This window comes from Zootoca vivipara, chromosome 3 (genome assembly GCF_965207765.1).
Source record: "Zootoca vivipara chromosome 3, rZooViv2.hap1.1, whole genome shotgun sequence".
Lineage (NCBI taxonomy): Eukaryota > Metazoa > Chordata > Lepidosauria > Squamata > Lacertidae > Zootoca > Zootoca vivipara.
The window spans coordinates 43,181,544-43,325,722 of record NC_142586.1 but is presented as its reverse complement, the minus strand read 5'-3'; the positions used below and the strand labels follow the sequence as shown (position 1 = coordinate 43,325,722).

Sequence of the window (144,179 nt, the reverse complement as noted above, 5' to 3'; positions counted from 1 at the left end):
AGTTGTGGACTGATCATAATAAGCATTTTATATCTAAAAAAAATCTAGGCTCTCTCCCCAGTTATTTATAGCTAGCCACACTATTTGTTTTATTAGCGTGATTAATTATGTTAGTGACTTTGCATGAGTGGTAGTATAAATTCCTTTGTAGTCTATTTCTGGTGTAGATAGGAACATGGTTGTAAAATTTAGAAGCCTGTAGCCAGATGGATTAAAGTGTTGCTAAGGAAACAGACTTGGAAATGAAGTGGCAGCAGACTGTCCACAGAACATCATGCTGTTTGGAACTGGTATTTTAGGTTCATGCAGATAGTTAAAAAAGAAGAATGAAATACTAATTTCCTGACTTTTTGAAAATACCATGTTAATTTTTATTGCTCATTAATGTATACAATGGACTCTGCATGCTTTCCCTGTATCACAAAAAGTGAGAAGTCTACAGCAGTTTGAAGGGCACTCCAGTGGTTGGCTTCATCTAGGTACAAATGTGGTCCATCACCTGATTAACTTAAGCAGTGATACTTGTTCCAGTTAAATGTTTCTCAGGACTTGAGTGTTGAGTTGAAGAGCAGTGATAGTCAGAATGTTAACACAATTTAATTCATCTTGAAAATACAAGTGATGTTTCGATCTGTTTAGCAACGTTGGAAGATAGCGACTTGCTCAAGGAAACTTTGTGTCTTGCCAAAGGATGAGTAACAGCTAAATTATACATTTTTAAAAAAATGAGGGCTCAACCATTGCACATTTTTTGCTCCCAGCAGTCTTAGACACAATCTGAAACCTTTTTTAGCACCTAAGAGAGCCTAATATGTATTTCTGCTACTTTCTCCCAGGTTCCATCTTCAGGCTGACTAAATGCAGATTACGTGAGTTCATTGTCAACTGACATTTTTCTCCCTTGCTTGGTTTACCACCAAGCTTGATGAAATGTTCTAGAGCTTAAAAAGCTTGCGCACTATTTTGTGTCATTTTGGGTTGATTATCAGGCAAATATTTCCTCAAAATAGTGTGCAAGCGTTTGAGCTTGGGCCAATGTGGCTTATGGGAATCTATCCTGTAAGCCAACATGCCTACCTTTGCTATTCAAAAGGTGTTTCTTCCTTCTCAGATGATTCCTTGTATATGCAGGGGCAAAGCAAAACGACTCGATGCCTCTTTGGGGAATATAGTTGAAGAAGGCCTTTAAGCAGGGAAGTTGCATACAGTACCAGGAAGCAAGCCTGGCCTTTTGTTACAGTTTTATTTTTTATGTTAACTCCTATTCTGCTCAAGAGCTAACTTTATTTACTTTTAAATCATTTGGGAAATGCTTTTGGTATTAACACGAGGTGGCATTCAGCCCCATGCTCTTTCAGTCATTTCATCTGAGCGAGGGTTGCTGCTTGCCAGGTGAAACGACCTCCCCTATCCTCCCTCTGCACTCTGTTCTGGGGTTCTTCGGCCTCTCCTCCCCAGCTTGACAAATTGCTGGGGGGAAGAGAGTGGGGAAAGCCCTGTTGTGTAAGGTGGAAGTCCTTGCTATTGGGGTTGGCTAAGTGAATCACGATCCCTGTATTTTCAACTGCACCAAAGCTGTTTTTTTTTTCATTGGGTTTGGGGGCTGAGGTTCTCCCCACCCCCCATTGCTTAGTACTGGCACTGCTACCAAGTTTTATTTTTCTATTTTTTTCATTTTTGCTTATCTGGAATTTTCATAGACTGAAAATCATTATTCTGTGGAATTTACTTCCAAGCATATGTTCTGAGGATTGCATTTTTATTCATGTCAAGCAGGTGTTTCCTGTGAACCTACTTGGCTGCTCTGGAGTAAATGGGCTGTGGATCATAGCCACATTATGCCGATGCTGAATTGCCAGGTGTGAATTCAGCAGTTCTGAGAATGCTCACATGCATTCTCAGGTGACAGCCCTCAAACTGCACTGTTCCACACTATAGATCTATAAAATCTATACATTTTATATATTTATAGTCCCACTATGACCTGGACTGTAGATTTCACAGTGTAGCTACATATAATGGTTGCCACCATGAATATGATACAGACATCAGTGCCGTCCAACCAGCATTCAGGTCTGGGGCCTTTGGCCAATGCCTGATTTGGTTGATTGTTGGGACCGGGCTCAGGGGCGTACCCAGGATCAAAACTAGGGGGGCAATGGCGGGGCCAATGGGAGGGGCCACAAAGTGGAAATGTGGGCAGGGCTACGGAGCCCAGGTGAAACTGACTCCGGTCTCACCTAGGCACCGTGAAGCTTTTTGCAGTCGGAGGTGCCGGGGCTCCGCTGACAGCATGCAGCCAAGGCGCTCGCTCTGGCCCACTGGGCTGCCCCCAGTGCACTATGGCCAGGACCCCGGCGGAGCGCGCAGCCGTGGGCGAGAGCGGCGCTGCCGGCGGGGCTGGTGGGCAGAGGCGGAGCACAGCCCAGCGGAGCGCAAGTTCGGCGTTCCCGCCCACCGCGCCACGCCCTCCAGCTTCCCGTCACGCTCTCTGGTTCCCCGCTGTGCTTGGCCTTGCCGGAGGGCGCAACGGGGAGCTGGAGGGAGGACGCGGTGCAGCGGGCGGAATGCCGAACTCTCGCTCCACCGAGCTGTGCCTCTGCCCACCAGCCCCGCCGGCAGCGCCGCTCTCGCCCACGGCTGCACCGTCCCTGCTTCTAGGGGAGGCAGCTGCCCCCCCTGCGCTGGGTACGCCCATGACCGGGCTTGCTTTGATTTGCTCTGCCTATAAAGTTTGAGAATCAACTAAGACTGCAGTCCTTTAATAGCTTACCTGACACTAAGACCCATTTAACTTCTGATTCTTAACGCCTTGTGAAGATGTACATTGTACGTTAAACTATGATGTTTAAAGACAAGTAGTGAATTATATATTTCCAGTACTACTGATAGGAATAATTGTTTGAGTCTAGTACAGAAACTACAGTGGACGCTCGGGTTGCGAACGTGATCCGTGCGGGAGGTACATTCGCAACCTGCAGCATTCGCAACCCGCAGCGCCACATCTGCGCACGCGCACATCACGATTCGGCACTTCTGTGCATGCGCAAAGCGCAATTTAGCGAGCGCTGAAACCTGGAAGTAACCCGTTTGGGTGCTTCCAGGTTTAGCACGGTGCGCAATCTGAAAAGACACAACCTGAAGCGTCTGTAACCCAAGGTATGACTATATATGACATGCTGTCTTGATGTTTTATTAACATTTAGCCTATGATTGCAGGCAATGCTTTAGAGCAGTGCATAAGCCCATTTCACATGCTAGCACCTTTTTCACCAGCGTAGTGATCATTATCTTCCTTCATGATATTGTCCATAAGCATCTGGGTTGGAAGAACAGCCAGTGGGGATGGACTTTTAATGGTAACAGCTCTTACTAGAATAGATTGAACCAACTTCTTTAGGAATTACTGAAGATGTTGGCTGTAGGGGAAGCTCATCTAAGTTCTGGCAGTGCTGAATGCTTGCTAGCAGTCATATCTCATTCAATTGGCACATTGGACTAGTCTGTGAGATACAATTGCAATTTGTTGCTGATATTTACTTGCCTTTGTTCAGCAGAACAGCAATGATAAATCTTTATTGGTAATTACAGCATGTCATCTGTCCAACAATCTTTAACTTCATTTGAGCCACAAGTATTGGTCTGTCAGTGGGAATCTTAAATCATTGAATTAATGCTGAAACAAATGAAAGAGCTGCCCAAGCTGATAAGTTTTTGAAAGAGAAAATCAAATGGTGTTTATCTCCTTGAGAATGCAGTTTTCCTCCCATTAAAATTTTATTTTATTTTTTAATATAATCTCTTCCTTCATATATTGGATGTATGTAATAATGTCATTTACTTACCGTAGGTCACAAAACTGGGGGGACGGGGACCTCTAAGATAACTTCATGACCCCTTTGAATAAGAGCCTTCCTAAGTACCCAATTTAATTTTGTTTTTATGGTTACATAAATAATAGCAGTGAAAGGCCTGGTATAGGGTGCAACTGACTGCTCTTACAATCCATCAACTCAATTTTAAAAAACCAGCACCAGATTAACATTTTTTATCCCAGGTAAACAGCATCTTGTTCATGAAGTATAAAAGAACATACAAATTGTTTTAAGTTGACAGGTTGAAACAAGTTGCTAGCTATCACTTCCTTCATTTTATCTGAATCTAATCATAATGAAGTCCAGCCATTATATAGGGGGAAATGTGTGGGAATGCCTTAGATACCTGCAACTTGGTGGTCTTTGGACTGCCACTTAGACTGCAACCCTGACCCTGCTTACCTGGGAGTAAGTCCCACAGAATACAGTAGGACCAACTTCTGAGTAAACATGATTAGGATTCTGCTGAAACTCGACTTCATCTTTACTGAAGATTTTGGTAAAGGTTTTACTTTGATTTTTACTGCAGATTCATGTGTTATGGGACATTGTACCATTGCTGAAATAGGGCCTACATTTTTAAGGCTATGCTTGCACACTGCGGCTTTTACTGCAAAAGCATAGTTGTGATAAAAAGTCCCTCTTCCTTACTGCTGCACTAAGTCATTGGTACCAAAACTATTTCCCCCATGGACCACTCGGAATTTGCTGAGTGTTTTGGAGGACCACTTAATCATTTTTCTGCCTGTTGTAGCAATTGCAATGAACTGTATATGGACCACAGTTTGGAAACCCCTGCCCTAACTGATTCTTCATTCTCCAGGAGTGAGGTGAATTTCTAGACCTTCTCCCTCCCCTAGTGCTACTACATTAATTCACATGAACTTTAGTTCAGTTGAGCTTACAGACCACCTATGCTTCAAAAGTCAAACACTACACTGAACTGGGACATCCTTGAGAATAATCTCAGCAATATATGCCAAGTCTCTACCGGTAGTTTCTTCACTTAACCTGCTGGTTATTTTTACTGACTTGCCCAATATATGTTACAAAGAACTGAAGCACATAAGCAGAAACGGCTTCCCCTGTTTTCTGTTATCTTTTATTCTTCACCTGAATTATTTGTTCCTGTCGTGCTACCTTTTACATCACTCCCCTGTGGGCTACTGCTGTTACCGTCTTTCCTCGCTTCTTGCTGTATTATTTGAGTCATAGGCCTTTATGGGCTTCGTTGCCAGAGATTTTTTAATGCAACTCATTGCAACTAAAAATAGCACAAATTTCATTTCTCTTGCTATCGTAGATTGCATATTTAAGCTTTTTTTCAGGGGGTGGGGTGGGGAGAAAAGGATAGTCTTGGTTGAAATATACCTAAAATGGTTTGTTAAATCTCACTAAAGTTTAGAGATGTCTTGCCATTGTCCTGGTGTTTATGCCACAGTTAATTATTAACATTAGGACATACTCCCATCAGCATTGATATCAAAGCTGGGTGAAATCTGATAGAAAGGTGTGTGTGTATATGTGCAAGTGGTTAATTGCGGCTCACAGTCATTTGTAACTGCGGCTTTGGAAATGGGTTTTACTTCAACCTAGCTGTAAAGAGGGCATGCAAAGTGCTGGGCAAGGAAGCACTTGTGAAAGGGGCATCTAACAAGCCCTGTGGGCAAAATAAATCACTTGGCATCACTGTAACATCAAGCCAAGTCCCCAATCCTGCTGTAGACCATCAAATTAGCTACCCTTCATGTGGTTTGTATGTTCCCATTAGACTACTACTAACATTTACATTGCAGCTAAATGGAAGTATATTTGACAGTAGATAAATACATGCACCACCTTTCTTTGAAAGCCACATGAGTATCTGTTTTCCCCACAATACACAAGGGCCTACCTTGTTTCTACTCTACAACACTACCTGCTTATCTAGGGAGGAGTAGGGGTGACCATCAAGTGGATTCCCTAAAGTGTCATGTACATTTATTGTCCTTCTGTTGGTATACCTAGAAAATCTGTCAAAACCAAAACCAAACACACACCAAAGTCTTCTTAATGGAAGCATAAGCACATTTGTTACTCTTCTCTAGTACTGTATATTTCTGCATATAAGACTACTTTTTAACCCAGGAAAATTTTCTCAAAAGTCAGGGGTCGTCTTATACGCCAGGTCGTATTTCTTATACGATGAGTATATCCCAAACTCTATATTTTAACTGGAAAAGTTGGGGGTCATCTTATACGCCCAGTTATAAGCCGGAATATACGGTACTCCAATCAACATCCGTAAAGAGCATAGCCTGTTCCTAGAGAAAGAGATGACTATTGGACTTCAACTGACTTGCCAAAATTTTGTTAACATTATTTAGTTATAACATTTATATATCACTTGATTATTGGCAGTTTACAAGAAGGAATATAAAACGATCACTAAAAATTTACAACTGTAATTTAAAACTTACAAAGTTAAGATCACAATAGAATAGACTGAAATGAATTAATACTCACACAGGCTTTCTAAACATCTCCTACTCGCAGCAGAAACTTGTCTGAAGAAAGTTGTGCTGCAAAGGGGTTCCTGCTCATAAATTATGTCTGACTGTGCCTTTGTAACTCTTAACTGTTCCAAGGTTGACAGAAACAGAATCTCACAGGACAGTGCAGTAGGAAAGAGAGGTTACTATGTACTTTTTTCTGGTACTCTTGGGTCTACTTATACAGCTCTTCTGATCATATCCATACGCAGCATTGCATCCTCCCTTGATTTCTGTAGTAGATGCTTCCCCACCCCAACTTTGTCTTCAGTATGCTTTAACACTAAGCAAAAGCAACAGCATTATACTCACCTCTAACATTCTAATTCCTGCTTGATTTTTCAGACCAAAGCACTGCCATGAAGGGTGAAGCTTTACTTTCCCCCTGCTGGATCTGTAACTACGGTTTGGGGCATGGCCATGGATCATGACACCACCCTTTTATGCTAAAATGCCTTGAAGCCTCTTTATCTCTCCCTTGCATTCTGCTCTGTGGGAAGTGATGTTTTTTTCTGCAATGCTGACGTCTGCTCATTCTGGGACATTCAATGCAACTTTTATTGTCTATGAAAATATGTACGCAAATATCACCACCCCATCCTTCTTGGTTCGTAGTGGCACAACACAGCCACTGAAATATCACTTGGGTGCCATGGTTATCACTGAGGTAACTACTCTGACAACCAACACTACAACTGCCCATCCATTGCAATCAGCCTCCAAGAGCTTAAGCCTGCCACTCCAGGTAATTCTTTCTGCTGCCATGATATTTATACTCCTCGTTTCTTTCCTTGGCAACCTTGTCGTCTGCCTAATGGTCTATCAGAAGACTGCAATGCGATCGGCTATTAACATTCTCCTAGCTAGCCTGGCTTTTGCAGACATGTTGCTTGCTGTGCTGAACATGCCTTTTGCTCTGATAACTGTCATCACGACCCGGTGGGTTTTTGGGAATATCTTCTGCAGAGTCTCGGCCATGTTTTTCTGGCTATTTGTCATCGAAGGGGTGGCCATTCTGCTTATCATTAGCATTGACAGGTTCCTTATAATAGTTCAGAGGCAGGATAAGCTGAATCCATACCGTGCAAAGTTCCTCATTGCTGTCTCATGGGCTGCAGCCTTCGTAGTTGCTTTCCCGCTTTCTATGGGAAACCCCAACCTGCTACCTTCCAGAGCACCTCAGTGTGTGTTTGGCTACACAACGAGCCCTGGCTACCGTGCCTATGTGATACTGGTGGTACTGATTTCGTTTTTTATCCCATTCTTGGTGATGTTGTATTCTTTTATGGGCATCCTCAACACTGTACGGCACAACGCAGTTCGCATCCACAGCCACCCAGATAGCATATGCCTCAGCCAAGCTAGCAAACTTGGTCTCATGAGCCTTCAGAGACCCTTTCAGATGAACATTGATATGAGCTTTAAAACTCGTGCCTTCACCACCATATTGATTTTGTTCATTGTCTTCATAATCTGCTTGGCGCCCTTCACCACCTACAGCCTTATTGCCACATTCAACAGCCACTTCGATCAGAAGCACAACTTCTTTCAGATAAGCGCTTGGCTCCTTTGGCTCTGCTACCTCAAGTCTGCCCTGAACCCATTGATTTACTACTGGAGGATCAAGAAATTTCATGATGCATGCTTAGACTTGATGCCGAAGTACTTCAAGTTTCTGCCACAGCTACCTGGTCACACCAGAAGACGTATCCGGCCTAGCGCAGTATATGTGTGTGGGGAGCACCGGTCGGTTGTGTGAAACTTGCAGCAAAGGGACACTTGTTCTTTTTCTGATGTACGTCCATTTTGGTGGATTGAAATACAGTGGCTTCTTTAGCTGCCATGTTTGTAACTTTAGTACGTATTCCAGCTGCCATGTGCAATTTCAAGAGAGAGAGATCATATTTGCTACTGGCGTATATGACTAAACGAAGATATTGGCTACAAACCCAAAAAGCTCCGTGTGCACAAAGGAAGAATAATGCAGACAGAGATTTCTGTTTGCCACAGCTGCTTCCACTGCTGCAGTTTAGGTTCCTCCTTCAGCAGATACAACAGCAGCAATGAAAACCTCAAAGAAAACTCCTGCTATGTGCAGTTTTCCCCCTTGCACACATGTGTAGCTTTCTGTGGATTGTGGCCACTTCCTACAGCTTTCTGCAGTGGAGAGGGAAACTTATTTGAATTATTTCTCAAGTTTGATGCTCATGACTGCAGGTCCACTTAATTGTAGATGTTTTTAATGCTGCTATTTTATGGTACATTGGGCTGAACACTTACTTTTTTAAAAAATAAATGATGTTACTGTTTTATGCCAACATAGGCCACATATCCACTATATATTTACAGCAGTATCATACCACTTTAAACAGTCATGGCTTCCTCCAAATAATCCTGGGAACTGTAGTTTGTTAGGGGTGCTGACAGTTGTTAAGAGATCCCTATTCCTTTCACAGAGTTACAATTCCCACACCTCCCAGGGAAGAGGGGTTGATTGTTAAACCACTCTGGAAATTGTATCTCTGTGAGGGAAATAGGGATCTCCTAACAACTCACAGCACCCTTAATCAACATTAATCCCCAGGATTCATTGAAGGAAGGTATGATTCTTTAAAGGGATGCAGGTGGCGCTGTGGATTAAACCACAGAGCCTAGGGCTTGCCAATCAGAAGATCGGCGGTTCGAATCCCTGTGACGGGGTGAGCTCCCGTTGCTCGGTCCCAGCTCCTGCCAACCTAGCAGTTCGAAAGCACGTCAAAGTGCAAGTAGATAAATAGGTACCACTCCGGCGGGAAGGTAAATGGCGTTTCCGTGTGCTGCTCTGGTTCGCCAGAAGCGGCTTTGTCATGCTGGCCACATGACCTGGAAGCTGTATGCCGGCTCCCTCGGCCAACAACGCGAGATGAGCGCCACAAGCCCAGAGTCGGTCATAACTGGACCTAATGGTCATGGGTCCTTTACCTTTAAGACTCTCTAAAGTGGTTTGATACTGCTTTAAATGTATAGTGCAGATGGGACTATAGCAGAGCCAAAAGGTGTCTATTTAATTTAACATTTCCAAGAGTTGTAGTGATATTCAAAATAGATTCTACTTATCTTCGTGCACTTTAAAAAGAACTGTATAGGGGTGTTTTGTTTTTGTGTGTTTTCTTTCTTCCCGCAAGGGTTTAGTTTTTTCATCCAACTTTTGTAGTGTTTCAGTAAACAATCTTTTAAGAAACGTTGTTTTCAGAAGGATAGATCTGCAAACACTGAGTTTATCTGGATCTCAGAGGCTCAGTGCATGTCGCTCTAAGTGAGGCTATACATAAACACATTCATTGCAGTCCAGCAGAAGTTAAACATGCTTAGGTCTCATTGAAACCATAACATTAAAATCCACGGATTTTAGTAGCTTAAGCACATGGGATTTTGTTTGGGGTCCTATTGATTTCAATGGGATATACGCATCTTTTACATTTCTATGATTTTTACCTGTTCTGTGTCACAGGCTGAGCCCTGACCAAGAACAATTGATGCCGTATTGCATTTTTTAAAGTATACAGATTTCAGGATCCAAAGAGCTACTTTAGGTATATACCCTTGGCATGCCCAATGGAATCTCCCATTATTCCTTTGGAATTCCAAGCCGCTAAATCCATGTCACAAATTGTTTCTGAAACTGCCCTTACTTTCAAGACAGATTTGTGGTGCAGTTGCTTGAGAAACATTAGAACAACTCTCCTTTGTGCCTGTGGAACTAGTTGTATGGTCTTTTGGATCAAAAAGGAAACAATACTAACTTTTACTCATAAAGTGACCAGACCTCCACAAGGCATAAATAAAAACTGTTAATATATTGGGAGCTATTATTAATGCACTGATTTCTTCTGAATGAGAGGTTTTTTGGAGGAGGGAATTCTTTTAAAAAGCTTTAGATAGTGAGAGTAAGCAGGGGTTTCATACTGCCACAGGCATTAATAAGTTATCTTACTATTATCAACCAGATTTAATTCGTCTCCCTCTTTCTTCGGTCAAGCAATTTTGTAGGGTTGCATCAGTTACCAGCTTTACTTGTCTTTGTGTTAGCCCTGCAAACATCAGTTCCTATTTGAGAAAATATTAAAAAAAATAAAGAAAATTATGTTAGGAATTACTCGAGAATACTTGCATGCAATCTGTTAAATGAACTTAAGGATGCCAATATATTAAGTCTACAATCAGTTCTACTGTAGTTTACAAGAGGGCTGGATATGTTTTTGCTGGGGTTCTTTTTAACCCAGTTGATTTCTTCACTGGCAGCAAATGACATAACTGAAAACCACTATTTGGTCATAGGGTTGCAAGACTCAATAGAGGACAGGACTTCTGTGCCTTTAATTGCCCTGCTCTATTTTGTGTCTGGAAACCTTAAAGAGAAACCAGCAGGCAATTGGCTTGGAAATTAAACAAAGGGTCTGCTGGTTTCTCTTTAAGGTTTCCAGACTCAAAAGAGAGCAGGGCAATTAAAGGCACAGAAGTCCTGTCCTCTATTGAGTCTGGCAACCCTATTTGGTCATATAGGAAGAAGCAATGCTGTTCCTCTGAAAATTAAGTATATATTTTTTAAAAAAGTTGTGTTATGGAAGAACATTTCATAGACTGAGGTGTGTGTGTGCTGTTGATGCTATTTTACTTAACTTAATTTTACTGCAGGGAGAATTCATTGCCTCCCATTAAATCTATTACTAAATGTTATCACTCTCTAACAAAGGAACTTGTCAATGCTGTCAGTAACCAGTGCCATTGTTCTGTCTTCCAAAGGAAAGCAACATAAGCCTCCTTTATGTGGTAACTGAAAGGGACCCTTAAAGGGGGCAGCAAGGATGTGCTACTGATCCTGCTTCTTAATATCTACAAGTTAACCTTGAATATCTGAGCTGGGCGAGCTCTACAACATGTAGACATTTAGGCCTAAAAGCTTCCATAGAAGCTGGAAACCTATTCACACAGAACTAAACACACAGGCTTCCCTAGCTTGGACATTCGTGCTTAGTGCAGAGAACCACATACTGTGGGAGTCCTGTAATAGGTTGGCCATCTTCATGTGCTTAACATTTGAATGGCGGCTATCAATGCAATAAAATATAAAGCTCCAAAATAGGGAGGGGAGAGATATCAGAATTTGTAGGGCAAATGTTTTTCATGTATTTCTGGAGAGCAAATGTTCTAGAAGTTATAGCAGCAGTTATATGCGGGAAAACAATCTTCCTCCTAGTAGGGCATTTATTTATTTTTTAGTTGTATCAGACTATATACTCTATACAGTGCCTGAGGGATCGGGTCTCGCACCTCCCTATGTAATGCAACCATGTGCATTGTATTATCTACAGAGGCAAACACTGGCCTCACTTTTCTATCTTATTTTCTTAATGCCAGGTTAGAGTAATAGTTCAACACAGCCAGCATATCTTCATACATCGTAAGACAGTCTGGGCATCTCATCCTTTAAAATTGTGGGGTGGTTCTTACATGAAATGGCAGTGTAAGGTATACTCTGGTGTAAATTGGTACTTCTGTTCCTGTGACTGGAAAAGTAAAAGTAGAATGGATTTAAGTTTGACCAAATAACTTCACTAATTGACTACAGTGCACACAAAAATGCTGAAAGGTTTAGACCTTGACATGCGCGGGGAATATTTCTCCTTAAAATTTTTGCATTCAGAAAATAGCTTTCCTATGATGATAAGGCTTTCCTTTGTATACAGGATGATTCTGTAAACAACAAGCATTCTTGAAGCATGAGCCTGTTGTGTTGACTTGGAAGCAAGTCTCACAACATGCAATGGGTCTTGCTCCCAGGTTATGTGCCTAGGATTGCAGATCTGCCTTCAGCCAGCATGTCTTGCTGCACTAGGTGGAGAGGATATGGCATATGGCTATGCTTATGCTGTACAACTGTTAATTTACTTTGCAACAGAAATTAGTATCTGATGCAGTATATGACAACTTGACTTTTTTAATGGCTTGGAAGTAAAGAAGAAAAATCCTGTTTCAACAAAAAGGTTGGAAGCAAGAGGTGACTAGACAAAATCTCTCTCTCTCTCTCTCTCTCTCTCTCTCCCTCTCCCTCTCCCTCTCCCTCTCCCTCTCCCTCTCCCTCTCACCTGCTCCTCTGGTCTTTGTTCTCTGGATTTTTTTTATTGTGCTGCACTTGGAATAGGTAAATATTAAAAAGTTCTTTGTATGCTAGGAAAGCTATTAACATGAAATGGTGTGTTAAAGGGAAACGTGAGCACCTGTGATTTTAAAATGTGATATTGTGATATAGCACCATTGGCTCTGTTACTTTTCACATGCTGTTTTAGAACAGTGCCTTGTTATTTTGGGATGAATTTCTATATCCTCTTACACTTGAGAAGCTTTCACTCCTACTGGTAATCAGCTGCACACATGCATATATTTACACTTCTCTAAAGTTTACACCCATGTTTACAGAAGTCATTTTGTATGCATTTCAGAAGGTAACAGTGAAGTAGAGATCCCCCCACCTCCAAGAAAATAATATGTAAATCATGCCATTAATAAATTCTGGGTAAGAACTTTTACCATTTGTTTATTTTTCAAACACATATTTGCTTGAAGTTCCTCCTTTTTGTGATGGGGAAACAAAAAAGGGAGGAGATTGCAGTAGGAAGATCAAACTGAATGTGATTTTTAAAAATATATATTTATAGTTGTCTAAACTACTTGTCAAAACTGTCATGGTTGTACAAACCTGTTGCTAAAGGGGGTTTTCACTGCAAATTACTGAGGGACATTGTACATGCCTTGAGGGGATTTACTACTTTGTGTAACCTATTTTGTTTGTACAGAGCATAACAGTGGTGTTTTTTCTCTTTCCCTTCTGTTCTGTATTTTTATATATATTTTTAAAATGAATTTATGCATAAGTAGCTGCCCGAGTTTGATATTCTTTCATATATTTACCACCTACAGTTCATGGAACACTGCCCTCACAGAAAGATGTATTAGTTTATTTTTGCTATATGGCAACTAAGCCAATATTATGCACTAGTTGCAGGTGAAAAAGCTATGAATTTCTAAAATCTGTTACTTTTTAGAATTAATATTGGTTGTCAATGAAATGAAATGGTTTGACTTTCCTTTCCTTTTTCTTCTTCTTCACAAAGCCAGTATGGATAGGGACACCTCAGATGTAGAGTTCTAAACTAAAGGTGAAGCGTGTATGATGTACATATATTTTCCATGGAAATAACAAAAAAACAAAGGGGGGGAATGAACTTTGTCTAGCAGTCCAGAAGGAGCCTGCTAATGTTAACAAATCATGTCTATTCTTGAAATGCTGACCTATTAAAAATGTTTTCATAACAATTCAGTTTTTGTGTTTTGTTAGAAAAATCAGAGGCATCGTTTTAGAGCCTTTTGAAGACTGGTGTCTAATATAAGAATTACTGATCTTTCATCTTTCAAATATAGCAGTAAAAAACTGCACAAAAGATTGCAATGTGTCAGGTGGGTGGAAAAGACAAGTGGCAGTATGCATAAAAATTACCCCCCAAAAAGCAATAAAAATGCTTTTTTTAAAAAAAAAAATCCAAATCCAGGCGCTCTTATTTTCATGTAGATTTCCTGTTCAAGTCCCCAAGAGAATCTTTTTGCCACACAGTGGCCATTACCACCTCCTTTTACTTGGAGATACTGGGGACTGAACCTGGGATCTTTACAGAGCATCTCGGCTGATGCAGTAGCATAAAAGAAATGATTTATAAACCAGGACAAACATTTTTATAAGTGGTCTCAGCAGTGCTGCTTAGAAACATCGTAGAAAAGGGTGCAGGATTCCTCCTTAAAGGGGATAATTGATTGTGCATTAACCAGAAGACTTAACAGGAATTTGTATATTTCATCATGGTCACAGCGTTTCACTAACAATTCCAAGTGGCTCCATGTCCACAGTCTTTGGAAGATTTTAGAGTGCAAGAGCTTGCCATTCAGCTAGCTGTAGCTGAGTAATTAAAAATTGTTCAAAGTAAACAGAATCTCTGCCAGAGGCATTTGTATCACGTTGTGTGATTCATTTTCTACACAAAACAATGACCTTTATGACTCACTCAACTTTCTGTTTGTGCTACTTTCTTCTCCTGAATACCAGAAAAGATAAGAGCTATTCTGTAATGTGAGGTAGCCAAGATTCCACTGGGATTCAACAGCCATTTGTAAAATTTAAGAACAAAAGAAGAGTCTGTTGGATTAGGCCAGAGGTCCATCTAGTCCAGCATCCGATTCTCACAGTGGTCAACCAGATGCCTATGAGAAGGGCATAAGTACAGCTGCACTCTCCACTTGCAATTTCTAGCAACTGGCATTTGTAGGCATACAATGTCTGGTACCGTAGGCAACACACAGCCATTGATCGCCTCATCCTCCAGGGATGCATCTAAACCCCTTCCAAGTTTCTGGTTAGCACCATATCTTATAGTGAATTCTATAATTTAAATATATACACTGCATGAAGAATCACTTCCTTTTGTTGTGAATCTCCCACTGTTTAGCTTTGTTGGATAACCTTGGGTTCTAGTATTATAAAAGAGACAAAGATGGAACCTCTCTTTAACCATTTCCCCCACAATTTTAGCATGTTTCCCTTTCCTTTCCTTCCCTTTTTCCTAAGCTTAAAAGTCCCAAGTGTTGCAACGTTTCCTCATGGGAGAGTTGTTCTAGTGCCCTATGATAATTTTGCTTGCCCTTTTACAGCTTTACAAATATCCTTTGTGAGATACCAGAATTGTATGCAAAATTCAAAATGTGGCCACACAAAACGTTTGTGTAAGTTTGAAAATGGACCCTTTCCTTACGATCCATATTATGGAATCACCTTTTTCACAGCTGCTGCACACCAGATCGACGTCTTCATTGAACTATCAGCAGTGCTCTGTTTTCTGCTCAGTCACTGCCAATTCAGATGCTATTAGTGAAATCAGGAATTTTTGTTCCAAAGTACATCACTTTGCATTTGTTTGTACCGAATCGCATATTAAATGTCTTTAGCAGGCATACCCAAACTTCGGCCCTCCAGATGTTTTGGACTACAATTCTCATCATCCCTGACCCACTGGTCCTGTTAGCTAGGGATCATGGGAGTTGTAGGCCAAAACATCTGGAGGGCCGCAGTTTGGGGATGCCTGGTCTTTAGCAAACTTGGTCAAGTCACTGCTATATAAAATATGAACCTAATAAACCCCCTCCCTTTTTAAGTAAGTGGGGTGTATCTCAATTTTTCCATGGATGTTAGTTCTGTCTCATTCCATGCTTAACTAATTTCCTCGATTACTGTTGCTCCACCTCTTTACTAGATTACTCTTTCTTTTTAATAAATCATTTGAAAACCACGTGGTTAACTTCTGCAGTTTACGGATTTGTGCAGCTTATTTCTCACTGCATACCGTATTTTAGGTTTGCTTGGCACATTTTAATGACATAACATTGCAAACAGAGGAAGTTATAGTCAATTTCCTCCTAATGTGGAGCTGAAGACCTTTCTTGTTGCTGTTGCTCATGGGAGGTTGATTCTACACTGATCCTAATAAGCACTCTCTGAGGAATTCATTATTTTGAAACCCATGCCTAATAAGAGATGTTTTGTGCTTTTGAAGTTCAAACTAATTTCCACAAAGGCCGCCATCGCTAAGCAACAGATTCTGTTTGGTGCCTCTGGAGGGCAAAGGCTACAGTGCCTATATGATGTGAATCATAGTTAAAGAGACCATAAAGTGGCACTAGGCTGTTCTAGTAAGGGAGGATAAATCATCCTACAGTGCTCTAAAACCACTACAAATGATAAGAATACCAGTGAAGATGTCACTTAAAAATAAATAAACAGTCTTATTGTTGCCTGGGAAATTGCCATTGGTTGAGTTAATGTGATGTCATGGGAATAGTCATGAATATTCTGCTAAATGGGGAAAACGAGTCAACAAATTATTACAATAGATTACTATTATCTATTGACTTTATAGCACATCTTTTCTCCCCAAGGAGCCCAGGGTGGTCATCAGATACACAATTTAAAAACAAGAACAAAACAAAAAATATTATAAAACTGTTAAATCATTATAAAAACAATTACAATTTAAAACATCTGAAAGTAGTTACAGTTAAAAAACCTTTCATTCAATGGCAGCGACATCAACAAGGCCTCACCTGCCTATCATAGGTTCCAATATGGCTGGTATTGGGGAAGAGGGTTAGAGCAGGCATAGGCAAACTCGGCCCTCCAGATGTTTTGGGACTACAACTCCCATGATCCCTAGCTAACAGGACCAGTGGTCAGGGTTGATGGGAGTTTCAGTCCCCAAACATCTGGGGGGCCGAGTTTGCCCATTCCTGGGTTAGTGAGACTTCACATAGGATCAATGAATGAGTGTACTTGTTGAGAAGAAAAGGAGAGGAGTCTAATTTCCAGGATGTAATTGTCAGATTGACATTGAAACATTTACATCGTTAATCTACAATGCACAGAAGCCAACACTGTGTGAGTAGACTTCACTCGTGCAATGGGACTTCTCCTTGCTTTTCTCCCATTTAGTCCAGCATCTTGTTCTGGCCAGCCAAATGTCTGTGGGAAAGCAGATTTTGTGGGTACATGGAGCCTGCAGAGGGGAGTAAAGGAAGATGACTCAAAGTCATATCTATCTGCACATGACAGCACAGGATACAACGCAATATCTTTATTTTTAAGATAATCTTGATTGCTAAGGTAATTTTCAAGGAGATTATTAGGTCTTTTTCTGGCACAGGAAAGGTTCCCTTTCAACTCAGCAAATCAACCACGGAGAAAAATGCTGCTAAAATTTGTTGACTGGATGAATGAACCTTCTGCAATCAGCCATTGCACATAAGGACACTAAATATAGTCTATGCTAAAGAACACCCCGGGTTTGAAATATTTTGAAATCTGGAGCTATTTGTACCCAGCACTGTGCTAAATAAAGCGAAAGCACTGCTGACAAATCTCAGCGAAGTATTATTTATATCTGGCTGATTCTGACAGAGTGCCAGAAAAGATGAATATCTAGGTGACCTTTTGGAAAATGTAACAAGCTGTCATCAAAACTGGCACTAATTGACAGTCTCAACAGGCAGAACACTCAGCAACTCGGCTAGCTCTAGAGCACAAGTTAAACAAAGGTGCTGATGTGGAGACTGCAAGGACTTTGAGTGGCTTTACATCTCCAGGTGTTCTGTGCCAGTTTTGAAAGTAAGTCAAAACTTAACATTCCCACAGAAAACCTGGTTGCACTGCCAGAACCACAGGGGAAACACAATTAACTCTTCAGGAAAATGGGAACATGCCTAACTGAAAAGCTGGCTAAGCTTAAACAACTCGGATTTTAATGGATGTGAAAGCTCAATCCTAAAAGTCATCATTTTCTGTGCCTGGTCAAACAGCGGCATGCTCTACTCTAGCAAAGGCAAGAGCCCACACTGACAAATGTTGTTTGAGAAGTCATTTACCAATTCTCTTAATGCAAGTGGGGGAATTTGCACTTGATTGTCCTGGATATATGCTAGAATTAAACAGTAAATTGCAAGAACTCGGGCCAGGCCAGGAGGAAGATGAATTTCAAGTAAATCTTCAAAATGTTTTATTTATGTAATGAAGAATTCAAATAGGAATCAATTCCAGTATAATAGGCAAATAAAAATAAATTCCAGTGAAAAAATCCCAGGACAAGGCCTTGTTTCGACAATTCTTCAAGGCAAACATACTTGGTACACTCTGACCATTAAAACATTGCTGACAAAGAATTGTCGAAACAGGGCCTTGTCCTGGGATTTTTTTCACTGGAATTTATTTTTATTTGCCTATTATACTGGAATTGATTCCTATTTGAATTCTTCATTACATAAATAAAACCTTTTGAAGATTTACTTGAAATTCATCTTCCTCCTGGCCCAAGTTCTTGCAATTTACTGTTTATTTCTGGACTTCACCAAGAACTCCAACTTCTACTGAATATATGCTAGTCAACAAGATACTAGAGCCATGTAGTTCAGGGATGAGGAACCAGTGGTTCTTTAGATGCTGTCTGGCTCCAGCTCCCTTCATCCCTTACCATTGGCCCTGATGACTGGGACTGATCCAACACCATCAGAAAGACAGGTGGTCTCAATTCCTGGTGTACAATGATCCAGGATGCTGTCAGACTGTCTCTGCTGGTGTCTGTAGCTTAGTGCTCTGACGAGTCACAATTAGTCCTATTTAACAGGCAGAAGGCTTTGTCCAGAGTCATACCTCTCTTCCAGTGTTCACTACAGAGCACTCACAACCTTCTAAACTTCCCTTACCTATGCCCATCCACTTCCTTCTTGCAAATAGTTCACAACGCCAGGGTTACTTTCTCCTGGGGTTTATAGCTTTTGACTTCCAGTGCTGCCAGATATGAGAATCAAAGTCCTTTGTAGGAAGTAAAGTACACCAAGCAAAACATACAAACTGGGGATTAGAGTCAGCACTTCCCAAGGTATGTCCTGTCTTCTTTCAGCCATTTTGGGAAAAAAATGTGTGCTGGGCTCTCGCTACAGAAGCAGATGAAGGACATTTATCTTTCCTGGCAGCCACTTGTGCCTATTTAATTAGGATCCCAATCAGTGCAAAGTGGGGAAAATTTGACAACCTGATTGCAGCATAATGATAGCAGACCACTTCTACTTGCATCCAGTTGCAAGAAGCATAAGAAGCTGTATAACAGCATTGTGTCATCTATACAGTGGTACCTCTACTTACGAATTTAATGCGTTCCGAATGCACATTCGGAAGTCGAAAAAAAAGTAAGTCGAATCCCATAGGAATGCATTGGGAGAAAAAATTCGTAAGTAGAAGCAACCCTATCTAAAAATTCGTAAGTAGAAAAAATCCTATCTAAACCGCATCCAAGATGGCGGACGGAGCTCCATTCGTAAGTAGAAACATTCATAAGTAGAGTTATTCGTAAGTAGAGGTACCACTGTATTTCATTTTCTTTAACGTATTTTGTATATTACTTATTTATTTGATTGTAAATAAAACCTCAGCTGTTTACAAAAGGTAGATAATGTATATTGAAATAGTTGATAAAGGCCAAGGCTAAAACAAGTTGGGTTTTTATTAAAAAAAATCAAAATAGAAATAAAACCAACAGTTTAAAATATACATTAAAACATGTCAGCTTTACATGTCTGGGTAAACAAAAGCATACACCTTTACCTAAAAATAAACTGAATTCTGCTGCTTCCTTTTGTCTTATTGAAACAAAGCCTTCTAATATACTTGTTCAGACGTGGAAATTTTTAAACAAGCATTTCAGTTCGGGTCGTATTATGTAATACGTACATATAATTGCTTTAGTTTAAAACAGCTGTACTGTCTTTCCTGGTGACATTCAATATTTATGAAACATAATTTCCTATAGATTCACATCATGTAATGTAAATAATAGGAGAAATAATGTAACTGAGCTTGTTGTAGAAATCTTTGAGAAACCAGGTTTCTTCACAAAGATGTTTTTCACACACATAACCCAACTGCCTTATTTTAGGGTTGCTGTTTCCCCCCAATTTTCAAGACATGCAAACTCCATTTGAACCTTGGTGAGCGTAGCTCACTTCTGAATGTGAATATCTGTAATATTTTAAACCTACTTTGGAGTTTGTTGTTCTGCCACCGGCAACCATTTTGCACTGTTTGATGGAAGTTGGAAGGAGCCTTTGTAGGTTACCTAGCAACTCTGAGATGTGCTTGCCAACCTGGAAGTAGCTGGTCGACCACAGTATATTTTCCCTGTCTTGTTAACTGATGACTGGGGAAATGACCAGGGATGAAACAAGATGCTAGTAATGGCTCTACTGGGGACCTATCAGTAGTAGAAATACCTGACCATCTGTTTACATGGTATATTTGTCTCAACAATTGCACTTGTAGCTGCGTGCCATGTATTTGCTGAGCGAGCCAGCAAAAATAAAAACCTGAGAAGGAAAAGGGAAAGGGAAAAAAAAGTAGATTGGATAGCTGACAATTGTGTAGGCAGAAATATTTAAAACAGATGGTAAATTAAATATGTTAATTTCTGATTTCCTGCCCCATGGTAAATATTTGAAATCATAAAGCAATATTTTTTAAAAGTTCAAATGAAAAACAAATGTGTTTGTGTCTGGCAAAAAATGGTGTAATGGTTGAACTCTCAGAATCTTATTCTGGTGTTATTGAAATCCACAACAAAATTCTGACTATGGTTGGGAGGGCAGAACGGTTTTTAGCCAAGAGATTAGTTGACACATATCTACAGAATTTGCTTTTGTAATAGGAGAGGCAGCTGTGAAATATATAAACGGTTGATTGCTAAACTCAGTCAGCATCTTTTCCTTTCTGCCTTCCTGAGCTGGACTGCTGCCTTTTAGAATATAAAAGCCAAAAGTTACATGGGCCTTCTGATATGTGTATTAAACTCGCTTCAGGGTATATCTACATGGTCTGTATAAACACTCCTGCTTGCTCTGCATCTAGTGTGTTCCCACTGCTGGTTTGGGAAGCGTTATACACATGACATTAGCCACAATTCATACTGATCTTGTACCTGCCCTGTTGTTTCTTGTGAAAGACTGCATTTTGATGTGTTTTCCCCAGACCAGCTTTGATCTGAATTGATAAAATGAACCTGCATTTTAAGCTGGCAACATGCACACAGCCATAGGGTTCTTGTATGGAAACACTATCAAATACACATCCATTTCCCCCATCCCAAATCCTGCCAAGTCTTTAGACTGGTTTGATTGTCCAGCTATCTGTGCTGCAGTTGGGTTTTTTTTTTTTAAAAAAAATGCTTTAGCAGTTCAAAATGCTTGTTACTATGCAGTTCCTCCTATGTAAGGCACGGGAGCAAAGAACCAGAGGATAATATGTAAGAGCAGCAGGCAAAAGCCTTGGCTTACTAGGAATAATCGAGCATATTACAGAGTGCTCAGCACATTCAGCAGCACATTCTGTGCAAGTCTGGTATGAAAGCTACAATAAAACATTACTGACAGACAGTTCGTCCACAATCTGCTGTACATGTCCAGAAGGGGCTAAATGTGACAAAAAGATTTCATGTTTAATGATGTCCCCACCGCTCCCTGTTTATGATGTCACTAGTAGGACAGGTCATTTACATGGAAAGTATTTTCCATGTAAAGCAATGGAATGCCAATCTGGATACGAAAGACTGACTTAGAGCCTTAAGATCAGCAAATGCTGCCTACCATGTGAAGACTGAGTTACAATAATTGCAGAGCCAATGCCTGTAACTTAGTTTCAGGAAAACCGAATTATGAAATTCCCTGCCACAAGGAAATTGCTGTGGCAAAGAATTCAGCAATTTCCACAGTGGAATTAGATTTTTAAAGAAAATGGTGTCAGTAATATGCCAATTTCTGGCTCAGAGAACCAGTGGTTTACCTCTGGCCATGTGTGCTTTCTCATAAAGAATTCCTGTGCTTTCTCACCGTATGACATTTCAGATGATCAGAAACCCCATCTCATTTTAGAGCTGAGGAACCAAACCCCACTGAGTCCAGTAAAAGACAACTCTACCTTCTTGTCTCCTTTGTGAGCTTTCCAGACCACAGTGTACCCAAAGCAGACAGCAGGTAAAAGGGAGGCATTGAACAACTAAATAGGGCTAGATGACTCATGCAACTTTGCTACACCACTTGCTGCAGGAGGGAGAGGAAGCTATCAAAGAGAAAGCAGGTATTGTGCAAATTGTTTGTGGTAATTGATAGCATATTGTAGCTTTGTAGGAGACTTTCTTTGAACCCAAGGCCTTTTAAGGGATGCTTTGCATTGTACTTAAATTAACCAGTTCAACCAACCTGCGCACGGTACTTACAGATCAAATCCAGCACTTCATACTGAAGAAACAACAGCAACAGGCTAGGATTCTTGTTTGTAACTGAAAGTCCAGAACACATTTACTTATGAAGGAAGGCCCATTGATTTCAATACAGTAATGTGCTTAGGATCATGGCCCAAGAACGGCTAACCATTTCACCAGCCAAGCTTGCCAGTGACAAACACTACAGAATTGTTAGCGTTACATGAATATACAGCTTCCACCTGCTGAGGAGAAAATTGTTGCTAAGACTTTAATTACATACTTAGCTTATATTTGTACAGTTCTCCCACTTAGTTTTCAGGCATATAAGCATCATTTTCCTTATGACATTTGGAATCTCTTGATATCTACTTAGTGGCTATATGAATATCAGACTTTCAGGATCTTAACATTTGTTAAAGCCAATTTTAAAACAGTATGAGCTTTTTTAAAACAGCAACAACACCATATTACCTGCATTTGTTCTTTGATATGCTTTTGAAATCATTATTTTATATTGATTTACTGTATATCCTACTTCTATTGCACTGTATTTTAATGCATTGTAATGTATTTAATGCATTTTAATGTATTTTAATGCACTGTATTTTAAAAAAGATAAAAGAAACAGTTGCATAGAAGGGCCTAATAAAACCAGGCTATACCATCTTGGACAGAGGAACTTCTTTTTTATTAAACTATAATTATTAAAGTTTCATTTGCACTAAGAAAAAATATTGTGTTTGTAGAAATACAGTATTTGCAGAATTGACCTTGAAGACTGCATCAGACATACCACCATTGGCCAAGCCTTAAAATGACTGCTCTGGATTTCTACGTTACAATATTTCATCTGTTGAATCCCCATGATGCATTCTGGCTCATACAGCCTGGCAACAAGTAACTCATTTTGTTGCTTAGCCATTTGATCATTGTCTCTACCCTCCTCATGATTAGCCCATTCAGTGACCAATGGGAGCTGTCCTCTTCCTCTCATTCTCTACTCCACTCCAGTCAAGCTTTGTCTACTGCAGTCCAGCCAAGCTAGGGGAACAAAGACATTTGGTTCTGGCTCCTCAGGACCAACACACATTTCCCAGTCTCTTTGAGCTCTGGCTATGTCATGGTATCTAGACATCATGAAGGCTTAGCTGGATATGACATCCATGCAGCGGCTCTGCTTATGCTTTTCCAGAATACTTTCCCTGGTCTAGTCCTTCACACAGCTCAGCATTTTTACAAAGATTTCCCAAGGCACAGTTATGAAACCATTATGAAAGTAGAACAGCCTGATTTGTACCATGCTTCTGGTTGCTGTAGCAATCTAGGTGCAGGTTAGTGCCATGATGATACACAGAGCGACGTGCCTGAAGAGAAAAAAAGCAAAGTCTAACATCCACTGTTTGCATAGTAGTCACCAGCAAAATTGCAAGGGGAAATAGACACAGGCCACCTCTGTGCTAAGCCACAAATCCTGATTTATCAAGCCAGGATATGCAGAATCTGTGTGCAGGTGCATGGAGTGCCTTTGCAGCCGTTTCGGTCCCCCCACTTTGTGCATGTGACTGAGCAAACACAGCTCCCCCTGTGTGAACCCAGAAACTGCAACTAATGGCTTCCAAACATGCTCACTTTGGACTATGGATCAATAGCCTTGGTTTGTTTTGAAGCCATTAACCATAGTTTCCAGGTTTGCACATAATGGGAAACTATGGCTATGTGCTGGATCTTGGCTTGTTCCACCTCCAAGAGGCTGCCTTGAGCATGTCATGAATTAGCAATGTGTGTGATTGCAGCCACATTGGAAGCATTTCTAGTCCTGCTCTTCAGCCAATAAAGTTCCCTGAGCACCTTGCATGCAACTTGATATGGGTGACAGGGGCTGGCAGCTCTGTATTAAAGTTCATGTAAGGCTCACAGCTGTAGATTCTTAATTTCTGCATGCCTTAGGGATGTCATGAGCATTCAATCAAACATGCTTACAAAGCGGGTCAAATGCTTGCAAGGGGGATTTGTGTGACTACATCCCCCTGTGCGCTTGCTGAAATTCTGTGAGCCAACTCTGTTGCCTCCCTCTGGGTCATAGCCAGCCGCAAGGCTCCTGAAAAAAATTACCTTGATGAGCTCACACAAAGGATCGCAACAGAAAGATGAGTGAGGGAACCACAAATGCACTCAAATATGTACTTTACTGAACCCAACACTTGGTGTTGGCGATTTTTCTTCAGGGACACTGATTAAACAAAGAAGGTTTTCTGTACTATCTCAAAGTCAGGGAAGATGCTGTGAGTGAAGAATGGGTGTTTACAATGTAGATACAGATCTGCAAAAATGTAAGATGAATGAGCTCTTGGCCCCTGTGAGTTTGCCATACTGAAATGGTTATAGTGAATTAAACTATCTCATGGGCAAGCAAGCATAAAATGGTAAAGATTAAAGGATTAAAAATGCAGATAAAGTAAAATGCTAGCTATGCAACAGCACCGAGAAAGGCAGAATTGAAAAACTAGCCATTTCCAGTTATTTAGCTTGAAAACTGGTTCCTAAGCAATTTTAAAGGTGTGCTTTGAAAGGAGGGGTAAAAAAAATCTTGCTTTGATTAATTTTTTCCTTTTGCAGCAGCTTTATTCATCTGGCTATTTCTGACCTGCACTGTGTGGTAGGTGTGAACAGTCCTCTAAAGTAAGATTATTATTTTTTTACAAAATTACTTTTCTGCAGAACAATCAGTTGTCATTTTCATTACGCTTTTCAAGATAGTGCTCAGGCTACACGAACAAAGCTTTTGAAGGAAGCCAGACAGCATTCTTCTAGATGTTTGGAAATAAACTCAAGAGAAGAATATGTGTAAGGATGCAAGGTGTACTTTGAAGCTGTGATGTGCCTACCATTCCAGTTTGTGAGGTGTCATTAACAGAATTTTGGTTAGGTATCTGTCGGTCACAGTGAGATCAAGCTTTTGGACTACTAGGGCTTTGGTCTGATCCAGCTCAGTTTGGAAGTGAAAATGGGGCCACCTCAAAATAAAGTAGCAGTTTCTAGCTTGGGATTCCACAGACATAGAAACATACATAACCTGACCTCTCTAAAATTACATAGCAAAGTGGAGGAAGCCCTAGTGGTGTGCCCTAGAAGTGCTGTGACCCCTTTTCTCTCCTCCCTTACTGCCCTTCCCTCAAAACCCCTTAAGAGCACTGTTCTCCTCTTAGGGCCTGGAGGTATCCTGCAATATATTCTTGGAGGTCCAGCTTGCTTATTCTTCTTAAACAAGAACGAAAAAGGTAAAATGTTATATACATTTCTTTCATGTACTTTAAAACTATTTGTATTCCAGGTTTGGCTGTTAAAAGCAATGTGGATTTAGCAACCGCTATCGCTCTGAATTAATTAGTTTACAGGCCACATCTCAACATCTGCAACAGTGAGAATATTCACACCCACGGTGGCAACAAATAGGCCTATTAAAATTCTTTGTAAATCCCCGTTCAGCAAAAAACGGAAGGTGCAACAAAACTTTCTGTACCAAAGTGTGAATGTCATATTCAATTTAGGAAGCATTATAAAAGAACCAGAACAAAAGTAGATATTGAAGGTAGACATTTGAATTTCCAGATAGGGTTGTCAGTGGCCTAGAAAATAAAAAAATGAACCTGGGCCCTGCCATTCTCTTGTGCCTTTGAAAGCCACTTGATCAGCAGGTGAAACATTAAGGACCAGCATGGGGGAGCGTACTGTCAAGAGAGTCCTGGATCTCTTCCTCCCTTTCACAATTGCAACCTGATTGGTCTTCTGGCTCTGGCTAAGAGAAGGTGAGCAAGCAAGGAACATTGGCAGCGAGGAGGAGGAAGAGCAGCTGCCGCTGTCTGCTTTCTGATTGGTTCTGTCCAGCAAGCAATCAGGTGGCAGCAATAATGAGGCAGAGGAGGAGGATCAGTGAGTGGTTTGCCCAAGGGACCCCAGAATCATAGTTTGAAGTGTTTCATGGCATGGAGATCAATATGACCACCAGCTCATTCTTTGTCATTTAAGCTACTCTTAAATGCACAAGAGCAGGGTTCTGTAAAAAGAATTGGCAACTTAACCGGGGGGGGGGGGAGAAGGAAGTTAACTGAAAATGGAATGTCTTTGCTTTCTTCTACCCTGATCTCTTTGCAATTTTCTTTCACTGATGTTTTCTGCTGCCTGGGTTTGACTCTTGTGTGCAGTTCGTTGACTATAATCAAGGTCTCCCCACGTAGTGGGTGGTGGGCATACTTACCACCGCTTTCCCCCTGGAAATTACCCCTGACTTCACCTTACACAAGATGGTAAAGATTTATGCTGAAACGTGTATGCAGTTCAAAGCTTGGACACGCTCTCACCCAGCCCTAAATCATGCAGTCAGTTGAAAGCTGGCTGATATGATCAGATTCTATGTCATTTCATCTCGATCCAGAGATTATGAGGCCCATGACATTTGAAATGTACCTGTCAGGAATATGGGCAGGAGTCAGGCTCTGGGGCCTGTAGTGCTTTGCAGGACTGGGGCCTGCCTCAGCTTGTGCTGGAGAAGCAAGGAGTGGCCACTCAGATGAGGCCTCAGCTTGTGCTGGTGAGGCAAGGAGTGACCACTCAGGTGAGGCCACTTGATATCTCACTGCACCTGGTGGCAGGAGCTGGGAGGGATAAAAGCTCAGCATTTCCCTTCAGCTCTTTGCTACAGCAACACTATCCCTGCTTGGTTGCCACTGGCCTCTTGCTCCTTGTTCCTTGGACCCTCGCCTTGCTGACGCCTTGATCCTCGACCCTTGGACCTCTGCCTTGCCGATGCCTTGATCCTCGCCCTTGGACCTTTGCCTTGTAGACGCCTTGCTCCTTGACTCCTAGACCTTCGCCTCTGCCTTGCTCCTTGACCCTGCGACTGCCTGCTGCTGGGCCCTCAGCCCTGCACCTGCTCCTGCTCCTACACCACCATCTTGCCGCTGGTCCTGACGTCCTCAGCCGGGGCTTCAACCGCCCGCCGACCGGACCGTGACAGTACCCAAGAAGGTAGACTTTCAAAAACATTATCATGACTTCCTATCAAGGACTGGGAATGGCAGTAGAGCACATTATTTTCATGTGGGGCTTGCAGTTTAGCAATGGCAGCACCAGCTGCATTTGCACCATCAAGCAGAGTTCTACTCTCTTGCCCTTAGATTTATTCTCATTTGAATGTTGATGTATGCTAAATGAATGGTTAATTGTTGATTTCTTTTATTGTTCAGTTTTAGTGACAGTATGCTTTTTCATATGCCTGTTGTCTTTGTCCATAGAGTTTTCTTGGCAGGGATACTGGAGTGGCTTGCCAATTCCTTCTCCAGGTGGATCACGTTTGGTCAGAACATAACTTCTCTAAGTTATTTAAGCCCCTTCGCCACGACAAGGCAGTGATCGCTGTCATTGTACCAATATTAAAGATTTTTTATTATTAGTATGTGAACTGCTTTGAGCACAGATGCCTTTGTGGAAAATGTGGCATATAAATAAATTGACCAGGACTATGATTAAGACTAACAGCTGCATAAAATGTAGAAATTTAACAGGTGCAACTCCATGTTACCTGTCATTCGGCTGTCAGCAGTAAGAACACAGAAAGCCCAAGAAAAATGGCATTGTTTGAAATAAAGCAGTGCTGTAGCTCCAGAGTGCTTCTCTATTACAGTCTGGCAACCTTGCCTTTCACAACATTAAATCTAATTTTTGACCACAGGTGTTTCATGGTGGGAGCTTGTCACAGTACCTGTTGCTGTCCAGTCAATATTAACACAGTTTATTGTGCCTCGCAAAGTGGAATATAGAAATTACTTTGCATTTAAAAGCAGTTCTCTGTCTGCCTCTCAGCATTCTAGACAGTAGATAAAAATCCATTTTGCTAATGCTTTACTCCTGGAGACAATCTATAATGCCACATAGGCAGTGTGTTGAGATGTAACATTAAGCTTAAGAAAGACCCTTGTAGGGAGCTTCCCTTCCCTTCCCCTCGAGTGCAGTTGTGGGGACATCAGAAACATTTATTTCCCTTTTCAACTAACTGCAGTTTGCTGTTTTGCCCAAAGTGGGAGAACTTAGTTTGTCTAAACAAACTAAGATCAAATTATGATTTCTGATTTTGGCTTTGTTCATATATGCCATAGTTAAAACTAACCACAGTTCCTGGTTTGGATGAAATGGTAAACTGTGGTTAGTTGGAAAAGGAAACATGCTCCCACTCACTTGAACAGGATGAGAAGGAAGGGAGGAGTAGACTTGTGCACACAATGCTACATTCAGGGGTAGCCCTTTTGCCCTCCAGGTGTTGTTGAACTCCAATTTCCATCAGCCCCAGCCAACCATCATGGCCGACCACCAAGGATGATGGAAACTGTCATTCAGAAGGGCAATCTGTTGACTACTCCTACTTTAAAATATGGTTTAGGGCAGAAGACACCTCATGATGTATTGGTACGTCTCTGGATGATTTGCAAGAGTTTCCAGCTCACAACTGTTTAACAAGAATAACATCAAGATGACCCTTTATCTTTAAATTAGGCTGCTGAAAAACAGAAAGATAATCAGGAGTGGACTTTGAGCTCAGTTTTGTTCTGGTGCTGACAACAAATTCCAAGACCATATTCTCAATTTGGGCTCATTTTGGGGAATGAGGGTCCACCTAACTGAAACCTAATGAAATGAGAACTGAAAGTTTCTCACTTTGCTGGTAAACTTGGTTTGTCCATATGCATCCTCTGAAGCAAGGCATATGGCGAGGCAGAGTGAAAACAGAATGTTGTTACTAGTGAGGTCTTTGGTCTGACCAAGCAAGGCTCTTCTTCTTATATAGTTACTTTATTAACACTGAAAATGACTGGGGGGGGGGGGGAATATGTGATTTTGCTATAGTCAGGCACAGATGCAGATTAAATGCAGTGTGAAGATAGAAATAGATTCCAGTTTCCTCTCACTTCAGTGCTGCAGTATGTGAAATGCACTGTGCTAGCCTCTTGTAATCTGGACCACTGACACCTTTAAAAGTGTTATTTTTTAACTGAAATGTCCCCGCGGTCATTAAATACTATGGTTGTGTGTACTTAGAGCTCTAGGTGTCCGCACCCCTTTGCTGCAGCCTTTTGAACATCCTGAATGGCTCTTTTCGAAGAACCCTCCAGAGTAGTGATCAATACTATTCAAGGAGATGTGTTCAAAAGGAAAAAATGTATGGCATAACCCCCCGTGAGCATGGAAGCTCTCCTGTTGTGCCACTTTTGGATCTTGGACTAGTCAATGAAGTGCCGTGGTCATCTCTGTAGAAGATAAAAATATCTCCAAACAACCCTTCAGCTAGCCCACAAACGAGCCTTGCTTTCTTTCCCTTCAAACAAGAGAGCTTAATTATCTCATTCAGTCATCCAATGTCATTAAATCATTTTACAGATGGCTAAATCAGATGGTTGCATTCACTGCTTCCTACAGGGAATACAAAAAATGGAAACTGCTTGGAAAACTAAATCTTCTGAGACCTTTAGATCGTATTGTAGAAAAGGATATAAATGGAGGGAGAATCATTGAATAATATTAGAAAAGGAATAAAAAAGAAAGAAAATCCATCACCAATGGGTACATTCTTTAACTCTATTCTCACAAGGAAATATGGGGTTGTGTCCAACTAAATAATAATAATAATAATAATAATAATAATAATAATAACAACAACAATTTATTATTTATACCCCATCCATCTGGCTGGGTTTCCCCAGCCACTCTGGGCGGCTTCCAACCGAATATTAAAAACAGTACAGCATCAAACATTAAAAACTTCCCTAAACAGGGCTGCCTTCAGTTGTCTTCTAAAAGTAAAATAATTGCTTATTGTCTTGAGGGCGTTCCACAGGGCGGATGCCACTACCGAGAAGGCCCTCTGTCTGGTTCCCTGCAACCTCACCTCTTGTAATGAGGGAACCGCCAGAAGGCCCTCGGTGCTGGATCTCAGTGTCCGGGCTGAATGATGGGGGTGGAGACGCTCCTTCAGGTATACAGGACCGAGGCCGTTTAGGGCTTTAAAGGTAAGAACCAACACTTTGAACTGTGCTTGGAAACGTACTGGGAGCCAGTGTAGATCTCTCAGGTGTTATGTGGTCCCGGCGGCCACTCCCAGTCACTAGTCTAGCTACCGCATTTTGGATTAATTGCAGTTTCCGGGTCACCTTCAAAAGTAGCCCCACATAAAGCGCATTGCAGTAGTCCAAGCGGGAGATAACCAGAGCATGCACCACTCTGGCAAGACAGTCCGCGGGCAGGTAGGGTCTCAGCCTGCGTACCAGATGGAGCTGGTACACAGCCGCCCTGAATACAGAATTAACCTGTGCCTCCATGGACAGCTGTGAGTCCAAAATGACTCCCAGGCTGCGCACCTGGTCCTTCAGGGGCACAGTTACCCCATTCAGGACCAGGGAATCCTCCACACCTGCCTGCTTCCTGTCCCCCCAAAACAGTACTTCTGTTTTGTCAGGATTCAACCTCAATCCGTTAGCCGCCATCCATCCTCCAACCGCCTACAGGCACTCACACAGGACCTTCAGCGCCTTCACTGGTTCTGATTTGAAAGAGAGGTAGAGCTGGGTGTCATCTGCATACTGATGAACACCCAGCCCAAACCCCCTGGTGATCTCTCCCAGCGGCTTCATATAGATATTAAAAGGCATGGGGGAGAGGACAGAACCCTGAGGCACCCCACAAGTGAGAGCCCAGGGGTCTGAACACTCATCCCCCAGCACCACTTTCTGAACACGGCCCAGGAGGAAGGAGCGGAACCACTGTATGACAGTGCCCCCAGCTCCCAGCCCCTCTAGACAGTCCAGTTATGGTCGATGGTGTCAAAGGCCACTGAGAGATCCAGCAGGACTAGGAAACAGCTCTCACCTTTGTCCCTAGCCCACCAGAGATCATCAACCAGTGCGACCAAGGCAGTTTCAGTCCCATGGTGAGGCCTGAATCCCGATTGGAAGGGATCCAAATGGTCTTATACAGAGTACTCCCATTGAAATTAATAGAAATAAGTTATTCATGTCTATATTTCAATGGATCTACTCCAAATGGGACACACATTGAATACTATCCTAAATATATGTTTCCAGAGGTTTAAGTCCTGTAGTTTCTTCCATTTCTGGGCCAAATGAATTCTCCCAACCACGAAGGAGATCCTTAGATTATAAAACTGCTATATGATAACCCCACAGGTTGAAATGAGCAAGTTGTAAGGGGATGGGTCATTTGCATTAGCCACTTTTCCGTGGCAGCTAGAAACCCTCTCTTAAAGTTAGCTAAAAGTTATTTCAACTGTCTTTTTAACTAAATGTAAAAATAGTATTTCCATAGGCACACTCCCATTGCACTTCAACCAGACTCTGTCACTCTTTTATTGTATTGTATTGAACAACAAAAAGAGACATTACACAAAAAGAGAAAAGCAATTATCAACCTGAAAATAATATATGTTCAGCAATAAGGAGCTCTTGATAAGGTAAAAGAAAAATGAAAAAGTCAGGTAAATGAAATGAATACAATTTTTAACAATCAAAAATAAATAAAGGAGGTACTGTATATAAAAAAACAGTTGTTACATTGTACAATGAAAGAAACCAGAAAAACACGCTATGAAATCATATTTTCAAGGGATTGTGTCACTCTGAACTCCCACTTTCTCAGAGTGAGGCTTGGGGTGCTCTGGAGTTGGTTGGCAATGGCAGTTAGATGGGTGATCTCTGGCAAGGCAAATGAGCAGGGACTTTAATCCACATAAGGCAATTTCCCTCCATTTGTCCTATGGAAGCATTAGCCCTGATATGCTTGTCTTGCATATGTCTTAGGACTTCTGTGTTGACAACAGGCTTTTGTTTTAAGATAGACTCTTGGTTCCTTCTTATGCCACATTCCTGTGCAAATGGACAGCAGGACCACCTTGTGACTGCAGCAATACAAAGTTAAGCTAGTCCTTTGACACCACATCCCATCCAGTTCAAGCATCCTTTTTCAGTGGGTTTGAACAGGCTGCTTGGTTGCCCTCAACAGAACAGTAAGAAGTGATGCATCAGTGAATTATTGTGAGGCTGAGTAAGCCTTCTTTGACTCATAGAATGATGTAACAGTCTAAATCAGCAGCAATTGTTTCAAAAGCTACCTGCCAATCTTAATTCGCCGTCTATTAAAAGAAGGTGAGAATTAGCAGCCAATCTCGGAAGGAGCAATGGAGTATAGAGAAAGTACTGTGGTAGCCTCACTTGAGACACAAATGGAGCAGAAAGAAATGCAAGAAAACAACTAGGGATGAACAGATTGTCCACTTCAGTATTTCTTCTTTTCTTGTTTTTCCAGTTTTAAGGTCAGTTCTCCACATTTCCACATCAGTCCTCATGAAAATTTGCCAGCATTTTAGTGCAAGTTTCTCTTGACATACATATTTTTATGTACAATTTTCCCCAATATACACATTTTTGCAAGCAATTTCTCGTGATATAATGTGTTTATGTATGCTATTTTCACCAATGCATGCATTTTAATGCACATTTTAATAAGATTTCTGTACATATTATTGGATGGGAGAACTGCAACGCAAAATTCAGAGATAACCCACACTGTTCAAAGGACAGCTGTCTTTCCGTTTGTGTATTGTTTCAGGAAGTGAGAATTAGGGAGTTACATATTAAAATGCAAACCAACTTCACCTCCCACCCCCAATTCCTAGCAACAAACTCCTCATCATCATCTTAAATCCCTTTGCCCAAAGCCAAGTCCTGCCCAGTTATCCTAGAATTAGGTAACAGTTGCATGCAGCTTTGTTGAAGGGACCAATATGTAAATATTTTCAATAAGATAAGTAGGTGCTTGAATGCAGTTCTGGAAGAAAACACATACCTGATGAACTTTGTGAGGGGAAAGAAAAACATGCCACAAAATAGGAAAAGAAAGGAAAGATATCTGTGAAGAGGGAATTTTTCTTGGCAAAAGAATAATCAAAAACAAATATTTGATGTGAGAGATAGTAATGGGAGCATTTTACCCTTTTGACACCATCACTGACTCTGAATCAAACTATTTTAATGTGATGTTTATCCACTTTTAAAAAGAGCTCTTTCTGACAAAATGTGTAACATCTTACGTATTTTTGTAACATCTTACAAAATGTGTAACAACATACATACTTCTCTGGAAGTGCAAGAAGCTGTTGTTTTTATTTCTTTTGTTATAGAAATTGAACATACAAGAAAGCTGTTTACATTTTATATCACCTTTTTCTGTCAGAATATGAACATATACTAGAGCCTAGTGATGCTGAATTGCTTACATCCCTATGCTGCATAATCATACTTCTGTTATAAAGCCTAGCAGGTAGGGGAGATCAAATGAGGCCGAGGACATTGGAAGAGACTGTGTTTTAAGATGTGGGGAGGAAACTGTTGGAAGGGTTCCTTTTTTTTTACAAAACAACACAACAGGGGAAAAAATAGTTAGCCTTGAGGATTCTCAACGTGAAGAAATAAGCATCTAGTTCTGACAATTGCTTAAAGATTTTAAATTGAAGAAATATGAACCCATATATTCACTTACTGCATAACCTCCATGAAAAGACCTTTTTGAGGACTCTGAAGGAAAGATATCGTTTCTGGTTTAAGATGCTTGCGATTGAAAAACAAAAGCTTCGTTTTCTAGGAGGAAGGACTGCCTTAAACATTTTCTTCCTCAACTAATTAGGGCATGTAAATAGTACCTCTACCATATACAAATACTTAAGAATAAACAAGTTCAAGATCAATGAGTGCAGTGGGAAACCCACATTGCAAAAATGGTTGATATTGATTTCATCTAGCTTCTGTTAACTGTTGTTCTTCTTGTGTGCTGTCCAACTATCAAGCATATTTGTTCTTCAAAGGAATTGCATTGCTATTTTCCAGTTTTTGAATTGGTTTAGGGAATTGTTGGTCCCTAAATTCAAGCCTCATCTGAACCAGCCAGCCACAACTGGAAACAGGTTGTTATTTCTGGTGGACTATTGGTCCGAACCAGGAATGACCACTCCACACATCAAATGGGGGGCAACCTTTGCATGGTCGCGCACAGCCCCCTGATCCCACATGGCAACTCCCTGGTAGTTTGGGGCTGGCAATGCCTTCCCAGGCAGGGTGGCAGGGGTCTCCGCCCACCCCACCCAATTGTCAAATCCTGCCCAGGGAGGTGTTGCCAGGGGTCTGGCCAGGTAGGGGGAGGGTCTTTCCAGCTCACACAATAGAAGTTGAATCTTACCTGCAAGCAGCAGTCGGTTCCAGGAAAGTATTCGTTTTGCTCCCACTTTGTTCCAAAGGCAATGAAATGCATGGGGAATGGGTTGTGGTAGGAGGGCCATTTGGAAGTACAACAGCAGGACTCATTCAGTTAGGTAACTTAAGGGTTAATTCTGTTGACATCCAACAAGGAGATGATGGTGTTGCTGCCTGGCAGCCAGTCAGATTGGCATGATCCTTGCTGAGGCAATGAGTTCTGGCTGGCTGTTTAGTTCCGAGAGTGTTTTTCCTGTTATGCTTAGTTGCCGAATGTCTTCCTGCAATTAAGAAGGCCTGAAGGAAAGACAGAAGCCCTCTGCTTGTATATTGTCATATCATAATATGATGTTTTTGTTAACTTTATCTAGTGAATTATCAATTCTTTCTTTTCTCTTTGGATTTCATCTGTTTCATTTAAATGATGTTGCGTGTGACCTCTGCACATTCACACCAATATTTGCAAGACACTCAGCACATACAACTTGACCAGGTGTAGGGTCTTTCTAAATGGCCCTGACCATGAATACAAAGGTTACGTTTGTCAGTTCCATACAGATTTTTTAATTGAATGCATGGAGACTCTTGGAGGAAGGTGGGTCTGCCACTGAGCTGCCAATCACCCCTCCTCTGCTTATTGGGTGCTCCCTGTTTGTTGTGTGAACAAGGCTCCCCAGATCACACCAATACTTTCCACCTCAATGTCTCCTGGCACGGGTGTGGAAAACAGCTAAGGGCTATGCATCCATCTTAAATACCTGCCGAGATGACAGTATGAACCCTGATAGAATCAGATACACTTTCAAGAGTTTGTGTATCAGTTTCCATAGTACCCAGTCACGCTGTATTAGCAGCAGATGAATTATGAGGGATGTTCTTCAATCCATGTGATAAATTGCATAATATTGAAACGCTGGTTGGATTTTTTTTTTAATAACGTCATCAGGCCAGTCACACAGCTGGCATAAATCAATATTAGCAGTGCTGAAGTCAACACTGTGCCTATTTATTCCTCTTTGAAGTTAATTTTCTTTTCTTTTTTTGTTTCCTTTCTCTGATCAGCTTTCTTCTGATACAACACTGATGAAATAAGATACTGTATTAAAGACTCTCCAGGCCTGGACAGCAGCAATGTTCTGCCACCTAGTGGCTGAAAGGCAGAATCTGAAGAGTACACCTCTGTACCCAGTTATGTATACCGCAGTCCATTTGTTGCAATGGCATTATAACGCATTAAAGACCAGATTTATTAAGGGCCTGTTCTCTCAACCCCTTCTGCTTGCTTCTTGGCTCTCACAGCACTTGTGCTATCCCTACTCCAGTGGAAAACCACTGGAGAAAAAGACAGACAGACAGATAGACAGAAAGACAGAGAACTCCAGCATGGGCATTGGTGAATCAAATGGCACAAGACATAGGAAAAAGAAGAGGGAGAAACACTGCCCAAATCAACCTGCTTTCTTCCCCAGCCAGCACACCTGCCTCTCCCCTAGGAGATGCTAATTGCAGCTGAGAAGCTTGCAATGGTGATGCTCAGTTTTGTCATAGGAAGCTGCCTTAGAAGAGCAGCCGGCTCCTGGTCCATCTAGCTCAATATTGTCTACACTGGCTGGCAGTGGCTCTCCAGAGTTTCAGGCAGGGTTCCCCCCCTCCCCGCCCAACCTGGATATGCTAGGGGTTGTGCTTGAGACCTTATGCATGCAAAGCAGATGCCCTGCCATTCAGCGTTGGGCCTTGCCATTGCTTGATCCTATAGGCTGACCAGAGAACTATTGCTGTAGGTGACATCATGGCACCACAGCACCCACCTTGAAATTGTGCCTGTGGGCAGGATTACAGATGCACACCAGAATCAGTTCAATTATACATAAATAGATCTACTAGCACCTGTTAAAATCGATACCTCTATATTTTGTCACCTAGAAACAGAGATGTGTGGTTTTGGTACTTAACTGGAACCTCCTTAAGAATCTGAGAAATACGCATCAAATTGGCTTCACTTTCATAGATGTTCTACAAGGCTGTTTTTCATCCTGCTCTCCCCCTCCCAGAAGTTTAGGCGAGAAGTGATACAGTACAAAACAAGCGCTTCAGGTTAGCTCTAATTTTTATTTTAAGATCTTTCAAACCACCTGGCATTTACTGGAGCATTCATTTCTGAAAAATCCTTGCACATATGCGCCTCTATTCGTGATTTTTATTTTTAGGCCTCGCAACCTAGTTCTATTTTTGACAACTTTAGCCTTGTAAAGAGGAAGGTGCAGAATGTAAGAGAAATGAAAAGCAGGAAGGAGAAAGCAAGTGGGGGAGAATGCAGAGCTTGGTGGCTTTGGAAGCGGCAAAGGGGAAGAAGTAGCACTATTGATGGAGCTGGAATTCTGCTACATACAGCTAAAAATAATAATGCTGGTCCTATGAGTGGGCTGAGCAACCTTGACCTTTTGATGGCAGCACATCATGCTCTCAGTTAGGAACACAGGAGCATTGAAAGCAGTGTTATACTGAGTCATATTATTAGTCTATCCATCTCGGTGTTGTCAACACTGATTGGCAGTGACTGGCATGAGGCCTGTGGACAGATGGGATGGTTGGATCCTGAGGAGCAATGGGAAGAGCTTAGGGAGTTGGAGCTGGATGACCCCGAGGAAGGTACTAGCAGGATAGGGAAGGTGAAATTGGGACCCCAAGAAATGTCCAAGCCCAGGACTAGAGAGCTAGATCCAGCGGTGGGGCAAACTGGGTTGGCAGTGGAGTGTGCCACCCCAGTGACATCCAACACCCCTAGTCGCCCCAATACCTGGTGCTGGGGAGCTGCCTGTTCCTGCCAGGGAGGAGCTTCTTCCTTTGAGGGAGGCAACTGAGAGTAAATTGGAAGCTGAATTAGAACTGGCATCACCTCCACCTCCAGGGACACAAGGATGCCAATGCTGGCACAAACAAACCTTGCAGGCACAGCTCGCTTGAAGGAGTTTTGCAAGTAAAGCTATGGATAATATCTAATGGGTCTGGACAATGTTTTATTCCAAAAGGAATCCGTTTTTATGCATCCAGTTGCTTCATGCTGCACTGTATCAATATCTGCAATACCAACTGAAGCAAAAGACCTAGGGTGCTTCCACATGGCTTCCACCCTGTTGTAGAAAGGGCATACAAACCAGGCCTTCAGCATGCTGAGAGTAGGCTGTGAATCGGGCTCTGCATAGGAGGGTACAGTACTATAATGCTTTCTCCAACTCCCTTCCCTTCAAACCCACATGTCTAATGTGTTGCCATTTATGGAAAGCAGAGACCTTTCGGTGCTTCATACTGAGAAACACGTAGAGAGACCTGCTTCTACTTCAGCTGCCAGGGCCGGCCCTACTCTTAGGCAAGTGTACATGGGAGCAGCTGTGACATCCACTTGGTTGTCCTTCCTAGACTGCTATTCTTCTCTGTTGGAGGACAGAGCTGTGTATGCTCTGGTTCCCCTAAACTAGGCTGATGCTGGTGGTCATTATCATGTCAGCAGTGTTGAAGTAAGATGTATTGGCCAGTCCAATTAGGTGATTTCTTCACATGGAATGGGAAGAGAGGTGCCATCTTGTTCTTTGCCTCTGACAGCAAAATTCCCGTACTCCATATGGGTACCCACAAGATCTGTGTTAAGGAATCAGCATGGGGAGAATGGTTAAATCTCCATACATTTCTCATCCAAATCAAGGCAGCCAATGTGACTTTTTGAACACAGATTGCAAAACACCAGGAGTGCCAATGTCATGTTTAGTGCAGCACTAATTTTTGTAATGTAAGATGGAAAAGCACCTCTAGGAGCAGCAAAATAAAAGAGAACATCCCCATTACTTTCCTTACACAACTTTGTTGCTGTTTGACAGCATCCTTCATTGTTGACCTACATATGCATAGAAAGGGTCACAAACAGTGATAAACACTGTGCTGTCGGAAAAGTCTCATTTTGGTGTTTCTTCAACGGAGCTGTCTTGTTATGTTCCTTTTATTAGAATTTGAGCACAGTATTCATCTGTGTTGCAAGCTCTTGCACTCCCAACAGTAGAGAGCACTCTACTACAAGGAACCATCCATCCAAACAAACAACCAACCAACCAGTTAAACAACCAAACTCATGCTTTCAGGTTAATATGTCTTTATAACTGTTTCCTAGCAGAAACCCTGTTATTTAAAGTGGTTATACAGGATGAAAGGGACGTCTGCCAGCTGCGTCAGAAATGCTCTCAGGAAGCAATTTGAACAACTGAACAATAATTATGCTTGTTAGACAGATTTTTGACCACTGAGCAATTATGCATGTGATACTTAAAGCGCGCGGAAATTAACAAGGTTTACTTTCAGGTCTTTTTGAGCTATGCGGTGCTCCCGCACTTGCAGCAGAGGATCTCATCCTGCTGGGTTAGGAATCCCTTTCCCACCAGTGAGCTGGAACATTTCCCACACTTAAAGCAGTCACTGTGCCACTGGCGATCCTCAAATGAGATAAATTTGGCTTCGCCGAGAGCTATGAAGAGAAAACATGGAGATGAAAAGTGGGGCTGTGAGTACCTTTTAGCAGATCACAAAGGCAGAAGCTTATGCTCTAATAAGCAAAGTCCCTTACTTCTTCCTTTAATAAATGTTAAAACCTAAGCTAAATGAAGTGAAGCTGCCATACACTGAGGCAAATTAGTTCCATCTAAAAATCTAAATAGGACTGTCTCACCCCTTGTTATGTCATGTCCACTGAGGGCTCCCAGATTAAATAAAACTTTCAGTTATCCTGATATATGGAAACTGGAGAAAAACTGGATCAATGAACACGTGTGATTCATTCAGGGCCAGTCCTACCATTATGTAGAGTAAGGTGTCCTCCTCAGGCAATTGACTTGTGATGAAAATGCAGCAAAACATCAGATACGTAATATTCTTCTTGTATTCTTTACTACCAGGTATGGAGACAATGTTTTTGGGAGTCTTTGTCTCACGGCACCAAAATAATTTAATGGGTCTTAGGAACTATGCGCCTTGGCCTGGTTGGGGGTAATTTGCAATTCCATCTCAGGCAGCAAAGTGTCTAGGGCCACCCTCAATTCACTGAAAGGTCCATGTTTTGACATATACTAGAACAATAGATGCTGACACAGCTACAGTATTGGCCCGAATATAAGCTGCTCCCTTGAAATTCTGCAGGCACTCAAACCCGTTCCATTTTACCGGATGTCTGTTTCAGCAGTGATAAAAGCCAATTTTTGTAAGGTCGCGAATTTAAGCTGCACTTGTTGGAATTTGGAAAAAGTGAGGCTTATATTCGGGCCAATGTGGTATATATTTCTGAGATTCAGAAATGGCTACTATGGGACCAACAATGTGCACATTTAAGCCAGCTTCCCTGAGCTGCCTTGTCCATTTTAATGCAGGATGCACATCGACAGGTACACACTGCTTTGTAAACGTAAGAAGATAAGAAGAGTCCTACTATGGATTTAACAGTTCACCATATATGTTGGATATTGTGAATTATAAATCTAACACAGAAAAGTAAATTGGCCTAAAAAGCACATTTTTGTGGAGTTGTGGAAAGGTGGTGCTTAATTGCTTGCAATTAATTATGCCTGTAGAAGAAACTCCAGGGTCTGCTGTGTGTGTGTGAACTCACATATGCAATAGACAGAAAGGTTATGGCTGATTGAATTTCCCACCAGTTTTTCTTTCTTTCTTTGGATGATGGGATCAGTAATTAATTGGTGGTGTTACCCCTCAGAACTGGGACAAGAGGTCATTCAATTTGTTTTTAAAAGGATCCAGCTAATGGTCTTAGAGTACTTTTAAATGGCCTCTGTGTGTTTGCCAAACATTTATAAGCCATTTAAGCACAAATCTTGAAAGCAGTGTTTCTATTTCTGACAAGATCTGTTCTTCAATTCTGGGAATATGAAGGTGAGGCTAAATGATTTGAGCATGACACACAGAAAATGCCTTCTATGTCTTTCACTGCAGAGAGAATAACAGACACACCTGCCAGCAGAGTTTCATAGGATGCTTGGCAATGCTAGGGTTCCCCAGATCACATGCTCAGGAAGTGGGTGAACTCTTACCATGGCACCCTTAAAAACAATTCCAACTGCTGTTTAATGTGTTTGTGTGTACTGTGCTAGAAATTGGAAAGGGGAGGACGACTCATTTAGATTTTGCTTTGCTCGTGTATTCTGTTGGTTATTTTGATTTTCAGAGGCTGGGAATAGATGCCTTTCCTTTTGTACTCATACTCTTTGACCCAAAATGTGGATGTAAACAAGGCCATGTTCGGAGTTGCCACTTACTTACCATGGTAACTACATTGGTGTTGCTATTCTCACAGGGACATGGGAATGCAGGAAACTGCCTTACACTGAATCAGGCCATTGGTCCATCTGGTTCAATATTGTCTACAGTGATTGGCTCGCCAGAGTTTTAGGCAAGGTCTCCTTCCAAGCCCTATTTGGAGATGCTTGCACCTTCTGCATGTAAGGCAGATCCCCTACCACTGACCTTGGGCCCTTCTCCTAAAGAATTCATCTTGGATCTGACCTTTCCCCAAGATGTTCAGATTAACATAGGCAGTTTCCTCTTCATTTTTATCCTCCATAACCATCTTGTGAGTTTATTTTTAGTTTGTTTATTCATTTGATTTTTATATTGCTTCTTCTCCCAACTGGGAGCCCAGAGCAGCATGAAATATAATTAAAATCATCTCATCATCACTAAATGCTTTACAGTGCCATAAAAAAATCTAAAACCATCAACTACTTAAATTACAATCTAACATTTACAATTGGTAGGTCCCCGGCCACTCAGTTCCCAAAGGCCCAGAGTGAATAAATCATTTTTTCACTAGTATCTATCTATCTATCTATCTATCTATCTATCTATCTATCTATCTATCTATCTATCTATCATCTATCTATCTATCTATCTATCTATCATCTACAGTCAAAGTGAATACCATCAGAACAAAACTAAAAGGGTGAAGGGCGTTTGGTGAGGCAGAGAGGGAGAAGAGGCCAAGAATGAGGGAGATAACTGTATCTCTCCAGAGCTAGTTAAGTCTAAGAACGAAACTAGATGTGCTGCTAAACATTTAATTAGAAAGCCTTTTAAAAAGTTAGGGAGCAACCCTAAACTCCTGGGAACGGTGGCTAGAGATTTCCTGTGGAGTGTGGGAGATCCGCAGTCCTTGGTGTAATGGTGGAAAGCTCAAAACTAAAAAGGGGATTTCTGGGAGTTAATTAGAACCAAAGCCTGCTTATTCCTTAGATATGCCTCCAGATTTTTCATTTTGGGGGGGGGAGAGGAACTATGTTGGCCTTGGAGCTGTCATCCCCCCCACACACTGGAATCCATCAATAAGTTCTAATTCTTTGGTGGGGGGGATGTTCAACATTTTGTTTGTTCTTTCTGGTGTCTCACAGATGTCTGAAACCAAGGGCAAATTGGCAATCTTCTGAACATTCAATCAGTAATATATATATTTAGACTACAGTCCATTCTATCATTCTAGCTGTGTGCAGGGAATATATTCCACCCAAAATAATGTAGTACTCAGCTGTGTAAAATGCTAAAATAAGAACTTGCTTGAATGTCTTTTTCTGGGAGTGTGGATATCACCTTGCTTTGCTGGATGATGCTATTGCAAATGGACCCAATATATAAGAGTGGAAATAGAAATCATTACTTAGAATGCACCATTGATTTGTATTTAATTAGAAGGAGACCAGCATTATGTTCTAAATCACGAATGTTTGCTTTGCCAAGTATACTCTTGCAGTTTGCTTATTTGAAGTGTCTCAAAGACTATTAAAATACGTGAATAATTTCAGTTCTTCAGAATAGATTACTTTAAGGCGGAGAAGCCCACCACATGGCAATATGGTAAACTCAACCCAGCACCCATCAAAATCTCTTGCCAGTGAAGCAGAAAATTGGAAACGTCTTTCACAGAGGAAGAAAATTTGGAAATACTGGATAATGGATTTTGGCACAATAGAGAGCCGTCAAGGGGTTGGGGGCTATCCAGTGTTTTGCTCTGTGGCATACATATGATTTTACCTGCAAAGAAATTGTGGATGAGCTTAAAAGTACAGTGGTACCTCTAGTTATGAACTTAATTCATTCTGGAGGTCCGTTCTTAACCTGAAACTGTTCTTAACTAGAGGCTAATGGGGCCTCTTGCTACCACTGCGCCGACCAGCACACAAGTTCTGTTCTCATCCTGGGCCAAATTTCTCAACTCGAGGTAACTCTTCCAGGTTAGCGGAGTTTGTAACCTGAAGCATTTGTAACCGGAGGCGTTTGTAACTCAAGGTACCATTGTAGTTCATACAACATGCAGACACCCATTGCTGATAGCAGCAACTGTATAGCTTCTCCCTCCCTCCCCCTCCCCCTCCCCCTCCCTAAAATGTAGTCCAATGTATCCATATTGCAAAATCCTGTATTTCCTCTTTCCAGCTGCCAATTGTTGACTACCACTGGTGGAGTCACTAAACACAGCTTGCGTGGAGTTATGCTTGTGTAATGGGACTTCTGCCCCTCCTCTTCTAAGCACCTTCAAAATCTCCTCCAGGGGGTCCTCTAATCTCATGGGACAGATTTTGGGAGTATCCAGGGAGCTGTAGGGGAAAGGGGAGAAGGGGGAAAATTCTGCTACACCAGAGAACAGCAGCATTGGATATGAACCAGGGTGCTGTGATAGCAAATAAATTATGCAAGATCTTACGGAGACGAAAGAGGGAACTAGGCATGTGGCCAATATTTTGCTATGTACCGCAACATTTCGTTTGAGCCTGAATCTCATTACAGCTCAAGAACTGTGGAAACAGGGCCACTTTCTTGTGATCATATAAATGCCCTGCGGTAATAGCACTACTTTGGCCACCTCATGAGAAGAGAAGAATCCTTGGAAAAGACCCTGATGTTGGGAAAGATTGAGGGCACTAGGAGAAGGGGACGACAGAGGACGAGATGGTTGGACAGTGTTCTCGAAGCTACGAACATGAGTTTGACCAAACTGCGGGAGGCAGTGGAAGACAGGAGTGCCTGGCGTGCTATGGTCCATGGGGTCACAAAGAGTCGGACACGACTAAACAACAACAACAAATAGCACTGCTCCCCAATTCACCATAAATAATTTTAGCACCCTGTGCTCAACCGTCACCAATGCTGATATAAGGAGCACAAATGCTGCCAATGATTATATAGGAGGCTTGCTTCTGCCATGATGACCATCAAAATATGGACTGTATTTTGTCAGTTGGATAGTCAACAGTTACCTGTAATAGGCTTGGTGCAGGACACACACTTCTTTGCATAGCGCCTGCTGAAGCACTCAAGGCAGTAGGGGTGTTCATCTTTGGAAATGAACCGCTGCCCTGCCAGCTGCTTCTCACATCCAGTACACAGAAAGCATTCTTTGTGCCACGGCTGGTCATGATAGGTCACACCACCAGAAGTTATCACCTATTGGACGATAAAGGAGCATTTGTACATTAAGTACAAAACCAAAGGTCAATAAGCGCCACTCTTCCTTGGTTAATTTATAAAAAGAGAGAGATGCTGAATATCTGGCGTACTTTGGAGTCACCCCACAATCAAGGAAAATGTAACTTCAGGTTTCTGTAGCAAGGGGAAAGGGCACTCTACACATGCTCAGAAGAATTATTTTCTTTTTTTATTACTAATGCCCAACAGGGTTGGCTCTGAGATTATTCCTACAGAAACAGCTGGTGCTTGTAAAGGGAAAATGGATCAGAGGCTGCTGGACTGCCCACAGCCTTGTGATTTTTAGATGTATACATAAACAGAAGGGCTCTGGCTTGGTGTTATATTGTGGAATCGCATGGGTGGGTGGACAGCTGAAGTGTACTTTCAAGACAATCCAATGTATGCCAATCAGAAGTTCCACTGTGTAATGGAGTTCACTTCCTAATAAGTGGTCTTAGGTCTGAAGCCTTAATATGATTATCTCTCTAACAGTACAATCCTATATATGTCCATTCAGAAGTCTAACGGGACTTATTCCCAATAATGACAGACCTGTGCCTGCTAGATTAGGCTTTCCCAACCTTGTGTCCTCCAATGATGTTGACTACAACTTCCAACATCCCTCACCATAGGGTCTGATGGCTGGGTCTGATGTTGGGACCCAAAGTTGGGAAATGCGGCACTAATTGATGATTGGGGGGGGGCACCCATTTTGTATCCCATAAGCTGCTCCTGAAATGTAAAATGCACTATTGAATGCATTGTTGGTGCTATTAGCATTTACCTTCTGCACACCTGTCCACCATGTGTAATTTTGACAATGGAAACAGATTCAGAGTATCTGCTTCCTCCCGTCTCTTGGCAGTGAATTATAGCAAACCTGAGGATGTTTGCATCAGGCTCATTGTAAGAAAGAATATTTTTTGGTTTGTTAACAAACGTTATACTGCTTAATATGAAGAGGGGTTTGAAGGTAATCATGGTCTCATGAATGATCTGAAGAAGTGCATTCCAGAAGGTGGCTGCTGTCACCAAGAGTGTCTGCTTCTCCTTTGTGGACAAATGGCAACCCCCTGTTCATGGAATGGACAGTGAAGTTCATTGTGATTACCTATCTCTCCACCCCCACTGCCCCAGTATTTTTCATTTGCTTCATTACCTTTTTGCAGGAGTAACAACACTGAGCAAATTGCTTCTCAAAACAAGGCACGCAATAATTGTCGTTGTCCTTGGTAATCAAAGGCTTTGTCCCTAGCGGTTGCCGACAGTGTTGGCAAACAAAGCAAGCTTCGTGCCAACAACTTCCTTTAAACTCCATTTTGCGAGAACCTGCAAAACCAATCAAGAGATCTGACAGATTATTGGCCGGCTGGGAATGCTGTATTAAAAACTGTGCTAAAACACTAGGGTTAGGACATTATTTCTCCATTATCAATTATAGCACAACAGCCCCAGTTCAGCCAAGCACAGAAACTCATGGTTAAATTCAAGTTTTAATGTCAAAGTGAAATGGCCATCTCAAAACTAATCAAAGGACATAAAAATAAGGTATAGGGAGGGAAATGACCTTCTAATAGGGAAAGACATAATAATACATGTGGAGGTTTCTGCAGTTTGCCATATATGTTTCAGCAAATTTTCTTCTAAGTCTATGTACGCATTACTGCTTATTCCGGCTGAAGCATACACCCACAGGTGTTTGAAGCTGAGGAAACCTGACGTCAGCCACAGTCCATAGGTATCCTGCAGCATTTTGAGAAATACTCTGGTGTGATGTGCTTTCCCTTCAAATCAACTTGCATCCAATATGAAAGCAGAAGCCCTGGTTAAACTGCATAGCTGCCAAGTTATCCCTTTTTTTAAGGGAAATTCCATAATAATAATAATAATAATAATAATTTATTATTTATACCCCGCCCATCTGGCCAGGTTCCCCCAGCCACTCTGGGCGGCTTCCAACAAAACAGAAATTCTAAAATACAGAAATCCATCAAACATTAAAATACAGAAATCCATCAAACATTAAAAGCTTCCCTAAACAGGGCTGCCTTGAGATGCCTTCTAAAGGTCTGGTAATTGTTGTTCTCTTTGACCTCTAGTGGGAGGGCATTCCACAGGGTGGGTGCCACTACCGAGAAGGCCCTCTGCCTGGTTCCCTGTAACTTGGTTTCTCGTAGTGAGGGAACCGCCAGAAGGCCCTCGGAGCTGGACCTCAGTGTCCGGGCAGAACGATGGGGGTGGAGACGCTCTTTCAGGTATACCGGACCGAGGCCGTTTAGGGCTTTAAAGGTCAACACCAACACTTTGAATTGTGCTCGGAAACGTACTGGGAGCCAGTGTAGATCTTTCAGGACCGGTGTTATGTGGTCTCGGCGGCCGCTCCCAGTCGCCAGTCTAGCTGCCGCATTCTGGATTAGTTGTAGTTTCCGGGTCACCTTCAAAGGTAGCCCCACGTAGAGCGCATTGCAGTAGTCCAAGCGAGAGATAACTAGAGCATGCACCACTCTGGAGAGACAGTCAGTGGGCAGGTAGGGACTCAGCCTGTGTACCAGATGGAGCTGATAGACAGCTGCCCTGGACACAGAATTGCCCTGTGCCTCCATGGACAGCTGTGAGTCTAAGATGACTCCCAGGCTGCGCACCTGGTCTTTCAGGGGCACAGTTACCCCATTCAGGACCAGGGAGTCCTCCACACCCGCCCGCCTCCTGTCCCCCACAAACAGTACTTCTGTCTTGTCAGGATTCAATCTCAATCTGTTAGCATTATGCTGAATAGGCTTCCTCGTGTGAAAAGGGAAAACTTGGCAGCTATGAAACTGAGGTGCGTACATTTGAGACAGCTATTGCACATGTGTGAATGATGATGCATGCGCAGATGAGGGCACACACACGGATAACAGCTTCAGTGAATTGGAGTTCGTTGTAGGGAAGCAAATCAAGAAATGGACATTGGGTGAAGACATGCCTGTCCCCCTTCTGGTCTGTACAGTAATGTTTTAGGTCAAAACCAGGAGCTTAAGTAAATCAGCAACATTTTGCAGCTAGTTTTTCTAATCCTAAGCTGTTTTCTAAGTCTAGCATAAATGGAATACTGTAAGACTTAATGGAAAATATTTTCAGTTGACTAAGCCTCACAAATGCAAAGACATTAGTTAATCGGGACTTTCCAACACCTCCTCTTCAAGGTCTTGAAATAGCAGCACAGAGGAAGCCTTACACAGAGAGGAGGAAGGCAGTTAAGGAAAATAGCTGTTTTGTACAAGTGGTAATTGAACATAGGGTAAGTATAATGAAAACAATGAGGTTCTAATCAGCTCCAAGTCCTGGGAAGTATAAAACTCATATAGCCAGTGCTTGTGTGAATTGAGCACATTTTCAAGGCTCTCTTATTTTATGTTGGAAAGTGTCAATACTGCATTATTCCATTTTAGCTTCATGTTGGGTCTACAAATTATTTCATTACTGTGCTTTACCTGTACCAGTAAACAATTACCAGAAGTGTGCATGCACACGAAAGCTCATACCAAAATAAAAACTTAGTTGGTCTTTAAGGTGCTACTGAAGGAATTTTTTTATTTTACAGTAAACAATTGTTAGCAAGCCTATTATCCTCCATTTTTTTAGTTGATTATACGTAGTAGAGGGAAAATTGCTGTGTATATGCGATAATCTGAAATAAAACTCTGCTGTGAAACAAGCAGCCCAAAATAAGGTTGCCATCACATCTCTGTATCAGGACCAAGCAACAAAGAATGCGGGAGACCAAAACTCCCTGCATTTTTTTTAGTAGTTGTGAGGGTTCTCTAGGGTTTACTGGAGAAGTGGCACAGGGTAGGTGGGGGGGGGTCTTAGTCATTTGTCCCTTCACCACGTTCCCAATCTAGATATTCCCCTGATGCTGGCATCAGGATCACAGGGGTGGGTGGTGTGGATATACAGGTACCTCAATAAAATCTTGAAAGGTTGTGAAATCCAGTGATGGTTTTATGCCAGACTTTATGTTTTCACATGTAGCTTGGGTCTCACATCTTTGCACTGCCCACTGTCTCCGTGACCCTTCTGATGGCATCTGAATAGGCTGCTTGAAATAAAAGAAACTAGCTACCTATCGCTATCAGTGCTTCATACCTTCAACCATAGTTTTCTAAATTCAGCTGCCAAATCCCATTCCTAAATCAACTCACAGGACTCAGCTATATAGCTGCAAATATAACATTTTAAATGTGTTTTAAGTGCATTATAATAGGGACCCAGGTGGCTCTGTGGATTAAACCACTGAGCCTAGGGCTTGCTGATCAGAAGGTCGGCGGTTCGAATCCCTGTGGCGGGGTGAGCTCCCGTTGCTCGGTCCCAGCTCCTGCTAACCTAGCAGTTCGAAAGCACATCAAAATGCAAGTAGATAAATAGGAACCGCTCCAGCGGGAAGGTAAACGCCGTTTCCGTGTGCTGCTCTGGTTCGCCAGAAGCGGCTTTGTCATGCTAGCCACATGACCTGGAAACTATACGCCGGCTCCCTCGGCCAATAATGCGAGATGAGCGCGCAACCCCAGAGTCGGTCACGACTGGACCTAATGGTCAGGGGTCCCTTTACCTTTAAGTGCATCATACAAATGTGACACTAGAGAGTGATGGTGAGCTTATGGCAAATTCAATATATATATTTTTATTAGTTTTTTCAATACATTTTTCAAAACACTTTATATAAAAAAACATTTTCACAGTGTTTTTTAATATGCGTATAGATTCCACCACAGTCACATTGGTCTTCCAATTTATTCAGAAGGGACCATAAGTACAGCTCTTAGACAGATTTAACATTAAGCAGACTAATTTAATTGTGTGACTGCTACTAGAGTCCAGCGTATTAAAATTTAAAATATTGGATCTGTCACACTTGTTTCCCATGCTGAGGAAAGACTGCCAAATGTGTTAACATTTATTTATTTATTTTGGTAAGGTGGATTGATTTGCAAATCGGATTTCTGAATTGTTCTATAGATAATCAGTATCTCGAACATATAACTTGGCATGTTATTAGACAAAATAATCGGAAATTAGGGCTAGTTGTTTGGATAGTAGCTTATATGTAGCAGAATGTTTCAGTGCCCACCTGCTAGAAAACATTCACTCTCTCCAGATGCAACCTTGTAGCACTACTACCAAATAGTTACGTAACACAGCAATGTCTATTTTGGGACATGATACAAATAATTATCAGAGCATGTTCTACTACTGTGGGGCAGCCAAGTCTATGTGGTATTCTCCAGATGTTTTTGGACTACAAATCCCATCAGTCCTAGCAACATGGCAAATGGTCTTTGATGACAGGAGTTGTTCACAACATCTATTGTTTTGTTGTTGTTAATTAAATTTGTTAGTTGCTTTATCTTGCCCAAGGCAACCCAAAATGACTTACAAGCAACCAACCATTCTAGAGGGCACCTTGGCTACCCCCTGCACTAGGGCAACTATCTATTTTTTTTTTCATAAGCAAAATTCTATGCAAATCTGGCAATTCAGTACATAATTAAATTTTCCATTTCCATTTTGGACACCTGGCCCGCATCCTGACTTTGAATGGGTCTGAATTATTCAGTGACAACTTTTCAGTCTCAGATGCAAGCCTGAATTTGTACCCCCACTCTACATAGCAGGAATTGCTCATAGCTGCCTATGCTCTGGCTGAATAAAGAACTGTGGCAGAGCACCTGTTACCCACAATTGTCAGAGCTGGTGGATAGGATCCAGAGCCCCCAGAACTTTTCTTCTGGAGGAAGTGCAATGGGGAATGCATCAGTCTTATAAAATAGAGCGATGAGCCATGTGTGAGATGGGTCGCTCAACTGACTTCCATGAGGTAATTAAAAATGCTGCTCAAAAACAGGGAAGTTGAGAAAGAATCCATCTGCCAGTGGTTCCCTGGGACTCCATTTTGTGGCTGGAAGGCATGCTCAGAATTTAAGGTAAAAAAATAAATGTTTTGGAGGCACAATGAAGGTTTTGCAATTCTGAATAAGGAAACCTTGCCACAGGAAACAGCCAGGCTATGGGGTCCCAGTGTCTATTTGTGTCACTAGTGGAATAGCACAACACCCAAAAGCATTTTTGGAGGGGGGGGGAGGTTTATTTCCTTTTTAAATTTAAGGGTCATATTTAGGATCCCACTGGAGCGGTACAACGGGGCGTGCTCAGCTCCTGGAAAAGCAGCTTTCATTTTGAAACAAATCTTTCAGGAAAAAGACATACAAACCGATGTGGATCTGCATAAGTAGCTCTCCATGAAACTCACCTAATCACATTCCTAAAAGCTAAAAGAAGAAAGGGAAGTAAAATGGCAAAAGGTGAAATGCCAACAGGTGGGTGCATTGGACAGTAAATAGCAAACTGGCCTCTGCATAAGGAATGTGTGACACCTGGATAATGAAGCATTCATCTGAAAAGGCCCTTGGATTAAAGAAGAGAGTTGCACCTTAATCATACTTCTGCCTATTGTGCTCCACTAGACCAGTGTTCAAAATTAATTAAAACCGCCTATTTATTTCGTTAGCAAAAGCTCCTTGTTATCTTACCAGGCATAATGGTCCTCTTGCAGTGGAAGCACTTTGATGAATACTCATTAGAATAACACTCTGTACACAGCAGGAGCTCATCTTTGGCAGCGAAAGGCTTTTCTACCAAAGACTGGTGGCACTTGGCACACTTGAAGCAGGATTCATGCCAGTGGCAGCCTTTGTAAGCAAGATCCTTTGAGAGACAATGAATGCATGTTAATAAAAAAGCAGGTGCTTCCTTAAAAAAAACACACAACTCCAAAAACCACCAGTTGGATACAATCAAATCAGAAGGCACTTTGAGCCATTGGTTTCGGAATAATTGTCAAAAATGACCAGCAGGGTGACAGAATATTCTGTAGTTTAACCGCATTGGAGGAAGTTTTCTGACCTTTTCTTCCTTGTCTACTCTCAAGCTGCATACCTACTTTATTTGAGCGCCACAAGATGAAAGGAACTGTTTAGAAAAAAAGCCTGCAATCGTAGCCACGTCTCTGCAAAATTGAATTCAGTGGAACTCACTTTCAGGTCAATGGAGTAAGAAAGGCAAAACTGCCTTTTCTATTTGTGCGAGGGAAATGGGTTGTAATTTGGTGTACTGTCTTGTAGAACCACAAAGCGTATCTCCTCACCAGTGTGACTATGTTGTATGTGGCTTTGTACCATACCAGTAGGTGCCTCCAAATTTTTGTGTCTAATTCTGGACATATGTTCTAAAATCCTGATTTGTATAGAACAGAGCGTCATACCCATGTACGTATGTATATAAGTATATAAACCACACCCATACAGCAGATGTAAGAAAGGTTATGTTGTAATTGGAAGCCAGATGGATTTTCCATCTGAATACAGTCATCCGCAAAGGTCTAAAGCTCAGTCTGGATTTGAGTACCGGTAGTTTCTTGTGAGTTGTTCCTGTGATTTTACTGTATGCTATCCCAGAGTGTGATGGAATGCTATGGTCCCTTTAAATCTCCACCCCGGGGGAATTAGTATCTGAGTCAGCATTTCACCAGGAGCTGAGCGCCTTTGCAAGGTGGGAGCTGACCTAATTGTTGAACATTAAGTTGTTTGCATATGTAAGCGAAACACTTGAATATTTTGGATCATATTAGGTGGGGTTCTCTTTTTTTGCATGTAAGATTGTATTATACGAGTCATTAACAGCATGTCATGTATCATTTAGCAATGTACTTAGACCGACTTGATGAAGGGTGATGAGATTTTACCTGGATATTTTGTTGTCGGAGTCCTCTTCATACGCAGTTTTTCAAGTACAAGATTTAACACAGAGAATCTACACTCTGGACTTCAGTACAATATAGTTGAACTTTTGGATGTGGAGACATTGACTAGTAATTTGAAGGAATATATATATATCACTTCAGGATTGACCAGAGACTGTGTGTGTGTGTGTGTGGTTTTTAAATTCCTACCAATCAGAGTATTAGTACGTGTTATATTGTGATATTTTGTGTACAATACATTTCATATACTCCTATTTTCCCTATACAGAGTTGTGCTTTATGAGGAATTAAAGGAGAAACAAATCTCTATACACACATCCCATTGTGGTGTACATAGTTTTCATGAAAAGTCTGCCCGAGTTCTGAAAGAAAAGATGAAGCCCAAAGACGTGGAGTTTTGTTTCCTTTTGATTTGCCACTAAGATGCTATTTCTGTGATGAGTGAGGAGGCATTAGGAGATAAACAACAAAATGAAGTTGTCATTTGGCGAATAAAATATTTTAATCCAAACACATCTTTTCTTGAGATATCTTGCTTGCAGAGACAGTGTTATTACATAAAAATGATGAATGCCATTTATTTCCCTGCGAATCTTAGCAGTTATAGGGGAGGCTGTCTGTAATACAGACGAAGGGGAAGTCATTTTTCACTGGTTATTCGTCAGTGGAATTTATTTTAAGGTTTCCCTCGATCTTATCAGTTGAAATAAGCCCAGGCTAGAAAAAGAAATCTCTCTGGAATGAATTGTTAAAATAATACAACTTACTGGTCCCCCCCCCTTTAAACCCAGATATTAAAGAAGCGAAGACATTATTCTGAGGGTTAATGCAGTTTAAAATCTCTATATTAAGCTGTTGAATTCATATGATGGATGAAACCCATCTCATTGGGTCTGTAGGGAGCCTGTAAACTATTAAAAACCTGCATTCATCTGCAGAAGCTCAATGCCACAGGTTATATTGTTGTGCACCACCCCAATCTCTGAGCAGTGCAGAATCCCAGGGGTTCCAGGCACTTACCCAGGGTTTTTGTTTCCTTTGGAATGAGGGACAGTGGAGACTGTGGTGTTATTTTATGATCTGTGCTTTATTTATACATATATACCACCTGAGCCTACATAGAGGGGTTCACAGCATTAAAACCCCAAGAGGGTCTTGCTTCTCCCATAGTCACAGCCTTGGATTCCAGCAGAAATCAGGCATGGTTCTGTCTCCCAGCCGCCCAGCCTGCAGCCTTGCTTCTAGCTTCTAGCTCACAAAAATCAACTCTCACCTCTGGCCTTTGTCTTTCTGCGTACCAGTGAGTTGAGAGAGGGGTAGGGGTCCCCACCCACCCATTTGCAACTACCTTTTTTACCTTAAAGGTAAAGGGACCCCGGACCATTAGGTCCAGTTGCAGGCGACTCTGGGGTTGCAGTGCTCATCTCGCTTTACTGGCCGAGGGAGCCGGTGTACAGCTTCCAGGTCATGTGGCCAGCATGACTAAGCCGCTTCTGGTGAACCAGAGCAGCGCACAGAAACACTGTTTACCTTCCCGCCGGAGTGGTACCTATTTATCTACTGGCACTTTGAGGTGCTTTTGAACTGCTAGGTTGGTTGTTACCTTAATGGCTCATAATTAGAGGGCCAGTACTTTACCAGGAAGCTAGTCTGGCTATGCCAGGAATTGGATCAGTGCTGAGTCCAGTAATTAGAAGGAGGCTCAGGCATACAACCTACCCCTCCACCCTACTCATAATAATATGCTCTCTTTTTTGTTCCTCCCCGCCTATATCTATCGATCCATTATACCGATCTATGGATTTGGGTGTGTGAGAGTCACAGGTGAGTCACAAGCAACACAGGATTACTCTCAGAGTAGTTGGGACCACTCCAAACAAAGTTTACTTCATCTGCTGCCCCACACTTATGCCAGAAAAGGAGCATAGCTTCTTGGCTCACAATCATTAGCTGTTGATCATAGTCAATTCATGTCTGAGTTGAATTAAAACATTTCTTTAAAGCCTGTGGGTGGTTTTCAATAAATGAGGAGCCCCTTTTCTTCTTCCCTGTCACTTCCAACATGGCAGGCATGGGGTAATGAAGCTAGGAGGAAGAATCCTGAAGTTTTCAAGGTAGCAGGCCTGGGGCCAGACCCCTGGACCTGACTGCTTCCTAGTAACAATGTAGTAGTAGTAAATACTCCTAACAGTAATGAAATGAAATGAAATAGATTTTTAACTGCTTCTAAAGTTAACTGCTGATTTTGAGCATTCAGCAAACACCCAGAACTCCGTGTCATGTGGAAAGATTAGCTCTATAGGTATTTGAAGGCCCCAACTGGGCCAGAGGTGCCTAGCTGTGGGAAGATCTGTACAGAGTTCTTTCAGCATTCAGCTGAACAGGCCTGTGATCCCACCCCCATGACCAGTGCAGGCTTCCCAATTGCAGGACCGTTTCTAAGAACATTCAGCTGATTGCTCTTAGAAACACCTTTCAGGCTTTCCTGCATTGGGATGGGAAGAACCGGATGGGACATGCCCCGATGATCTCTATATGCACTATTTCCACGAAGCCTGGAATAACACTGGGACAGTGTTGCTTCTGAAACAAATCAGCACTTACCTTGAAGTCACATTCAATGGGCTTCTTGCATTCTTCACAGATGTTAGCAAAAAGGCTGTCGTAGCACTTCACACAGTAAGCATTGTCTTCTTTCGTCGTGTATCTCTTTCCACAAAGGGAGGCCATGCAGTGATAGCAAGCAGACTGATCACTTGCCATTTTCAATTCTTCTTGATACATCTAGGGAGAAGCATTGTATATAATGAATCTTTGGAACTGCAGCACACATGACTCTCCAGAATTTCCACATCCTTGCATTAAAAGGTCTTTGTAAATAATCTCCTATGAGCTAAGAGCAATAGTCAGTAGATACAGCACCTAATAATATGCAGATTATCTTTTTTTAGTGCTATGAAAATCTACACCAACAGAGTATGCATTGCATCAAATCATGGGGTGGAGCTGTCTTGTGGGCCCCAATATCTTTTGGGAGGGGCCAGAGGTAGCTGAGTGTGGCATGGCTTCAGTAGCCAGTTCCTCCTCCTCCTATCATGGAAGGAGACCAAACATGAGAGAGGAGCCACCAGCCATTGAAGCCATGCTCAGCCTGGACATGGACATGGACTCAAAAGCCAGGGGTAGGAGTGCTCCAGAGCCAAAGCAAACATCAGTAATGTGTACACAGTCAAAGTGCATGTCTTTTGTGCCTGGCTTTGGTCGGTGAATCCTAGGATTCTAGAAAAATACAAAGCATATCCCACAAACCTGAAACCTGCCCACCCCTGCTCTCGACAGTTGCAAATTCTGCTCATCTCTCTGTGCTTTGAAAACTCATTTGGATAAATAGTCAAAGTTCAGGATGCAGCAGAAAAATCTTCTCAGGTTTGTAGGCAAGCTATTTTGGTTTGTTATGTGCCCATTCGACCAGAAGGACTTTACTAAAATTAGGACACGGTTCCTGAGAATCAGGGAGATTAGAAGCCAAAGAATTCCCAGTGAAGCTGACCATTAAACATCTGCTGGATTCATTGAATTCTCTCTCTATTCATGTGATTGTGCTGCTCATGTCAAGAGTACATGGTTTATTATGGACTCGGAGAAGAACCATGGAGGGGTGGGGGAATCCTTCAAGCCGTTTTTGAAAAGAAAATTATATATCATTGGTACGACAGTAACACTTTCCTAGCATATATGTCTCAGCATGTAGTAACTGAATGAGAAGGGTAACCCAGAGTATTAAAAGTATTGGTTAATTTTTTTAATGCTATGCACTGCTCCCAATTCCTATATTCAGCTCCATATGCTGAATCACAGGCCGTAATGTGGCGTATTATTTTGTCTCAACATACATGGCTGCCTTATAGTGTGAATCAGATGACTGGTCCATCTAGTTCCAGTTTGACAGCTCCGACTAACAGTGTTCTTCAAGCTTAGAAAGAAAAAGAGATCTCTGCCCATTTAAGATCCTTTAAGTGAAGAAACGGCGAATTGAACTCTGGACCTTAAGCATGCTGGTCTTGTGCTCTCTCACTGAGCTATGACCTCTTCCTTACAAGGTTTGGTGTCTCTTTCCCCAGGGCCATGGACTGGTCTGGGAATTTGGTCAGCTTCTTTCTTGCCCAAAGTGAAAAATCATGCCCCCAAGGTAAATAAGTCTGGTTTCTCTTTGCATGCAGTTATATAGATATCTAAACAAGCTTCATTGGTTGAGACAATGTCTATGTTACAGAAGTAGACCCACACAGCACTGATTTTTCAGCTGGAAGAGCCACTGTGTGGTGATTTCCCTCCCAAGATCTGTGTGGTAAAGGAAGTATTGTGAAGTAGCGTCCATTTCTCAACACAGAAACATAAGAAGCTACCTTATACCAAGTCAGACCACTGGTCTAGATAGCTCAGTACTGTCTACAATGACTGCCAGTTTCTCTCCAGGGTTTCAGGCAGAAGTCTCTCTTAGCCCTAGGCAAGCACTACCTGAAGATGTCAGGGATTAAACCTGGAACCTTCTGAATGTACTGCATATGCAAGCTCCCAAATGGTTAGCTCCCAAATCTGAAGATTTGCTGGTTAGAGCGTTGCATTTGGATGCAGGAAAACCAGGTCTTCAGACTCACTCATCCATAAAGTTCATTTGCTTACCTGGGAGCAGTCAATCACTCTCAGGATATTGCCTCACGGGGTTGTGGTGAGGGACACCCCACCATGTCCCCCATCCCCCAAGTTAACTCCATTAAAAGCTACCTGAGCTACTGATAGCTGGGATAAGCTACTTCTATAGTTTAAAGAAATGGGCTGGAATATAATGTCAAACAAAGTGATTTTCATTATGCAGTAGCTTACATTCCTAACTTGTGGAGACTGATAATTTTAGCTTATGTGTCATGAAGGGGGAAATTACCGATAACAACTTAATTTTTTTGTCACATAGTTTGCATGTGTCCTGATGTTCATGTAAAGATTGCAAGTAAATAGTGGGTACGGTAATTATCAGTGATTAAACCCCTGGTCCATTTATAAGCAACATAATTGACCACTGTGACTGTTTGGAAGGAGGGAATTCAAAAATAACTCGAGTTCTGTTGACCAAAGCAATCCCATGCCCAGTTTTGCTTTGAGAATGTCATTCTGGCCAAAGCAATGAGTCAATATGTCATGAATAACACTAAGCGACTACCGTAGCACTTATGTAGGAGAAAAATACCAGCCTTGAGTGCTTTTGACATCTGCTACTGTTTATTTAGCTGCAAGTAATGGGCTTGGTGCCAAGAATCATAGGAGGTGGCATAATCAGAAACTGAGGGTGGGTTTAGATGAATTCAGACAACCAACCAACCCACCACCAGGTTGGCCAAGTAAATGCCAGGAAACCTTACTTGAGATCAAAGGGTTTCTCAAATAAACTAGAATCTGCAGCAAGAAATAAAATATCACCAGGTTTCCTTCAACTCAGACTGAACAAATCCATGGTGGAAATCCTGACCTCTTGGCCAGTTGGTTTTCTGTAATGGTCTGACCTTTAAATAGTTCAACCCAACCATTTCAGTCTTGTTTATAAAGAGCATGAGCGTGTATGTGCTGCTGTGTGTAAAAATATAAAGGGCATTAGTTCAGGGCTGATTCACTCAGGCACGGACACTACTTGACATCTCATTACTGGCTCACACAAACCTCTGTGTCCTTCAGCTGAACCAGTTAACTGCCTCAGTGGGAGGTGAGCACAACATTGTGTGCAAGGGATGTTAGGTAACAGAAAGCAGTGCTCTGTGGGGGCTGATTTCTTTCACATATGCAAGTCCTCATCTAATGGCACATTCACCAGATAATGGGTGTTCAAGTGTGAAAATATTGGTGAAACATACCCAACGACTAGAAATACTGCAGAGAAATCCTCTGTGTGTTTCAACATTTTTAACCACCTGAAAAGCATTTTGTTAAGTCAGGATAAAATAGATGTACTTTACATACAAAGAAGGTATCTGTTGGATTAATTCAGCCTCTTTTCCCATATGTATGGTATATCTCTCTCTCATTGATTTTGTCTTAAAAATAAAGGAATACTAAAAACAACAACAATCCAGGTAAACTCTACAATTCCCCAATCCAGTATCTTACATAAAATCTAATTTTACCAACTTGCCATTGCACTCACGGTATCTTATTTGAAATTAGACAAAATAGAATGAAAAGCTTTTCATATGTGGAAAGGAAGAAAGAGAGAAAGAGAAAGAAAGAAAGAAAGAAAGAAAGAAAGAATATATACTAATCAAAATTAGTTTTTAAATCTGATAATGCAATTCATTTATTTATTCCAGTGAATCCAGATGAATCAATTTCACATTCCATTGTCATTCTTGTTGCCTGCAAATTTAAATACTTTGTTTCCACTCAACAAGGAAAATGCTAGCAATATTCAATTAGCAAGATGCTAATTTATTTCCGTTTCGGAGAAAGTATCCACAAGTGCATCACAATCCTCTCAGGTATGGACTGTAGTGCTATTGTCCCACCTGTGGTGAGGATGAAATATTCGACATGGTTGATGACAGTGTACAACCTGAACTTTCTGCTTTACCCAACTGTTGCCTTTTCACAGCAGAAAAGTGCCGGTTATGGTCTGTAAAATACATTAATTTTTTGCTTCTACGGGGGGGGGGAGCTGCCCCTCCTGCCCCCTGTCTATGCCCATGTAGCCAAGATAAATCTGACCCACCTCGCACAATCCACTAGGATCCCCCCCCCGCATACCTTATTTTAGCCTTCACTGACCTGATGCCTTCTGAATGTTTTGGACTCCATTTCCCAACAGCTGTGGCTGATGGGAGTCCAAAACATCCAGAAGGCACAAGCTTGGCAAAGGCTGCCTTATTGGAGATCCCACTCATTTCAGTAGGGCATATGCAAAAGAGTCTTTTGGTGGGTGGTGGAAGGAGGAATGCTATGGGCAAAATCAATATGTACCAGCATGAGTTTGTAAATGATTTTTAATGCTGAGAAAAACTTATATAATGCTTGGTTTATTCCACCCACATTTCCTGTGTTGAGCTGGTTTGGGAACAGTATGGTTTATGAAATACCAATAATTATCTAGCCCTCAGTCCACACACACAGATATGAGAACATGTAACTAATATATTAGACTCTCCTGCTAAAAATGAGTGGATGGCTGAGAACTCTTGAGTTTTTAATTGTATTCCCTCAGGGTTTGTGGAATGCCAGAGAGGAGGAGTATAAGAAGAGGAGGAGGAGGAGGATGGAATGCTAATCTCAGACCAAAAATAGTGACTACTTTATTTGGCACAAGCAGTGGAAAATTCCTTGTCTCTGCATACCACAAAACTTCGTGTCAAAGTGATTTGCTGTGTCTACAACTGTGTCAAATGGCCTGCTATCTAAAATGACTGACAATACAATCCATCAGAGCAATCCCCAAAATGAGCGAGCATCTTATGCTCAAAACTATTGCCTATTTGATTTTAAGTCATACAAAAGAGGTTAGATAGATGTTTGAATGGGGAACACAAACTAGCACTCAAGTTAGATCAGGGACCCAAGTGGTGGAATATTAAACTATAGCCCCTGAGGAAGATCATCTTAAGAGTTTACACTGTTAGGTACTGTGTGCATAAGATATTTGGTTCAATCCCCGGCATTTGCAGCAAGGGCTTGGAAAAACTGCTAACTGAAGCCCTTGCCAATCAGCGTAGACAATACAGAGTGTGGAGAACTACGTAATGGTCCTGGTTTTAAAAAGGGAAAGAAAAGGGAAGAACATAGGTCATAAGGAATTGGTGGAGCATACTGGCTAAGAGGCTGTGTTATGAACCAGGAGTTCTTCAGTTCCAATCTTGTCTCCTCCATGGACTCACTGGTTAGCTAGGAAAGCCACTTCCTTTCAACCCCAGTCCTCCTCTCTTGAAGATGGAGGTAATAATACTGACTTCACTTACAAATTTATTGTAAGGTTTACAACTAGGAGCACACCATCAAGGATGCTTAGGTGGGGTGGTGGTGGTGGTGAATTCTCCCCTGATTTTTTCCTCCCCCGTTTTTGTTTGTTTTGATGCAAAACTAAAGGCTCTCTCTTAGGTCTGATGAATACCTCCCTCCAGCCTTGAGTGTGTGAGGCTGTTTTGACTGCATATGCAATGGGAAACATGGAATGCTCTTTGTGTCTGCCCTGTATGGAGTGCCCTGTGGCAGCTCTGTCTCTTACTGAAATCTAAAATGCGGAGTGGTCCAATCTTGTACCTTTCCCTAAACCTTTGTGAGACTCAACAGAAAACAGGGAGTAGTTGTTGAGTCATTAAAGGTCTATTCAAGGCTCTGTGGTATAGGACTCGAAGGACTCACCAACACTTCTGCTTCTCCCATGCTTTCTAGGCACAGGTGTGAGGGTTTGTTTGTTTGCCCTGTAGTTTTTCCTGAGAAAACCCTCTGCTTTCTGCTGAATTGCAGCAAGTATCAGTTTTCAGATTGCCATTTGTTCCGATTCAGCGGTAAACAGTGGGTTTCCTTGGGGAAAGTGGTGGGACAAATGAAAAACCTCTCAGACCTGTGCCTAAAAAAGCATGGAACTAGCAGAAGAAAACACGAAACAAGTGGAAGTGTGGACAATCTCCAAGACAACACATCAAAATGATTAACAGACGTCTCCCTACACTTGCTGTCTTCTGACCCCCAACCCTCCGTTTATAGATAAGGGAGCGAACATCATGCTGTTGAAATAGAATCCTTTCCACTGCTTTGATCTTAATCTCTAGAGAAACATGTTAACTTTTATTTTGCTGGAAGCTATATTTTGTGTTTCAGTAAATCAGATAAAGAAAGACTCCAAAGACCTGGCGCTACGCACATTACTGGACTACAAAGGTTGTCTGGTTCTTTCATTGTCTGCCTTATTTCCAAACACAGCAAAGGTACAGTGAGTCACTGAATTGATGTGTAGAACCAGTGGCTATAAATATTATTCTGGGCCAGTAGCCCATCTGATCCATTGTTCTCTTTCTAACTTTTTATACTTAGCCTTTCTAACTTTTTATACCAGGTCCAAAATTGCCATGTTAACAAAGCAACCTGCTAGAAGGCAGCCCCCTCCTAGCATCTGCTGCCATGATTTAGATGTTCCAAATCCAAAGGATGCTGCAGACTTAAAGTGGCTCCATCGAGCATCCTTGATCCTTCCTGCTCTGACAATTCTAATCCATTTCCAAGTGTCTGTTCTCTTCCCTGCCTTTGATCTTTAAAGCGTAATGAACCCCATTTTAACTTAAAAATTATTAAAAACAGACTGCTTTTTAAAAATATTTTTGAAATGAACCAATCATTTTGGGTGACCTAATAAAACCTTACAAAAATAGAGGATAATATACCAAAAAGTGTAAAGCCTTTTAAAAGGTTGCTTGGTGGTCTTCTTTCCCACTCTATTAATACTTGACCTAGTTTTGTAAAGGAAAACAGAAACATACATTTTTGAAAGTCCAATTACACCACGTCAACCAGATCACCTATATCTATATGCTTGTTGGCACTCTCAAAGACCTCTAATAGGTTCATGAGAAATAATTACCCTTGAAGAAACCATGCTGGCTATGCTTCAGCAAGGCTTGTTCTTCTATATATTTTATATATGTTTTACTGTGGTTGGAAGCCATTATAAAATAGCTGGGGCAACTCAGTCAGATGGGCGACATCTAAATAAATAAATACTTATATGCTTGCATATTTTATTTTTAATATTATTTTCCACCAGCCTGTAATTTCCAGGAACCCACTTGGATCCTTTTTTTAAAAAATATGGTGTTACATTGGTTACTTTTCAGTCCTCAGGGATGGAGAGTGACCTGAGTAGCATTACATATTTTTGCTAGATCAGCAATTTCAGATTTGAGTTCTCTGAGAACTCTCAGGTAGACACTGTTCATTTCATCTGAGAGGCTTCTTGCCTCTAATAGCTGATAGCTGACTGTTAACTATGCTGGCAACTTTGCTTTTTCATGTTGTTGTCTCTCTTTCTCTCTCTCTCCCCCCCCCCCATGAGTTTAGTCTTGATAGGAGAATCTTGAAGAATCATACAATAAAAGTCTGCATATCACAGGAATATTGTATACACACATAGAGGCTCTGAAGCCTAGAGCAACTAGGATTTCCCCATTCACTCCAGTGTAAGAGGCAGAGTCTCTTGCTGGCAAATGGATGCATTCATAGAACTGCCCCTTCCCACTTAAGTGAATGAGAATGCTTGGGTTCTCAAGAGTTCTGTGCACACACACAAAACACACAGAGAGCAGTTGGGACCCTCAGATTGGGAGACTGTATTGCAAAGGTCACTGCAAAGATCAGAGCTTGCTTTTTCCTTGGATCAATGTCACAAAGCAAACATTTTCTTTAGATTTCTACAGATTATGCAGCCTCAATCCTAGTGACCTGTGTGGCAGCAAAATGAAATTCTTAGCAATGTGGTAACAGATTTAAATAGATCTGTTCCAGCCAGCTCTGGGGTGGGGTGGGGTGGAAATATGTTGAGAAATGTCACACAATCGTATGATACGAAGAAAAATATGAGAACAAACACCAGGTGGGAACAGACCAGATGTGAGAAAATGGTCTTCTTCTCAGTGAAAGTATGTGAACATCTGGGAAAAAATATGTTGTTAAAACAAGGAAGACTGAAGAAAAAATATTGCAGGGCATCAGTTTCAATGCCTCACCACCCCAATTTATAATTTTAGACAGATTCCTAATGCAAGATGAGTATGGGATATTAAATAGTACTGTATAAAATGACCTTCAGTTATAGGAAAGTTTCCTTTATATGTTTACCGATACAAGATGGGCATAGACATTGTGTGTGTGTGTGTGTGTGTAATGAGAATGAGAATACATACATTACGTGAAGAAATTGTCACATTGAATGCCCTGCTGACTCATTGCAACCAGGTTGGAAGGAACCATTTCCCCCTTCCCCATTGACTCTAATGTGAGGGAATTTGCTGATTTGGGGTTGGGTAATGTTGGGGAAATAAGGGTATTAGGAATAGTGGTGGTGGCTGAGCTTGTCACTGTATGGGGTGGCTCCTGAGTCAGACCTCTCTCTCCACTAGCACGTCCACAGTCATGAGCACAAACTGACCAAAAGGATCGAAATACTATGGATGGGCAGCACTGATTTAAAGGCTCAGGCAACCAGAAAAAGTAAGGGTACAAGAAAGTACAACAGAAAAGAGCTCAGCAACGAACAAGCTGCACAATTCTACGAGGAATGAAACATGCCTTATCAATCTGATTAAACACATTGATGTACAAGTAATGACCATTCCATTTGAATGGAAGTTTCTTCCAGAAAGTGTATTTAGGACTGTAGCTTTATTATGTGTTTTCACTGGCAATAGCCTAGGCGGCTACATTATTATGCACATTTATGTGGAACTAAGCCCCATGGAGGGACGCGGGTGGCGCTGTGGGTTAAACCACTGAGCTTGCCGATCAGAAGGTCGGCGGTTTGAATCCCCGTGATGGGGTGAGCTCCTGTTGCTTGGTCCCAGCTCCTGCCAACCTAGCAGTTCGAAAGCACGTCAAAGTGCAAGTAGATAAATAGGTACCGCTACAGTGGGAAGGTAAACGGCGTTTCCGTGTGCTGCTCTGGTTCGCCAGAAACGGTTTAGTCATGCTGGCCACATGACCCGGAAGCTGTATGCCAGCTCCCTCGGCCAATAATGCGAGATGAGCGCGCAACCCCAGAGTCAGTCACGACTGGACCTAATGGTCAGGGGCTCCCTTTAGCTTTACCTTTAAGCCCCATGGAGCGCATGTAGTACTTGAATATGAGCAAATAGTTATAATATTTCTTTGCATAACATAGATATGTTGAATGGAAGGGTAGGCTGGAGGAAATGGCAGGTGATTTGTAAATAAAATTACTTTAACCACAAACTGTTTCCAAGAATTATAACATTTAGCAGACACAACACCCCTTCAAACAACTTTTTAGTTTTTTCTTTTTTGGTACAAGTAACTGAGTTTGCTTGAATTTGCTTAGTTAATTTTGCCTTCATATTGGCAGCACAAAATAGTATATGGAGACTTTTTTAAAAAAAAAAAACACACACACACACGGGCAACATAGAACATTTAATAATAGGAATAAGTATGATTCATAATTTTCATGTAACCCAAATTTCACAACCTTGACAACATATGACCTGATAGCCAGTAGACAAACTGCAACATCTGTTAGAACTACTACCACCCACATAATCTCTCTCAGCAAATCTTAATTCTCCCAAGTCTAAAATGTGCATCCATTCTTTATTCCCCATGTGAGTTCCTTTCTTTGGCCATATAGCGAAATCTTAATTCTCATACGGTACAAACGGAACTACTGTATAGGGAGGAGAGGAACCAGAATTTTTCCATTATGTTCTCTCATTAGGGCAGCTGTGAGTGGGAAGACCCTTGATATTGCTGTGAACAACTTTTTAAATAATCAAGTTTCATATGCAGTATTAGAGAGCTAGAGATTGTAAGTTAGATACTCACATTTTTCTACCAGTTGCTTCTTCTGATGCTTGGACAGGATGAGGAAAGATTGTAGATTTTCAGAGAAAGGGATCCAAGAGAAACAAGCATAGCCTGCCAGATCTGTTTTGTCTACTATGGGATTCCTTGGCTCTGCAGTAGGCAGCCAAGAAGATTACTCCGTTTCCTTTAGACCTCAAACAGCTGGGTCTCTTGCTATTTTGTCATATACTGTCTGTGTTGGGAGTTAAACACAGAGCATGTAGGAGGACCATGAAGGGCTCTTATATTTCAGAAAGGAGGAGGAGATGTTTCAAAATCTGAAAATATTAGCAGCCACAAATGGCACACAAGAACAGTCCCGCCCCTAACTGCGCTTGCCATGTTATGATAGCTGCGCATCCGCAGAGTATCATCCTTTGCAGCTTAAACTTGGAAGCTGTCAAGGGTGATTTAATCTTCTAGAAGCAATAATCCAGGATGCTTTAAGGCCGGCTTAAAAACAACAAAATAAAAAAATCCTTCCAGTAGCACCTTAGAAGCCAACTAAGTTTGTCATAAGTATGAGCTTTCGTGTCCATGCACACTTCTTCAGATACACTTAAACAGAAGTCACCAGACCCTTATGTATAGTCAGAGGGTGGGGAGGAGTATTACTCAGAAGGGTGGTGGGAATGGGTGATTGGCTGATAGGAATGGTAAACCTGTAGATGACTATTAACGACTGTTAACGACTGCAATTGGTCTTGCAGGATAAAGCAAGGGCTGAGGTGCTAAAGAAAGCTTTATCATGTATAATGAGATAAGAATCCAGTGTCCTTATTCAAAACAGGTCTCTCCATGGTTTTAAGCTTGGTAATGAGTTGCAATTCAGCAACTTCTCTTTCCAGTCTGTTTCTGAAATTTTTCTGTAATAAAGCAGCTACTTTGAGATCTTGTATAGAATGTCCTGGGAGATTGAAGTGTTCTCCTACTGGTTTTTCTATCTTGTGATTCCTGATGTCAGATTTATCTCCATTTATCCTGTGGCGTAGGGTTTGGCCTGTTTGTCCAATATAGAGAGCTGAAGGGCACTGTTGGCATTTGATGGCATACACAATGTTAGAAGATGAGCAAATGAATAGTCCTGAGATGGTATGTTTGATGTTGTTGGGTCCAGTGATGGCGTTGTCCGGGTGTATGTGGCAGCAAAGTTTGCATCTGGGTTTATTGCAGGCTCTGGTACCAGTGTCCATGTTAAGTCTGGTGGTGGTATTATTCTGGGTGAGATGTTTAAGATTGGGTGGCTGTCTGTAGGCAATGAAAGGTCTTCCTCCCAGAGCTTGAGAAAGAGAACTGTCATTGTCTAGGAGAGGTTTTAGATCTCTGATGATGCGCTGTACTGTTTTAGCTTGGGAGCTGTATGTGATTACTAGTGGTGTTCTGTTATTTTCTTTTTTGGGTCTGTCTTGCAGCAAGTTCTCTCTGGGTATCAATCTGGCTCTGTTGATCTGTTGTTTAACTTCATCGGGTGGATATTTTAGTTCTAAAAAGGTTTGCTGTAGATCTCTTAGGTGAGAGTCTCTGTCTGTAGAGTTGGAACAGATGCGGCTATAACGTAGGGCCTGTTGTATACAATGGATTGTTTGGTATGGTAGCTAGAAGCATGTAGATATGTTTGTTTGTCGGTCAGTTGGTTTTACCTCAGGGACTGAAGTTGCCCATCCCTGGTGTATCATGTTGGCTCACCAAATGGTGGAAGCCTCACTAGGCTCATACCTGGGCCACACCTGGGTGAATTTGCAATATCCTCTAATGCAGAGGTAACACAGGATTATGCTGACATTCCGTCTCTGATCTCTTCCCTTGCCTTATCAATCTACAATGGATTCATTTCTAAACTTGAACCTCCGGACCTATATCTGCTTCTCCTCTCTGCCAAGTACCCTACTCCTTGTTCTCCCTACCCACTCCTGCAGGCATGCAATTTTTTAAGGCTGTGGCCTTAACAAAAACCTGCCTTCCTCACGTGCTTTATCCGCTGAACCAAAGCTGGAAATGGAGGCTCTGTGAGGGACAGCAGTGGGAAATCTGTTGTTGTTGCACTCCCAACTCTAGCCACTATCATTCTCACTATTAAATTTATTATCTGCCATTGACCGGCAGGTCCTAGGGCCGGCTACAACAATTTAAAATTCAATATTAAAAACAGGTATGTGTCCTGAAAAAACCTATCTCAGGTGCCAAATGACAGGATAAAGAGGTGCATCCTTAGCATACATTAGGAACTCAGGATGTGGCAGACTTGGACAGCCATTGTGGGAAGGTTTGTCTATAGCGGGTCACTGGTTAACCTGCTGGCACTCCGAAACAGTTTAGAATTTCATATAGGCTGAATATTGTAGGTCATGGTGGTGACACAGGGCATACTGGAGACACCTGCTTCTTAGCTTGCTTGCAGCTTCCATGTGGTCCTAAAACTACTGATTTGTGATTCTTAGTCATCTGCTGCTCTCCAGTTTCTGATGTAGGAAGCTGATTCAGAATGGATCGTGATTTGTACAATTACACGGTGTAAAGTAAAAGGAGGTCCTGTAGGTTAATATAGTCATTTAATGAGTTCATGTAACAACAGCTACATTTTTTAAATAAAAACGCACACCACACAACTAATTTCAGATGGACTACAGGTTCCTGTACACATTTGGTTGAAGTATTGGTCCGCTTTGGTTGTAGACATCGTTGTGGAGATATTTTTTTTATCATTCCAATTTAATTGGGCACCCTGATGAAGGTGCTTGCATCTTTGTGTGCATCAAAAATTCACGTGAGAGAGGGAAAAAACATTGCGATTCTTTTGAGAGGAGTAACATAATCTTCAATCTACTGCCCCCACATTCCCACTGCAAACATTCAAAATCGTTTTCCATTTTACAATAACAGTAGTAACAGAAGAAGAGAAGCACGAAAGGTAGAAGGGTTTCATGGAAAAAAGCAGAAGCACTGAGCAAGGGGAGCTTATGTTAGAGAACTTGAAGGAAAGAAAAAAGAAACCAACAGGAAGAGGTGGGAGTAATACAAGGTGAACAATGAATGAATAAATATTAAGAATGGGAACCAGCATGGAAAATTATGTGGGGATGCAAATGACAAAGGGAACTAGAGAAAGACTAAAACTTGCTCTAGTGGGGCAGATATTCCTGCCATGATTTCAAACCAATCACATTTTAAAGGGACCCAAGTTTGCTTCCACTTCAGACACAGCTGCCTTGCCATAGCTCCCTTTCTTTTGTCTGGCTTGGAGCCAATCATGAGTCACATCATGGATGCAGAGAAAGCTGGCTCAAGGGCAGGCAGAATCTGGCATCAAAACTTGTTTGCAGTCAGGTATCCACAAAAGCAACCCAGAGTTGCTGTAAAGTAACTTAACAATGGGAAACAGCTCCATATATAATGGAAAGTATGGTTTAACTTATACCCTTAAGAGGTATAAATGCATCTAAATTACAGCAAACAGCAGTAACAGCAATGAAAAGAGTTACGCCTGGCACAAACAATAACAAAAATCTCAATGAATGGCAGTTCGGGAGAATGATTTGCACAATAAAACCAAGACATGTACAAAGACCTGACATAGGAACTAATGATAACCTTTTCCTAGCTTTTCTTCTTTAAAGGGATTAAATATTGTGTCTTATAATAAAGGTATTATAAACTTATAAACACCAGAGTGTGAAATACTGTTAAACATCACATGTATCTAGCAATGGGACACTGCAGAGTGTGTTTAAGAGATCACTTTAATGGGCATTTGTCAACATTTGACCTCTAGCAATGATCTTAAACTGTGTCTCTGACAAACCTACCCCCCTCCAAATTGAACAAACTGGAAACTGTTATATATGCTAATATTAGGACTGAAATTATTTGGGGATGCTAACTTTTTTAACCACAACAATTGACACAACCATAAAATGACACAGAGCACTATGTATTCCTGATACACAAACACACAATTAATATGTGTGCAAAAAGGCCCTAGTGACATTTCATTTTTAAGTGGTTAGTAATTTGGAAATGAAAAATACAGAATACAGAGATATATGGTTGACTCCTGAGTTCTCAGTAGTAGAACTCTTACAGGTGAAAATTTAGCTAATTCTTTCTTTTCTCTGAAGCCCCCTATGCCTCACAGAAACCAACTCTGGAGAGTTGGCAGGGTCTCTGTAGCAAAGGATGGAGAAATGCAAGGGCTGCTTGGGGGGGGGCAGCGATTGTTTTCTCCCCTTCTATCTGTGAGAATGACCAGTTTACAGAAATGTAAGAACACCTTCCATTTTTATATAAGCAACAACCTTTTGAATAAATAGCATCTCTTTAGGTAAGGAAAACATAAGCATTGCACGAGAATGTATTTGGTGAATATGTAGGCTTTGAGAACTCATCAGACAGAATTCTACGAAATGCAAAAGCTTGCACAGTCCTACACAAAGTTCCAATAAAACAGTTTTAAAAAATATGCTCAACGTCTTCCATCCTTTGAGACCAACACTGTTCCTGCGCCTACAAAACTGAGAACTCTTAACTCTTTGAAAGCCAAACAAATGCTTTGTTCAGTTGCCAGATATTACAAAAATATTTTTAAAGACAAATTATCCCTTTGGTTATGCTGCCTTGTATTTTCAACAAGCAGTTCCGTTCTTTTCGCCAACCACATGGTTGCTGTGTTTAGGACTGTAGTATAATGATTACAAACACAGCTTCTAAAGGCTAAGGCTATTTCAAGCATCATCACAGTTTTCCTCAAAGAAAACATCCCAACTCTTTGAACATCCTGAATGAGTTTTATTAAGATTATCATTCCTCTGTTACAGAAGATTTTCTGGGCCTGAGAACAAGGTCTTTGACAGAGCCAGCCAGCTCCTGCAGTTCTTTCCGGATTGCCTCTATGCTTTCTTCTGCATTCAGGTTGTCATCCACTGAGTCGTCGTCCCCTTGCCCAATCTTCTTATTTTGACTTATCAGCTGTTTCACTACTAATCCCTGGTATTTGACAAGGAGAGAATGCTGATCCTGCAAAATGAAGCAAAATGTGGCTACTAAGAAGGCAATATGAGCAACTTAGAATCAAATGGTGATTGCGTTAGTTCATAAAGAACCCACAGTGAGAAAAGCAACTTCCTTCGAGCATAATTATGATCACGTCTCAAAAGAATCAAACCAAATGAGATCTGTTTTAACAGGATTTACATACCGCTTAGTCATCAAAACCTCTAAGCTGTACACACAAAATATATACCAAGATTAAAATCACGTTTTAAAAAGATAACCTTAGCATTTCTTCAAAATCTAAATGAGTGATTTTATTTTTGTCTAATATTAATGGGCAGATCATTAAAAATTCTATTTTAAATATTGCATCCCATATTTACAGCTTTTCCTGACCATTGCACTATAATATTGCACAGTAGCTGCTTCCCTTAAATTCAGTAGACCACATACCTAATTTTCTCCCTTGTTATACATAATTCACTCACATGGTTTACTATATGTGCTTAATGAGAATTCTATGTTGTGGAAATTAATTACTGAACCAGTCACAGAAATGTCCACTTCCATCCCTCTGCATGCACGTATATAATCCTATACATATTTACTTTTACTGATTTCCATACAATTTACTCCTAGAAAGTGTGTACAGGATTTCAGCCTGTCAATCAAAATAAATAAATTAAGTGGTTTCTGTGAATGCCAGCATTTTTCCAACTTCTGCAAAGAGGAAATTACAGCACTTCTTGGGTTTTTTCAGTGTAAGTACCTCTGGGATCTTTGTACTTAAGAAAGTAATGATCTGTGGCACACATCTTCCGGGTGCATGAAGCATGCAGTGTGTTGAGAACTGGAACAGCAAGACTGATGTCAGGTGAAGAATGAGAGCTGGATCTTCTGTGACTTTCAGCTGTTCAGTCAGAGCTTGTCTGTGTTGGAACAGGATTTGCCTGAGACAAAAAACAAGATGTATGATGAGAAAAGGCTTTTACCTATTTAAATACTTGCAGATTTTGGATAATGGTGAATTAATCTGTAAGACAACGTTCCTTGAAAATAAAAGTTTTGGACTTGGACCACATAACTAGAAACTCTCACCTTCCCATTTGTATGGGTGGGATGACCCATTGGTAGCCACATGGTAGTAAAACCAACTACCTTTAATGAGGACAAAAATGTGTAAACACACTGTTGAGGTATCTTTCTGTATTTTTTGAAGGATGCTGTTTCTAATTCCAGTTTAATAAAGTTGAAAGCATTCAATGTCAAATTTAGGACTCATAAGCTGCAAGTTTTTATGTGTGCAATATATATACAAGTCTATTTAGAAATAGAACCCGTTGCGTTCAATGAGATGGATTACCAGGTAAGTAGGCAGTGTCCCCCCCCCCCCAATGTTTAGGGGTACTCTCATTTTCTTACTCATACTGAAATACTGCTCCTCAATGAGGTCAAACTTAGATTCACAAATATGTTTAGGGGTATGTGTATTCCTCCATCCCCAACCCCAGAAAAAAAGCACTGTCAGTAGGTACTGTGTTTCTCTGAAAATAAGACACCGTCTTATATTTATTTTTCCTCAAAAAACAACAACACTATGGCTTATATTTTTCCTCCTCCTCCTGCCGTGGCCAGCATTGCTGCTGCGCCTATCACTATATCTTATTTTTGGGGTATATTCCTTGAATGCTTAAAAATCCTGCTATGGCTTATTTTATGACTACGTCTTAAAATAGGAGAAACAGGGTATATGCATATGTATTCTAAATAGAAAAGGATTTTAAACAGCCACAGAATGAAGATGTGCAACTTGTCAAGACCTAAGCTTTCTTGGTGGTATCTAGCCATGCCTCCCCCCCCCCACCCAGATGCTCACATGGCTAGATACCACCAAGAAAGCTTAGGTCATAAGCAAAAAGCTGGAAAGTATCATTTCTGGAAAATTAACTTACTCTAAAACATTTTTATCACCCTATTCCTTGGAGTAGTAAGACTAGTTAGCCAGCAACGAAGCAACGACGTTTGCACCTATCATTCTGAAAAAGTGATCACCTGTAGAAGCCTATGGAGGGAAACTATGTATTGCAAAAATATTACCTTTCTTTCTTCTTATCACCCTTTTTCACCATAATATCACAAGCTTCTGCAGCAGCATCGAGACAGGAAACAAACTCTTCTAAACTCTTCAAAAGAAGCAGAACAAAAAGAATAGCAAAGCTATTATCTCGTTTAAATTCAGTGTAAGGTTTTCCACACAGGTTGAGAAGCTCACCTAATGTGGAGTGTCCCGCCCTGTGGAACACCCTTCCATCGGAGGTCAGGGAGATGAACAACTACCTGACATTTAGAAAACACCTAAAGACAGCCCTGTTTAGGGAAGTTTTTAATCTGTGATATTTAAATGTATTTTGGGAATTGTTGGAAGCCGCCTAGAGTGGCGGGGGAAACCCAGCCAGATGGGCGAGGTACCTCCTTCCACACACAGAGGTATCTGATATTTTGCCTGTATTGTGTCCTCCGCTGTTTTCCCCATCCCTCTTGCTTTTTTCACACCTATGACTAAAATGCTCACTCTCAGTTTATTTCGCTTACAGTTTGCCTATTTTGAAATCGACTTATTAAGGGAAAAGTGAAGAACAAAATCCGTTACTATATTAAGAATGACAAACCAAATAAAACTACACTTCTTTAGGAGAGTGGGTGCGGATTGGATGCCTGAAACTTACCTTGCCATTCAGAGAAATGTGGAGTTTTGTTAAAGGACCTCTTGTCTCTTCAGATAAAGTACTCAAAATCTTTTTCCTCATCTATTTGAAGAAGTGTGCAAAGCAATGAAGGTAATTTTAGATTCCAATGAACAACATGTTTTGGCCAATAAACTTAAAAGAAAATAAGAAAGTAGTCTTAGAAACACTAATCTCCTATGGCAGGGATCAACCTTATTGGGCCTTGTGACGTATTTGCAAACCAGAGGAATGGTCACAGGAACCTTGCACACTGCAATTAGGCTGGAAAAAAGTGGTTTTGCTGCACTGCCCCCAGATAGTGGGGTGTTTGTAACCTTCCTGACAAGTGTAGCTGAATAGGCAAGAGCCAACTTTCTCCCCACAGCTATAGTGTCCTGGAAGATCACCCCCATAACAATTAGGCTTGAGAAAAGCCTTCTGTTGCAGTTAGGTGAGAAGCAATTTTGAGGCGGATGCATAAGAGAAAGGAAAAGGGCAATCCTTCCCTCCCCAGCTGCAACCCCCACTAACTCAGAACCACCCCTCCTTCATGTCAATTAGCCTTGTAATGTTGCAAATAGAAGGGATCTGTGAAATTTAATTGCGTGTGTACTGTGAGGTCAGTAGGGTCACAACCATGGGGCGCAAGTTTACTGTACCTCGTGCCCCGCCAAATGCCATTTGCTTTGAAATAAATCAGTAATTCTCTCAGCTAAAATTGAAGTTTTCTTCTAAGCCTAATTTCAGCAGGGGGAGGCATGTGGGGGCAGGACCTTGTGGTTAGCAGAGAAGGTCTCTGCAGGCACTGTACTGGAGACCTACAGACAGGGAGCAGCTGTAGGAAAAATGTCCATAGGGGTTGTGGAGATCTAAGCTATCTTATAAGCACAGGAACCCATCCCCTACAACAGGGTCTAGGAACCAATAGACAGCCAAATGTTGTTGGACTACAACTCCCATCATCCCTGACCACTGGCCATGCTGGCTGGGGCTGATAGGAATTGAAGTCCATCAATAACACCTGAAGAAGCACAGGTCTCCCCCTCCCCCTGTCCAGCTCTACAATGATGGTGGGCGGATATGAACTAATTGCTTTAAGAATCTGTGAAGATAATAGGAAATAATATCAAGGTACCTCGGTGGTAATGGCAGTGTAGTCTTCTGCTGCCATCATTTGATCAGCAGCTAGGCAGTTGAAGATGAGGTTAGTGATGTCAGTGCAAAACGTCTTCAGCATGTGCTTGGCAATGTTACTTTGCGTCTCATCTGCAAAACAGAATTTCTGCGATTAAAAAGACAATTTGTAAATATTTGCATATTACATTAGCCGATCTAGACAGGCCTCAGCCATTTCCCAACCACAAAGCAACTCTCACTCTGCTTCCAGCTGCTTTTACAGGTGTTAAAATGTCCGTGGCATCACAATGCATGAAAGACCTGCAAATGTTATTGGAAAGGTCAGACAAGATGTTTCAAACTAGGCCATCTTTTGCTTCAAGCAGAGAAAGCAAATATTAAACTTGACTCCTACAGGCAGTTCTGTGCGGATCACAAATGGCAGAATTCAATGAACATCCACACAAAAATATCTGTGTGGATGTAGACAGGGGGAGAAGAATAGAAACCAAAGATGTAAAAAGTTTAAGTAAATGGATGGGCAGTATCATCACAGAATTGGTAGGAAATAAAATCCAAGTCAGGGGGTGAAGGGGGAAACTGCCATTCAGCTACTAAGCTTAAAAGCCTATGTGTGAAGTATTTCAGGAGTTGCCTCATAGTCTGCTATGAATACTCTGATGTTCCTTCTGCTCAAACGTACGAATAACTGAAGGGAAGCAGAAGCACTTACACTCTTCCTGTATTTGGCATTCATATAAAATCCTTAAATGTTTCTAGTCTTTTTAGAGTTCTTTTTGAAATCAGAAACTGCCCAGCAACAATGTGTTAAACCATAAGTTCATTCCGAAGATGAAAGTGTGGCATCATCTATATACAGTACTGAGCAATGGAACTTCCCTTTTCTCCCCCCACGTGTGCCCCGTGCGCTCCCCAAATCTGCTCTAGAGCACTGGTCCTTCAATGGGTGGGCCGGGACCCACTGGTGGGTCACAGCCTGCTCTAAGGTGGGATCACTACCACCATGGAAACAGGAGCGCTACCACCATGGAAACATATGGTAAGAGATTGAGAAGCAGATCCCCAAATGCATGTTTAAATGGGAAGGTTGGGTTTAAAAAGCTTGAAGATATTTGCTCTAGTGGGTTGAGGAAACCCTCAGAACAGATTTAAGGTGTGCATGGGGAGAGGGGAGGAAGTTCTGTTGCTCAAGCAGAAATCTAGTGCTACTGGAACTCGTTACCTAGCACTGCACCTTAGATACAATCCAAGCTGTACCTGTAAAATGCTTTGCTCCTTTTTCAAACAATCGGATATTATTATAGAGGGTGGACACCTCTTCCTGCAAGTCCTTGATGGTCTTTTTCCTGCTAGCTCCAGAGTAAGTAGAAGTGGAGGACATAAATACTGAACGCACAACTTCCTGATAACTCTTGGTCAAGGGCCTAAATAAGGGGGGGGGGAGGAAATATATTAGCAAGAGACTAGTATTTCTCCAAATACTACAGAACCTCAAAACAACAAAATACAGTAACTTGCTTTCCTATCAGAAGTTGAAAATTAAAGCCAAGGGCATTTTAAGAACTTCAGCTGCAACTGTTTTTTTTTTTGTACACAACACAATAGCTAGAATAGCACCACACAGGCTATTCACATAGCCTGCAACTGCAGTAGTTAGCAATGGCAGCTGGCAACAAAGGAGGAGGGGTCTGCCCTGTGTGACTGCTTTAAAAATGATTTCTTTCGCTGGCTTGGAGCTGCTTTTTGTGAGATCAACAACTTTCTGCTGCAGACACATCAGAGAAGGGAGGGTCAGCAAGCTATATCTCAAGGGCCCAACAAGGCCTGTCTTTTGAACTTTGAGCCGTCTGCTTTCATCACACTTGATAAATATGGGACCCTGGTAACATAAGTTTGCTTGATTTCATCTTCCCTACCATTTTTTATTGTTTGTAAATTTTTTTAGATTGTAGTCGTTAATAGTTACTGAATTTCTTTTATTGATACAATAGCGACTCTGGGAGCCCTTCTGGCTGAAGAGTGGGATATAAATGCTTTGAATGAATGAACGAATTATTTAATTAATTAATGAAAGCCTTGCAAGATGGAACACTGGAATTCTGATTTTTCATTGAGCTAGAGGATATGTTAGGCACTGTTTACGGTAAGTCAAAACTGAGATAAATAATTGAAATTACCTTATTAGATGGTCAGCAAGTTCTGTTATAAGCTCTTCAGGACAGTCCCTTACATGTTTTCTTAAAACATCCTCAATCTCTTCTGGTGACAGAAAAGGGATTTCGAGGTGCTTGCTCTTATCTGCAATGATAATGAGAAACAGAATTAATACCTTCAATTTACTTGAAATCTCCCCAGTGTAAGAACACGAAATACATTCCTGTTAGTATCAGGATCGGTCAGGCAGGTGAGTGTTTTTTTGCAATTCCCCCAAACAACAACTCTGTGCAATCCCCCCGCCCCCAGAAAGCTCAACAACTCTGGGTAATCCTCCCCCCCCCAAAAAGCTTAACAACTCTGGGCAATCTCCCTCAGTTTTCTTTATTTGGAGTCCCAAATAAAGGGGTGTGATATACACGGAAAAATATGGTAATCATCTTAGAGAAAAAGATAATCATACTAATATATTTGGATATCTTATAGGAGAATATTTTATTACAAACTCAGAGCAACAGTACTGCATTTACAAAACTACAAGGATTAGGTTACTATAGTAGAATAAACGACAAACTTGAGCTACTTGTTTGTGATTCCTCATCACTGTCAGCGTCTTTTCTGCCCTTCTTCTTGGCTTTCTTGATCTTAAATTCTCTGGCATTTCCTCCACCACCGCTACTTTTCACACTTCCAGTGCCCTCTGGTGGAAAAACTACTTGATTAGCATGTGGAGTATTACTAAGTCAAGTGATGCTTTGACAAATATAATGACAAAAATAATAACCCTGACTATACTATGAAAGGAAACAGGAGTTAGTATACTTGCATGCATAATCAAAGAAAGAAAGAGCTAAGAGTAGTATAGTATTTCAATATTTGTTCTAATTTCTACTTCATCAGTAAAGCAAACTGATCCTTATGAAATGTGACTCAGACTTAAGGCAAATAAAAGATAACGGTAAAATGAAAGAAAGCAATTGTCAGCGCTGACGGGCTTCCTCTCTTCACACAATCACCAGAGAGTCTCCTGACGTTTTTATAGCCTTCATTTACAGTATTTACAACCGGTTATTAGCACATAATGATCATTCATCAGAGTCACTCAGTTCAGATCTCTGCTGAGGTCTTCCAGCAAGCCAGAAAATGGTGAACTCTCCTGCTCCGTCTTTCGCCCCTCCTCTTCTCTACACGATTGCAAGAGCTGGCTTAAACCTCCCCCCCCCCACCCGATTCTGAACTGGAACTTAACCCTTGCTGCTCCTGTGAAATCCCCGGCTCTATATCAGGGGTCAGCAACCTTTTTCAGCCATGGGCTGGTCCACCATCCCTCAGACCATGTGGGGGGCTGGACTATATTTTGAAGAAAAAAATGAACGAATTCCTATGGCCCACAAATAACCCAGAGATGCATTTTAAATAAAAGCACACATTCTACTCATGTAAAAACACAGATTCCCGGACCGTCCGCAGGCCGGATTGAGAAGGCTATTGGGCCACATCTGGCCCACGGGCCTTAGGTTGCCTACCCTTGCTCTATATCCCTCTATATCCCTCCCTGTCTGTTCCTCTAGACTGACTTCAATAACTCTCTCCTCTTTCTCCCCCTCGGGGACACCTCCTCCTTCCTCCAACCCTGTGTCTCCCCCTCCCTCTGGGAAACTTGAAACCTCTGGCTCATCCCTGACATCCATGTCCACAGCAAGTTCCATAATCAAAATGAAAGGAAATGCATTTAAGCTGACTGACAATGAAATTAACACAGTTCAGCAATGCCGAACAGGAAACATTCATTATTACTGTTTGCCTTTTGAACAAAACCATCACCTGCACATTTTATTTCAAATGACCCTCAACCAACTAATCGTAATACTTGGGCTACAACTCAATGCTCACTTTGCTAGGAGTAAGCCCCAATGAACTCAATGGATCTCATTTCTGAGTAGAAGTATAATTGCAATTTGTGAGTGTTCCAATCCCATACATTTTTCCTCCACACATGAGCAATGTTAAAACAATAGTGTCAAATTCAAGGGTAATTTTTATTTTGGCATACAACGGGTACTCTGTTTTGGAACAAAAGCATTATATCAAACTTTGATAAAGTTTGTTAAGAGCCGCTCAGCATAAACAGCACTATACAATCACGACTCTGGTTGATCATGTTCAGGCTATTCTAAAAATTCAGTGTAAATAGTTTCTAAACTCTAGCAAATCCTTTTCATCCTATCATTTGTTAAATGAAATTACTCAATTAAATGAATATTCCTTACTTAGACTGCAATCCTATGCAGCTTCCTCTGAGCCCCATTGAATAGACGAGCTTACTTTTGAGTAAACATCCATCATATTGTGCTATCAGAACACAATCATTAACATCCTGGCCAAAGCTTTATGGTTTGATAAACTGGTTTTTAACATTATGTACGGTATATAAACGTGTGAATTTGCATGAATTACACATTGGTGGGGAATGCTAATAAATAAGAGAAATAGCTATAAAGACTACACTGGTATAAATTCCTTCCATCTAATTACAGCTTTAGAGTCTGCCTTATATGGACAGCCACCATGCCCTAGAAAACTCTGTTCTCTTGGGGGCTTACTGTACATGTTAATGTTCTTCCCCACAAACAATTAACCAATGTTTCTCATTGAGTCAAGAGTCTTACAGTGGGTCAAAACTACATAAATAAGTTGTGAATAGTGGCGATGATGATGAGAGGAGTTGTTCTGCTTCCCATGTCCAGCTACAGAATATAATGGCAGAGTTACCCTGCTCCCTCCAACAATCCTTTTCTTTGCATTTCCTTGGGCAGTGAAAATTTGGCAATAGTCAGCAAAGAAGAGAAGCCATACTCTTTCTTCCCAAAACCTGAGTCTCTATTGTCAATGCTGTAATGAGGGAGAAGTCCTTGTCATGCCAACAGGACAGCTGCCAAACTAACAAGAAGAAACCACGGAATCAGTAACCAAGTAACTTATGCCTCCATTTTCTTACCTGCTGCCTTCTTTCTTCTTTCATCTTTCTTGTCTTTTTTACTTGAAGAAGCATTTTCTACAAATGCAGACTGCTTCAGGTCCTCTTCTGTGATTAAGTGCACAGGGTTATTTTTCATTTCCTAAAATGAAGATCATACATGCACTGTTCATGTGAGATGCATTGCAAATCCGTAAGGTTTCTGATACTATCTCCCCTCCTGTTTAGCATGAACATAATGTCCCAGTGCAACACATGACAGACACATACTCAGCTAATATCTGCATGAGGTATCACCTTTTCCAGGTTCCAGCACAACACTATGACCTTAAACTTTGACACTATCCACTGAGCTATGCTGGTTTTGATAGGAAGAAGATATGCAAGAAATATAAACAGAATAATCCCAATTTTTTTGCTATTTTACTTTGAAATGCAGCAACATATCTCAGTTTTCTTTGTTGTACTCTCACCTAGAAATAATCACTAGACAACCTTTCCTTGCCACCTGCTGTTTTGTTCTTGATTATCACAGTAGGAAAGCCAAGAATCTGACAGTGACTGGCTTCAGATTTGAAACAGGGACAGAGGAATATGAGCCAAATGTGACGGCATCCCAATATTCTCCCAAAATGTGTTGCACAAACCTTATAAAATAAAGGCGCCATTTTTAACTATAAGCAAAATTAAATGTAAAACCCAAAGATGGGCAATGCTGATTCCACGGGTGGGTAGTTCATCTCAAAGACATAAATACATCATTAATATGTGCTAGAGCCAGGCTTGCACAACATGTGACCAGTGAAGCTGAATGCAGCCCACCAGCCAGGGATTGTTCTATCAAGGGCTCAATGAATATACTGATTTTGCTTGAATCGAAGTGCAAAGACAGCTGGGGAAGGAGAGAGCCCCTGACAGGCCACACTGCATTACTGGTGAGCGGCACTGAGTTTGGTTGGCCGTAACTCATGCAGTCCTTTTCTAAAACAACGTGCCCAGAAACAAACCTTTTCAGCTTTCTGGTGCATCAGATCACTAAACAAATCAGCACAGCTGTTGATAAATTTCTCACTGACTACATTAGTGTCACCAAAGACCAGAGTTGAAGGTTGTTTACTGAAGGATCTCATCACTTGCTGGAGCAACATGCTGGCATCTTCTACGGAGAATGAACTTGGAAGAAGAGGCTAGGAGCAAAGAAGCAAAGCCAAACAAAAACCATCACATTGTTATTTATTGTTTAGCCAACTAGCTACAATATATACAGAGTTGTTTGTATAACTACCATTCATGACATTCATATCCTGGCACAGAATTTAGCAGCCCTGAGATTTTTTTTTTTAAAAAAATTGCTAGTTTTTACAGCTGTAAGAAAAGGTTTGAAAGGTGTCTAAACGATGCCAGGTGAAATCTCAAAAGTATGAGAAGTGAGGTGGGGATTTATTACTCTGAATAACTTTCTGCAGCAGAAAAAAAATTATGCACATCTCTCTGCATTGACTCAATCTGCAGAGTTGATACTGCAGAAATCAGCTTTAGTAAGGTGCAGAATTTAGGTTACCTTGATGCAAAATCCTGCCTGTCTACTCATTTAATCTTTGTCTTGTGTTAGAGATATGAATAGGTGGATGAATGTACAATCCAAAGTCATTAATAAAGAGGATTTTTTTAAACCCAGAAAAACTGAAAATGTAAATATGACATTGAGAGAAGGGAGGTTGGGAAAGCAAAGCATTTTGACAAAATAACAACTTTACAGCTTTTTGTAGTGTCAAAGCTGTTTCAAGCTACTTGCCGTGTTTGCGTTAAAATAACATACAAATTAAAAACTCTAGGTAGGATATAAAGCCAATTCAAAAGGCATTTTATAACCTGCAGTATTTGATAACAGTAACCAGTGCCCTCCGTCTGGATGATGACAGATAAACATATAATTCCCAGTTTCTAGGGAACTTTGCTAGGGCTTGTTGGGAAAATTATTACTGCCACTTTGTACAAAACTGGTTTCTATCCATCTGTACAAAAATGCTGCAGTCATCTATTGCAGTGAAGCAACTGTGAGCTAAAGTATGTCTGCAAATCTACAGGCAAGTGGTGTGAAGAATTTTAAACTGGAATTACAGAATGTTGTAAAACACACAAGGGTATTAGAGTTAACCTGTGAATTCAGTTAGTGACTTTATCACTCTCTTTCAGAGCTGCCTGGGCCATAGTACCTTTGGTAATTAAAAATGCATGTGGCACCTATTTGGAGGAGTAAGTATGCTTTCAGTCTTCAAAGCTCTATAGCTCCCTCCCACCCCCACCCGATAAGGAACAGTTTCTATCACAAAGCTAAAAGCCGCTTTTGGATAAATGGAATACAGGAATACTTTATGTCTATTGAGACATAAAGCTTGATAGCAAATCTTTTTTGTTTAAGAACTGAAGTCCCATCTACAAAAATAGCATCTCAAGCAGTATTAGATTCTGCCATATCAACCCTAAGCTCTTGCTCAATTTTGATTTGGCAGAAATTATGCTTTGAAATTAGGGCTTAATGCTTCTCAAGCTGGAACAAGCGAGACTAGCAAGTGATGACCTTTCAACTGCCATGTCCTTGCAAATTGCAGTAATCATTGCTTTAAATCTGTGGTGTATAATTTTCCTCTGTGTAACTGCATAAAATAGTCTGTTGCCATATAGGTACATAGGGAGCTTCTTTATATAGACAGATAATTGGTCCATTTGGTTCTGTGCTGCTGGCAGTGGTTCTTCAGGATCTCTAACAGGGAATCTATCCCCCATGACCCCACCAGGAAATGCCAAGGATTGAACTGGGTCCTTCTGAAGGCAAACAGTTGTAGACAATGTAGCTCTGTAGTGAATGTTTGGCAGTGCAAGGATTTCCCCTGCGTGAAGGAACATTCTCAAATCTCTTACCCCAAACACCCTTTAAATTTGCTCAACTCTCAGGAGATTTGGGGATGACGCATAGTGTGCATGAGGGGGGAAATCTCCTTGTGCTAGTGCAAAAAGCTCATTCAGGACCTGTGCTGCATCACTGAGCTGTGAGCCCTTTTGCAAAATAAAGCCAGCGGAAAGAAATGAAAAGCGAAGAGCATACCGCTATATCCACCCACGTTCCAGAGCTGATGGCTTCATCCACGGAGGCCTCCACTTGATCCACAATTTCCTGACCAACACAAGATGATTTCAGAAACAAGAGCTGCAAGGACTTGTACCTTTTCTTTATGTAGTTCACAGGGTCTGGGATGCCAAGTCTGGACAATGCATCAAATTCTACAAAATTACAGAAAGTCCTTGACTTTGAAGAAAACTAAACCGAAACAAAACAAAACTGGGGACAAAGGGCTAGACATCTCTCAGTGGACACTAACCACCCTCTTCACAGCCCCTCTGTGGCTTTTGTTTCTTGCTCACTCTGAAGCGGTAGGGAACCCAGGAACAGGTGTTTGTATGTTAACCTGGTGAAACTTGTCAGGTGGGCAAGGGAGGGAGCCTTCCACAAGTCTGCTCACTATATCACTCCCTCCATTTTCCCCAATACAGCAGCAATAGCTTCACTGAATGGAATAATGAAGAGTTGGGCTGGTCTTGTCCATTCCCTGCTGTCCTGTCATGTGTGGATTGTCATGTGTGGATTAAAGAGTGGGATTAGGTCTGCTCTTCCAAACCTGCCCCCTATTACCAAAGCTCACAGCTTCATCCAGGCCCAAAGGAGGAGCTCAGGAATTCATCCTTCCAACCCAGGAACTATACTAGGGAGCAGGGGATGGTGATGTTCTGCATTGCATTATCTCCTGCACTGGTGATGAGCAGTGGAGGCTGGTTATTAAGGGGAGGAGGGTGCTGCCCCACAAAACTCACCCGTCAGCCCCCAGCTACTTGCCTTCTTACTTCCAGCCAGGACAGAGGCTGGCACTGACTGTCGGCTTTCTCCTCCTTAGTTTTAGTCTTGCCCTTGTAGAACTCGGGAGGTAGGAGGATGGGGACAAAACAAGAATGGGCTCTGTCAGTTATTGGCTCTGCCTACTGTTAACCTCCCTGCTCTACCAGACTCAATAGGCACCAACCACTACTGATGAGGAAAAGTGGGATATATTAGGGTCAGAGGATGGGGGGGGAGATCTCCCAGAAATATGCTTCTCTTGACCAGTAACTTTCAGAAAGAAAAGTTTGTTCAAAAGTGGTAAGTTACCTAAATAACCATTTTGCTTGAAAAATGAATCCACCCAGTTGCTCTGTGTTCTGGAGTAGATGTCAGGGATAAACACAGCCTTATCTTGCCTTCCACCAACGACTGTGCCTTTCAAACGTCCAGTACTAACAAGTTCTTCCAGCATAGCTGGGAAAAGAAACAAAGCAGCCACAGCATTAGAAATATTTGTGAATATGTGATTAAAAACACAGGGATTACAACCACAACTCAGAGGGATATATGCAGGCCTGTATTTTTTCTGGGCAAGTTAATTTATTTAAACACACAGACACACCTAGATAGATAGATAGATAGATAGATAGATAGATAGATATTAACTGTTCTCTCACTTGCTTCCTGTAATACAGTATATTATATATTAACAAGTGGGAAGAAGTCACAGGAAACAGCTGTTTCTTCAGCACAGTCTCAGCAGACATTTGCAGTCAGCAACAGTGTGTGCTATGGATTCTTTTTTTCATTATTTACATTTTTGTGGGTGGTATGTCTTATTAAAGCTTTAAAAAAAATACATCAGCTTTGTTTGCCTGATTCGTACACTAGTGTTGAAGAAATAATAATACATCATTTGAATGCATGTATTTAATATGGGCTTCATTTAGTTACTGTCTGATTTTCACTTTAGGTTGCAACGAATTCATTTAATTAAGATATTCTTATTTAGGACAAGGAAAATCTGTATGTTGAAGGTGTCGGCAGCCAGAAAACGGTTGGTCAAAATAAATGCAAACTACATTAAATGATAATGAACAGGAGGAACAAATAAGAATGATGTGTAGTAAGCAAGAGCTGGAATAGTTTAGGTAGCACATGCTAAGTCCTGCAGAAGTCCTTTGGCAATGAGGGAGGCTTATCCCTATAAGGCATGCCATGCAATGCCAAAACTGTTTAACTGGAGCTAAAACAAAACAAACAAAGATGAAAGATGCCCTTTAATGGGTCAGTTTCACTTTGCTTTCGAAAGAAGAAAAAGGTACGCAAGCTCCAAACTTTATCTTAATTGCCTCTTAACATTTTCTAATATTAATTACAACAAAAATCAGCATTAAAGAAGTCTGAACAAAACTCACAGTAAAGCAGATGCTCCTGAAATCCATGCCGAGTTATTAGGTTAATTATTGGTGTAGGTCTAAAGAGAGAAGTGATATATATATATATAAGAAACCAGGACACTCATACATAAACACTTTGGGCAGGATTCAGCATCTGTGAAAATCACCCCTCCGTTGTCCTGATCAATTTGCCCATCAGCAAAAGCCCTGTGGAAGGACTTCCATGTGTGCAATGGGACCCCCCCTTCCCCTGTGCACAACCAAAATTGGTTTTGGGGGAGCTGGAAGATCTGCCATAAAAGCACATGGGGATCCTTCCACATGGCAAGCCAAAATGTTTGTCCTCATGGAACCACCGCCTTAGCACAACAGTGAATCCCTCATTAAATATCTTTATTTATTCCATTTCGAACACCAAGTTTGTGAATACTGGAATAAAATAAATTGCTATTTTCTACTTCATAAACAGAATACTGTTAGAATATGTTATGCAACCACCAATACCTTTTGTTTCCAGATTTTTCACTGCTAAAAGGCAAGAAATTTGTGGAGATTTTGCAGGGAGGAAACATTTAAGGATGGGACTTCAGCAGCTGCATAAAGATTTGGAATTTTTTATCAGAAAAGTTGGAGCATGTCCAACTTTTGTCTATTTATAGGAGCAGATTCTTTGATGAAAAGCCAGAGCCAAAGTGATGCAGTTGCCACTGCAAGGTAATTAAAAACAGTTAAGTTTGCTCTGGAAAATTTAATCTTGCTTTTATGCAGGAAGTATCTGCATATCTCACACAAGGAGCAGATAAATCACAGCTGTTTATCCCAAAACAGAAATGTGCCTTTCAGTTTACCTGGTAATGGCAGTGAACAGACCACGGATACGGGCCCGATGCCGTGTGACAAATGCATCTGTGAAAATCACTCCTCGGTTGTCCTGATCAATTTTCCCATGGATAATTTTGCCCAGGCGGATGGAAAATGCCTGAGAACATAAACACAGCAATTAACCGGAGAAGCTATTTGACGTTGCACTGTTTTTACACTCTGACTTTATACTGCTTTTAGCAGGCTTTTAATACGTGCATGTGGATTCAGCCTTGAGACAGGATTTGATGTTAGACTGCAACCAACCATTAATCCACCACTGCTTCTAGGTGCAGATAAGAGATCCCTCTTCAGAACTTGAATGCTCAGGAAGACAATTAAGCCAATGTACAGAGACTTGCATTCCTGCTTACTATCATGGGACTTGATAGTAAGGAAGCTCTGAAGTATGGAACACATTATAGCACTCGGATTACGTTTTTGCAGCTGATGGATGCCTCCACCTTCTGTAGTCCTACTGGTACATTCTGAACAATACTCAGTGGATTCAAGAGCGATAAGTGTTTCAAAAATTTGTCTAACTTGGAATTATCCTTCTGCTTGAATCTTTGGCTGTGCTCTGTGTCCCATCTGTCAATGGCAGCAGATTTCTAAAACCTTTGGTCTGCATTCTTTTATTTGAATTTCATCTTATTTATTCTAAAACAATTCTATGCTTAAAAATGAAGGTCTTTCTGGCAAAATGTCCTTTAAGAGGTAGAAAGGCGGGCTTTCCAAGCCTGGCCATAGTTCCAGGGCCCTAATCAGATACATTTCAGATATTATTTCAGACAGCCAAGATGACTCAGTTAAAGATCTTAATAAGCCTTGTATGCAACCCTGAAATCTAAAATAAAAGGTGGCATGTTTTAAAACAAATGTTATATATGAATGAATGAATGAATGAATGCTACCCCCAAGCCAAACGCTCTAATGTTATTTCAGAGCCACCTCCTCATATCAGAGTCTTACAGGAGGGAATGTTGAATGAATGTAAGATTAGGGGCCAAACAGGGAGAAATCCTTGAATTGCTGGTGCCTTATCGATGAAGTTGTGATCCAGAAGGCAATAATCGACACCTATCATTCTTACATGGTATGTTAATTTAGGAAAGTGCATTTTTGCTCATCTGGCTGCAAACCACCACATTGAGTAATCAACAAACACTTCCAATTTCTACAGCCCAATGGTCTGTGCTAACAAATGACTACGGATCTCAGAATTATTTTAGCCTTTTCAGAGAATTTTACTGAAGTAGTAGATCAGATAGGTGTTCCTTTCTTATTCTTGAAAGGACTGCTTCACTTCCCTATTATTAGACACAGTGGCTGCCAGGAAATTAGATTCAATACTGCAGTCACAGTATTTAGAAGTAATAAGCAAATAAAAACCATTTAAGTAACATACCGGTAAGAAAAGATGTTGTCAAACTTAGATCACAAGCTAGTGCATTTGATACTGGAACTTATTATCATAATAGTTACTAGAGGTGAAATATCACATGCTTTAGTGAAAAGTTGGCCATTTTCATATTAATTACCTGCTTCAAGAAATCTCCAGGAAGGTCATATGCCTTGCACAAATCAGATATTTTCACTTGTCCAGATTCCTGTAACTTGTCATTTGTTTCTTCTGCTATCTGATCTAGGTAATTCCTAATATGGGAAAAAAGTAGTATAAAATTCCAAATTTTCCTTGCGTGCCGTAACATTATTTGCTTATAGTAATCCTATATGAAAACATTAAGTGTATGTTGTGTCTACTACAAATTTTGTAAAAGATGTGATCATTCTCTCGCAAACAGAAGTTAGCTTTCATGTTTTACAAAACTGATAAAGCAAATGTAATTCTTCATAGTGTTCTGTTGCTTGATATATTCATCTCCTCTGAAGCTCATTTCTAAAACTTAAAAGATTGCAGGCTGATATTGGCGTTTAAACTGAATGGCACCCATATCTGATTATCACAGCAAACATATGGCGAGTAGTCCATGTCAGCAATAGAACACTGCATAAATACTAGATATAAACTGAGATTTAATCTGGTTGTCATTATATATAGTTTGCCCAAGGCCCATTTAGTCCAGCATCCTAATTCTCACAGCTGGCAACCAGATTCATATAGGAAGCCTGCAAGCAGGACCTGTGTACTCCCCATTTGTTCTTTCCATCACCCGATTCTTAAAGGTGATACACATTACACTAAGTAGTAAGAGTTCCTTGCACACTGTGTCTCTCTTTCAAATGACCCAAGACGGCAAACTACTTGCTACTGATGCTAAGGAGTCTCATCCATCTCCTCTAAACACACTGGGCATAAAAGGGACAAAAGCCCCCTCCTTTTAATTTCCAGAGTTTTTTCTGTCTTTGTCTCAACCGTAATGAGGAAAGTTTAAATGCTTTCCTTTGCATTAGCGAGCATAAAACAATAAAGGGGTTCTCAAATGTTTGTATGACTTCAACTGCTGAGCTTGTACAAAAGCAGTAAAGGAGTACATTCGCAGACACAATGCATAATTATTGCCTTCCATTTCCTCATTCTGGATTAATCACATCTAAAAGCCCATTACACATTTACACTGCATTTAATCACTCTTGAAAGAACTCACTCATCTATAAGCTGCCCCAATACTAGTTGAACTGTTCGGTCTGATTTGACAAGGTCATTAGCTCGGTTTTCAATATGGAGCAGATCTACATTTACTACCTGCAAGGGGGGGGGGGAGAAACAGGTTAGCATCTAGAATTCAAATCCATCATCTACTGTTAAAATGATATACTTTCAAATTCACAAACCATTACACACTAGCTACTTTTCAATAATTCAGGTACAGGTGTATCTTAACTGAAAAGGAAAATTGGAAAAGAAAATAGCAATCAAGACAAGTTAACACACAATGTAATAAAATGTCTAATTGTTATGAAAAGCTTCAATTTAACTGAAGCTTTCAGATGGAAAAAGGTTAGCAGAAATATTAATTCCCTAACTGTTTCAGTGATCAGTCATTGTTATTTGTGCATACTGTGACATTTAAAAAGCCCAACTTCCTTGATAGGCTAAAACAGGCTTCAAAAATTAAAACAGTGTGATGGTGTGCTTATGTTGATGAACACTGTGATTATGTTGCTCCCATTCTCTGTAATTTTATAATAATATATAAAATTACAGAGAATGGGAACAACACAATGGAACCTACAGAGACACCACAGTTAGTAAAAATGAAATATAGGTTAGCAGCTAAGTGTTTATACTCTACTCCAGAGATGGGGAATCTCCAGGACATGGGACAATTTGGCCTGCCAGGTCTTTCCCCTCAAACCATGCCCACCCAGCTGACATTACTGGTGGGTGGACAGGGTTTAATGCCACACTGGCTGTGCGATCCTGTTCCCAGCAGGTAACAGGACTGTGTAACCTAGCAGCAGGATTTAATCTCCACCCATCAGCTAATTGCAAGATTGCAAGACTGGGGGCTTAAAAGGGAAGGGGGGACCCACCAGCCATACACTATTCACTAACTAACTATTTAGGTTTCATGAGACTTATATCTGGGTACAGAAAACCATTAAAAACAAATGTATATTTCAAATTGGCCTGGTTAAGCACAGATAAAAAGAAATAAAAAGTATTTATGCTTAAAGCAAGTTACCTGTTGCAAATCAACAACGTTTACACGACCTGTCACAAAAGAAAGAATATATTAACAAACAGATTTTAATGCATAATATAGAAAGTCATAGATACAGGAAGTACATTTTAATGAACTGTTTTACATTTACTCTTTACATTCTGATTTGAAACTTCCAGCATGGTTTTATGCATGTTGTCTGGGAACTAACCCTGCTTGCTAAATGGAATTTACTAGCATGGAGTGTGAATAGGACTTCCTTTATAAATAATTTTTCCAGCATAGTTGCAACTGCCTCTAGGTTTCTTGCATATTTCTCCAATTACATGTACTGTAAAGGCACCTACACATCCACATGGAAGAAAGTCATGCCACTTGTGTAGAAATCTTTACACATATCTGGACCAGCATGATGTTAACTATAAAGGTGGTGGCAGCAGCAACATCTGGAATAGTAAAGAGTATTTTGCAGGCACGCTCTAGATCTTCCATGCACGCTAGTACCACAATTTACGTCAGTGGAGGGACACCTTTCAAAAAAGATCTACACATGAAAGTGCCCCCGCTTTGAAATGAATTTGGAAGAGCTTGTGAAAAGTGTTGTGTGCTCATCAAAGTGTACAAGAGTTTGTATCATTTGCACTATGGTAAACTCCACTGAAACAAGTCTGTTGATCTGCATAAAGAATAAGGTTTCTGCTGATGAAGCCTGCTGGTAGCTAATGCTTTGTTCTTAAACTAAACAAACAATGGTATGAAAACCCAAAAGGCCCAGACCTTTGCCTTTATTCCTGTACTCAGCATGAAAGGGATGCTAAAACTTCGGATATCAACTGATACTTGCCAGGAAGAAAGCTCCCTCAATTATTCTTTTCCTCATACCCCAGGAGTTTAATTGTTACCAGCAGTGGCACAGCTACTGTTCAAACACAATCTTGAGTGAGGAAACTGGCAACTTCCAAAATGGGGAAAGAGTTCATTAAAAAAAAAACTGTGCCGAGGGGGTTAAGAAACCCATCTTCTGATTCAAACCCATGCCTCTCATGGGTGCTTTTTATGAAAAATGCAAAGGGACGGAATAGCTAATCACAGTTTGGCTCTTACTCCCCTTTGAGCTAAGACCAGGCAGCTTTGTAAATACAACTGAATTCTCTGCTACAATCCTGTCTCCAGTTTCACTTAATTTTTTACATTTTTTTTTACAACTTTCCCATTCAGTGCAGACAATGTATTCAACATACCAGAATGGTGCTAAACTGTGCTTGCAATTCCATATAAAAATATCCTACATACTTCTTTGCAGTTCCTTTTAAATGATAAATGAACACTGAGTATTCCAAATTCAGCAGCAGCTTGAGAGGTAAGTGGAATGACATAGAGGCTGTAGTCCTATACCCACATATCTAGGAGTGAATCCTATTGAACTCAATGGAACATAGTTCTAAGTAGACATGTATGGGACTGCAATGTAAAATTACATAACATTACCATTATTTGATGAACCCGGGGTCCCTTCCAAGCTAGGATTCTGCCACTAGCAATTTGGATAATCAGAATTGCTGCTTTTGTTTTTCACCCCACCGCTAGCTGATCTTGAAGATATATTAACAGGAGTCTCTTTCTAATGTTTATTTTACTAATGGTTATTTTACTTCAGCGAGTCCATTTGCACTATGTAATAGTGTTAGAATCATGGCCCTTAAATGTCTTGATGGGAAGGATACATGTTTCTATGTAGTTTTATTTTCCAAAGCAAATTACCTTTAAAATTTCTTTCTCTGAAGTTAAGCTTGTAAACATGTTTAGATATATTTTTTTGCACACTTACCACCATGAACATGAAGTTCATCACGTATCTCTCTGCTAATCTGTGCAGGAGTAATATACTCTTTTCCATCAAGAGTATGCACCACTTCCAGCTGTTTTTCAGCAATCAACTTAGAAACGATCTCTATGCAATTACGTTCTGACAGTCTGCATACATAAAAGAACAGCAAAACATCTTGCATGAGATCCTGACAACTTGATTTTAAACAAGTGCTACTTCATTTCTAAGACAATCTGGAGAAGCTTTAGCAATCTATTTATGCCACAGAAATTTTCAGTTAAGACAAGTGTTTCTGACAGATCGACAATACAATCAAATTACCCCTTAACGCTCTGTCTTACTGCAAACAGAAAACAGAAAGGTGAGTTTCACTACCACCACACCATGCTTACAGGTTAAGCAGGGATTCTAATCAATATTAATAAAACTGGGAACGTTACTGGGGTCTGTACTCCAGATTAGCTGGTGCAAAACAGGCAAGAAAGTTGTTTATTTGGGCTGATCAAACTTTGTGGAGCTTCATATATACTGATTTCCAACAGCTTTCTCCTGACACCTTTGATTCCAAGGCATTTCCCAAACACCAGAATAGCAACTTGTAGGTACATTCAACACTGGATGTTTAATGCAGTTTTCACAGAATTACTGCAGATTTTTTAAAAATCTTCAGTAGACTGTATCAGAACTTGAAATGTAACATCATATTGTGTTTTTGGATAATATTGGTCGCCATTCAAAATGCACTGACACTAATTATGAGTAATGGACATCAATGGATCTTTTTTGCAGCTAAATGGAACAGATGTCTGTATTGTGTTTTAAGGCAATTCCACAAACGAAAGCAATTGCCAGCCTGATTACAAGCTCACAAAAACACTGTCTGCTAAATATTAGACCTTGTGGACTGCCATGGGCTTTTCAGTTTTATATTATTATATTTTAAAAAATTACAAAACAGTATGCCGTAATACATATTCTGAAAATGTCCAAACATTGAAACTTCCACGGACTAAAGCAGGCATCCCCAAACTGCAGCCCTCCAGATTTTTGGCCTACAACTCCCATGATCCCTAGCTAACAGGACCAGTGGTCGGGGAAGATGGGAATTGCAGTCCAAAGCATCTGGAGGGCCGAAGTTTGGGGATGCCTGGACTAAAGAGTCCACTTCATGAGGAGCAGGCCGAAAGCTGATTCCCCAGATAGATATGTCAGGAGTTACAAGACCCTTTTAAGTGCTTCTGCTGCAAAGCAGGCCGACACAGGAGACCGATACCAGGAAAGGCCTCGGGCGCTTGTTCAAATGTTAAATGCACGGGGGACCTGTTGACACGTTTGCAGGATGCGTGGGATAGGGCAGCAGCGAGCAAAGCACGGATTCCCAGGCCGGACAGGATCGCTGCTGCTGCTGCTTCACTGGCTCCTATGCCCTTGGCAGCAGCACCTTTAGCAAATGAGTATTATCCGGGTGACATTTTTCTCTAGGCCAGGAAAAGTTCTAGCCCCGCCATACTGTATTTCTGTACGCCAAGGTTGTCAAAAGCAGAGCACGTGGAGCGGGGATGAAAACAACAACAGGCAACCCCCCTTAAGAGCATTACGGCACTAAGGTGAGCAGAGACCCCTTCCCTGCTGAAGGGCTGCGCCGCTTCTAGGAGCATTACGGGTCGCGGCCCAGAGGGACGCCGTTGTAGCGGCTGCTGCTGCTGAGCACGGAATGAAGGAGCCTCGGGTTCGTCGCGCGAGATTTGTCCGCGCGAGGGGGGCTCGCAGGTGGCTCCTCCCCTTCCCTCCCCCTCCCTCACCTCTGCGTCGCCTGGGCGAACTGGGCGGATTGGAACTGCTGGGACAACTTCAGGATCTCTTCCCAGGTAGCCGCCATGGTTGCCCCGCGTCCGAGGAGGGGGCGGGGAAAGGGGGGGAGGAGGAGGAGAAGGCGTCGGCGGCGGAGTGGGAACGGCGAGGCCTCTGGCTCTCACACGTCAGCTCAAGAACGTTCCGCGGACGGAGCGCGACGGCGGACATTTCTCTGCCTCGCTCCGTTTCGGGCAGAACGCGATCTGGCTGCCGCGGCAGCGCCACCTGCAGGAAGGCAACTGCCACTGACGCTGCGCAGGGAAATGAGAAACACTTAACGGAACGCTTCCTAAAATAAACCAATACTGTACAGACCGCAACCGTTGTTAACTAGCAGGACAAATGCGTGATCTAAATGTGCTTGAAACATGATAGAAAATAAAGCATAATTAGGTCATTAATTGCTGTGGGTTTGTGAGCGCCGGTCACGTTCGAAGAAGCCCACTAGGGCTTACCTGGCACAGGTGATCAGGTTCTATCCTGCGCAGAATATGGTACCTGATCTTCCGAGGAGGGCGCACCCTTCCCCGTAGTTTCGTTCCACAGGAAAATATCACTTTACCAAGTTGGGATATTTAATATGTGCGCTGTCTGGATCCACCCATTCCAGTAGTTCCCACACACCACCCAACAAATAGATGGGACGGTCTAAAAACTTGCATTTTCTAATGGCTTCCTGGCTTGCTGGCCTCTTGCAACTCCTTGTGGCTGCCACTGCACACTAAGGCACACTGAAGCTGCAGACATGCGGGGCAGGTGGCCTGGCACCACAGGGGTAAAGCCATCAGAGGGGAGAAGGGCCTGCAGCCTCAGTCTGCACACACGAGATACGCTGAGTCTTGGAATTAAAACTGGGCTGGTGCCAATGGGCAACATCTTCTTTCACACACTTTTCTGACAACAACAAAATAGGTAGAGGAGACATAGTGGAGGAAGGCCCTTCAAATGTGACAAACCACAACAAGCAATACAAACAGTGTATCATGTTCCTCTTCCATTTTCAAGTGACTTTTTCAGCTTTGCTGGCAATAAAAGATCACAAAAACAATTTTGTCTCTTTATACAGATTCATTTGAGGGTGAACAATGGCAGACACTGGATTGATTTTTTTTAATTGCTGTGCCAATAGTTTAACACTGATTGATGGCCATTTGCAAAAAAAATGCAATGAATTCAGGTTTAACATACATATTACATTTCACCAACTGTATCATATTGATTCACTCTGGGAAAAGCCATTTGCCTACCCTAATTAGAAACAATAAAGGAAAATGCCAAGGTATTAACGTTGTCAAAATGAATCAATGCGGTAAGTGTGACAAACTATGTTACAAAATATTAATATACCCACAGGTGTTTGCCATCAATGATCAGTCACATAGGAACAAACCACATTGATTAACCACGTATGAGTTAATGGAATATTATGCCCGTCCTATAACTTCTATTCAGAGTTACTGAGGGCTTCTCTGAGATTCTTGAGACTGAGGACTGTATACAACAACACATAAATATGTGATAGTTTTAAGAATAGTTTGGTGTCTTTTGCATGCTCAGGGCACTAAAAAGAGAGGTGGTGCCCTCCTGTGTCGGACTCAGACACTTTTGAAGGTGGCATGGAAGGACAAACTCCACTCCCTGAGAGGAATGGTGAGAAACAAGTGTACTTTCTATTTGAATGCAAACCCACCTAATTTGCACTTCCTGAACCCATATGTGAACCAAAACATTTCACTAACTACACCTTGGAATATGCCTCATTGATCTCAATGGGACTTACTTCTGAGTAGATGTGTGGCAGGTTTACCCTGCAAATTCTTATTTCTTTATTTGGGTGGGAACGAAAGCCAACTGTACTAAACCATTTCACTGAATACATTTCCACACTCTAACATTGTGCCAAATTGCCTTTGATCTTGTTTCAGGAAAGTGTTGAAATGAAACACAGGGGTTTATTGAGACTATTTATTTTACTTTGTCTGCTGAATACCAGGCAGCATCTTTTCAGTGGAGGACAGATACAGTTTTAATGCTCTCAGGCTTTTGCACAGCTTGAAATCAAATTTATTGCCATATTAGTAGGATAGGTTGAAAAATATTAAAGCTGGATTAGCCACCTGCTTGTCATCGTGCAGCTAAATACTGGAATGAAGAAGCTCGAGAAGCCTGCCATTTTTGGGACAACTGGTCATTATGGAAGGATACAGTTATACAGAGGATCACATTTTTATGCAAGCAAAAACAACACCGCAGTTAGCATAGCATCATAATTTTTGTATGCCCCTTTTCCATGGTAAGCCATGCTCAAAGTGGTTCACATTGAAGAGTTTACACAAGATAATTCTCTAACTATTCCAAGGTTCAACAAAATGCAAATGGATGGAGTAATGGAAATATCTCATACTGATAAATAAAATCAAATGATCCACTGATAACTTGTAATAAATAACATCTAATAATAAAACAATAAAACAACCCACATAATAGCAAAAACAATGCATCTCCAAAAACAAATTTTGATCTTCACCAACAACCACTAAACAATCCCACACCATGATGGTTTTCAGGCTCCTTGAGCGGCAGAAGCAGCCTTTATAGCTGGCCTTGGTGATGGCTTTGCCCTCTCAGTCCAGATGAAAATGGGCCAGACAGAGAACAGGTCCCATGCCCCGCAGGACTCAGAGTCAGAGGGGATCAGCTTTCTTTAGGCACCCAATTTGAACACAAGAAGGGGAAGCGGGAATGTGTGGGGCAACCAATGCATCACCATCAGAAGGTGGGGAGGAGCAGCCTTATGTGTAAGTTCTAACCAATGTTAGAACTTGCACCAGTTCTGGTACCTTAAAGGTAAAGGGACCCCTGACCATTAGGTCCAGTTGCGGACGACTCTGGGGTTGTGGCTCTCATCTCGCTTTACTGGCCAAGGGAGCCAACGTACAGCAGATGTGGCCAGCATGACTAAGCCGCTTCTGGTGAGCCAGAACAGTGCATGGAAATGCTGTTTACCTTCCCGCTGGAGTGGTACCTATTTATCTACTTGCACTTTGACGTGCTTTCGAACTGCTAGGTGGGCAGGAGCAGGGACCGAGCAACGGAAGCTCACCCCTTCGCGGGGATTCAAACTGCCGACCTTCTGATCGGCAAGTTCTAGGCTCTGTGGTTTAACCCACAGCGTCACCCGCATCACTTTTCTGTACCTTACCCTCACACAATTACAAGAACTGGAGCAGTCTATACTTGTGGCTGTGTCTTCCTTTAACACCCTCAGTATATCCACCTATGCCCAAGCAGGAACCAAGACCACTGTACAGCACCTCCCCATTGCCCTCTGCCGGCTGAGGAGCACGCACGCACGCACGCACGCACATGCACGCACACACACACACACACACATGCTGCTTATTTAAATAGCAAGAAGATTTAAAAATAATCCTAAAAAGCAGTGATTGGATACTTCAGATTTTCAGTAAGTCGGCCAACTGTCTCCAGAAATTTTTTTATTCCCTGAGACCTCATTATTTGCTAGAAAAGTTAAATCTGTCACAGTTTGGCTATTAGCCTTGGGTTACCTAACTACTTTTGCCAGTATTGAATTGTGTCTCAATGTTAACTTCCAAGGAAGGATTTTATATAACTGCATGTACCCCCAATGGTTTCTTCCTAGTAGGATGATGACTAACAAATGGACCTCATAGCCGCGGACATGCCTTGGACCTGGTGTTCACCTCTATGGATGTTGGTGATCTGACACGAAGTAAAAGCAAAACTAAAGAAGTGCCATGGTCAGATCACTACCTGGTGCAACTGGACTTCTCTGCGACCCTTCCCCTCTGCAGAGAGGTGAGACCGATTCGGATGATCTGCCCCTGCCACTTAATGGATCCAAATGGTTTCCAGAGAGTGTTAGGGGATGCTTTATCCCATGTTGATGGCTTTTCAGCTGATTCCCTGGTGGCCTGCTGAAATGTGGAGTTAACCAGGGCTATTGACTGGCTCGGAAGCGCCCTTTCCGATTTCATGGAGCCTGGACAGCCCCATGGTTTTCCACGGATCTGAGGGCAATGAAACAATCACTGAGATGGCTAGAGCGCCGGTGGCAGATAACTCATTCTGAAGCTGACCGGACACAGGTTAGAGCTCAATGTCGAGCCTACCAAGTGGCGGGAGCGACGGCCAAGAAGACTTTCTTCACCACCTCTATTGCATCTGCAGAAAACAGCAGCAGGAGACTCTACCAGGTGGTTCACAATTTAGTGGTGCCGCCGGCGTAGCGCTCCAGCGCCGTACGGGGATGGTGCACAGCTGCAGCCATGAGCAGAGGATCCCGGCACCATACGTCTGGCGCTGGAGCGGCCCCACTTGGTTTGGGAGTCATGGGGGGGGGGCACCGAGTGCCACCCCCATCCAGGGTGGCAACCAGGGCGGCCTGCCCCCATTGCTACGCCAGTGACTCTACTTCTGATAGATAGGTAAAGGGTAAAGGGGCCCCTGACCATCAGGTCCAGTCGTGTCCGACTCTGGGGTTGCGGCGCTCATCTCGCTCTATAGGCCGAGGGAGCCGGCGTTTGTCCGCAGACAGCTTCCGGGTCATGTGGCCAGCATGACAAAGCTGCTTCTGGCGAACCAGAGCAGCGCACGGAAATGCCGTTTACCTTCCCGCTGGAGCGGTACCTATTTATCTACTTGCACTTTGATGTGCTTTCGAACTGCTAGGTGGGCAGGAGCTGGGACCGAGCAACGGGAGCTCACCCCGTTGCAGGGATTCGAACCGTCGACCTTCTGATCAGCAAGCCCTAGACTCTGTGATTTAACCCACAGCGCCACCTGGGTCCCCCCCTTCTGATGGATAGGGGCACCCATTTGGGCTCTGCTTCAGGCAGGTAGCAAGGTGTCTTTGGCCAGACCCACACTGCAAAAAGGGTCAAAAAGGCTTAGTGGATACAGGCTCCTCATTTATGCCCTGCTGTGATCTTGAAGATTGGCCCATAGTGTGTAAGCGAGCAACATGCCTGTGATTCCCAAGAGATCTCAGACCCAGACCTGCTTAATTCAGCAAAGTGCTGGCATTGTTGCACCTTCAAAGCATATTTTCTGATAGTAATGGTACCATATATTATTTACTTACATGATGTTAGCCGCTCTTATTATTAGTAGTAGTACCCCATTCTGGTTCCTAGCCAGCATCCTCATTAGCCGTGACTGCTGCAGTGGGCACACAACTCAGTCCTGTGCCTGTTGTTTTCTGGACTAGAGCAAATCTACCCCCCAATAGGATCCTGTGGAAGGAGAAGAAACAATAACATTTCCCACTGAAAATCATGTAATCTGAACTGTAGACAATTTGATCTTCCTTTTATTCTTGGCTTTCATTATGCAGTGTTGCATGTTTCATGGTGAGACTGGTGTTAAGATTATTAACTTTTCTTTTTAATGCTGTATCAGACTAATTTAAAAGCTGGGGAGAAGCTGCTGCTGGAGTTTGATATGAGGATTAGGGAAACAAAATAAGAATTAACTTGAGAATTTATGTTTCCAGCCTCCTCCTTTCTAGAACGACTCATGCTGTGAGTTAGGGGATTTGGGGTGTCAATTTTTGGGATTTATATTCATTTTAATTCCTTATTAAATTGAACATGTTTTTCACATTTGTAATTTTACTCTGGAAATATGGGTATTGCCTTACATACTAGTTTAAAAATAGAAAAAGACACACAGTACTTTGAGGTGGCAAGAAGCAGGTGGAAGGAGGCACCTTGTAACACCCCCTCCCTCTTTCTAGCACTTCCAGTTCAATAATAATACATCTTGCAACTAACTGTTTGGTGCACTTTCATAGTGTCCTACATCAAATGCCTGAAGCAACCACCTCACGCCGTCTAATGGTAGGGTTAAGTGCAAAGATTAATGGTGGAAGAGCATAACTACCTGAAACTTTCAGCTCATGACATGGAAGCTCTTAACGTGGGATAGAAACAGAAAGTGTGCTCTGCATGTGCTCAGAGACACTCTGTTATCTTTTTATTAGCTCATCTCCAGAAGTGGGAGCTTGAAATTAACTCTGGGTTCCAGGTCTTCTGAGGCCAAAGTCCAATAAAATTCTAATTAAGCATTTGGAACCTGATAGATTAGACGCAGGCATGTCAAACCTGCGGCCCTCCAGATGTTTTGGACTACAATTCCCATCTTCCCCAACCACTGGTCCTGCTAGCTAGGGATCATGGGAGTTGTAGGCCAAAACATCTGGAGGGCCGCAGGTTTGACATGCCTGGAGAGGCTTCCAGACCTATTAGGGCAGTGTTTCCCAACATTTGGTCTACAGCTGCTTTCAGACTACAATTCCCATCATCCATGACCACTGGTCTTGCTAGCTAGGGATGATGGGAATTGCAGTCCAAAAACAGCTGGAGATCCAAGGTTGGGAAACACTGTATTAGGGAACCAGTTTTCTACTGTAGGCTTTAATAATTACTCGAATCCCCGAGGGAGGAGGTTGGTCAGTAATGTGGTGGGATAGATAATATTTCTGTTCATGTGTATGTATGTATGTTCAGGATCCTAGGGCCCTCCAGAGACTGCTGAACTTTCAACTTCCACCTGTCCCAGCCAGTATGGTCACAGAATTAGCATTTTCCTATTATACATATATATTGATAGCTGCTTTACCATGTGTATTTACATCTCTTTTTGCATACCCTTAAAAACAAAAGTGCCACGAGGAACAGCTAAAGAGCCGTTATTGCTCTTGCCATTTTGGATCTTCATCAAGTTGGCAGTGTGAACACTGACATATGGGACACAATGTCTCATAAGACCTCAGGCAAAGCAGGCACCAGATGGTAATATCGCCACTTCTTCTTTCTCTCCTTCTTCCTTTCCTTAAATATCTAATGTTGAAGTGTAGAGCAAGTCCAGCCTGGCTAATATGATTAATAGAATCATAGAACTGTAGAATTGGAAGGGATCCCAAATGTCATCTAGTGTTGCAACCCTCTGCAATGCAGGAATCTCAACTGAAGCATCCATGACAGATGGCCACCCAACCTCTGCTTAAAAACCTCCAAAGAAGATCCTTTTTCAGTATTGAATCCATATAGTCCACTAGTAGTACATTGCTCAATGCTTGGCAATCCCTTCTTTAGATAAATATGGCTGTGACCTGCTCTGAATTAAGGACTGTGGTACTTTCATGTTTAGAATCCACCCTCTTCTGCAGAAAGATGGGGGTTTAGAAAGTCACATAACCGTCATGAGTTTCTCTTATTTCAGGAAGGACAATCACCATCTTTATATATGGTGCTAATGCTCTTGCTCTCCTGTTTTGTTAACGCAGGGAGGGGGGATTGACTTTATATTTTATGTTTGTTATCTATGCAATTGAAAATCCAATGAAAATTCTTTTTAAAACAACAACAAACCACCATCATAACATTGTGCTTTTTGAACGCAGTCCTGCTCATACAACCCTGTAACATAGACCATATTAGCATAACTATATTGCAAATTAGGCAACAATGCTAAGATGATATTTAATGTTGGGGTTTAATTGCTGTAACACCCTCATCCAGGACCTTGGAGTAAAGGATGCATAATAAATTGTAATAACCATGAACATATAAGCATAATGCTTGGGTCAGCATTCAGGATCAATGTGTTCAGCGTTGAAGAGTTACTTAACTTTGTATTTGATTCTGGCTCAAGTCGCCATCCAGGAAAAAACTGAAGCTCCAGTTTGGAAGACTTGAGTTTGGAAATCTTCCCTCTCCTGCTTCTTCAATATTTGCTCCACAAAGGAAGAGTGCATTTTCCACTCTTCTGAGCTATTTTTAATTAAACTTGCCAAAATCTACACTTCCGACATGGGCTGCCAAAAAGTCCGGATTTTCCTGATGACCAAATCCTGGCTATGTCTGGGAAATTCAGGACGTATGGCAACCCTACCACTTTCTGACCGAATCTTCACCCTCTATACCTTGTGCTCAGGGTGAAGCAGGCTCTTACTTTTGAAATTTATGGAGGGTGGCTGAGGAATAGGAGGCACAAATACCCAAGAGCTCCCCTGGTCTGCCTATTTATTGAGCATTCATCCTGACTTGCTTCCACAAAGCTTAAGTGGACATTAGACTATGCCATCCCACACTTTCCAATGCATTTCTCCATCACTTTCTTAACTGCAAAAAGTTTAAAGTAGATTTGTTGCAATGATGCAACATAACACTTTTTAATTGTGCAGTCTAAATTTTCATTGGGATGCAGGTGTCGCTGTGGGTTAAACCACAGAGCCTAGGGCTTGCCGATCAGAAGGTCAGCTGTTCGAATCCCTGCAACGGGGTGAGCTCCCGTTGCTCAGTCCCAGCTCCTGCCAACCTAGCAGTTGGAAAGCACACCAAAGTGCAATTAGATAAATAGGTACCGCTACAGCGGGAAGGTAAACGGCGTTTCCGTGTGCTGCTCTGGTTCGCCAGAAGCGGCTTTGTCATGCCGGCCACATGACCTGGAAGCTGTACGCCGGCTCCCTCGGCCAATAACACGAGATGAGCGCCGCAACCCCAGAGTCGGTCACGACTGGACCTAATGGTCAGGGGTCCCTTTACCTTTTTAAATTTGCATTAAGTGCTTGAATCTGCCAGAAAATTGTGACAGCCTGGAGGTACCCTCAAGCACTTGTTCTTGAGTACCGCTTTGCAACAGTTACAGTTAAGCATGTTGTACCCTACATGCAAATTATGCTTCCTAACAGTGAAGCATCTTCGATTTATTGCAATAAGAGTGCACCAACAGTGCCTACCATTTGGTGGCTCCCCCCCCCCCCAAACTCCCTGCCCTTACAGCTTTACATAAGAGTGGCTTACATAAAGCCATCCAGCCATGACCAAGGCAAGACTTGAATCAGGGTTTCATTGGCTAACAGCAACTCTTAGCCACTATGTGCACCACATAGTTTATACATAATATTCACTTCTTAGCATGCCAAGACTGTTGTTCTACCCAGAGCAATGCCCAATGGCAATGTTCCACGACTGCAGACAGTTAACAAACATCTTTTTGTCCAGGCTCATAATAGGCTGTTTAGATCTAATCTACATGAAAGGGCCCGAATAAAATTGTTAGTGGAAAATGGGGGAAGAATAGAGGCCAAGGGAGGATAATTACCATACAAGGTAACTTCAAAGGTGTGTACAGGACTTTCTACATTCCCATCAGTTCCTTGTATTTGGAGACCTTGTTTGTAAATAGCGAAAAGCTGGTGTGAAGCTTGAGAGCAGGAATGTAAAGCACTTGACATATATTTTAAGCATGTTATAGCAAAATACCAAGAGTTTTCTATGTCTTGCCCTTTTTTGTACCACCCTTTCATAGTGAATCTCTGGTTTTGCCTCTAATCTTGGTTTCACTCTCTGCTCTCATCTCCTCACACAAATGCCAGTTGATGCTCTCTTTTCTTTCCATTATGGCCAGGCTAATTATGGCATATATGGCTTGCAAATACAATTGCTCAGGGAAAGGTCTGCTAATTAATAGGATTAATTTGATGGTGTCACAGATTCTCACGGGTTTACAATCTGGAGACAATGGCAGTTTGTTGCTGTTGGCACCAAACTCATTCTCTATAGTAAGGCTTTGACGGAACCTGGAATGTTTCATTGGATCTTTTATTCATTTCTCAAAGCAAGTGCTGGCTCCAAGATGTTGTGAAAACTTAGGCAAGATAAATTTCATTACTCAAAAGTAGTGCTGGCTCTGAGGACCCCAGCCCCACCCCCTTAACCTAGAAGAGGCGGTGTTCCAACTGAGAATTATCCCATTGCACCTCTGACATTCTTGAGTGATTCATGCAAAGTGAAAATGGTGGAGCCGTTGGAATGGACAATGAAACCTTTCCCAACATTGGGGTCCTGGCAAATGCCTAACCTCACCAGCCACTGAAGCCAGGCTTGCTCAAACAACATTTATCCCATACCACTTCCTTTAAGGAGGTTCTTTCTAGCAGTCTCTTATCACAAGAAGGTGGCCTGCTTCACCTGAAACACTCAAATGCAGTATAGCACTTTGTGAAAAACCAAGAAGGAATCAAGGGGAGGTATTGGGCTCGCATGCTACCCTTCACCCTCCTTTTACTGTACAGCTGGGAAAGGAAGTTGGCAGCATGTATTTTCACTTTCAGAGAATCCTGGCTTGTTGTTACAAAAAAGGAAGGTGGTTAACCTAAGAAAAGGCAAGTGGCTATTGGCTGAGTCAGTGATGGGGCAGTGCCAATTGGAAGAAGCCTCTTATTCTTGCCAGGATTTAGGAAAACCAAACAGAGGCTAGGGTCTTCATTGGCAGCGGGCAAAGGGTCAGGTACATAATTAGGTATTAGTGTACACCTGAAGTTCTCACACTTCACTGACACATGTGTACAAGCAATCTTTTCAACAAGGGCAGCCAGTCAATGCCAAGGTTTGCTTCCTTGCAACAAGTACACACACACACTGCACATTCAGCTGTCAAGTGAAGCTAAGGGAATGTCATCGTTTTGGGAAGGCGCAGAGTGCCAGGTGATCCTTGGTAACATATTTTCTGTTTTAAGAGCCAAAAGGTTGTGGCCTAACCGAGTAATTGCATGTATCATTTTGTAACACAATCCCTAAACTGCTTACCCTATTTGATGCAAGCTTAATGCATCAAATTGCACTGGATATTGCACTGGATTATGAAGAATCCTAAGTGTTCGATTTCCCTTTCTCACCTTATATGTATATATCTACCCAATTTGATGCAGTAGAATGAAGCCCTTTGAAGCCTTAGGTTGAAAACTGAAGGTGAGGTGAGTTATTTGCAAAGGTTTTAGTTAGATGTGTGCAGGTTAAGGCATTTGGAAAGTGTTTTGATTGTGCTTTTTGTGGTATTTCAATTATGTAATTGTATTTTATTTTATTATACACTGTTATTATGCACTGCACTGGCATATACATTGTAGGAAGCATGGTCTTGCAAAGAAATACCTAACATCTATTTTCAAACTTCTGGTCCCAGAAACGTAACTTTAAAAAGTGAAATTAGGAAAAATGAAGAGGAAGCTCTGATAAACAAAGGGAGGGATAACAAAGAAGGGAGTCAAGAGGTGTGAGGGGGACACTTTTTTGCCAACATGTTAACATTTCTTGCCCTTGACCCAGACTTCTGAAACAAGCCTTAGAAAGTGAAGCCTTGTTATGGTTGTTGCCTGCCCCTAATTGAAATCTATAATTCCATTACAGATGCATCCAGACACATTTAATCAAACCATATCCTGTTGTGCAAATTGAGATCCAAGTTCACAGCTCATCCCTAAACAAATTACACTCGGCATGAGAGCCCAAGCTCTGAATAGAGGGTTTGTAATGAATGCTGCCATCTCCTTCGGGTCAGCTGGGAAATTGGGTTGCCACTGTTAGCAATTTCTATAGAATGGCAGGGTAGCTCATTTTCCAAGCTGCCTTTTGGATATCTAAGTAGGTTACCACATGTGGTTCCTTATTCTTTTGCATTTGTAGTGTTTTGCTGTGGAGGAAATGCTTAAGCATAATTTCCTCAAGGTTTTGCTGGGAGCTAGCCAACATCCCTCCTTCCAAAAATGAGGGCAGCTATCAGGAGCTACCCGTGGATTACTGTTATTCTGGAAACCTATCAACTGAATAACACAGAGCATATTTTGGCAATGTCTTTATCATCAAACAGTAATTTAAAAACCCCTGACACATTTCCGTTTTCCTCCACTGGATCCCATGGCTAAGTTTATTGTCTCGCATTTAGAATTCATCTGAAATATGGAGATTTATATCTTCAGCTCAGTGCAAAAATTATTTTATTTTTCTGATTTCATTCCTTTGTTTACGTTGTGATAATGGACTCTAGATGGCAGCGTGGATGAGTGAATATTGAGCGTTATAGGAAAAGCTTTTCCCCTCGATGTAAATACGTTCAGGCATTTAGTGACAGAATTTTCTCCCTATTTCACTCTCATTTATCTTTTCACTATTCTACTACTATTGCTTATCCATTAAACATACAGTAAGGATTCAGCAAAAAGAAAGAAAGAAAGAAAGAAAGAAAGAAAGAAAGAAAGAAAGAAAGAAAAGGATTTACTACCTAAACTTACAATTGTATGCCTGTGTGTGTGGTGTGAGTTTTGATGGTGGTTTGGAGTACGCTCTGACCTTTTGTAATAGGAAATGCTGAGGGGGAATTCTGTGTTGCAGGCATGTCAAGGGGTTAGTGAACCTTAGGCAGCAGAGCTCAGAGCAGCCAGCAGAATGGAGAAATTGTGTTCTTTTGGAGCAACTGCTTTTCCAAATGACCAGTGAGAGAGATGCATTACGGGCTCAAGTACAAGCAGATTTTATGTGAAGACAAAGCATCAGAGACAACAGACTTCTGGAGGCCATATACATCATTTCCTTGTAGAACTTAAAAATATCTATTGCTCTGTAACTGTATGAAACATAGAAGAAAAAGAGGAAGGAGCTCCACAAATCTAATACAGATACGGGCAAGATATTCTGGGACCAAGAGGATCTCTACTTTTTATACACAGTTTCTCATTGCAGGCTACGGAGACAGGACTTCGTGAGTGCACAGCCATTTCTTGTGCACAATAAGAAGTCATGGGACTTCCTTCATGCATGGGGCTTCCTTCAGGGGAATATGTCATTGGTGGGATGCGAAATGACTCCCTTTCTCCAAATTTTAAAATATTCCCTTGCACAGAAAACCCCTTGCACCAATCCTTCTGAAATCTTGCATGTTACTAACCCAGGGACACCTCTCTGTATATGCTATTTTCATACAGATGCCCCCCCAAAGTGTGTGTGCAAACATGCTTGCATGCATGTTTGTGTGAAAACACGTGTATCTAATTTTGTATGTGCAGAACTGAAATGCATTTGTAATTGTAAATAAAAATTCTGGCCAATGCTGATTTTATAGTTGCATTACAAAATGACTGAGGAAAGGGTGGCTTTAAACTGAGACACAAGGAACTGCATACAGAAAGTGTGTTCTTGGTATTGGGAGATTTGAGGTTAATCTTTAGATGACTCTTCTGCCTGTTTATTCACTATGAGAGTGCTGTATGAGCAATCAGACCTTTGGCTAGAAATATGCTTCCTCACAGGACATTTATAGGTACCACAACCAACAAAAGAATCTGGCACACATTATGTTACATTAATAACAAGTCATCTGACAAGTTAGGCTGTAGGTGTATGAATACATATTCATTCCTTTGTGGTAGCAAGATTTGGAGGTATGACTATATTATATTTTACATTGCTATTTCAAGCACAGATCGCAAAGACCATTCTCACGAAACAGCTATATCAAAGCAAGGACAGAAACGGGGAATTTCTGTCACATCTTCTGCAAGTGTGACTACCCTTATTCACCAGCAAAAAGGATTATGTTGACAAAACATCCAGATGGTTTTATATTCTTGTTATGACCATGACCAAGATCTAGATAATATGCAGTATGTATCAGACTCCACTTTCATAAATGTAAGCTAAAAACAAAAATACTGATTCCATCACAACTGGTCATCCTTCAAATCCCTCCCTACGTTAAAAACTGCCAAAATTATTGCAGAATCCCATGATAGTTAGAGTGGACAGCTGGCTCATCTTGATGTCTTCCAGTCCCCCAAACTATCCTTTCTTATTCCTTACTGACACTTGGTGCCAGAACCTTTTGATCTGAAAAGATGGACTAGCCAGTGTTTCATTATTAACTCTTAGAACACAAAATGGATTACACCAAACAGAGCAAAATTCCTTCTTTTTTAGAAAATGAAATAAGATTTAGTTCTGGATTTTATTTAATTTGTTTATAAAAAAAACTATTTGTATACCACAGTTTACAATACAGTTTACAATACAATCCTCCTATCGTCTGTTTCTTTGAAGTGTTAACTGACTCTAGATAGACTAACTTTTCCCAGCCTCATGCCTTCCGGATGCTTTGGCTGCCTGAAACATCTGTAGAGCACTAGGGGTGGAAAAGACTGACGTAGACATTTAATGTAAAGACTTATGTTAAAGATTTGTGAAATGTGCCTATTCGCAAAAAGGAATCCATTTGACTTCTTTAGGTTCTTTAGGGTGGATAAGCAGAAAGTAGATTGGGATCTATTGTTGATATCTGGGTGATTTGCAGTGGACCAGCAAATATTTCTGACAGCAGTGACGCGATTCCCAATTCTCCCTAAATTAGGCCGCTGAAATGAAGAAATACAAGAGGATTTCTGAAAGGAACTAAACTTAATTTGGTTTCTAGCACTGAAAACAAATATCTAGGCTACGCTTTTTTAAAATAAATAAATAATTGTATACCTTTTGCACCTGGCTCTGAATGACATATCTTGAGATTCTAGGAGAAAACAAAGTAGATCTGAATGTCTGAAGTCTGCCCACTCCTGCCCTTTGATTATCAGAAACAGCCTTCACCAATCCCAACATGGTCAAAGGATTACTACTGCCCACCTGTGGTCCCACAACCAGTTAAGCAAGGAATATTTATTTTGATAAGCAGACACATTTAACCGGCAGACAAACAAAATACTCCAGACAGCGTTTTGGATGCTTCTTATAGTAAGGAGGGATTGTAGGATCCTTACTGTAGGAAGGAATCCCAGAAGTCTTTTGTGTCCTACTTGAATAAACGAAGCATCTGAAAAACACTGGATCTATAAATGTGTAAGAGGTAATTAGTTATCTCAGCTATGGTCAACTTTACACTACTTTGTTCCTGCTCCATGCCTTCCTTCACCGTTATATCTTTAGGTTTTAAAAAACTGTCTCCCAAGACAGCAGAAGACAGAAGTAAAGTTTGTGGCAGGACTAGGGCAGCCAAAATTTTGCAGATTAAACATTACAGTGGACCTTGCAAAGGCAGTTTGTCATGCTGGATTAGGCCTGCATATATAGCCGATGAGACACCTGAGTCAGACTCTCCTTTTTCCATTCCGTTTATCCATGTATTTTGGTGCTGAGCCCTAGGATATCCTTATATCGTACACAGCATCCTCCTGCACACAATGACTTCTATATCAAAGCTAAAGAATTATGGTTTCTGTTTTAAACCGATCTCTTGAAACATTTGGGTAGCAAGCCTTTGAGAAGCTGTTTTATATTAATGGGCCATTGCTTTCAGCAACCCTCCCACCCCTTCTACACAACCCAATTTCATTAAGTTTCATAATTTTGAAAAAATAAATTAAATTCTATTAATAAATGCTACTTCTCAGTGAACAATAATTGCTTATCAAAACAGCTTAAAATTTTATTCTGTGACCACTCGAGTAATGCATATTGAAAAACCCTGGTATCAAGTGAATAAATGTGCCAGAGTGATATAGAATACTAATAAAAACACTGAAGCTTGTCTCACAAGATGAAACAAAAAAATACAATCTTAGCTTACCTTACTGAATGATGAGTCAATATTTATCGAGTTTCCTTTGGGGAAATAAGTGACAGCAGCCACAGATAAAAATTTAAATCTATTTTTGCCATAAAACTAAAACTCAGATCCTAGGCCTGAAGGAGGAACATGGTGGGCTTCAGCAGCTGTTTGTTTTCTCCTCAAGATATTTCATGCTAAAATTAGAGCCTTAGAGCCACTTTTATTTGTGTTATAGCTGAAATTATCTCATGAAATTGCTGCGTGAAATAACTATCAGATATCTGCTGACATCAATGGGCACATAAACGTATTAAGAGCACAGATGTTTGTTTTGTGGAAAGTTGACTCTGGCTATCCTTAAAACAAGAGACAGAAGATGAAAGACACTTTTACTGCTGTCTGTGAGGGCAACGGGCTGTGTAATTATTGGCACAAAATTACAAGTCCTTTGAGAAGAGACAGAATGTATTTTGGGTCAGCATTAAGTAGCAAGGAGTTCTCTTCAACACATCTGGAAGTTGAAAGTAGCACATCAGATAACTGAAATGTACCATTTTATTTGGCAGTTCGAGCTCTCTATACAGCTTTTGCGTACCATTATAGCCTGGCTTTTCCTAGTGCATTAGGGTGTATTGGATTTCTCAGTTTACAAATTCCAAAAATAAACGATGCTAAAAAGTTGTAATGTGACTTGAGAGTTCAAAATATATTTTGGTTAAATAAATATAATTTTGTTTTCCTTGGTAAGTAAAATGTGTGTAAAACTGCATAGAAGTAACTTGAAACGATTGCCAAGTACTTGCAGTTTTGTTGTTCAGCATTACCTGACATTTTCAGAAGGTTAAAATTAAAATTCTTTGTCTTTGTGCTTCTTTGTCAAATGTAGACTTACCAAGCTAAATGTTGTCCAATCACAAAAATAATAGATTTGAATTCTTCATACCCAAAAACATATTTTTAAGACCAAAATTAATTACAGCCCCTAAAATGACATGCCCTACTAGCTCATTTAAGGGACCCAGGTGGCGCTGTGGGTTAAACCACAGAGTCTAGGGCTTGCTGATCAGATGGTCGGTGGTTCGAATCCCTGCAACGGGGTGAGCTCCCATTGCTCGGTCCCAGCTCCTGCCCACCTAGCAGTTCAAAAGCACATCAAAGTGCAAGTAGGTAAATAGGGACCGCTCTGGCGGGAAGGTAAACGGCGTTTGCGTGCGCTGCTCTGGTTCTCCAGAAGCAGCTTTGTCATGCTGGCCACATGACCCAGAAGCTGTCTGTGGACAAACGCCGGCTCCCTCGGCCTATAGAGCGAGATGAGCGCCACAACCCCAGAGTTGGACATGACTGGACCTGATGGTCAGGGGCCCCTTTACCTTTACCTTTACTACGGGTAGCTCATTTATTTCCTTTGAACTCCTGTTGACATCTGTCTGTCTCAAGAGACATTGGAGTGCCCCTCCGGGGGTGAAGTCAAACCACTGTGTTAGCAGCAGTGAAGTGACCTTCCTGGGGTGCAAGCCTGGGCAGTGTGTATGGAGGTCCTGGGCTGCCCAGATGACAAGAGCTTGTCAGCCTTGCTGATGTGGGCCAAAGGGAAGCAGAGCAATTTGTTTGGAATCAGCTGTGCTGCAGGAGCTGCCAGAAGGAGGCGTACAAGGTGTCATTCAACCTTCTTAGGGACTCCAATTTGTGTAGGGTTTACTCTTTAGCCTTTTCTTCTTCTGAAGATATCCTGCAAGGCAGCAGAAGTTTAGGGTCAGATGAGCTACCTTCCCAGGTTGATGAGCCCCATCTTCCTCTCACTTTCCTCTACAGCACATAAAGTTACTGTGTTCTTGACAGTTGGACTCACTGTTGGTCTCATCTACTGAATCCATCAGAGCCTGTCTTTGCATGCAGGGGAAGTCCCTAACTCACAGAGGGTTTGAGATTCATTGGCTATCCTCATCTGGTTTAGCCAGCTGATTGAAGCCATCTCAGAGTGTGGCAGCTGTTGCATGTAGACAGCTTCTAGGAGCCACAGGTGAGAGCTAAGTGCAGGGTGGGACCAAAGGTGGACAAACTACCCTAGAAGGAGCATGATGTGTCCCCCACCAGAGGTAATATCCATTCCCATACACCCTATACACACCTCCTTTGAACTAGTCATATTCTCATGGATAACAATCACTGTAGTTAATAGCGGTTGTGTAATAGTACAGGAACAACTGAAAGAGACAGTGATGCTGCAGTGCTCATTTCTCATAAAATGCAGAATTCAAGCACCACTGCTCCTTCCTTACCTAACAGCTGTCCATTGGTTTGTGCGCTGATCGCCTGTGAGATCTCCTGCTGCATGGTTCCTTGATATTTGCAGGGGAAACAGCTAATGTTGAGTAAAAGTCAAGTCATAGTAGACAAGCATGTAAAATCCAGTCAAGGAAAGTCAAATATGGAAGTCAAGGACAGATCCAGGATAACAGAAGGAGAAGGAGAAGGAGAAGGAGAAGGAGAAGAAACTGCACTCTGGACAGCTCCAACTAAGCCCTGTTGGTTGAAACTCTTATTAAAGTAGCTTTAGGACAGCAGAATCTCCAACTCATAGACCTAATAGGCACAGCAGTGCTCCTAATTTGGCCCATGAGGCTGTTTCGCACCAGTCATGCCCACATGTGATGTCAGGTGCATGGTAGGTAAACAGATACTTGCAAAAGAACAATTGGCAGCTTAAAATGTTCCTTGGCAAGCAGAGTTCACTAAAAAAAAACCCCACTGGGCTTGGCTTCACCAGGGAGTCCCCTAGTGCAGCTGATGGTGCTCACTGAATGGTGATGAGAATAAGCCTCTTTGATACCTGTCAGTGCCTATCAGCTGATGAGCGTGTGCCTTCAAAAGGGCTCATTGTCACTGCCAATCAGCTGATCAGCAATGGCAGCAAGTCCTATTGAAGTTTTCCATTTCTAGGCATGGCTTGGATTCCATGGACATTTTTCCTCTGCCAGTCTTGAACGGTTAAATCTTGTCCCATTGTCTTTACTCTTCCTGTGTCTGGCAGTGAATATCGCAATGGGAGCCTTTCTATGAGGTTTCCAGATCTCCTCGGCAGTGCTGGGGACCCTGCATGTAAAGTAATCCCACCACCGTAGCACAAGAAATCCATTTTTTAAACACATGGGCTTTTTGTGATTAGGAGAATGACAAGGAGTGACAAGGAAAGTGTGGAATGAACAGATGTAAAAGAAAATGTACAAACACTACAAAAGGAAATCAGAATGAATGTTCAATAAAGACTGGACAAAGTGTAACCTCCATGTAAACTTTGTGCAAGCAAATCTGGATAAATACTCTATAAACAGGTCATTTCGAGGAATCCTGACTAGTAGCTGCTCTTCAGGGTTTCATACAGGTAACATTCCCAACCCTATCTGGGGATAATGGGGATTGAATACCTGAGCTCTTTTGCATGCAAGCAGAAGCTCAGCTCCTAAGCAATGGACCTTCCCTCCTTAGCCTGAAGCAAGTAATTTAATGTATGTACAACATTATTTCTAAATAATTAAAACGTGAGATGGAAGAAGACAATTCAATCTGCACCATCATAACATGGTGGCCAATTGTAGGTGCTTTGATTCACTCTGCTTCGATGGAATGCAAATCATGTTTCATTAACATCATAATTAAAAACGGTTTGAAAGTGAATGGTCATTCAGTTGGGACAGTCACAACTGACTGGCTATTTGAAATCCTTGAAAACGACACTAGCTTAAATTATTTTCATCATTAACCTGATTGTAACTAGTTATCCTATTGGTTTAAAGTGAAACTTTTTTTTAAAGGCTGGTGAAAATCAGCAGAAATTTCAATATATAGAAAGACTGATTTGCCTCCAGAGTCAATTTTTTAATTTTCTGTCTAGCATACCAACCATTCCACCATAGCCTTGCAGGCACTCACAGCCATTCATTCTATTCATATGCCATATGGGCTATTATTTGTCAGTATGTGATCCAAATCAGTGACAGAGCAGTCAGCACTGGCATGCATCCTTCTTCCTGTTTCAGAAAGAAAATGACATGCTGTTTTCCATTGTGCTATATAATGATGCACTAATTGTCCCTGATGCCATAAACATTTTCATAATTTCTTTTTTTCCTCATTAGGGACATGGCTTAAGTCCTAGCCCTACTGTATGATTATGTAGCGCCTTGTTGTCATGCAGGCTGTGATGAAGGCAAAGAAGGGCAGCAATTACACTGAATTAGGCAGCCCAATTTCACTTGTCGTTACTATCTGCATGGAAAGTATTTTCACAAACTGTCCATGGGAAAACCCTCAGATGACTGAAATAAGCATCTTCTATTTGTTGGGCTAGCTTGGGCCAGCAAGTGGCTGTCAGAAGAGGATGCTGTTGAATATACCTAAATATATTTTAGAGAAAACACATCATATAGATTTCCCCCCTTTTAGAAGGCAGGGAAACTTTCTTAGCATGCCTATCATGATCTATGGCCTATAATAAAGAACTGATGTTAGATCAGACTGGGAAACCTGTGGTATTCCAGATGTTGTTGGACTACAGTTGCTTCCAGATGGAGGTTTTATATCACAAATAGGTTGTTCAGTTCCATTTTTATTAGTGCAAAATAGACATGTTAGCTTTGACATATGCTGTATTTTCACTTATACTTATTTGCTGTCTGTACCAGTAGATGGAAATTGACAGGATGTATTGATGCTGTGCTTTTTGTCCCTCCACTTAAACACTTTCGCCCTGCCATCCACACTACCCTTCCTCATAGTTATGTACCTGTGTATGTGTACCTTTAAAACATAACTAATAATAATCACTAGACGTGTGCAAGAGCACATGTGGCCAGTCATAACCATTAACAGGGCATTTACATATCCCTCCCTACCCACACGGCATCGATAAAATATTGACATTCCAATTAAGAAGCCTTGCACAAGACTTCTGCATTTTTATTATTTTTAAGTCCCAATATATTACTGCTTTTGAGGTTATCCCCAGTAGGACCTATATGCCATTGTGTGATAGTTATTCCTGATTGAATCCATTCCACAAAACAGGTGAAAGTGCAGTTGCTAGACAGAGTTCACTATCAAAATTAGTGTTTTCAGAGCTGAAAACTGAATAATTGTGCAGTAATTTTTCTTGCAATTTAGATAAGATTATTACCAATTAGTATAGGATATCTGCATTATCCTTTTAAGGGGAAAAAATGCTTATGGACCTACTGTTTTATTTAGATGGGGGATGCTGCCACATTCCTGGTCAGACTAGAGCAAGGGTAGAAGGCCTCAAATTCTAGAAGGTCTCAAGTTCTTCATTCCTGGAGTAGATGTTTAGGTTTAGGACTGACATTGTGGGTTGTCTGTTTTTATAGTTCTGCAGAAGGTAAGTAGAATCTGGATTGCTCTTTGCTTGTCTTTCTGATTTAGGGGGGAAATTGTGCAAACATTGCCTTTTACAGCTTGAGACAGCAGGGCTAGATGAACAAAAAGTCTGACCTAGTATAAGGAAGCTTATTACGTTCCTTAAATTTGTTTGCATATTATATATTTCAAAGGACAATTTTCAGTTGGACCATTAACCCAACAGTGGACATTTCAGCATTCCCCATTTCAGCTTCTCTAAATCTGCCAATTTCATCTGTCAACATATCTCATTTTCCTTACCACATATTGGTTCCACTACATTGCATTTTTGTAGATTTAGCCTCCGGCGTTGGTTTCCTAATCTGTCACATAGTTGTGTTACTTTTAAAAACTACCACATGCTGTATTTACCATACTATTTGATATAGAAAATGTGGCCTGCAGTTCTATTCAGGTTCTTACTCTCAGTGAGACATCTCAGTGAGACATTTGAGTAAATGGGTATAGTACCAGGATGTGTGTTAGTGAAGACATGTCTGTCTATGAAACCAGGCAATACAATGTGTGCTGAGCCAAGGCAACAGGAGCCCTATATAACCCCAGGTGCCACATGAATTTGGTCCAATCACTACAAATATGTATCCAGGCCCATTGTTTTTCATACTGTAGCCAGCAACGATCTGCAGTTGCTTCCATGCTGTTCTGAAAAGTTGGTGGAAGAACTTTGCCATCTTATTTGACTGAACAGCTGCACATCAGGGCTCACCCAGGATTCAACACTAATGGTTTCTTAAGGCTTCTGCAACAGTTAACTAATTAAAGTTGCAAACATTAAAGTCAGAAAGTGAGGTGATTTCAAACATTAATGGTCTAATAAAGCGATAATTGACAACACCATAGAAATCTGCTGTAATAATTTCTTTCTCCAGCTGTCTTATACTAAGCTTGCAGTGTAGTAAGTCATTCACCCCTACAACTTTATGGTTCACTCCTTGAACAAAAGTTTTGTCATTGTTCTAGGTCTCTTGGGCAACATAGAAGAAAGTTTCTCCTAGTTTCAGTTGAAATGCTTAATTGCACCCCATGTGGTGCTTTCTAATTTTGCTGATATATTTATTTTGTTTCTTTTCAATCTAGGGCTTTTGCTGCATTATAGTATGCACTGCTGTAACATAAAATTTAGCCAGTTTAAGAAATTAGTGTTCATGTGTTTTTGTTCACTTACTGCACAGTCCCAAAGCTCATTTGTCTATTTAAGTGTTTTTATTCTATTGATGATTCGGCTTGAGATTTATTATTTTTATTTAGCACTGAAAGGAACACATTTCTCAAATTAGTACAATCTTTCCAAATCTCCTATGCACTTTTCTCCAAGGAGCTCAAGCTGCTGTTCATAGTTTTCCTCCTCCCCATTTTACCCTCACAATAATGCTGAAGTTAGGAAAGTTAGGCTGAGGGTGAGCCCCAAAGCAGAAGTGGAGACCTCTGAGCACAGGTATGAGGAACTTGTGGCTGGCCAGATACTGCTGAACTACCACTCCTATTACCCTTGGCACTTGGCCATGGTGGCTGGGGCTGATGGGAGTTGTGGTTCATCAACATCTGGAGGGGCAAAGGTTCCTCACACCTGTAAAAAATAGCTTAATAATATTGTTCACATTATTATTGTTGTTATTTGTTTTTATTAAACATTATATAACTTAATTTTCATTTAATCTTTCCTTTTCATCCAGCTCTGATCTGGTAAAAATGTTTTACTTCCTTTAGGTCGGCAGGTACACATCCAAGTTTAATCTTTCCTACATTAAACTTGGTAGCATGGGCATATTGCAAAGATGTCAAAGTTAACACAATATTATGTGTGCTAGGTTTTACTCAAAGTAGACCCACTAAAATTGTTGTTTAGTCGTTTACTTCGTGACCCCATGGACCATAGCAAGCCAGGCACTCCTGTCTTCCACTGCCTCCTGCAGCTTGGTCAAACTCAAAGCAGACCCACTAAAATTAATGAACCTAATTTAGTCTATTTTGAGTAAAATCACTGTTTCTGAGACACAGATTATTGACAATGCCCAGATTTCCCCAGCAGTAGAAATGTATTTCTTTGCTAAATGTGATCTGTGTCAACTATTAAACTTTTTATATAACAATGAACTAAGTAGAATCTTATTTTACAATGAATACTAATTGATTTCTGCTTTAGTGAACACACTGACGTTGCCTCAAGATGCATGTCTCAGTTATGCAATCTCATCTGTCTGAATTGCTTACAGGATCTAAATCACAGAGGCTCAGGAACACGACAAACTTTTATAGGCAATTGGACCTCAGGGCAGTTTTACTGAGCTAATAAATCAGCTTCGGTAATGTAGAACTTAAGTCACCCCCCCAGCCTGTTAGACAGGTGTAGTTAATAAGGAACACCAATTTATGTGGCCCATACATTTATGTGGCCTACTTGTGACATTGCAGTGTAGCTGGCACCACATCATCTGCTAATGTTGTGGAGGTAGAACCATTTTTCAAGGTATGGTATGTTCAGAAATAGTCACTTGTTGTTGTTGTTGCCATATCTGACTCTTCGTGACCCCATGAACCATAGCACGCCAGGCACTCCTGTCTTCCACTGCCTCCCGCAGTTTGGTCAAACTCATGTTGGTGGCTTCAAGAACACTGTCCAACCATCTCGTCCTCTGTCGTCCCCTTCTCCTTGTGATCTCCATCTTTCCCAACATCAGGGTCTTTTTCAGGGAGTCTTCTGTTCTTATGAGGTGGGCATAGTATTGGAGCCTCAGCTTCAGGATCTATCCTTCCAGTGAGCACTCAGGGCTGATTTCCTTAAGAATGGATAGGTTTGATCTTCTTGCAGTCCATGGGACTCTCAAAAGTCTCCTCCAGCACCATAATTCAAAAGCATCAATTCTTTGGCGATCAGCCTTCTTTATGGTCCAGCTCTCACTTCCATACATCACTACTGGGAAAACCATAGCTTTAACTATGTGAGACTAGCTGCTACTTAAAACTGACATAAAATAAAAAAATTCCTTCAGTAGCACCTTAAAGACCAACTAAGTTTTTATTTTGGTATGAGCTTTCGTGTGCATGCACATGAAAGCTCATACCAAAAAAAAAACAAAACTTAGTTGGTCTTTAAGGTGCTACTGAAGGAATTTTTTTATTTTACTTCGATCCAGACCAACACGGCTACCTACCTGTAATTAAAACTGACATGTTTTCAAGAACACAACCAACTGTTGTAGGTAGTTTTCCAAAAGAAAGCACTGGAAGGAAAGCATGCCACAGAGAAAAAGCAAATATGTCATCAAACTGGGTACTAAAAAATAACATCCCCCCACATGTACTTTTCTTGACATGCGTCAAGAAAAAAAAAAGATATCTGGGGCAAAGAATCTTAGGATGACTAGCAAAGCAGCCACACCACTTTTTACCAAGGATAACTTCTCAAATGAAATATTTGCCTAACATAAATGAAACTAATGAAACATGGATCAAATAATGTTTGGTGTAGTTCCATGCCAATGGGTAACTGTGTGTTGAAAAGGGTTAAATATTGTCAACAAATATTATTTAAAACCCTGTTTGCTAGGATTTAGAAACCTGTTTGCTAGGACTCAGCTACAGATTAAGTTAATGGCATCAAATAGTAAAACCAAACCTATGCATCTTTATCGGAATTAAGTCTTATTGAGTTCAAAAAAGCTTATTCCCAAGGATCTGCACCTCAGAATTCAGACATGCAGTGTTGCCTAAGGGTAATATCCAAGTAAATCATAGAGCAGTTCCATTGAAAGTGGTGGTTTTAAGTCACTTAATTTCATTAATTTACAAACCAGCAAAATGAAAAATGTATTTGAAATACACTTACACATCGTGTAGGGGATTATTATTATGTCCAGCATCATTGGAAAACCTTACTTTTTCACTGTTCTAAAAAAATCCTGAGACACAGAACTGAAAGCACTTACCAGCCTTTATATTTTGTTGAAGATAAGAACAAAGTTGGGGATTAGAAAGAACAGTTTCTGCACTCCATGATATTTCCCCAATTTATAAAAGTTTCTAAGGTCTGGTTTTTAAAGATTGTGATCAGATTTGGTACCTTTGGCTCCTTTCAGTGTAAGTTTCCTACTTTAATTTTACTTTAAAGAAGCAGGTGAAAGGCCATTTGGCACCAGCCAATTTGTTTTACTTCAGCTCCCTGAAAGGATCACAGTTGCTTAGCAACCAGCCATTCTCCCTCTGTGCTTGCACTGGGCCATAGAAACTTAAGAGTTTTCATGTCTTGGGCTAGTAGTAGCATCAACATAAAAGTAAAACATCTTCCAGACTTTTCATCTTGGAGTTCTGATCTTATCTCCTGTTTTATGTTTGAGGCAAACAAATTAAAATATTTAGAAATCAGTGATACGGTTTTATGCGAATGTAGATTGTGCAGATTTTCACCCGTGTTGCGTACCCCACCTCCAAATGCCCATCATTAGTTGAACATGCTCACAACAAAACTACCACTGCAAACAAAAAAGGATAAATGGTTCCCTCTTCTTTGATATTAAGGTCCATTAAAAGGTTGTGTTTAAAACAAATAGTGTACCACAAAGAGAGAAAATGTTTGCAAATATTTAGTACTATACATGGGTAGAATAAACAGAAGCATTCACCCTTTTCTGTCATAATTATAGTTGTTCTTTTATCCTTCTGTCCATACTCAGCCAGGAAATTAGATGTGGGTGGAGACGTAAATCTGTTATATAAGTTTTCCATTGGTGTGTGGAGTTAGTAATAGAGCACGCTTGTAGAATTCAATATCCAGAAAGCTCACAAGACATATTTTGTGGGACTTGACTATCATCTGCCCCTGTTTTTTGTAAATAACCTGGTAGCTTTTATCAAACTCCATGTTGGCCATAAAAATTGGTAGTGTGCTTCATTTGGCTTGATGGGTCAGAAGGCAGGCCTGCTTTAGAGTTTGTTGGGTATATTTGCAGATACTTTTTGGGGTTGTTTTTGAAGGATGATAGGGTGCGCATGAGAGAAAGAGAGAGGTGAATATTCAAGGTTACATTTCAACCTGCTCTCATGTTCACTGCTCATATTTGCTTTCTTCTGAGTTAAATAATGTGTATACACATATTTCTCTCTCTCTCTCTCTCTCTCTCTCTCTCTCTCTCTCTCTCTCTCACACACACACACACACACACACACACACACACACACGTGCATAACCACACATGCTAGGTAACATTTTAACATTCTGAGATTTTCACCGAGAGACAAATATTGCTCAACTGGTATACATATTTACTCAGAAGTAAGCCTGATTTACTTCAATGCCTTACTCCCAAGTAAGTGTGTATTTGGCTGCTACCTTAATTTAACTGAAGAAAAAAAGTCTGTTTCACTTTTTGCTCTTTTCTGGTCTTTCACTTGCAAATGGTAGATAAAGGAAACAACTATTATTTCTGTCATCTTTACTTTCATCTTTGGTAAATATTTCCATCTGAAATACGACCAGTTATTTGAGGGAAAGAGTTTTGTTTTTTCCATGAGTACTGGAGAGAGAAAAGCTGGAATTCTGCAGATGTGAGGGCACCTATACAGTGCAGGATACCTTGTTTATATTAATTCGTATTCACCAGCATTATATTAGGTGTGAAATGTTTGTGTGATTCTAGATGGCCCATGTTAAGTATGCTGTATTAACTTGGATATTGTTTCGTTTAATGTAGAAGAAGCTGGTGTCATCAATCATGTTAAGCGCTACATTGCTTTGGGCTACTTCATTGAAATTAATGTTATTTAAGTAGCAAAATGCCACCAAGTGAGAATAAGATAGATACAATCTGACATTTTCTTTTTTCAGATCCCCCCCTTTTATACAAATCAATGTATTCCCCACATTCTTGCATTTATGCATTGTTGAATATAGAAAAACAAAACTGATTGGCACCAGCAGGGTCCAATGCTGCCTTGTCCAATGCAGCCCAGTACACCATTTGATAAAATATCCCTAAAGATCTCTCAATCCACAAGGACACTTCAGCTTCTATATTAAGTTTGCTTCACATGACCTATAAACCAGCTATTCTACCTGCTTTGAGCTTTGTAAGTTAAAATATTACTCATTCTACAGAGTCATTTAGATTCTGTGAAGCAAGTTTCTTGATGCGGCCCACCTTCTTGCTGTCTATCTGTGATGGAGAGCTGTCAGGATTTATCTGCAAAGAACTGATGTGCAGCAGGGTTCTACTTTGGAGACAAAAAGTTCAGCCTGACAGCTTTCTAGTCTACTCCAGTTTTACAGCTCTATGACTGACGGCACAGTCATAATGTTTACTTGGAAGTAAAGCCATCCAGCTTCAGTGGGACTTACTCCTGCTAAGTAATAACATGACCATGGTGAATCATTAATGGAAAGGAAAGAGGTGCAAACTGAACACCTTGGGAACAGAACTAGATGCTTTCAGGCTGCTGCTGAAAATAGCAGACCTATATATCCTTTTCCCTTTAGAGATGATATAATCATGCCATCATGCACCATCTTCTGCTTCCAATCCACTTTAGCAACCAGCTTCGAGATTGCTGACATACCTAGTTCCATAATGGACAATCCTGGTCAGTTTGTTCAAGGGAACATACCAAGCCAGTGCTTTGCACTTTTGAATAAGGATTCTTTTAAAATTTGCAAAATCTCTCTTATCTGATAATCAGAGACAACATTCGGACAAACCTTTTGAATAAGTTGCCTTTCATTTTATTTTTGTAGAATCGTTCTCATGAACGGCTGATACCACAGACTACTCTCTAAGTCTGTACCCATTCCCTTAACATTAAGAAAAAGGCCTGCCTCTTACGGGAAAACACATTACAAATTTATTTCCTTAATTAAAGGAATGTTAATCCCTTTGACTGTGTCAGATAAAAATGATAATGATATTTTTCTTTGTAAGATTGCCATGGAAATTAACAGGAAGCAGATTCCTTTAAAAAGAACCAGTCTCGGTCACTTTTATGGCTTGATATATGTATCTCCTATGTGTGTGCTCTTATTCTGTGCGCTTGAGGGGTGTGTGTGTGTGTGTGCGCGCGCATGCATGGGTGCATCTCAAATCCATTCTGTCACAGTATGCCTCTAAGGGCTGGCAGGGCAAAATGATGATTAACAGTAACAGGAACATGCTGCCCTGTTGTCTTTAAGGAAGAAATAAATGTTAGATGTGCTGTATCATCATCATCATCATCATCATCATCATCATCTCTATAACGCCCTTCATCAGAAGATCACAGGGCGGTTTACAATATAAATACACAGAAATACATATTGTAGTAAAAAAAAACCAAAAGCAATAATCCACACACTGTTTAAAAGGTATTTCCGACATTCCTTAAACTAGTAATTTGTAATAACAGCAGACAAGAGTCCTAATTTAAGGAACACATTGAATATGGTAATTACTGTTTGGCTGTCTCCCCCCCCCATGCTTAAAAAAAATGCAGACTATGATATGCCAGCAAAAAGCAAAAAAGTCAGGTAGGATCTGATGAGTAGTAAAACAAAAGGCTAAATAAATATGCTATTAATGGGTGGGTTAGGGGAGCATAGCTGCCAAGTTTTCCCTTTTCTTGCGAGGAAGCCTATTCAGCATAAGGGAAAAATCCCTTAAAAAAAGGGATAACTTGGCAGCTATGTAGGGGACTATTAATAAGAATAAGACAACATTATGTACTTACTCAAACAGGTGAAACATTGGAAATATATAACTTTTTAAAGAAATTGTCCAGTAGCACCTTAGAGACCAACTAAGTTTGTTCTTGATATAAGCTTTCATGTGCATGCGTCAGACCAACACGGCTGCCTACCTGAAAGGTGAAACATTGGTCTGAGTGACAGGATGTATTACTTTAACACACACCTCTACTTATATAATTTTGGTGCAGGATGGCTTTGGGTAGGGTCTATAGCTTATGAGCAACACCTGGAAGAGTTCTGGGCAGCTGGCACCCTAAGGCTTCAGGCATTGTAGCCGGCTGCTATGGTATGCACACAGCTTGCTGGCAGGGTCTACGAGGACAGTCTGTGACATCATGGATCTCAGAGCCTAGCAACTCCTCTCTGCTTGCCTACGAAGTGAGCTTCAAAGAGGAATGAGCTATCAAGCAGAGCACTTGATGGCTCAGTTCTTGCCTAATGCCATCCTCAATTCTGATATACTGGAATCAACAAACTTGTGGCCATGTTTAACCCACAAATCTGTCTCCTGGTGTTCCTTTCCTCCCAGCTATCACAAGTGGTGTTCTACACATATTATTCACTGTTACCCACATAGGGGCCGAGGAGTCTCCCCCCCTAAAATATTTGAGCCCCCCCCCCAGTTGATGGGCATTGCCATTCAAACGGTGTGCGTGCACCACATCATATGATCGATTATGCTAGGCAGGGCTTATCTCCCCCCCCTCAATATTTTATTCAAGTTGGCACCCCTGTAGAGATAGATAGATATAACTTTACACTTTTCAGATGATCTTGTGTCTCAAGCAGTTGATTTTGACCCACAAATTTTGGTTCAAATCCTATTGTAACTATGAGCTGGCTGGAAGACCTTGAAAAACAAATAGCTCTAAGCCACACATCCATCTGTAAAATGGGGGGAAATATTGATCATTTTTCATGGGATTGTTTTTAATATGGACACTGTGAAGCAATTCACTGCACGCTTAAGAGTTTGGACCTAAGATTTCTGCACCAGGCTATGCACATTTACCATAGGACATACTAACAGCAAGTTCACTGCAATATTGAGTAGACATTTTCCATTGTGTTCTAGGAACACTGAGGTTAATGAAAAGCATATCAGCAGTTCCTCAAGGAAAAGATGGAGGACAAAATGTCTTTGAAAGACAGTATACTCTATTACTAATCTCATGGTGGTAGCAGAGTGCTTGAGGTAGTTTAGATTAGAACACAGTAGTTTTCCTGCTGCTATTGCAAGGCTCCACATGCCTGACTGCCTGAAGTGAGGCTACATCTATGATTGCATCATCTACAATACTAAAAAAAATTCCTGGTAAACATACAGAGGTCGCTTGACAGATAACTCTATGTGGAATAGATTCTCTGATAGTAGCAACTTCTAAAACACCTGATCTAGCATGTGATATATGCTGATCTTGCCATAAGAAGATTGATACTTTGCAGGAAATTCGACTAACGCAGGTGTTTTGGTTATGGTTACCAGTGCCTGTCATCAGTGATCAAAGATAATGAGAAGACATCTTGTTGGCATCTGTCTGTCTCGGGAGACAATGGAAAAGTGCACCTTTGGAGGTGAAGTCAAACTGCTGAAGAGTTACAATGCCTACTGTGGTTGGAGAGATCAATATGGGAGAGGCATGTTTTGTTGCAGCTGGGGCATAACAGCAATATTTCATCTTCTGCACTGCTCCACTCCCAAGCTCAAGCCCCACCCACTCACTGCAGTCAGATTGGCCCAGGATTTCGATGCTCAGGGGGAAGGAAAGTCTGCCAATCAAAGTGGTTGGCCAGGGGATTCCCCAACTGCTGGCTGCCTAGCCCCAGCATTGCGCCTGTCAGATCTGAGCCCACTGTGATGAGCCACAACAACCTCCCATCCCAAACTGGGTAAGCAGCCATTTGCAGCAATATTTCATCTTCTGCATAGTATCTTCTGCACAGTATTTGGAAGAGGTAATTCACAAGACCTTTGAAGTCAGTGGAAGAGTTCCAGTTGGAGACCTTCCTGATGGTAATGTATTGTGTGCTGCTAAGACATACAAGCTTTCCACAAGCATTAACTTGCATTTCTCCTTGTTGCAAGAAATCCAGTGAGTATATGTATTGCATGCTGGAGCCACATCTGAATAACAGTATGCATTTAAGCCTTTGTGCAAGACCACTCGGGGTAGAGCTTTTGCCTTAGCCCAGCTATGCTGCTATAAAATATGGTTGTTCAGTCCCGCTATGCCGCAATAAAATGAGGTTGTTTCTGAAGCCCCGGCTAAGTAGTGCTCGCCCTCTGAACCCCAACACAATACATGATAACCGATGATAGTACTTCCTGGGATTTTTTTTTAAAAAAAGCTGCTCCAAAAAAAAAGGGAGTGGAGGGTGTCAGGAGTTGTCCTACACACGAGGACATGCCTGACTGGCATGTTCCCTCCCTCCTGGCCAATTGTTCAGGAGCTTCAAAAGCTTTCTTCTGCCCAAACACCACAGCGACTGATGCCAACAAACATCAGCCCACTCAGGGATCTGCAGAGTGGTTGCAGTTTGCGTAACAGACCTCAGCAACTCAGCATTTGGCTAATCTACTTTATTTACATATAAACACACATGGAGCACTGCAACATGGCTCCCTCTCCCTCTAGCATCAGACAGCAAAGAGAAAGAACATAGGACAATAGTCCCACTTCACGGAACACAGTAACACAAACATCCTGTCTCCGTCACTTCGCACTCTGTGGAATGAAAAACATACACCGTCATGTGATAGACAACAACCCCATGACTGCAGACACGGGGAATGAATCTTCAACAGAGGGAGGGTGAGGAACAGTTGAAGGGAAGAATAAGAAACATAAACATTTGAACATGACAAATATGCACACAAGGGGTGGGAAACAGAACAACCATAACAGAACAGCATGCTTAATATAAATAGGTCTGAACCAGCAACCAAATAATTTTGAAACATCTAGTTATTGTAATCCGAAGGAATCTTTCGACTTATGTTCCCACTGCCAAAATTTCACCACAAACTACTTTAGAAACTAAGTAGTGTTCTAGCAGGAGAAACCTACTGTTCAAATAGATACCCAACCTCAAATGGGTGTCCAAAAGTAGCTCTTTGGCTTTCACCTACAAGCACAGGTACTGAACTTTGGATGGATAGTTCCCTCCAAGTGCTTTTGTCTATAGTTGGCAATGCTTTTGAAGCCACATATGCAGAAAACAGTGAATGTTCATTGTTTGAGGATAAAACCAGCTCTACTTTTGCCATTTACTTTTTGCAATGATGTATGGCTCACGTTGCTGCAATCATGGTCACAGACAAGTTATGATGATTTGCTGTGAAGTTGATTTATGATCCAGACATTGGTGAAAATCATTTTCTCTTTCACATCTTGCTGAAATCATGTCCCCGGGCTGAAAGTTTCATTAGAAAAGATGCTGGGATAGATTATCATTTTCCGTTGAGAATTTTGATATCTAAACTTATTTTCTAATCTGTTTTTATGTTGATATGGGCTAAAGAAAAGCATAAGCTATTTTATAGAGTGCACATATTTTTTAACCAATATTATATTTGTCAGAATTGTTATGCATATTGCAAAGTTTGATTCCCTTTGGAAGGAGGTAATGAGAGACTTATTCACATTTTGGAATATTTGAGTTTATTTATGCATATACAGGTTAAGCACAGGTAGAGAATTTAATGTAAAGACCTCAGATGAGCCTTCTTGGATTGGACCAAAGGCCTATCTAGTCCAGCATTCAGTTCTAACAGTGGCCAAGCAGATACCCCAAAGTTTGCTGCTCAAATATCAGATTTCTAGGGAGAAAGCCAATATTTTAACATGCTTGCAGAACACAACTCAACTCTCCAGGCTCGTCCACACTTTCACTTGTGGAAAGCATGGGTCCGAGCAGTTTTCTGCTTGACCTACACTTTCTAGGCACACATCTGAACCGTTTCTCCATTACCCTTTTGATTTCCCAGGCAAAACCCGCTCCTTAGTGCAAAATCACTAAATCACTTACCTAACTGAAGGATGCATCTGACCAGACCAACAAGGTTTGGCATAATGGTTAAAGTGTTGGACTTGGACCTGGGAGATTAAGGTTTGAATCCCCAGTTGACCATGAAGCTCAGTGGGTGACCTTGGGCTAGTCACAATTTCTTAGCCTAACCTACCTCACAGGGTTGTTGTGAGGGTGAAATGGGGAGGAGAACCATGTATGCCACCTTGAGATCCTAGGAAGATAAAGGTTGTATATAAATGTAATAAATAAATAAGTAATATAATATAGTAAGTTTTAACAGTTGGGGAAGGCCTATAACTCAGTGGCAGGACACCTGCTTTGCATGCAGAAGGCCCTAGATTCTATTCACAGCATCTCCAGTTAGGATAGGTAATGTCTCCTGTCTGGAACCCTGGAGGGCCACTGCTAGTCAGCATCAAAAGTACCAAGCTAGATAGTCTAAGTTGTTACTAGACAGTATTATGCAGCTTTAAGGAATCTTTGTAGCCTGCTAACCTTCTTTTGTTCTACCCACCATTTCAAAATACTATAAAATAACATGAACAATGTGCACTTACAACACTGCAAGAGCAGGGTACTTTCGAAATGCATAAGGGAGAAAACAAGCAATTCATCAAAACCATGCGAACAACAGTTGTAGTAAACTGAAACAATTCTCTTTTCTGATTGCCAGTTAAATTACCTCTATTCATACAAAGCATAAAAGGCAGCCAACTTCTAACTGGAATCTCTTCTTCCTTTGTAAAAGCATAGGCTTTTTAAACAGACCTTAAATATATTGACTGTTGCTGGAACACGCCCCAGGGATATATTAAGCCTGCCAAGATGGATGCAATTTAGCTCCATTGATTAAATAGCTTTTACTAATGGAGGCATTGAAATTGTATCTGAACATAAACAATTCTGGCACTACTCAGAAACTCATCGAAGTATGATAGGTTTTTATGCAATCATAAAAGTGCAAGGATATTCATTTTCTTACATTTCTTACTCCTCTCTCTTTAAAGTGGAATTTATGCTAAGAAACTCATACGTCCTCACCCAAAATGGCCGCGCTGTTGCAAGAACTCTTCTTTGCTATCTGCATCATCCGTACTGTGTCTTTATGCTATCACATTGGGCTTTTTCTGTAAATAATGCGGCAAATAATGTGTAGCAGGATAGGGAAACACAAAAGCTTAGATCAGGCACCCCCAAACTCGGCCCTCCAGATGTTTTGGGACTACAATTCCCATCATCCCTGCCCACTGGTCCTGTTAGCTAGGGATCATGGGAGTTGTAGGCAAAAAACACCTGGAGGGCCGAGTTTGGGGATGCCTGGCTTAGATCCACTGTAAGGCTCCACTGGCAGGAGTGTTGCACGAGCAGAAGCCAGCTAATGTGATGCTCTCAAACAGAAGGGAAAGAGCACTTTTTGCAGCTTCCCCCCTTTGTCCCACTAAAAAAATCTCCAAAGGTTTGGGGCTCCCTGTGGAGTAGAACAAGAGGCGGCAAAGCGAAGGGGAGATCATTGAAAATTGCCACCCCGGGCTCTATGCTCCAGTAGGAGATTCCACTGGATCCGAACTCCCTCAGTGAATGGAAGGAATCATTTGTTATGTAGGATCCAAGTCAATGTGCAGAATCTGATGCCAGGATATGAGAGTAAGTTGTGCCATAGCATTTGAAGGGAGAGGGAGGTTAACTCAACCTGTGATATCTGAGCGTCTCATAGAACGTTATGCTCCCAGACTTCTTAATAACCCCCCTCAGTCCCAATTGCATAGCAAGTCATGCAAACCATGGAAAGAAATAATTGCATGCCACTCCAGAATAAAGGGATACTATTGTGCTTCCCATTTCTATTCCCATCTGAAGGGAGCCTGCCTATCTAATCCATCTAACTAAAGGTCAGTATCAAATTCTAGGTGTCATACCCCCTATTCTTCCAGAGTCATAATACTTGGATACAAAAGCCAGAGTTAGCTCCTGTTCACTTTGTTGAATTAGGAGGCAGAAAACCAGCAGAAGGAAGTTTTACAGTATAGATAAAAACTCCAGAAAATAGCATCATTTGTTTTCTCTCCCCTCCCCTATTCATTTTATACAATGGACATTCTAATTATCGGAAATGTGCTGATATATGAAAGCCTGCAGCACTTTTGGTTTAAGTATTAAACATTAACGGCAAGCCGTATATAAGCCTTTTGCTGTTTAATTATGCTAATCAGGTTGAAAAGTAATTTTGCAAATAAGCTTCTTTAAAGGTATCCAAAAATAATATATTTCTCCCATAGTCATCAGTTTAATGACTGGCAAATAATGGCCATGTTATTATCTGATCATCACTTACCATCTTGCTGAGAGTTACCTGGCCTATTTTAATGTGAAGTGTTAGTATAATTTAAAATTGCTGTCACTCCAGTCCTAAACACATGATTCATTTGAATATAAATCCAATTGATTTCAAAGGAATTTACATCTAAAAGGGAAGACACTTAAGACTAAGGCTCAAATTTTTCTCAGTATATTTTCCCCTCCCTCTTCTAATAGCAGTAGAAACAGCACTAGAAATACTGTCAAGAGCTAAGGGGAAGGAGGAAGATAAACAAGCACTGAATGCTATAGTTGATTTGTTAATATAATAGAATCCCTGACATTAATTTCAGATAAAGATGTTTTAAGTTCAAGGGATATGGCAAAAAACTTTGATCCTTGTGAACAGCTTGCCTTACCTGTGCTGATGCCTGCATGACATCTCTCAGAGAAAACAGAAGAGAAAAACAACTAGCTAGCTATGCATCCAAGAAATAAAGGTCATTTCATCAGGCAAGCAGAAATGCTTATACTGATGGAGTGGTCTGTGTAAGGGCTCATCCCCACTTCCGCTTATCCCTCCACTTTCCCTCAGGGAAACTTGTTTTTTATGAATTGGCTTTTGCTCTGATTCAAGAATAAACAGTGTGTTTTATCAGGGAAAGTGGCAGGACAAACGAGAAGCCATCTCTGACTCATGCTTTCTAGGCATAGCTTGTGGTTATGAATCTAAACTTTTCTGCCATTTTGTTAGTCTCTGACCCCAGCATTATGTCATATTTTCTGATGTTGAGCTAGTGTAGAGATTGGAATGTGTTAAGTACATGTGAGCACATTCAGCAAGTTTTAGCTCTTATTCCTTGTCTATAAAGCAGGGGTTGTGACACCTGCCTGGTCTTGTGTAATCTGGGACAATATGCAAAGTTATACATGCCTTAAAACTCTATGTAATAATCTATTTTTAATCCATTTGTATTGTGAGTTCTACATTGAAACTGTGTAACTACTCTGCTGTGTGTCTCCTCAAATTCTCCCCATCTTATTTCTTTGAAACATTTTGCCTAGTGTTGTGAGATCTCTCTCTCTCTCTCTCTCTCTCTCTCTCTCTCTCTCTCTCTCTCACACACACACACACACACACACACACAAACACACACACACACACACACACACACAATGTAATTGTTCATTGTCCCCTTTTAAACAGTGCATGAAGAAATCTATTCAAGCACATAGGCAAGGCCTTCGTTTTTGTGCTGAAGCCATGAAAGGAGTTACAGTCCTAAGCAAGAAAGACCAAACTTGTGTAAATACCCATTGCTTGCTGGGAGAAAATGAAGTTCTCGGAATCAGATTTCTGATGAATACAGAATCACTGGTGGTGGTACACCAACAGTCCGATCCAAACCCAAAATCTACCCAGATGAGAAAGTTTGGATTCAGCAGGTGTTGGGATTTCCCAGCTGAGGCTGTTGTTGTTGTTTAGTCGTTTAGTCGTGTCCGGCTCTTCGTGACACCATGGACCAGAGCACGCCAGGCGCTCCTGTCTTGCACTGCCTCCCCAGTTTGGTCAGACTCATGTTCGTAGCTTCGAGAACACTGTCCAACCATCTCGTTCTCTGTCGTCCCCTTTTCCTTGTGCTCTCCATCTTTCCCAACATCAGGGTCTTTTCCAGGGATTCTTCTCTTCTCATGAGGTGGCGAAAGTATTGGAGCCTCAGCTTTGGGATCTGTCCTTCCAGTGAGCACTCAGGGCTGACTTCCTTAAGAATGGATAGGTTTGATCTTCTTGCAGTCCATGGGGCTCTCAAGAGTCTCCTCCAGCACCATAATTCAAAAGCATCAATTCTTCGGCGATCAGCCTTCTTTATGGTCCAGCTCTCACTTCCATACATCACTACTGGGAAAACCATAGCTTTAACTATATGGACCTTTGTCGGCAAGGTGATGTCTCTGCTTTTTATGATGCTGTCTAGGTTTGCCATTGCTTTTCTCCCAAGAAGCAGGCGTCTTTTAATTTCGTGACTGCTGTCACCATCTGCAGTGATCATGGAACCCAAGAAAGTAAAATCTCTCACTGCCTCCATTTCTTCCCCTTCTATTTGCCAGGGGGTAATGAGACCAGTGGTAATTATCTTAGTTTTTTTTAATGTTGAGCTTCAGACCATATTTTGCACTCTCCCCACCCTGCCTAATTCCCTCACCCTGGCTCAACCAGGGATCTGCGGGCTCAGCCATGGTTTATCAGATGTAATTTAAGCTGGTGCAATTTATGGTGTCATAAGTCCCCAAAATGGGCATTCAAAGCACCTGGTGGGGCAGGATGGGACAAGGAAAGACTTGCACATATTCCAAATCCTGTGCAGCTTGGTCACGTGGCCTAGGATCCAAACCTTAACCTCAGCCCACATTCACTTGTTGGCTCAGCCAGCAGTAACACTCCCAGAGGCTCCTGGATATTCCTGATTTGGGGGGGGGGAGACTGCATGCTGAGTGCAAACATTACTGTATCTTAATCTTGTGATCCTCAGTGCTGACGACCATCATAAACTTTGTGTTGATCATCAAGATGGATCTCTAACTGGGGTGATGTTGGCAGTGAACAGGGATGAGCATGAAGTGCCCAATTGAAGGTTTCATGTAGAATTTCTATTTGCGTATCATAATATACAGTATGAACCACACCTGGAAAGGTAACCTATTCACAGAAATCTCCTTTGACATGTGCATCACCCTTGTTGCTCTGTTTCTTCCATATGATTTAATAGTTCAGTGGCAGAATCATTCTATACTGACATTTCGGATAATGTGGAGAGGAGTTTTCTTGGGAACAATGAGCCTACTGGCTATTGGTAGTCCAGTGGTTTTACTTTATTATTTTATTGCGTGCCCTGCACCCTGAGGTTTAATTTATAATACAGTTTTAAAAAGTTTAAAAGCATTCAATTAAAAATTGCTCATTCTTCTGTTCTCCTTCCTATCTCCCCTCCCCGGGAATTGTCATTAGTGTCCCCATTGTGCATCTTCCATTTTTGGTTCAGATTGCAAATCTCCTGTTTAAAAATGAGAAAAGAAGAAAAAGCTGCTGCCATTGGTATCGCAAACAGGTCATTAAAATGAACTGTAGAACATGAAAAATAAACAGGTATCCCACTCATTCATCTTAAGTGCCAGTATGCTAACGGTGTTCAACACCAGTGAGATTAATCAGCAGATCAGCTGGCTGAGACTTCAGCATTAAGAAAATGATTTGTTTCTTCATCTGCAATAAACTGACTAAATATGGAGGCTGGCTAAACATCAGTGAGTTGGGAAAGTTGCTAAGTTGAAAGTAAGAGTGATGCAAGAGCAATGGTCTTTCTCTGCAGTTACCAAACGTTTGCTGTTGTTGATGATGCCATTGTGTGAGTGCCATGATGTGTTAGAGTTTCATAAGTACCGATGGATGGATAGACATAAGTACCGATGGATGGATAGACATAAACTGACTGTTTTGTTCATCTCAGAAAATAAAACACATGCACTATTAGCATGCCTTTATTAGGAAATCCTTTCTGTCTGCTGTTACTACAGGACTTGTTTTCCCTTCTAGCAAATATGTGGCTGAAAGCCAGAATGGCACTGGCTAGCTAAGAACTGCTATGTGGAGACATCTGCATGTTTGTTGCTGGGTGGCTGTGACCTGGGAGACCTGGATTCAGTCCCCTTTCCACCCAGACCTGTGACTCTGTGACTGGGTCTGTCAAAGCTGGCATCAATGGAGGAGGTAAAGGGAATGGGAGACTTGCACATTCCTGCTGTGTGAGGTAAATGCATGCAGGTAAACTTGCAGGTGGTATTCTGCATCTGCTTGCAGGTTACCAGGGCCAGCAGACCTTACAAAACCAACAACATCAGTGTTATGTTGCTGCAGTGGCTCTCTTCTACATACAATTTTTAAAAATGCATTATCTGTAAATATCTACAGTGAGAGATTTTACTTTCTTGGGCTCCTTGATCACTGCAGATGGTGACAGCAGTCATGCAATTAAAAGACGCCTGCTTCTTGGGAGAAAAGCAATGACAAACCTAGACAGCATCTTAAAAAGCAGAGACATCACCTTGCCGACAAAGGTCCATATAGTTAAAGCTATGGTTTTCCCAGTAGTGATGTATGGAAGTGAGAGCTGGACCATAAAGAAGGCTGATCGCCGAAGAATTGATGCTTTTGAATTATGGTGCTGGAGGAGACTCTTGAGAGTCCCATGGACTGCAGGAAGATCAAACCATTCTGAAGGAAATCAGCCCTGAGTGCTCACTGGAAGGACAGATCCTGAAGCTGAGGCTCCAATACTTTGGCCACTTCATGAGAAGAGAAGACTCCCTGTAAAAGACCCTGATGTTGGGAAAGATTGAGGGCACAAGGAGAAGGGGACGACAGAGGACGAGATGGTTGGACAGTGTTCTCGAAGCTACGAACATGAGTTTGACCAAACTGCGGAAGGCAGTGCAAGACAGGAGTGCCTGGCATGCTATGGTCCATGGGGTCACGAAGAGTCGGACACAACTAAACGACTAAACAACAACAACAAATATCTACACACAGAGAGACTCTGTGCTGCTGCTGTCTTTGATGATGTGGTTAATCCAAACATATAAAAACTCGCAGTGAATCCAAATTGAGAAAAATCTCTCATTTAGGGATGGGCCACATACCAAACAGTTTGTAATGAAAATCTTAACAATTTCAACTTAACTTCATTTTCCAAAGAAGGTAGCTGCTTTCTCCTTCCTATTTCCCCAATGCCTTTGGGTCCTTCTGACTGACAAGAGCTGTGCACCTCTGTTCTCGTTAGCATTTTTAATTTTATACTCCCTAAATGAATTTGATGGGATCATCAGTTTCTGAAAGGCTTTGAGAAACATCAATATGTTGCATCCTCAATGTTAATGATATAAGCAACACTGATTTTGTATTCAGAAGTTAAATGGAGGGATTCTTAATGGCTTATGAGCTTTGACATTCCCATCGTCTACAGAGACACTTATGAAATACCTGCCTCCCTTTGTGGAATTCAGCTGAATCTCTCACCGTATTAAAATTTGATATTGTCTGAAGACTTCTCGAAGGATCCCATAGGGGGAAATCCTGCTTGGTAGAAGGTGCATGTTGCTTTTCATCTTCAGCATACAACTGAAGCTTGGACAGCACCCAAAGAAGCACACAACTACGTAGTTCCTCATAACCAAAGAAGTATTGGCACAGGTTTTTTGAACACACGTCACATGGAACATCACCTTGGAATTATGGGGAGTTGGAACATGGATGCCAACCTTCCCAATTTTTCCTTACAACAACCCTGTGAGGTGGGTAACGCTGAGAGGCCCAAGATCACCCAGTGAACTGCATGAGGGGTGAGCTGAGTGGGGTCTTGAACCCTGGTCTCCCAGATCCTGCCCTAGCTGCTACACCGTACAGCATTCGTGATAAGGGTATGGTGGTCTGCTGTTCAATGGAGCAAGGAGGAAGAAATTCAGACAAAAATCAAATTTGAACAGGCTTAAAATATCTCTTTGAACCCCAGCCTTTCTTCATGGTTTACTATCAAAGGGTGAGCGTCCAGAGTGGTAGCCATTTTAATCTCTCGAAGCAAAAACTACAAGGAGTCTTGTGGTACCAAAGATGAACAGGTTTATTATGGCACAAACTTCCATTGATTAGAGCTTATGTGAAAGCTTATGCCACAATAAATCTGTCAGACTTTAAGGTAACTGCAAGACTCTGTATTATCAAAGGGAGAATTATGCAGCTACCCGACTTTTCCCCATTGAAATAAGTTGGACTCAAACGTGTGTGTTTTAAAGAAGTCAAATTCTAAAAGTAAGCAGTGAAATAATAATGAACAAATCTTCTGCTTTATTTTCAGGGAAATAAACTTAGGATGTCCATAGTTTTGCTCAAGTGATCCCACCCCACCCCCTCTGGCTAGTGAGCATGAAATCAAGTATTCTAAAGAGGTTTCATTTGTAGCAGCTGCTAAATGTTTAATACCACATGGATATTTTCACCAGACAATCCCCAAAGATAAAGGAATGTTTCAAGTGTGTGTGAAGTCTAAATTGTAAGCAATTCATTTTAGACATAATAATTTATTGAACAGTCCATGCTTTGAGAAGGAGTGCAGTGTTCATTAGGAAAATACAGATGGTCTTCAGATGGCTAACAGGATTTCACACTCATTTCACTACGTCTTGCTGTGATATTGTAAGAGAAAGTAATACTGACTGTGAGCTGTCTGTGACTGGGGTGTGACCAAGCGTTTATGATAAAACAGCTCTTTTTGGAAATCACTGTTATGATGAAATTGTCATCGCTTTGCCTATGACAGCTGTTCTTTTTAGGGTGCAGATCCACAGCCCACCCTTTTGCCCCACTCATTCTAAGACAGCCCCCACATACCATTAGCTAATTGCAACTGAAACTGTGACTGCACTGCTCCAATTCAGGCTGCAGGTGAGGAAATTGTGTGCCTGGCTGTGCCTTGCATAAAAGAAAATTCTCCTGGCACACAGAAAATATCTGTGGCTGGAGCTGATGGGAACTGTTTCTCCAAACATCTGGAGGGCACCAGGTTGGGAAAGGCTAGTCTAGAGAGTCTCAGAAGAATATCGCGATTTGACATACAAAGGAAAAGCATAGTTAGATATATATTGCACACTGGATATGGCATCACACCAACATATCACATTGTAATCTGCTCTCACAGAACTGCATCTCCCAGCATCCTTGACAAACGATAGTCCCCAATGTTTGTTTATAGGGAGGATGTGCTTTAAATATATGGTATGGATGCAACTATAGCTACACACTCAGCACAAAATGTCGTTTGACCCTTAGATTAAGGTTACCAGATTTTTTTCAATGAATCCGGGGACACAGAAAGAAAGAAAGAAAGAAAGAAAGAAAGAAAGAAAGAAAGAAAGAGAAAGAAAGAAAGAAAGAAAAGAAAGAAAGAAAGAAAGAAAGAAAGAAAGCACTTACAGGACATTGATGCTGCAGTGATGGCGGTGGCAGAGGGGCGGCTGCCGCCTTGACCTCAACCACCACTTTCCCCCTTCCTCCGAGGCTTCTATCTCCTTTCTCCATGAACCTGGGCAGCCCCTGAGTAGTTGGTTCTTCAGTGTTGGTGGTGGGGAAGCGGTGTGCAGTGGGTCAGGCATGGAAGGTGGAGAAGGAGGGCCGAGAGCTGCAGCAGTGGCAAAGCTTGGGCAGTGCGATGCCTCCTTTCCCATCAGAGCAGCCCAAATCCCATTCCTACTTCATAGCTGTCAAGTTTTCCCTTTTCTCGCGAGGAAGCCTATTCAGCATAATGGAATTTCCCTTTAAAAAAGGGAGAACTTGACAGCTATGTCCTACTTGTGTGCAAGCAGGAGGGAGCAGGGATCCCTCAGCTGGGAAGGGAGGCTTCCCGCTGCCTAACTAAGAGATCCCTGCCACCCCCCTGCTTGCACACAAGCTCTGATAGGCAGTGTGAAGCCTCTCTTCACAGCTGAGAGATCCCCACCCCGCTCCTGCTTGCACATAAGTAGGAGTTGGGAGGCTGCTCCGATAGGCACCATGAAGCCTCCCTTCCCTTCACAGCTTCGTTGCTGGGGTCAGGGAAGGTAGAGGAAGCCTGGAAGCTGCATCATAGAGCCCCCGCGCCACCATCATATGGGGACTTCCAAGCAGCTCCTGAAGCCAGCCAGAGCCAACTGCTCCAGGCTACTGAGACTGCCACTGCTGCGTTTCCCGAGGACATTAGATGAAATCCATGGACATTCCAGGGATGGAATTTGTCCAGGGACCTATTCGCAAATCCAGGGACTGTCCCCGGGAAACATGGACGTCTGGTAACGCTACTTTACATCCTTGCACATTTGGAGCTAGCCAATGCACAAGTGACCTCTGAAGTGGGCTGAGCTTTGATATAAAATGTATTCAGATAATCCCCCAAACAAAGATGTTAAAATTTTAATACCTGTACTATTAAGATCAAAGGAGAGCTTAATGGTTGTTGGCATCCATCTGTCTTGGGAGACAATGGGGGAGTGTGCTTTTGGGGTGAAGTCAAACTGTTGAAATGTTACAGTACCTGCTGTGGCTGTAGGGACCAATATGTGAGAGACGTGTTTTGTTGCAGCTGGGGCAGATGAAGGCATCTGGTTGTGCTGCTGCAGGTGCACCATGGCGTTTCTCCTCTCTGTGCTCCTCCCAGTGATCATTTCTCCTCTGGTCACTGCTATGGATACACAACCTGATTGTCTGTCTCCAGGCACTAAAGTCATCTGCAAGGGATTCCCACATGGCAAGGTTGATGTTGCCAACCTTCATGTCAAGTTTGCAGACATCTTTGTAACACAGTTAATCTGCCAATGGGCCTGGTGTCTGAAGCCAGTTCCCCAGAACACATCCTTGGGGATCCTGGCATCTTCTTTGAACATGACCAAGCTAATGTAGATGTTACTGAGACAGAAGTGCAAACATGCTGGGAATGTGGGCTTGGGAGAGCACATCTTTGTTTGAAACTCTGTTCTGCCATGTGATACCCAAAATCCTCTTGGCACAGTGCATTTGGAAGGCATTGAGATGCTACTACTGACAGTTGTAAGTTTCCCCCAACTCACTTCCATAGAGCAGCGTGCTCAACACGTAAGCCTGGTAGACCTTCATCTTGGTATTGGACATTACCATCACATTCTCCCACACCCTTTTTGAGAGGCAAGACTTTGCTGTAGCTGCCATGTCAATACACTTGTCCAGCTCAGCATCAATGGAGAGTTATGGTTATGGTGGAACCCAGGTAGACAAACTAGTCTACCACATCAAGTATCTGATCAGCAATGTTGACTGGTGGAGTGCTGGCGATGTCCTAATCCAGGATGTTGGTCTTTGAGAGGCTGATGGTAAGGCCAAACTCCCTGCAAGCTTGGGCAAAATGGTTGATGAGTCTCCGTAGAGCTTCCTTGGAGTGTGCTGTCAAGGCTGCATCATCGGCAAACAGCATCTCTCAGAGAAGGACATGCCACACTTTTGTCTTGTGTGGAGATGTGCCAGGTTGAACAGCCCCCCCTCCCCCTGTTGCTCCTTGAATGGATGTACACACCATCTTCAGTCGAGATGAAGGCACATGAGAGCAACATAAAAGAAGACTACACCAAGTAGAGTTGGGGTGAGAGTCAAATATCTTAACACTAATAATACAAAATGGCATATTCTCTTCTACCAGGATCCAGGCAGAACAAATCCTGCGAGTACACCACACCACAATAGGATCTTTCCTAGCTTTGGGGATGAGAAGGAAAGATAACATTTTGATCTAGGGAAATTGGTTATTATCAATAAATTCCAATCCATATCTAGAGCATTCAAGAACCAGAACTACCTGTCAAAATTATGTATTAAAGCGTTTAGACTGTGCTTTCTGTTGTGACTGGTCTAGTGGCAGCAGCAACACATACATTTACAATCCTCTTAAAACTCCTAAAATCTTTCTCCCCTCTACCCCGACAAAGAGTGAAATACAATACCAATGTTTTATTAATGCCAAATCCCCAAGGAGAAACTGAATCACAGGCGTGTGGGTTTGGCACTCATGAGTAATTCTGCCTACTGAAACCTCTGCCCAATAAAACATTAATACCACTTTGCACTGTATTCCCTGTAATATTTTAAAACCTAGGCACAGAAATAAACTTGTGAAAAAAGCCGTGTGAAACATCTCATAGTTTTTGAGTATATCACACCTCTGGTGTGATGAAAACATTTTGCTTTTCCTGTTAAGCTGTGGGTGCATTGCACATTTTCTTTTGTTTTTGAAAAGGAAGTGGGTCCCTGGGAGAAGACTGCACTGCCATTGGACATCTGGCGATTTAAAAGTGAGCCTGCCATGAATTCTAAATGGGACTCCAGTGGAATCCTTTCCTTGCTCATGAAGAGTTCAACTCAACCAGCAGGAGTGCTTAACCGAAGTCAACAGGGCTTAAATGTTTTTTTCCCAGCCATTCGTCTTCTCATTCAAAATACACGTCAGCTTATTACAGCCAGAAGCATGCTACTGAAATGAATTAACAAGCTTTTTTTATTGAGAAACAATAACAAACAGAAGAATTCAATGTACGTAGAGCTGAAGAGACGGTTCCAATAGGGTAATCATTTTAGCTTGCAAGACTAAACTATCTCCTCTCTCCTTCCCCTCCTTCCCCCACCCCTCAGAGTCAATTAGAGGAAGTGTGGGAGCACACCAAGGTGTAGAAGGGTGTGTGTGAAAAGCCCCATTATGCTACCAGAAGGTATTAGCTTAATCTGGCCCAGGGTCCTTCTACATTGTGGAATTCTAACCCTTTGACCAGCACTTGGTTAGGATTCAATTGAGGTAGCTCCCTACTCAGCTGCGCTGCTGGGGAGATCTTTGCTGTGCCCCCCATCAAGTTTAAAGGGACACATACTGAAGATAGGGCAAGTATTACTGAAATGTGGTTGTGTCCTGTTTTAAAGCCACCTTGATTTTGGGGTTGCCTTTATTTACTTTTTCCAATATTTTTCCAATTTACTATCTGTGTAATCAAACACTGTGTGAGGCAGTCATGTTTGACATGTTTGCTCCCTTTGTAAAGTAAACGTTGATTTCTTGCCTGTCCCACATGCTATCAACATGGATGTTCAGAGTACAAGAAACATAAAGCACAATCATTTGTCTTTTGCACAACTTTTGTCTACTGAAATTTATCACACAGGAGGGGGAGAAAACTGTTGAGATAATGGATGTTGCTTAGTTACTTTGAACAACTGTGAAAGATTGGTTTGATTTCATGAAGTACTAAACATGATATTTGGAGCAGCTGAATTTCACTGAAATCAATGGGACTAAATTGGCTGGAATCCTAGCACTTTATCTCCCTTGCGTTGAGGTCTGGGCTTTAAAACTGACAGTCAGATATTTGTCTGCATAATTATAGCAGCTCCAGTTAATTAATTCTGAAATATATGCATGTGGGGAAAACTGGAGTTAACTGAACTATCGTTTTGTAGATTAAGGGCATCCCTGCTGAATTAACCAATTCAATATCTAGCATCTATTAGGTAGAATTTACACAGGAGAATGATAATACGATATGGTTGAAGAGCTCGTGTTTCAAATCCAGGCCACTGGTGGTTGCCTTACTAAACCTTTGTCAAAATAATGGAGGTATCTAGGCATTATGGCTGAATTGTAGCTTCATGCCTTCTCCTTTCCTTTTCCCCAGGAACATTCAGGGGTTCACCTTGTATTATGTGACACCATTATGCTGCCAGTTCACTGCTCCTGCAAAATTCAGCCAATTAAGTTGAATGGAGAATTGTAAAATGTGTAGCATGGTGTCAACAATGCACATGTGTGTATTGCTGAACATTATGGAGAGTGATTTCAGCATTGGCCATGTGCGAGTCCATGAGGTGTCAGTCTAGTCTAACTGTTATTTCAGGTAGATATCTTGACCACATACATATACCAGAAAAATAGTTGTTCAGGCCTGGAATAAATATGCTTGCCATCTCTTCTTCTTCTTCTTCTTCTTCTTCTTCTTCTTCTTCTTCTTCTTCTTCTTCTTCTTCTTCTTCTTCTTCTTCTTCTTCTTCTTCTTCTTCTTCTTCTTCTTCTTCTTCTTCTTCTTCTTCTTCTTCTTCCCCTCCTCCTCCTCTTCCTCCTGACACCCCCCCCCAGACCAGGATTGTGGTGCATTGGGGAGAAGTGTGTCTTATTCTTCTCTTATACTATCCTGTCCGTGCCCATGTATAATGGTACCTTCAGCAGCAAATAGCTACTGTGGGTGATATCTAGGAAGACAATGTAGCAAAAGGAAGAGTCAGAACCTCCCCTCTCTATGAACATGGTCCATGATCTATATCTTCTCTACCCACACTTCTCTGTTGGATAATCTCTTGGCAAATGTGTTGCTTACTCCTTTTTACTCCTTTTAATTTTAATTTTAATGTTGTATTTAATCTTGTTTTTAAGCTGTATTTTAATTAATTGTTTTATATTCAGTGTTAGCCGGCCTGAGCCCGATCTTGGCTGGGGAGGGCGGAGTATAAATAAAATTTATTATTATTATTGTCCCATTTGTTACTTCGGGTGATTTGAAATTGTGACTCTCCAGTAAGTTTGCTCCTTTTACAGATCTTTTCCTGTTTTCAGTTCCCAACTGGCCCATGGAGAACATAAATAAGAGGAAACCTAATGGGCATTTTTCTGAAACCTATATATTTGTAGTAGTTTGCCAAGATCAACCTCTTACGGAAGACTATATATTTAATACTGCTAATGATGAAGCAGCTTGTGCCTGTGACTCAAAGGTCAGTGGCCTGCAGTTGTTGACACCATATGGATACCTGTGCAACTTGTCCTTTGTAATTAATGACTTGATGAGTCCTATGACTCTGAAGCTGGCTGGGCAAGAGGACTTGGAGAGCTTGGTGCTGTTGAGCCAGGATAAGGAAAGACTCATCAAAATGGTGAGTGTAAGGTTATCAATGTCTACTAAAGCGTGTCCTCCCTAAAAGAGGGCACGTGTTGCGGTGAGACCTGGAGACTGACCTCCTGGTTGTGGGTGGGTCTATTGGATAGCCACAACACCCTCTTGGTAGGTCCCTTGTTGCTGGGTTTAATCTGGTCAATGGGGTGCAGTCTAAATGGATCAAGGGACCTATATATACCTATGCACGTGACCCAGAACTTCCTCTTTCGGCTCGTGCATCGGAGCGCCCACCCACCTCTCCCTACTTTTAGGGCATTTTGCAATTGACCTTGCTATGCTGTCATGTGTCGTCTGTCATTGGGACAGGGGCACGGCAGGAATTTTCCCCACTTTGCTGATTGGCTGTTGCCATTTGGGTTCCACCTGCCCCGTAGCAATTCATCACAACTTGTAAGGTTGTGGATAGGCATTGGTTCATGTGATAGGGATGGGAGAATGGTCTCGCCATCCCTATGTGAAGGGTATTCCGTTAAAATAATCCAGGGACTCAACTTGGTTTGGTCAATCCCCCAGAGAGGGTTGTGCCCATGCCTAAGTCCAGGGGAGCATCTGAAGGGGGTGAACAGAGTCTGTTCTCGGGCTTTCCACCTATCTCAGGTGTTCACCCTTGGCTGACCTATGATAGAGCTCTGGGTCAGTGCTACCTGCAACGGTGTAGGGAGCTAGTCAAACCAGAGCCTATGCAACCACTCACTTTTCTGTAATCAATAAAGTTTTGGCCTAAATTCTGCCAAAAAACCAAAACTAAAATTTGAGTCAAATGTGTGTTTATTTAGGGGGGAAGTCTCTGAGTCTGAACATGCAACCCTGATGCCCATGTTCTAGTTCCACAGTCAGAGGCAGGAGGCTTTCAAATACCAGTTGCTGGAAACAGCAGGAGGGGAAAGTGCTGCTTTACTCAGATCCTGCTATGGGCTTCCCTTCTCATGCAATTGGCCACTGTGAGAACAGAGTGCTGGGTTAGATAGGTCACTGGTCTGGTCCAGGAAAGTCCTCCTTATATTCTTACATTCACCTTTGGTAAGCCTTTAAATGCTAACTAGGATTAAGTTTGTGTCCCCCACAGAACTACTCTTTGGTGCTGTGATTCACATTTGGCATTTACAACTGCATTCGATATATTTAACAACACTTGCCAACACCCTGCAGTGTTAAAAACTTTTGCGACAACAAACACCGTTTCATTCCACAGTCTTTTTTGTACCAGTCTCACCAAAGAGCTATTTCCCCCCAAATTATTTTTATTTTTGTCAGTGGCTTCAAGCTTCCCCAGTAACCATTTTATATTAGAAATAACCTGATCTTTATGTCCTACTATTGACTTTTTCCCATTCTGTTTAACAATAAAAGGTAAAATGTGTGGAATTGAAAGATTGGCAAGGAAATAGAGACTGAATCAGTTTTTCTTCCACAAAAGGAGATTTTGTGGAAGCCAAGGATTAAAGCAGAAATCATTTGAACGTAAATGCGGCCAGTCAATTTAATTTAGGATTTAGATTGCTCTGACCATTCAGTGCCCCAGACAAGGGCATTTTTCTTTCATCCTCAGATGTTTGCTGGGCTGCGAGATCCATGCATAAATAATTGGCTTGTTGGTTTTTATAGGTCTTTAAATGCTACCATCTTGGTAACGCTCGGCTTCAATACAAGCAATTTTTTGGTCCATTAATTATAAATGAATCAGTGGCCCGGTCAGTTCTTTCTCCTTAATCCTACAACATAGAACATCAAGTCTCCTTTACAACCCATCGGGTAAATTGAAGTTGCCACTTTGGTAACTAGTTAAGGAAGACTGGATCTCAGCATTGCCACAGCATTGTCAAAACCAGCTGTCCTTTCCCTCTCTTCCTCATAATATCAAGCACTGCAGAAGTGGGCAACCTGTGTCTCTCCCAACTCCCATCAGCCCCAGCCTGTAATGGTCAGAGCTAATGGAAGATATAGCTGTTCACAAGGGGTGCCAACTTGAATAACATATTGAGCCCCCCCCAGTCCCACACAATCAATTACAAGATGTGGCACACACACACCATTTGAATTGCAATGCCCATCAACTGGTGGGGAGGCCCCCTCAAATATTTTATTGGGCGTCGAAGGGATCTTGGCCCCTAGGAGTTGGCTTCTATGTTGCTCACCCCTTGTCAGGCTTCAGAGAATCTGATCCCTCCCATGGTGGGCAGCCAAGAAGTAGATAACAAGAGGAGTTCTTACCAAGTTCTTTATTCAATATTCACGGAGAGAGGCTTTGAAAAGTGACTCTCCATTACAGTAATGGCATTGCTCCGAGTAAAGTCCCACTGCCTCAGCCTCTCCTATTCTACTGAGTCGGCTGACTTGTGCTTGCTGCCCCTGACCTTTCTGTTCTCCTACTCTTAATGCCCACTGAGTCCTGGGAGAGGGGGGATGGGTCAGGAATGCTCTCTAAAGACACTGAGTCTGTCAGCTGTCTCTCCCCTGGTGCTTCTTCTTCCTCCTGCCCTTCTCCCAATATTTCCCAGCTTCTCGCCTCTGCAGCCTCTGAACTATGACATTCTGTTAACCACTGCTGTAAATCTATACTGTCATCCTCTTCTTGAGAATAAAAGTGAGGGTGAAGAGGAGGGGGAGGAAGGAGGACAATTGCCTCCATCCCATGTCAATGGAGGTGGAAGCCCAAGCCCCCCCCCCCAAGGAGAAGAGTCTGTAAATAATCAGGACAGAGCAGATCATGCTGACACAAGCCAGGCTTCAGAGAGTTTGCAGCCTCTAGCCTTAGCACCTTCAGCAACAGTGTTTTGTGTTGTATAGGCTTCTATGAAGTAAGTAATGGGCCCCGCCTGCTAGCCTGCTCCCTAAAATATCACTGGTTTGCTCATTTCCATATATAGGCTCCCTACATATAAAGCGCCCTATAACCTTCAGTAGCTTAGGGCCTCATCAAGCCTAAATCCGGCCCTGACTGGGGAGGAGGGAGAGTGTTTCAGAAGAAGACAGGGAATTAGTCTCCCAAAACAGACTGAAGGCGCAGAGTCCAGGCTTGGCGGCAGGCCAACAAGAGGCGGACCGAACAGTGCCGGATTTCCTGCTGGAGAGAAGTCCACTCTTCAGTCGTTTCAATGTGTAGGGCTTCATGAGATCTCTCAATGTGACTAGTGTGTAAACTACCATCAAACCGTCAGCTTGCTGCATTCTTGTCCGGAGCCTGACAACTGCTTACTTTGACAAGGCAGCCACATGCCCCAATGCCTGAAATGGCTTGTACTACCTTACCCATGCTTCTTACCCATGCTCTTTCTATTGAAGTGTGATTACAAATGAGTGTGTTGATAATGCCACTTAGGTTGCTAGATGTTCGCCAGGACCACCACCTGCCATATGGTGGTCCCAGGTATTGCCAGCTCTTTCCGCACTGAGGAAGAATGATTCTTGCACAATGCACGGTAGGCTCAAGGATGAAACTATCTTCTGCAACACGACTCTCCATAAAACGGCAAGGTGTGGTGACCTGCTGATTTAAACTGCAGCTGAACCGTGCTGATAATTAGCCTCTCTGATTCATTTAGCAACTAAATCTCTTCATGAAAGCACAAAGCTGCAGAGAATAGATCCTTGTGACTAACAGCTCTTTAGTGAGTACCTGAAAGGTAAATAAATCCTAAAGTATGCTTAAAACCATTTGTTAGGTTAGAATGGGAGTTATTAATTAAGAAGAAATGAATTTAGTAAAGCTGGCAGAATGAAAAATTGTCATACGCTTTGCAAATCATTTGTAACCTCCGGAGACCACACAGGCATGCTCGCCCATAGGCAAAAGATTTATAATGAAAAACCTTGCTGAAAAATGGGAAGTTCAGTTCTTCTCCCACCTCTTAAATATATCAGAAATCCATTGCCTTCAACATGTGTGTGGATGCAGTCCCATGAGCAAGAACAATGCTCCAATTGTGGGGGGAAAGGTAGCTGGAAGCTTATTGAAGTCCACAAGCCAAGGTGCTTTGAAGGAGGCCTGGCAAATGGCCACACCAGGCAGAAGCAGAGCTGCGATTTGTGTCAGGTGAGTACAAACTGTCTGCAGTTTTAAGACACTGTCAAAAATATCATGTGGCACCATGCCTGGGTGTCGGGGAAGAATAAGTGACTAGGGAACGGCCACAACTTAAAGTGAATGTAGAGCCAGTGTGGTGTAGTGTGATGTAGCAGCTAAAAAAGGAATGCAATTCTGGGCTGCATCAATAGGAGTATAGCATCTAGATCAAGGGAACTAATAGTACCACTGTATTCCGCTCTGGTCAGACCTCACCTGGAATACTGTGTCCAGTTCTGGGCACCACAGTTCAAGAAGGATACTGACAAGCTGGAACGTGTCCAGAGGAGGGCAACCAAAATGGCCAAAGGCCTGGAAACAATGCCTTATGACACAGATGTCAAACACAAGGCCCGGGGGCCTAATCCGGCCCGCCAGACCTCGTCATGTGGCCCGCGTAGCCGCCGCCAACATTAGCCACTGACAGTAGTTCTGGAGCCTGCGATTGGCCGAGGGTCAAAACCGGGGACGGGGCTGCAGGCGGAGGCTGGGGCGCTGGAGCCGCTCTGACGGCCTTGGCCAGGGAATTTCAATTTCGAATGAGGCTGAGGGAGGCGGTGGCACAGCGGCCAGACGGGGAAGTGAGATGCAGGAGGAGGAGGAGGAAGCCCGCCAAGGAGGTAGAAAAGTCCTACAGGCGCTGCCGGCAAAGTTGGTGCCGGGACGGAGCAGCGCTGGATTTTTTTTTGGCGGGCTTTGCTGTTGTCTCTGAGAGTGAGTGAGGCGGCACTGGGGAGCCGCCGCCCGCCGCTTCCCTTCCTCTCCTCGGCTGCATCC

At 41.7% G+C, this 144,179-nt stretch overlaps 3 protein-coding genes and 1 long non-coding RNA gene across 5 annotated transcripts in view; 1 reads left to right on the top strand and 3 right to left on the bottom strand.

Moving 5' to 3' along the window:
• Window positions 1-9,785, top strand: part of GPR63 (G protein-coupled receptor 63) — a 19,296-nt gene extending 9,511 nt beyond the window's left edge. The window contains exon 2 of the mRNA XM_035109359.3: window positions 6,752-9,785. Within this exon, the coding sequence (XP_034965250.1) occupies window positions 6,909-8,165 (1,257 nt within the window). The 5' untranslated portion in view covers window positions 6,752-6,908 and the 3' untranslated portion in view covers window positions 8,166-9,785. The remainder of the gene's footprint in view (window positions 1-6,751) is intronic.
• A 28,925-nt stretch (window positions 9,786-38,710) lies between these two features.
• FHL5 (four and a half LIM domains 5) lies at window positions 38,711-64,789 on the bottom strand. Its single transcript, XM_035109360.3, has 6 exons — window positions 64,471-64,789; window positions 54,496-54,675; window positions 50,663-50,837; window positions 45,253-45,422; window positions 43,883-44,069; window positions 38,711-39,096 (listed from the first exon to the last, which is right to left on the bottom strand). The coding sequence occupies exons 2-6, from the start codon at window positions 54,673-54,675 to the stop codon at window positions 38,945-38,947; spliced, it is 864 nt and encodes a 287-aa protein (XP_034965251.1). The 5' UTR covers window positions 64,471-64,789; the 3' UTR covers window positions 38,711-38,944.
• Window positions 64,790-67,023: 2,234 nt separating this feature from the next.
• UFL1 (UFM1 specific ligase 1) lies at window positions 67,024-91,966 on the bottom strand. Of its 2 annotated transcripts, none has more exons than XM_035109362.3 (19): window positions 91,866-91,966; window positions 90,064-90,209; window positions 88,257-88,285; window positions 87,216-87,313; window positions 86,148-86,262; window positions 84,594-84,724; window positions 83,764-83,822; window positions 82,673-82,819; window positions 81,578-81,753; window positions 79,479-79,658; window positions 78,493-78,613; window positions 76,069-76,194; window positions 75,518-75,638; window positions 74,598-74,764; window positions 73,339-73,469; window positions 72,204-72,284; window positions 71,575-71,660; window positions 70,247-70,427; window positions 67,024-69,501 (listed from the first exon to the last, which is right to left on the bottom strand). In XM_035109362.3, the coding sequence occupies exons 1-19, from the start codon at window positions 91,940-91,942 to the stop codon at window positions 69,286-69,288; spliced, it is 2,388 nt and encodes a 795-aa protein (XP_034965253.2). In that variant the 5' UTR covers window positions 91,943-91,966; the 3' UTR covers window positions 67,024-69,285. The 2 variants fall into 2 exon arrangements, with proteins under 2 accessions (XP_034965253.2, XP_088522112.1); XM_088665986.1 differs by having other exon boundaries at window positions 76,078-76,194.
• Window positions 91,967-106,262: 14,296 nt separating this feature from the next.
• On the bottom strand, window positions 106,263-109,822 carry LOC148686230 (uncharacterized). The gene is made up of 3 exons (XR_015949373.1): window positions 109,614-109,822; window positions 108,711-109,063; window positions 106,263-106,299 (listed from the first exon to the last, which is right to left on the bottom strand). It is a non-coding gene; the product is annotated as an uncharacterized LOC148686230 (long non-coding RNA).
• Window positions 109,823-144,179: the final 34,357 nt, after the last annotated feature.

Bases quoted from the DNA above. Each gene is read 5' to 3' on its own strand.
- FHL5 (XM_035109360.3), bottom strand. From the start codon at position 54,675: ATGTATCAAGAAGAATTGAAAATGGCAAGTGATCAGTCTGCTTGCTAT. The intron at 50,838-54,495 runs GTAAGTGCTGAT...TGTCTCTCAAAG, and splicing joins CCATTGAATGTGACTTCAAG to GATCTTGCTTACAAAGGCTG. The intron at 45,423-50,662 runs GTAAGATAACAA...TTGGTTTTGCAG, and splicing joins CAAGAGGACCATTATGCCTG to GTTCTCGCAAAATGGAGTTT.
- UFL1 (XM_035109362.3), bottom strand. From the start codon at position 91,942: ATGGCGGCTACCTGGGAAGAGATCCTGAAGTTGTCCCAGCAGTTCCAA. The intron at 87,314-88,256 runs GTAACTTGCTTT...CCCCCCTTGCAG, and splicing joins ACGTTGTTGATTTGCAACAG to GTAGTAAATGTAGATCTGCT. The intron at 86,263-87,215 runs GTGAGTTCTTTC...TTCCCATATTAG, and splicing joins TTGGGGCAGCTTATAGATGA to GAATTACCTAGATCAGATAG.